Raw genomic sequence first — 131,808 nt, 5'->3', positions numbered from 1 at the left:
CGGCGAGATCACTGAGCCTAGCGCGGTGCCTTTGTTTGGTGTTTAGAAGGCCTTGCTGCGTAGGTCCCCCAGTCCAACCGTAGCTGTGCGGTTTGACAGGAAGGCCCTTACGTAGTCGTGTACTCTTCTTCCGCAGTTGTTGGCGGTTAGCCCTTCCATGATGGCGTCATGACTGACGTTATCGAACGCGCCCTTGATGTCCAGTGCCATGATGATGTTCTCCCCTGTTTTTAAGGCGGCTTCTGCGACTTCCTCCTTGATCTGTAACAGGATGTCCTGCGTCGATAGATTTGTTCTGAAGCCGAACATACTGTGCGAGTACAGATCTTCATCTTCAGGTATTGTATTCTCCTTGTGATGACTCTCTCAAAAAGCTTTCCTAGGCACGACGTGAGCGAGATAGGGCGCAAATTGTTTATCTCCAACTTCTTGCCTGGCTTGGGAATCATCACAACTTCTGCATGCTTTCAATCCTGTGGCAGTGTGCCTTCTGTCCACAGTGTATTGAGGTAGTCTGTGAGTTGCATCACCGCTTCATCGCTGAGGTTGCGAATTAGCGAGTTTCTGATTTTATCGGCTCCTGCTGCTGTGTTTCTGGTAACCGCCCTGATGGCCGCATAGACCTCTTCCTTGGTTATGGGCCTGTCGAGGTGCGGGTTCTCCGCCCCTTGATATTCTCCTTGGTATCCTTGCGGCTTGTCTGTGCCATAGCGCTTCTTCTTGACCGCCTCCAGAATCTCTTCGTCTGACTCTTTGCTGTTGTGGACCAGCCTCTGGATTGCTTTTTCCACTTTCTGCTTTGGTCTTTGTAGGATCCATGAGGCTTTGAGTATCCTCCACGTTCTGGCCGTGCTAAGGGTGCCGTTCAGAGAGCTGCTAAACTGCTCACACCCCTGTCTGGCCAGGTGTGCCGCATACTCCTCTGCCTTCTTGGTGACCTCTGCGATCTTGAGTCGTAGTTTCCTGTTAAGCTTCTGTCTTTTCCATCTCTTTGTGAGCCCTCGCCTTGCTTCCCATAGCCTAAGCAGCCTCGGACCCACTTCCGGTGTGACTTTCGTTCTGTCTATCTCTTGCGTGTTTTGTTCCTGCAACTCTTTCAGCTGCTTCCTCCATTCCTCTATTGAGGTGATTGCGCCTTGCATCTGCCCACAATCGCCCCGGAAAGCGTCCCGGTCTGTTATGTGGGCGGTTCCAATCTTTCTTTTAGTATTATCTGCTTCAAGAGTGACCTTGATTACATAGTGGTCACTTCCCAGGTTCTCCAGCAAGTTCTCCCACTCGACCTGCCACGCTCCTCTGACAAAAGTCAGGTCTGGGCACGTGTCTGGGCTAACGCTGTTCCCTAGTCGCGTTGGTAGGTTCTCATCTGTTAGTAGGGTGCAGTTTGCATTTTCCGCTGCTATACAGATTAGTTGTCCTTTTTTCTCTCCTTCCTGGTAGCCCCAGCTGGGGTCTCTCGCGTTGAAGTCTCCCGCGATAAGCAGAGTGTTGGATTTAGCTAGTTTTCCCACCTCCATGAAAATCTTATTGAAATTGCATCTCTTCTGTCTGGGTGGGCTATATAGGTTTACTATGAAAGTGCGTTTGGCTTTCTGCTTCTTTTTGAGAATAACCTACGTTATAACGTGCTCTATCCCCGTGTCCTCAATTTCGTCATGCGCTAGGGTGACTAGGTGGTTGTTAAATAGAGTTGCCGTGCGTCCATTTTCCTGGCACTGGTATCCTTTTAAAACCGGAGTTATATTAGTGTCTTGTAAGAGAATTAGATCAGGCGGTGAGCCCTGCGTGTATATGAATTGCTGCAGTAGTCCCTGCTTGCGCCGGTAACCCCGACAGTTCCACTGCCATATATTTAGTTTGCTGTTGCCTGCCATGTCGTTGCCTTATTGTTGCTAGTTTGGTTTTCGTTCCCAAATCTTCTGTCGTTGTAAAGCCTATCCCAGGCTTCGCTTGTAATTTTTTGAACAGTTTGGCTTTTGATATAGCTACGGAAATACTGGTTTTCCTGCTGTTGCTGCTGCATTTGCGACTGCATTTGCGATATTTGATTTTGTATGCTGCGTAGAAGGGTTTCCATGCCGTTCTCTGCATTACTTTCCTTTACAACTGGTGGGGGAGTTGGACTCCGTGGTGGCGTTGGCACATGCACCGTGGTGCCTGTTCTAAGAGCCTGCTGCTCACTGATGTATTCCCTCAGTCTTTCTTTGAGCTGCTTGTTTTCCTCTCTAAGGAGCTCTAGCTTTCTTAATCTTTTTGATTTCCTCTTTGTAATCATTATTGTTTTGCCCATTTTGCGGAAAAAGTGATTTGGGAAGGCCTGCTCCCCAGCTCACATTAACGCCGCTCTTGGTCTCCTTCTGCTGTTGTGGTTTGGGTGGTATCCCGTGTTTGTGGCCTAGGGGCGGGAAGGACTCGTCCCTGGGTCCTCCGCTGCTGCCGCTGCGACCCCGACTCCGGCTCTGGCTGCGCTGACGGAAGGCTCCCTAGTCCTGGTTGCGAGGATGACTGCCACTCCTGTCCCACTCCGAGCTGAACCATCTCGGCCGGCGTCTCTTGCTGCGGCTACGACTCCTTCTCTGCTGCTGCGCCCCTTGTGGCGGGCGCCCTCTCAGCTCTGCCGCCGACTTGAGTCTTTGTTTGCATTCCCTTGCGCCGGTCAGGTGCTCGCCTCCACAGATCATGCACTTGACTTGACATTGATGTTCTTCCTTGGGATTGCTTGCTCCGCAGCGCCTTCAGGTTTTTGCGCTCGGTGTCGGGCATACATCCGAGCGATGTCCTTGCATGCCGCATACCAAGCAGCACTGCCTCGTGGGCCTGTAGGAGTAGGTTTGGTATTCTCCCGAACAAAAGAGAACCCATTTAGGAATGTTGGGTTTCTCAAAGGAGAGTAATGCCGAAACCTACCTGATGCAATTCGTGAATAAAATCGCGCACTGGTTTCAAGGCGCACGCACGCACGCACGCACGCACGCACGCACACACACACACACACACACACACACACGCACACACACGCACGCACGCACACGCACACGCACCACACCCTATGTGCTCCCAAAAAGGGTAAAATGTCCCAGTCCAGTCCTCGTACATTTATTGACCGTCTCGGACCGTAGAGGCAGGACATAGAAACACAAGCAACAAAATTTGCTCTGGTTCAACTACTGCTGAACCTGGTTAGAGAGCGAAAGCTGTGGTGTATCGGGCAAGTACACGCGGCTTGGCCTCTGTAACGTTGAATGCGTTCCGCATGCTGGATAGGCGACGCGCCCACCCTGCCAGGTATCGGTTAAATAAATGGTTAATCGCGAGAGGTTGGTCACCCAATGAACGCTGCGGCCTATTGCTATTGTTGCAATGGCGCGTGTTGGCCACAATGGTGTCAGCGCTAATACATGCAGCCAACATCTCTCTCTCCTCACTGCCACGTACCTCAAAGCGGGATTGAGGCGTCCGCTGCCCCAGGGAGCCAGTTATGCATCTTCCTTTCCTCAAACTCATCGCAGTCTAGAACGCTGTCAACGCTAATGCCAATGAACACAAAGAACGCCGACGGTGTAAAAAAAAATGAAAATTGGTTCTAAATACGTTACTCGTTACGTTAAAAAAAGGATCGCGTTACCGCTCTACATTACCTACAAAAAGTAACGCGTTGTCGTTACCGTTACCGAAATAAGGTACCGAACGTTACTTTGCCGTTACTTCATGGCCATTGATTTTAATTAGTCTTCGAATTGAGAACTTACGATAACAATTTTATAAACCACACACTTCACATAAAACTTCGAGCCCAAACAAGGGTTTTACGCGAAATCCTGACTTGACAAGGATACTTTGAACAAATGTGCCGGAGCTTAGGAATGTTAAAACGCCATCTACAAATGGCGCCCAAGAAACACGGAACAGATGTTATAGTGGCCTAAATATGTTGTGGCGTCTAACTGTATGGCACATGGTAAGTAATTGGTTTTTAATAAAATAATAATAAAAACGAAGGAAAAGATTTTTGCTAGCCCCGGAATCTGCCATCGATACTGAAGCACCTGAGCTGGGGCAGCGGAAATAAAGGACAGCAGGCAGAATGGAGAAATGAAATGAAAGAGGTGAGGGGACAGGAAGAGAGGAGAGGGGGAGAAGTAATATGTACAAACTATTTACACAATAAGAAATGTGTCCAGGTTGTGCGCGTGATTAGTTCATTTTAGAGGAATTAAATCACACACGCGCACAGCACTGTGTTGGCTACAACTGGAGTGGGGCGTCCAGTTATTAATCGTTCAAGGTAGAACTCGCGGAGCGTTCGGTCACTGCGTGTAACTACCTGACGGAGAACAGACGGGACGTCAAGCCTGTGTGTTCGAGGAATGCACAGAGGCTCACCAAAGTTCGCTCACAAGTGCGCGCTTTGCCCTCCGGCGACAATAGCGTCTTGAGGGAGTCTGGTAGCATGCCAAGCGCCCTACACGCCGCAATCATATCGCGACGAGCATCGGCTTACGCGGCACAGTGAAGGAGCAGGTGCTCTAGTGTTCCACTGCTCTATAGCACATGGTGAAGCCATTTTCTGAACGTGGCATTAAACACAAAATATTATTTAATTATCAATTCTAACTTCACAAAAAAAACATCGCTGAGCTCTCAACAAGTTTACAGTAATTCTGAAAAATGTGATGTTCCAAACTGCTCCGCATGCTTCCACTCTCTAGAGTTGTGTGCGTGAGTGGTTTGGGAAGGGCAGGTAGGTGAAGGGAAGTGTGTGAATGCGTGTTCGTGCCCGCGTATCGTGGTTTATGGGTATTCTGTTTTTCTTTTTGTTTAGCTGGGTGCGTCGGCAAGGGCAACTGTTTTCGTCGTGGAGAGCACCTGTACATTTTTGTTTATTTCCAACATCATTTTAGGTGCTCTGCGCTTTTATTTTTCTAAAAAAGGAAGCTGGGTTGGTCACAACTGGAACAAAAAATATCTAGTAACGTGAGACCTCACGCTATCGAAAAATGTTAACGTAAGTACGCTACCCGTTACAGTTCCGAAATGATAACGACTACGTTACTAAGTTACGGAAAAAAGTAACGCGTTACCGTTAACACCGTTACTCGTAACGCGATACCGCGAACACTGCAGTATAAAGTCATGCGTGTACTGTGCGATGCCAGTGCAGATTAAAGAGCGTACCCCAGGGGTTCGAAATTGTCCAGAGGGGATACGGCGTCCATCGCAAGCCGAGTCACTTGTCCCAATAGCGACTCAGGTTACGAGGTTAAACCCCAAATTGAACCCCGTAAAACCGATCCAAACGTTTCGCTTTATCATCTCCAACACCACCGTTAGTTCCTTTTACTCTTCGTCCACTCCCTTTCATTCTTTCTTTATTGTCCTTCCGTGCTATTGCCGAGTGGTTTCACCTCCATTTCATTTGGCCAATCTTCTTCCACCTCCTCTTCGAGCTTCACTGCTCATCGCTTGTAATTCTTCGTTAACTTTGGCCGCGTTATAGCTGGCCGCCTGCTTGCTGCGCAGTGCACCTTCCCTGCCCCAGATGGTTTTTGCTCTATGTGCTTGTGGAATTGGCATGCAGTATATCCTCAGAGTGCCCCACTCAGGCGAAATGTTCGCGGTCGGCTGGGTATGGAGTAGTATCCGAGCTTTGTAGGCGTTTTGCATATGCTGATGTCTCCGAGGGACGCACTTACCCGCTTTTATTGTCCAATCGAGCTTAAAGCGCCACTCTTTCCCAACGCCAACGCTCAAACTCGCTGAATGCAACGACGCAGACACGCAGACGGCCGGCTTTTCCCCTCCAGTATTCGACGCCAGCGCCGCGCGCGGCCAACCGCTTTTTTTTTGCTTCAGCGCCTCCCATTGAAAACCCACTTCGCTCTTGCCGCTACAACACATTCTAGAACACTGTAGCCACTCTGAACGCCGACTTTAGCACTTGTGGCACGTAATGCATCACGTGATTTGCTCTCGCTGAAGTGTTGAAAACAATAAAGATGAACCGTGTCTCTGTGATGAAAGGGGAACAGTGTCTCACCTTACCTAACAGAGCTTTCGCTCTGTATATCATGGCACAGCTTTTTGTTTTGCTTGTATTTCTATGGGGCGCTCCCCCCGCCTCCCCCCCCCTCCTTTTCGGGACGCAAAACTCTCCACAGGCGGCGCTGAACGCAGCACCGATGGTAGAGGCGCCTGGCGGGCGCTGCTTATACCCGCGATTTCTCTGCGGTGCTTGTGGAGCGCCAGAATTTCTTGCGTTGCAGCGCCTACGAGAATCACCTGCTCGAAAATCTAGACAACAATGTGGCTATGACGAGTAGTTAGTTATGGGAACCTCTAAATACACCGGGGAACCAAACTTTGTTACTCAGGAGGTTACTATTAGTATCAGGTAACCGGCGTAAGCGACCCCTCCCCCCACAGCAACAATGCCAAAGATCATAATATAGTTAAAGCGACATATTTTTCAATATTATTGCTGCTGCACCCTACATGACATCCCAGCATGGCATCCGTGATCAGGAAGGAGAATAGATGCCGCCATCTGCAAAGAGGAAGACGAAACCGTGGCACGTTGGCGCCGGTGACCCTCGTGCGCTCTCGTGTTCGACGCCATGCTAGGCTTTGTTCCCTCGGCTGATTCCCAAATGCTGTGGCCTCGGAGCACGCCCCCAGGGTTGGTCATCTAGTGTGCTTGCAATAGAATCGGCACGGAAGCATCTGAAGATCCGGAGGTCCTGGCAAAAAGCAAGAACTCGTGTTCCGAATACGACATCGAACGCATTGTGAGCTTGAGTAAACACGCTTCTTCCAAGCGCAGCTTAGACCCCTGTGGAAGGAATATACCAGAATAATTTGGTATTACTGCACCGACGAAATCTTTTGCGGCGAGTTGAAGCAGCGATACTAGCATGAACGGTCCGGGTTACTACTACCCTTGGCGTTGGAGACTCGAACACCTGCTACATGGTCTTGGCAGCGAACGCTCTTGCTCCGCGGGCGAGCTGAAGGAATGCTGGCTTATTGAAGATGTAGCCTCATGGAACAAGGCGTTGCGGGCGACAAGGCTTGTGTTGACAGAGTGTGAACCAGGCAAGCTTTGCCTGCGCTCTTACGACAACCGAGATGGCCGGTGGGCGAGGTACCACGATTCCGGCAATGAAGACGACGGCGCCTTCCTCATCGCCTGGCTTCCAAGACAGCACCGCTGCATCCACGAGGTGCGTGTGTACGACCGAACACACATTTTCCGGCTCTCCTTCATCTCGTCTGTCATCGTTGGACCGGCGAACAACCTACAAAGCATCGTGTTTCATGCCAGACATACGCTTCCGGTTGAGAGCAGATTTCTCCAAGCTTTTGGCCCTCCGAAGTGCCTGCGTGAGCTTGACCTCACCAACGTCCACGTCAGCGACGACCTTGCGCCCGAGGTGGCTGATGTGCTAAGGGGAAACGAACAAACCCTCCACAGCGTCAAGCTGATCGGCAACCATCTGTCTCGGAAATCTGCAAGCACCCTGCTTCTAGCCCTAGTCTCATGTGAACGGCTCGAGGAGTTGGCCTTCGAGGACTGCATACCGTCTTCCGCCGCCGACGCCATGGCAGAGGCCTTCAGGAGCAGTAGGTTTCTGCAGAAGCTCTCCTTGGTGGGTCTGTGCGAAACAGGTATGAGCTGCGTGCACTTAAGTGGAGGGCAAGGCTGTCTTTACTGTTTGACAGGTCTGTTCGGTGCGTTAGAAAGTATTCTATCACTTGAGCTCCTGGCTTTGGAAAACACATTCATTAGTGACACAGTGGGAGAGGCATTGGCAAATTTCTTGGTTGGAGCCAATCACTCAGTTAAAACACTGTCGCTGCTAAACTGCAGATTTAATAGCATAGGGACTGCATGTATAACCGAGGCGCTATCTGCCAACTGCACTTTGAAGCACCTCAATTTGCACAGCTGTTCCCTTAAAGCAGAAGCTGTCGGCAAGTTTTGTGCGGCACTTCCTTCCAACACAAACCTGAGGAGCCTCGTTCGGCTGGAGATAAGCAGCACATCACGAATCCTACAGGAGAGAAATTCCACTTTTGAGTTGCTCAGACGGGAGTGTCCTGGCCGCGTCCAAATTTGCCTGTCTGTAGCCCAGCCCCCAGCCGAGTCCAAAGCCCTGGAACAGGCCCTCGGATGCGCTGCAAAGGTGAAGATCTGCCACCGGGAGAATTTGGGTGACTTCATGCGCTCCGTGTATGGCTCGCTGGCCTTGAATCACTCACTGCGCTCACTACACGTAGACTTCGAGAGGGGATCCGCTGGCAGTGATGGCTCAACACCCACCAGTGCACTCTGTGCGGCGCTCAAAGCATGTGGGTGCCTACGGAGCTTTCACTTAGATGTGCACAGAGCTTACGATGAGAACGAGGAGACGGCCCCACTGTTGGCCCAGATCTTTGGTGCCCTGATGTGCAACCGACGCCTAAGGAAATTTACGTTGGTCACCTTTCGACTGACCATGAAGACTGCTCAGTTGCTGTCGGCCCTGGTTGGTCAGTTCAAGAAAAGCTTGGTTGTGCTGCGTATCGAGAGCACTGGGAACATGTCCGACGCTGTACTTGGCGTGCTTCAAAGGATGATCTCCCAGAATGTCTTCCTATCCAGGGTTAGTGTAAGCTGCTCTGCCTGGAACGACGTGGTGGGGGCTTGTGCAGCGGTGGACGACGCTAAAGAGCAGAACCGGGGCGCTCTAAACAAGGCAGCGAAATTCGTTATGAGCCTTGTCCGAGGGACAGCAGCTTCTTCTAAAAATCGGTGCGCATCGGCCTTCGACGAATTGTGTGGCACCGCATCGCTACGGGAACACCTGGTGTCGCTCTCCGGAAAATCCGAGCTCCAGGTGTCCAGGGACGTGAAGGCGGCAAGGCGCCATGTGGAAGACAACTACATGATCTATGCTGGTGTTGTGCGCGCGACGGTTCTCTGCGAGGCTGGCGACGGCAGCGCACAGTTTGATGAACTTAATGTTGGCTGCTGGCGATCCATTGTGCAGTACCTGAAACTGAGTGATGTGGTTTCATAACCGATTGCAAGGACATTGTGGGCCACTGTGGTCTTGTTTGTTGTGCTTTTTGTGTTTTTTTTCATTCTTGACATTAAACACATTTATGCACTTGTTTCATTCGCTTTTTTTGTGCCGTCGCCCAGGACGGTGACCAGTAGTCAATGTCAACTTGAAACGAATCCTCATTCCTCGGCTAAGCTTCTCTGCGTCCACGAACTTCTTGGGGATATTATCCTGCTTTCGCATCGAAGGCAATCCGTTGTTCGTGGATCCGTGCGAAATTGCTCCATTGATGATGATGTCCTCACGCTTAATGTCACCCACGGTGGGAGATTGGCCAGGGTGCATTGATACAAACGACTCATGTTAAAGTAGTGGCGTAATTGGATGATTTTGCCGCCTGGACTCGAAAAAAAATTGGCTGTGGTTTAGCCCTGGTTAACCCTAGTTGAATTGCGAAAGCTTCGTTTCCTTGGCAGGCCTTGTACGCAGCGTCTCATTCCGACGCTCTCGAGAACTCAAACAGGTCTCTTCCGCAGTAAGCGCAACTCCGGGACGTGGCACGACTTCTTTTAGCCGCATCTTCGTTACGACGCTTCTCGAGTCGTGCGCGCGGCGCGTTCTTCTGGCGTCTCTTGAGCACGTTCTCTCTCCCTCGCTTCGTTCTGTCGTTGTTTCGTCTCTCGCGCTCTACATAACGACTACAATACATTGAGGCGAAGCGCATATATATTATACCCCCCGCGAGGCGACACCTCCTCTACCTCTGTCCCAGCGGAGGACATCTGGTGGAGCGAGCGGCGGCGACGGCAGCGGCGTCGACGGCGGCGCCATCTGTTGGAGCGCGGCTGCGGTGTTGCTTGGCAACGGCGGCTCAAGGTCGTTCGTCGGCCTCAGCATACGGCATACGGGTGAAGTGCGCGACGAGCTGAAATTGCTCACTGGCTGGCGTAGTAAAGTTTTCGCTTTAGAAATTGAAATGAAAACGCAGTGAATTCTCTTTCTAGCAGAGAAGAAGAAGAAAAAACTATTGGCGCCAAAAATTGGTCGATTCAGCGGGACCCGGGTGCCTTAATGTAGATGTTCCGAGTCTTCCAGGGGTTGTGCCCTTATTCCAGGGCCGCACTGAGTCTTCCTACCTCATACGCATGCGGGACCAGTCCTTTTTGTACCGCCAGCGCGCTGCTGGTGAGCAGGCTTTCCCACTGTTCCGCATTGAGCTCTTTTAGTTTATGGAATGAATAATTGTTTTTACATTCCCATGTAATATGGTATAAAGTGGGGGTGGCTCCACACCACTTGCATGTGCCCGCGTACTGGTTCGGAAACATTTTGTGAAGTATGTGTAAGCTATGAAAGCTTCCTGTTTGCAGTCTACGCCAACCGACTGCCTCATATTGCGTATAGCTGGTGTGGTGGAGGATACGCTATCCTCTGTCCTCTGTAGTGATTTAGGATTTCCGGGTACGATGGTTCCACCGTTGTGGTGGGCTCATGGTCACTTGATGTATATTCTCGGTTGGTAAGCTCGCGAGCTATATCGTCGGCCCTCTGATTCCCAGTCACCCCGGTGTGCCCCGGCACCCAGAAAATTTGGTGCTGAATTTCTTTGTTCGGGGGTCCCACCTGGAGGATGATGCGTAGAGCTCCCTTGCTGATCCTACCATAGGTGTAGTGCCTGCATGCTTCTTTGGAGTCAGTGATTATTGTGAGCGATTTATTTCTGCGGTATTCTTCAGCTACTGCTAGCGCAACAGCAGCTTCTTCCCCCTCGGATACTCTGCAGCCGCTCTGTGATATACTGGTGACTAGGTCCCCTTGATGGTTCACCACCACCGATACTACTCTGCGTTCCTTCGTGTTTCTGTTCCATCGATGCAAAGCCGCATCTGTGTATACTGCATTTGTTTTTTCAGCTAAGTGCTTTTCTACATACTCTGCTCTCGCAGCCCTTCTCCCTGCGTGCAGATTAGGGTCCATGTTGCGAGGGATTGGGCACACCCTGAGTGTTTGGCGAATGTTATCAGGTATGCCCGCAACCCTATCTTCCACTTCTTCACTTAAGTAGCCCAGCCTTCGGAGGAGCGCTCGGCCGGTGGTTGACTGCTGGAGCCTGTACATTTGGGCCCCTATTTGAGCTTCCTTTAGCTCGTCCAACGTATTGTGGACTCCCAACTTGAGCAGCTTCTCGTTTGACGTATTTCTTGGTAGATTTAGGGCCATCTTGAAAGCCTTCCTGATTAAAGTGTCTGCTTGTTCTTTTTCGTGCTGTGTCATCTTGGGGTAGGGGAGTGAGTATGTTATGCGGCTGACCACCAGGCTCTTGACTAATTTGATCGTGTCACTCTCCTTCATGCCAAATCTTCTCTGTGATACTCTGGTGATCATTCTGCTGACCTGTTGCATTGATTGTTGGAGAAGGCTTAGGGTGTGACTGCACTCTCCGCTGCTTTGGATCCACATTCCCAACACTCTGATCATGTTGCGTTCCGGGAGGACCTCGCCTTCAATTTTTATGTTGTATATTTCTTTGGATGGTCTCTTGCCCACTCGTAGAATTTCCGACTTCTCGTTGGAGCATGCCAGGCCTCTCTCTCTGATGTAGTTCTCCACGCATGTGGCTGCCTGCTGCAGGAGATCTTGTTTTTGCCCTGGGGAGCCCTGGCTGATCCAGATCGTTATATCATCGGCGTACATAGCGTGCTGTATCCCCTCTATCTGGCTCAGCTGTCTGCCTAGCCTAATCATGGCTATGTTGAAGAGGACCGGCGAGATCACTGAGCCTAGCGCGGTGCCTTTGTTTGGTGTTTCGAAGGCCTTGCTGCGTAGGTCCCCCAGTCCAACCGTAGCTGTGCGGTTTGACAGGAAGGCCCTTACGTAGTCGTGTACTCTTCTTCCGCAGTTGGTGGTGGTTAGCCCTTCCATGATGGCGTCATGACTGACGTTATCGAACGCGCCCTTGATGTCCAGTGCCATGATGATGTTCTCCCCTGTTTTTGGGGCGGCTTCTGCGACTTCCTCCTTGATCTGTAACAGGATGTCCTGCGTCGATAGATTTGTTCTGAAGCCGAACATACTGTGCGAGTACAGATCTTCATCTTCAGGTATTGTTGTATTCTCCTTGTGATGACTCTCTCAAAAAGCTTTCCTAGGCACGACGTGAGCGAGATAGGGCGCAAATTGTTTATCTCCAACTTCTTGCCTGGCTTGGGAATCATCACAACTTCTGCATGCTTTCAATCCTGTGGCAGTGTGCCTTCTGTCCACAGTGTATTGAGGTAGTCTGTGAGTTGCATCACCGCTTCATCGCTGAGGTTGCGAATTAGCGAGTTTCTGATTTTATCGGCTCCTGCTGCTGTGTTTCTGGTAACCGCCCTGATGGCCGCATAGACCTCTTCCTTGGTTATGGGCCTGTCGAGGTGCGGGTTCTCCGCCCCTTGATATTCTCCTTGGTATCCTTGCGGCTTGTCTGTGCCATAGCGCTTCTTCTTGACCGCCTCCAGAATCTCTTCGTCTGACTCTTTGCTGTTGTGGACCAGCCTCTGGATTGCTTTTTCCACTTTCTGCTTTGGTCTTTGTAGGATCCATGAGGCTTTGAGTATCCTCCACGTTCTGGCCGTGCTAAGGGTGCCGTTCAGAGAGCTGCTAAACTGCTCACACCCCTGTCTGGCCAGGTGTGCCGCATACTCCTCTGCCTTCTTGGTGACCTCTGCGATCTTGAGTCGTAGTTTCCTGTTAAGCTTCTGTCTTTTCCATCTCTTTGTGAGCCCTCGCCTTGCTTCCCATAGCCTAAGCAGCCTCGGACCCACTTCCGGTGTGACTTTCGTTCTGTCTACCTCTTGCGTGTTTTGTTCCTGCAACTCTTTCAGCTGCTTCCTCCATTCCTCTATTGAGGTGATTGCGCCTTGCATCTGCCCACAATCGCCCCGGAAAGCGTCCCGGTCTGTTATGTGGGCGGTTCCAATCTTTCTTTTAGTATTATCTGCTTCAAGAGTGACCTTGATTACATAGTGGTCACTTCCCAGGTTCTCCAGCAAGTTCTCCCACTCGACCTGCCACGCTCCTCTGACAAAAGTCAGGTCTGGGCACGTGTCTGGGCTAACGCTGTTCCCTAGTCGCGTTGGTAGGTTCTCATCTGTTAGTAGGGTGCAGTTTGCATTTTCCGCTGCTATACAGATTAGTTGTCCTTTTTTCTCTCCTTCCTGGTAGCCCCAGCTGGGGTCTCTCGCGTTGAAGTCTCCCGCGATAAGCAGAGTGTTGGATTTAGCTAGTTTTCCCACCTCCATGAAAATCTTATTGAAATTGCATCTCATCTGTCTGGGTGGGCTATATAGGTTTACTATGAAAGTGCGTTTGGCTTTCTGCTTCTTTTTGAGAATAACCTCCGTTATAACGTGCTCTATCCCCGTGTCCTCAATTTCGTCATGCGCTAGGGTGACTAGGTGGTTGTTAAATAGAGTTGCCGTGCGTCCATTTTCCTGGCACTGGTATCCTTTTAAAACCGGAGTTATATTAGTGTCTTGTAAGAGAATTAGATCAGGCGGTGAGCCCTGCGTGTATATGAATTGCTGCAGTAGTCCCTGCTTGCGCCGGTAACCCCGACAGTTCCACTGCCATATATTTAGTTTGCTGTTGCCTGCCATGTCGTTGCCTTATTGTTGCTAGTTTGGTTTTCGTTCCCAAATCTTCTGTCGTTGTAAAGCCTATCCCAGGCTTCGCTTGTAATTTTTTGAACAGTTTGGCTTTTGATATAGCTACGGAAATACTGGTTTTCGTGCTGTTGCTGCTGCATTTGCGACTGCATTTGCGATATTTGATTTTGTATGCTGCGTAGAAGGCTTTCCATGCCGTTCTCTGCATTACTTTCCTTTACAACTGGTGGGGGAGTTGGACTCCGTGGTGGCGTTGGCACATGCACCGTGGTGTCTGTTCTAAGAGCCTGCTGCTCACTGATGTATTCCCTCAGTCTTTCTTTGAGCTGCTTGTTTTCCTCTCTAAGGAGCTCTAGCTTTCTTAATCTTTTTGTTTTCCTCTTTGTAATCATTATTGTTTTGCCCATTTTGCGGAAAAAGTGATTTGGGAAGGCCTGCTCCCCAGCTCACATTAACGCCGCTCTTGGTCTCCTTCTGCTGTTGTGGTTTGGGTGGTATCCCGTGTTTGTGGCCTAGGGGCGGGAAGGACTCGTCCCTGGGTCCTCCGCTGCCGCCGCTGCGACCCCGACTCCGGCTCTGGCTGCGCTGACGGAAGGCTCCCTAGTCCTGGTTGCGAGGATGACTGCCACTCCTGTCCCACTCCGAGCTGAACCATCTCGGCCGGCGTCTCTTGCTGCGGCTACGACTCCTTCTCTGCTGCTGCGCCCCTTGTGGCGGGCGCCCTCTCAGCTCTGCCGCCGACTTGAGTCTTTGTTTGCATTCCCTTGCGCCGGTCAGGTGCTCGCCTCCACAGATCATGCACTTGACTTGACATTGATGTTCTTCCTTCGGATTGCTTGCTCCGCAGCGCCTTCAGGTTTTTGCGCTCGGTGTTGGGCATACATCCGAGCGATGTCCTTGCATGCCGCATACCAAGCTGCACTGCCTCGTGGGCCTGTAGGAGTAGGTTTGGTATTCTCCCGAACAAAAGAGAACCCATTTAGGAATGTTGGGTTTCTCAAAGGAGAGTAATGCCGAAACCTACCTGATGCAATTCGTGAATAAAATCGCGCACTGGTTTCAAGGCGCACGCACGCACGCACGCACACACACACACACACACACACGCACACACACGCACGCACGCACACGCACACGCACCACACCCTATGTGCTCCCAAAAAGGGTAAAATGTCCCAGTCCAGTCCTCGTACATTTATTGACCGTCTCGGACCGTAGAGGCAGGACATAGAAACACAAGCAACAAAATTTGCTCTCGTTCAACTACTGCTGAACCTGGTTAGAGAGCGAAAGCTGTGGTGTATCGGGCAAGTACACGCGGCTTGGCCTCTGTAACGTTGAATGCGTTCCGCATGCTGGATAGGCGACGCGCCCACCCTGCCAGGTATCGGTTAAATAAATGGTTAATCGCGAGAGGTTGGTCACCCAATGAACGCTGCGGCCTATTGCTATTGTTGCAATGGCGCGTGTCTGCCACAATGGTGTCAGCGCTAATACATGCAGCCAACATCTCTCTCTCCTCACCGCCACGTAGCTCAAAGCGCGATTGAGGCGTCCGCTGCCCCAGGGAGCCAGTTATGCATCTTCCTTTCCTCAAAATCATCGCAGTCTAGAACGCTGTCAACGCTAATGCCAATGAACACAAAGAACGCCGACGGTGTAAAAAAAAATGAAAATTGGTTCTAAATACGTTACTCGTTACGTTAAAAAAAGGATCGCGTTACCGCTCTACATTACCTACAAAAAGTAACGCGTTGTCGTTACCGTTACCGAAATAAGGTACCGAACGTTACTTTGCCGTTACTTCATGGCCATTGATTTTAATTAGTCTTCGAATTGAGAACTTACGACAACAATTTTATAAACCACACACTTCACATAAAACTTCTAGCCCAAACAAGGGTTTTACGCGAAATCCTGACTTGACAAGGATACTTTGAACAAATGTGCCGGAGCTTAGGAATGTTAAAACGCCATCTACAAATGGCGCCCAAGAAACACGGAACAGATGTTATAGTGGCCTAAATATGTAGTGGCGTCTAACTGTATGGCACATGGTAATTGGTTTTTAATAAAATAATAATAAAAACGAAGGAAAAGATTTTTGCTAGCCCCGGAATCTGCCATCGATACTGAAGCACCTGAGCTGGGGCAGCGGAAATAAAGGACAGCAGGCAGAATGGAGAAATGAAATGAAAGAGGTGAGGGGACAGGAAGAGAGGATAGGGGGAGAAGTAATATGTACAAACTATTTACACAATAAGAAATTTGTCCAGGTTGTGCGCGTGATTAGTTCATTTTAGAGGAATTAAATCACACACGCGCACAGCACTGTGTTGGCTACAACTGGAGTGGGGCGTCCAGTTATTAATCGTTCAAGGTAGAACTCGCGGAGCGTTCGGTCACTGCGTGTAACTACCTGACGGAGAACAGACGGGACGTCAAGCCCGTGTGTTCGAGGAATGCACAGAGGCTCACCAAAGTTCGCTCACAAGTGCGCGCTCTGCCCTCCGGCGACAATAGCGTCTTGAGGGAGTCTGGTAGCATGCCAAGCGCCCTACACGCCGCAATCATATCGCGACGAGCATCGGCTTACGCGGCACAGTGAAGGAGCAGGTGCTCTAGTGTTCCACTGCTCTATAGCACATGGTGAAGCCATTTTCTGAACGTGGCATTAAACACAAAATGTTATTTATTATCAATTCTAACTTCACAAAAAAAAAAACATCGCTGAGCTCTCAACAAGTTTACAGTAATTCTGAAAAATGTGATGTTCCAAACTGCTCCGCATGCTTCCACTCTCTAGAGTTGTGTGCGTGAGTGGTTTGGGAAGGGCAGGTAGGTGAAGGGAAGTGTGTGAATGCGTGTTCGTGCACGCGTATCGTGGTTTATGGGTATTCTGTTTTTCTTTTTTTTTAGCTGGGTGCATCGTCAAGGGCAACTGTTTTCGTCGTCGAGAGCACCTGTACGTTTTTGTTTATTTCCAACATCATTTTAGGTGCTCTGCGCTTTTATTTTTCTAAAAAAGGAAGCTGGGTTGGTCACAACTGGAACAAAAAATATCTAGTAACGTGAGACCTCACGCTATCGAAAAATGTTAACGTAAGTACGCTACCCGTTACAGTTCCGAAATGATAACGACTACGTTACTAAGTTACGGAAAAAAGTAACGCGTTACCGTTAACACCGTTACTCGTAACGCGATACCGCGAACACTGCAGTATAAAGTCATGCGTGTACTGTGCGACGCCAGTGCAGATTAAAGAGCGTACCCCAGGGGTTCGAAATTGTCCAGAGGGGATACGGCGTCCATCGCAAGCCGAGTCACTTGTCCCAATAGCGACTCAGGTTACGAGGTTAAACCCCAAATTGAACCCCGTAAAACCGATCCAAACGTTTCGCTTTATCATCTCCAACACCACCGTTAGTTCCTTTTACTCTTCGTCCACTCCCTTTCATTCTTTCTTTATTGTCCTTCCGTGCTATTGCCGAGTGGTTTCACCTCCATTTCATTTGGCCAATCTTCTTCCACCTCCTCTTCGAGCTTCACTGCTCATCGCTTGTAATTCTTCGTTAACTTTGGCCGCGTTATAGCTGGCCGCCTGCTTGCTGCGCAGTGCACCTTCCCTGCCCCAGATGGTTTTTGCTCTATGTGCTTGTGGAATTGGCATGCAGTATATCCTCAGAGTGCCCCACTCAGGCGAAATGTTCGCGGTCGGCTGGGTATGGAGTAGTATCCGAGCTTTGTAGGCGTTTTGCATATGCTGATGTCTCCGAGGGACGCACTTACCCGCTTTTATTGTCCAATCGAGCTTAAAGCGCCACTCTTTCCCAACGCCAACGCTCAAACTCGCTGAATGCAACGACGCAGACACGCAGACGGCCGGCTTTTCCCCTCCAGTATTCGACGCCAGCGCCGCGCGCGGCCAACCGCTTTTTTTTTGCTTCAGCGCCTCCCATTGAAAACCCACTTCGCTCTTGCCGCTACAACACATTCTAGAACACTGTAGCCACTCTGAACGCCGACTCTAGCACTTGTGGCACGTAATGCATCACGTGATTTGCTCTCGCTGAAGTGTTGAAAACAATAAAGATGAACCGTGTCTCTGTGATGAAAGGGGAACAGTGTCTCACCTTACCTAACAGAGCTTTCGCTCTGTATATCATGGCACAGCTTTTTGTTTTGCTTGTATTTCTATGGGGCGCTCCCCCCGCCTCCCCCCCCCTCCTTTTCGGGACGCAAAACTCTCCACAGGCGGCGCTGAACGCAGCACCGATGGTAGAGGCGCCTGGCGGGCGCTGCTTATACCCGCGATTTCTCTGCGGTGCTTGTGGAGCGCCAGAATTTCTTGCGTTGCAGCGCCTACGAGAATCACCTGCTCGAAAATCTAGACAACAATGTGGCTATGGCGAGTAGTTAGTTATGGGAACCTCTAAATACACCGGGGAACCAAACTTTGTTACTCAGGAGGTTACTATTAGTATCAGGTAACCGGCGTAAGCGACCCCTCCCCCCACAGCAACAATGCCGAAGATCATAATATAGTTAAAGCGACATATTTTTCAATATTATTGCTGCTGCACCCTACATGACATCCCAGCATGGCATCCGTGATCAGGAAGGAGAATAGATGCCGCCATCTGCAAAGAGGAAGACGAAACCGTGGCACGTTGGCGCCGGTGACCCTCGTGCGCTCTCGTGTTCGACGCCATGCTAGGCTTTGTTCCCTCGGCTGATTCCCAAATGCTGTGGCCTCGGAGCACGCCCCCAGGGTTGGTCATCTAGTGTGCTTGCAATAGAATCGGCACGGAAGCATCTGAAGATCCGGAGGTCCTGGCAAAAAGCAAGAACTCGTGTTCCGAATACGACATCGAACGCATTGTGAGCTTGAGTAAACACGCTTCTTCCAAGCGCAGCTTAGACCCCTGTGGAAGGAATATACCAGAATAATTTGGTATTACTGCACCGACGAAATCTTTTGCGGCGAGTTGAAGCAGCGATACTAGCATGAACGGTCCGGGTTACTACTACCCTTGGCGTTGGAGACTCGAACACCTGCTACATGGTCTTGGCAGCGAACGCTCTTGCTCCGCGGGCGAGCTGAAGGAATGCTGGCTTATTGAAGATGTAGCCTCATGGAACAAGGCGTTGCGGGCGACAAGGCTTGTGTTGACAGAGTGTGAACCGGGCAAGCTTTGCCTGCGCTCTTACGACAACCGAGATGGCCGGTGGGCGAGGTACCACGATTCCGGCAATGAAGACGACGGCGCCTTCCTCATCGCCTGGCTTCCAAGACAGCACCGCTGCATCCACGAGGTGCGTGTGTACGACCGAACACACATTTTCCGGCTCTCCTTCATCTCGTCTGTCATCGTTGGACCGGCGAACAACCTACAAAGCATCGTGTTTCATGCCAGACATACGCTTCCGGTTGAGAGCAGATTTCTCCAAGCTTTTGGCCCTCCGAAGTGCCTGCGTGAGCTTGACCTCACCAACGTCCACGTCAGCGACGACCTTGCGCCCGAGGTGGCTGATGTGCTAAGGGGAAACGAACAAACCCTCCACAGCGTCAAGCTGATCGGCAACCATCTGTCTCGGAAATCTGCAAGCACCCTGCTTCTAGCCCTAGTCGCATGTGAACGGCTCGAGGAGTTGGCCTTCGAGGACTGCATACCGTCTTCCGCCGCCGACGCCATGGCAGAGGCCTTCAGGAGCAGTAGGTTTCTGCAGAAGCTCTCCTTGGTGGGTCTGTGCGAAACAGGTATGAGCTGCGAGCACTTAAGTGGAGGGCAAGGCTGTCTTTACTGTTTGACAGGTCTGTTCGGTGCGTTAGAAAGTATTCTATCACTTGAGCTCCTGGCTTTGGAAAACACATTCATTAGTGACACAGTGGGAGAGGCATTGGCAAATTTCTTGGTTGGAGCCAATCACTCAGTTAAAACACTGTCGCTGCTAAACTGCAGATTTAATAGCATAGGGACTGCATGTATAACCGAGGCGCTATCTGCCAACTGCACTTTGAAGCACCTCAATTTGCACAGCTGTTCCCTTAAAGCAGAAGCTGTCGGCAAGTTTTGTGCGGCACTTCCTTCCAACACAAACCTGAGGAGCCTCGTTCGGCTGGAGATAAGCAGCACATCACGAATCCTACAGGAGAGAAATTCCACTTTTGAGTTGCTCAGACGGGAGTGTCCTGGCCGCGTCCAAATTTGCCTGTCTGTAGCCCAGCCCCCAGCCGAGTCCAAAGCCCTGGAACAGGCCCTCGGATGCGCTGCAAAGGTGAAGATCTGCCACCGGGAGAATTTGGGTGACTTCATGCGCTCCGTGTATGGCTCGCTGGCCTTGAATCACTCACTGCGCTCACTACACGTAGACTTCGAGAGGGGATCCGCTGGCAGTGATGGCTCAACACCCACCAGTGCACTCTGTGCGGCGCTCAAAGCATGTGGGTGCCTACGGAGCTTTCACTTAGATGTGCACAGAGCTTACGATGAGAACGAGGAGACGGCCCCACTGTTGGCCCAGATCTTTGGTGCCCTGATGTGCAACCGACGCCTAAGGAAATTTACGTTGGTCACCTTTCGACTGACCATGAAGACTGCTCAGTTGCTGTCGGAACAGGTTGGCGAGTTCAAGAAAAGCTTGGTTGTGCTGCGTATCGAGAGCACTGGGAACATGTCCGACGCTGTACTTGGCGTGCTTCAAAGGATGATCTCCCAGAATGTCTTCCTATCCAGGGTTAGTGTAAGCTGCTCTGCCTGGAAGGACGTGGTGAGAGCTTGTGCAGCGGTGGACGACGCTAAAGAGCAGAACCGGAGTGCGCTAAACAAGGCAGCGAAATTCGTTATGAGCCTTGTCCGAGGGACAGCAGCTTCTTCTAAAAATCGGTGCGCATCTGCCTTCGACGAATTGTGTGGCAGCGCATCGCTACGGGAACACCTGGTGTCGCTCTCCGGAAAATCCGAGCTCCAGGTGTCCAGGGACGTGAAGGCGGCAAGGCGCCATGTGGAAGACAACTACATGATCTATGCTGGTGTTGTGCGCGCGACGGTTCTCTGCGAGGTTGGCGACGGCAGCACACAGTTTGATGAACTTAATGTTGGCTGCTGGCGATCCATTGTGCAGTACCTGAAACTGAGTGATGTGGTTTGATAACCGATTGCAAGGACATTGGGGGTCACTGAGGTCTTGTTTGTTTTGTGGATTTTGTGTGTTTGTACAATCTGGACATTAAACAAATTTAAGCACTTGTTTCTTTGGATTTTTTGTTTTGTGCCGTCAGCCAGGACGGTGACCAGTAGTCAATGTGAACTTAAAACGAATCCTCATTCTTCGGCTAAGCCTCCTTCGCGGCTTAGGGCCTATGATCGTCATAATTGCTTGACTAGACTACATACCAGTGACAGCTGTCTATATTATGTTTGTCGCTGCTCTGTGTTCGCGAACTTCTTGCGAATATTATCCTGCTTTCGCATCGAAGGGAATCGATTGTTCGTGGATCCGTGCGAAATTGCCCCACTGATGATGATGTCCTCAGGCTTAATGTCACTTACCCACGGCGGTAGATTGGCCAGGGTGCATTAATGCTACAAGCGCACTCATGTGCAAGTAGTGGCGCAATTGGATGATTTTGCCGCCTAGACTCGAACAAAAATTTGGCTGTGGTTTAGCCATCGTTAACCCTACACACTAAACAAATTCTCACCCTTAAGGGTGTAAATCAGGTGTCTCCAGACGAACACCCATTTCCAATTGTTGGGTGCTAAAAAAGGGTGCACAGATCAGCATCCTTAAGGAAGGGTGCACTTAATGACACTTTAGAGAATGTAATGGTTGCACCCTCATTAAAGGGTGCTATTTTTCCGTAACGCCTCTACGAATGCTTGTTGGAAGGGTGCTCCACATTGATCCACCCATGATGCAAAAGCCATGGATTGATGCGCGGCCTCTAAACTTTCATGTTGTGCACCCTTCGTGAAGGGTGGTGATCTTTTCACTGTTTTTAGCACCCAAAACGGTGTTCGTCTGGGGACAGCTGATTTCCACCCTTATGGGTGAGAAATTGTTTAGTGTGTAGTTGAATTGCGAAAGCTTCGTTTCCTTGGCAGGCCTTGTACGCAGCGTCTCATTCCGACGCTCTCGAGAACTCAAACATCTCTTGCGCATTTTAAGAGTCACTACGGGACGTGGCACGACTTCTTTTAGCCGCATCTTCGTTACGACGCTTCTCGAGTCGTGCGCGTGGCTCATTCTTCTGGCGTCTCTTGAGCGCGTTCTCTCTCCCTCGCTTTGTTTTGTCGTTGCTTGCTCTCTTTCGCGCTCTCCATAACGGCTACAATTAATACACTGAGGCGAAGCGCATATATATTATACCCCCCGCGAGGCGACACCTCCTCTACCTCTGTCCCAGCGGAGGACATCTGGTGGAGCGAGCAGTGGCAACGGCGGCACCATCTGTTGGAGCGCGGCTGCGGTGTTGCTATGCAACGGCGGCTCAAGGTCGTTCGTCGGCCACACCATACGGCATACGGCTGAAGTGCGCGACGAGCCGAAATGGCTCGCTGGCTGGCGTAGAAAAGCTTTCGCTTTAGAAGCGGAAATGAAAACGCAGTGAATACTCTTTCAGCTGAGGAACCTACCTGATGCAATTCATGAAAAAAATCGCACACTGGTTTCAACACACACACACACACACACACACACACACACACACACACACACACACACACACACACACACACACACACACACACACACACACACACACACACACACACACACACACACACACACACACACACACACACACACACACACACACACACACACACACACACACACACACACACACACACACACACACACACCATCGGCTTTTTCTCGTATGGAACTAGTTACGCATCTGCATTATAAAGCAGTGGTTTTTGAAAGGAGGCAAAACGATAAGGCGCCCGAGTGATATGCGATGTCAGTGCATGTTAAAGATCCCCAGGTGGTCGAAATTATTCCGGAGACCTCCAGTACGGCACCCCTTTCTTCCTTTCTTCTTTCACTCCCTCCTGTATCCCTTCTTTTACGGTGTGGTTCAGGTGACCGATATGTAACATATAATACGCCATTTCCTTTCAACAAAAATCAATTTTTTTTATCGTGGTGAATTGTGCTCGTGCATCGTTCGTTGTCATAGCAACTGTGACTCCAAGCGGCAAGAATTTGGTCCGGAAGAAATGTAAAATTTGTTTCGAGGAAAGGAAATGGTACGGCAATTGTTTCACATCACGATGAAGTTGCCACTCGAGCCGTGCTCGGGCCACCCCCGAAATTCGAGCTGGTCCTATTTGGACCGAAATCGACGTCTAACCATAACTGAGCGTGTCCGGCACGATGGAATCCTCCTAATTTGGGCCAAGTCACATTCAGAAATTTGGCCTGGGCTACCCCTGAAATTCGACGTTGGAATATTTGGACCAAAATCGATGCCCAATGCCCCAATCATAATCGAGCGTGCCTGACACGATGGGGACCTCCAAATGCGGATAATTGCCAGAGTTTGGCATCGGCCACCTGCGAAATTTGATGATAATATTGATAAATGGTTTGTGACGAAAGGAAATCTCATATCTCGATCATTTCATATCTCAGTCAACCCCCGTACCGCGTCGTAAGGGATAAGGAGGGACTGAGAGAAGGAAGGATGAGGTGCCGTAGTGGAGAGCTTCGGAATAATTCCGACCACATGGATCTTTAACGTGCACTGACGTCGCACATCACGTGGGCGTTTTTGCGTTTCGCCTCCATTGCAACACGGCCGCCGCGGTAGGCAGACGGCAGGCAGGCAGACGGACGGGCGGACAGACGTACGGGCGAACAGACAGACAGACAGACAGACAGACAGACAGACAGACAGACAGACAGACAGACAGACAGACAGACAGACAGACAGACAGACAGACAGACAGACAGACAGACAGACAGACAGACAGACAGACAGACAGACAGACAGACAGACAGACAGACAGACAGACAGACAGACAGGTAGGCATACGGTCGGACGGACAGGCAAGCAGACAGGCACGCAGGCAGGCAGGCCTTATTAGCTCAGTGGGAAGCGAGGAACCCCTCATGACGCAGCAGGTCAACTCCGCCGCTTATGCGTCTCGGCGACCCGTCAGCCCGTTTTAACGGGCTTTAACGTCCCGAAGCGACTCAAGCTTTGAGGGACGCCGTAGTGAAGGGCTCCAGAAATTTCGACCACCTGGGGTTCTTGAGCGTGCACTGACGTGTCGCGTTCTTCCACTGCTCCTCGGTAGTGATTAAGGGTGACAGGGCAGGCCCACATCATGTCCAGCCAGGAGCCACTGGCTGAGCCACCGCGGCAGGTCGCATTTTCGGAGCGAGCTGTGCGCGGTGATGATTGCATGCGGTGAAGACGACGATGAGCAGAGGCGAAGAAATCGTTGTCGGCGCGATTTCGTGTTCGCATTTTCATTTGACGCTGGACATTGCAGCATTTTGTTTCAGAGGCATGAGTAAAAATAGGTCTTCTGTGGCATTCCGCGAATCACATCACACTGATGACGAGCCTTTTGCTGCGTAAGACGGCGCCACCGATGTCCGCGGCTATGGTGAGCGCCAACGAAGTGGCCAGCATGTAAACAGAGGCCGCCTTTCCGCTACACCGAGAGCCACTGGACGTCGCCCGACGTAGTTACCCACGAGTACGTAGCACCAGCAGCAGCAGCAGCTTGCTGTCAGCATGAGCGCGATTTTTAAATTTATTCTCCACCTCATTTTAAAGGAGCTGGGTTTAGTTACCCGATCCGCCGTGTCCCTTCGTAACCCCTCCTTCGAATTATTTTACTTATTCAGCCACACCTTCCGGAGTGTTCAGCATGAAATTGTGTAATAATTTGTACATGCGGAAGCCCATGTCCACCGACGTCCGGGTACTTGTTACTAGAAATGTAATTTAGCGCTATGGAGGAAATACCCGCCGCGGTGGCTCAGTGGTTAGGGCGCTCGACTACTGATCCGGAGTTCCCGGGTTCGAACCCGACCGCGGCGGCTGCGTTTTTATGGAGGAAAACGCTAAGGCGCCCGTGTGCTGTGCGATGTCAGTGCACGTTAGAGATCCCCAGGTGGTCGAAATTATTACGGAGCCCTCCATTACGGCCCCTCTTTCTTCATTTCTTCTTTCACTCCCTCCCTTATCCCTTCCCTTAAGGCGCGGTTCAGATGTCCAACGATATATGAGACAGATACTGCGCCATTTCCTTTCCCCCAAAACCAATTATTATTATTATTATGGAGGAAAAACGCTGAGGCGCCCGTGTGCTGTGCGATGTCAGTGCACGTTAAAGATCCCCGGGTGGTCGAAATTATTCCGGAGCCCTCCACTACGGCACCTCTTTCTTCATTTCTTCTTTCACTCCCTCCCTTATCCCTTCCCTTACGGCGCGGTTCAGATGTCCAACGATATATGAGACAGATACTGCGCCATTTCCTTTCCCCCAAAACCAATTATTATTATTATTATGGAGGAAAAACGCTGAGGCGCCCGTGTGCTGTGCGATGTCAGTGCACGTTAAAGATCCCCAGGTGGTCGAAACTATTCCGGAGCCCTCCACTACGGCACCTCTTTCTTCATTTCTTCTTTCACTCCCTCCCTTATCCCTTCCCTTACGGCGCGGTTCAGATGTCCAACGATATATGAGACAGATACTGCGCCATTTCCTTTCCCCAAAACCAATTATTATTATTATTATTATGGAGGAAAAACGCCGAGGCGCCCGTGTGCTCTGCGATGTCAGTGCACGTTAAAGATCCCCGGGTGGTCGAAATTATTCCGGAGCCCTCCACTACGGCGTCTCTTTCTTCCTTTCTTCTTTCACTTCCTCCTTTATCCCCTCCCCTACGGCGCGGTTCAGGTGTCCGCCGACATGTGAGACAGATATTGCGCCATTTCCTTTCCCCAAAAACCAATTATTATTATTATTATTATGGAGGAAAAACGCCGAGGCGCCCGTGTGCTCTGCGATGTCAGTGCACGTTAAAGATCCCCGGGTGGTCGAAATTATTCCGGAGCCCTCCACTACGGCGTCTCTTTCTTCCTTTCTTCTTTCACTTCCTCCTTTATCCCCTCCCCTACGGCGCGGTTCAGGTGTCCGCCGACATGTGAGACAGATATTGCGCCATTTCCTTTCCCCAAAAACCAATTGTTATTATAAATATTATTAGTGTTTCAGACGAGCACACAGACAGACATTACAGGGCAGGCGCTAATTCTAGCTAAGTTTATTGATACGCACACCCGTTGCATCGATTCCGAAAGAAGGCAGTGGGTGGTGGTAGTGGTTTTATTAAAAAAATAATAGTAACAAAGGAAGGAAAAGATTTTTGCTAGCCCCGGCATCTGCCATCGATACTGAAGCACCTGAGCTGGGGCAGCGGAAATAAAGGACAGCAGGCAGAATGGAGAAATGAAATGAAAGAGGTGAGGGGACAGGAAGAGAGGATAGGGGGAGAAGTAATATGTACAAACTATTTACACAATAAGAAATGTATCCAGGTTGTGCGCGTGATTAGTTCATTATAGAGGAATTAAATCACACACGCGCACAGCACTGTGTTGGCTACAAAATTGCAAAACCGCATGAACTCGTTCCAGGATCTAACCGCTCACTGCCGCTCTTCCAAAAATGACAACGGCGAAAACTGTGAGCCAAGACTTGAGGAAATCGAAATTCGAACGAGATCAGTACGGGAACAGTCAGAAGCATTTTTACCAAGGAGAAAGGCGACACCTGCGTCAGCAACACTTCAATTTCCCTTTGGCAAGTGAAATCAGATCACTAGAAAATGGGCGATCAAATGTTGTCTGTTCTATACACTTCAATCACCATTACGCAATTGAAATCAGATTACTAGAAAATGGGTTATGAAATGTCTGTTCTCTTGAATCTGCAATGTGTCACATCTCGGCCGACACCTGAACCGCGCCGTAAGGGAAGGAATAAAAGAGGGAGGGAAAGAAGAAAGGAAGAAAGAGGTGCCATAGTGGAGGGCTCCGGAATAATTTCGACCACCTAGGCATCTTTGACGTGCACTTACATCGCACAGCACACGGACGCCTTTGAGTTTCGCCTCCATCGAAACGCGGCCGCCGCGGTCGGTTTCGAGCCCAGGTACTCTGACTCAGTAGACGAGCGCCTTAACCGCTCAGCCACGGCGGCAGGTCGCTGTAATTACACATTACCGCGTATCGTCGAGGTGCCCACCGAGATGAGAGACAGTTACTGTGTCTCGCCTTTCTTCAAAGCCATTCTAAAGATTTTTTGGCTTGCCTGCCGCTGTGGCTCAGTGTTTAGCGCGCTCGGCTGCTGAGCTGCTGGTGGAGGTAACAAATATTTATCAACCATTAAATAGTTACAGAGAGGTGATTGGGTTAGGGCTCTATTGGCCCCTTCCCCTCAAAATACTAGACGGAGCGCCTATTCCGGGGCCTCATATGCAACCCACGTCACCCGCGTCCGATGAAACAATGCCCTTTGGGTATCGAGGTCTAGACAGCCCAGCAGAGCCGCCTCCCAGTACTCACTGGTGGGGTTGGGGACGGGGACAGGCGGGTTTAACTGGCATGCCCAAACCATGTGGAAGGTGTCGGCCACCTCCCCACAGAACTGGCACGCGCCATCGAAGGATGGGTTGAAATGCTTAAGCACCGCAGGGCACTTGTACAACGTTGGTAAGAATTTTGATGAGGAGGCACTCGTCAACGCGATCCAGTCCCTTACAAGGGGCCCGATAGCGCCTTGTGCTCCTCCTTGTAGTAATCGGTGATGTGTTTGAATGTAAGGGCCAGATTGTCTGACTTGGGAGTAGGCCTCCAAGAACAGGGAGATAGCCCGTGGAGAGAACAAGCGGGCCGGCCTGATCGGCCTGTTCGTTTCCCTGGAGTGCCTGGTGACGGGGGTGCAAATCAGGTTACGTGGAGCTGGATCTGAAGCATAACAATTTTTTAGAGACCGCCAAGCCTACATACGCGTGCAAGATGTGGAATACGGGCCGTATACCATCGGCTCGAGGGGAATACCTCAAGGCGCGGTCCTGTCTGCCCTCCTCTTCAATTTGGCAGTGCTTCATCTTCCTTCCAAATGGCTGAGGCGCAGTACCCGGGTTCAAACCGGGCAGCGGCGGCAGCGTTTCGATGGAGGCGAAACACAAAGGCGCCCCTGTGCTATGCCACGGCCTCTCAAAGGCGTGACTATGCGATGTCAGTGCCCGTTAAAGATCCCCAGGGTGCCTCGAAGTATTTCTAGGGACCCTACCCAGGTGGTCGAAATTTTTCCGGGGACCTCCGCTATGGTACCTCTTTCTCTCTTTCTTCCACTCCCTCCTTCTTCCCTTCCCTTACGGCGCGGTTCAGGTGTGAACCGAGATATGTGAGACAGTTACTGCGCCATTTCTTTTCTTCAAAACCAATTTTCATTTTCACTTTCCACCCGCCGCGGTGGCTGTGTGGTCAGGGCGCTCGGCTACTGATCCGGGTACCGGGTTCGAACCCGACCGCGGCGGCTGCGTTTTTATGGAGGTAGAACGCTAAGGCGCCCGTGTGCTCTGCGATGTCAGTGCACGTTAAAGGTCCCCAGGTGGTCGAAATCATTCCGGAGCCCTACACTGCGGCACCTCTTTCTTCTTTCACTCCCTCCTTTATTCCTTCCCTTACGGCGCGGTTCAGGTGTCCGCCGATATTTGAGACAGATACTGCGCCATTTCCTTTCCCCAAAAACTAATTATTATTATTATTATTATTATTATTATTATTATTTTCACTTTCCAACTAGATACTGTGCCATTTCCTTTTCCCCAAAACTAATTATTATTTTCACTTCCCCATTTGCTCAAAATGACTCCGGAGTCCCAAAATTGATGGGCGCTGCCCTCGCTGTGGGGAAGTGTCCGATAACTTCCGCACGGTTTGGTTTGGGCCTGTCAGAAGAATCCTTCCGGTTCCCCAAACCCTGCCCCTCCCGAGAGGCATGGGAGGCAGCCCTGCTCAATTGCTCGGGGCTGGTGTCTCAAAGGGCTCTAGTCCAACGGGCGTGAGTAGCGGCCTCGTCCAGCCGTGTCCCGTACTAAGGACCCCTCCTATATAATGGGAAATTTTTGGCCCGCAAACTCTCTTCACAAAATGAAAATTTCACCACCGGCACCCTCTGCGACACCTATTTCTTCTTTCACTCCACTTTCCTCCCTTCAAGGCGCGGCTGAGGTATCCACCGACAAGTCACTGTGGCATTTTCTTTCCTAAAAAATTGCTGGTTGTTTAGCTCTGGTTAACCTTGGTCGAAAGCGAAAAGCTGCATCTCCCTGGCTACGTTGTGGTCGAGCGACTGGCGGTTTCTGCGCGCGCGCGCACGCGCGCGCACACACACACACACACACACACACACACACACACACACACACACACACACACACACACACACACACACACACACACACACACACACACACACACACACACACACACACACACACACACGCGCACACACACACACACACACGCACACACACACACACACACACACACACACACACACACACACACACACACACACACACACACACACACACACACACACACACACACACACACACACACACACACACACACACACACGCACGCACAGTAGTCAGCATTTTTTTATTTGTTAAAAATCTTGCTTTCTTCGAAGCGACTTTAAATGCACTCACACAAGGCAGTATATATTTAATATAGCTTCGTTGATATTTACAACTGTAATATTGCTCGTTGTATGCGGAGATATGGAACCAAATCTGGTTCCAAACGGCGCGCAAACCCTGCAGATAATTGTAGAAAGCCAAATTGAAAAAGGTTGCTTTTTTGGGGAAAGGAAATGGCACAATGTGAGACAGGCGTCATTTCCTTTTCTTAAAACCAACTTTCATTTTCCTTCGCTTGCCGTTACCTACTTTCATTTCACTTTCCTTCCCTTACGGCTCGGTTCAAGTGTCCACCGATATATGTGAAACAGGCGTCATTTGCTTTCCGGAAACCAACTCTATTTCACTTCCCTTGTGGCACGATTCTGGTGTCCACTGACATATGTGCGACCGGCGTAAATTTTTCAAGCGAAAAGCTTCACTAGGCTCGTCAACACCGGGTTTCGCGTGAGCCACACTATAGATTTGCCACAGCTGAGCATGCGCGAAACAGAGTCACGTCACGGATAGCGCAGGTGGTCGCTGCTGCCGCAGCCGTCGTAGCCACCGCGCGAGAGACGCAACAATGACAAACGAAGCGAACACGAGGCAACGCGCTCAAGAGACGCCAGAAGAACGCGCTGCACGACTCGAAAAGCGTCGTAACGAAGATGCGGCTAGAAGTCGTGCCACGTCCTGCGGTGACTCTTCAACTACAGAAGAGACCGGTTTGAGTCCTCGACAGCGTCGGAATGAGATGCTGCGTAGACGACGTGCCAAGGAAACGAAGCTTTCGCAATTCAACTAGGGTTAACCAGAGCTAAACCAAAGCCAATTTTTTTTCCTGAAACCAATTTTGATTTCATTTACCTTATGTTGCGTTTTGATGAAGGCGAAACGCTAAGGCGCCTGTGTGCTGTGCGATGTCAGTGCACGTTAGTTTCGAGCGTGTCACCCAGTCACCCGCGAACCGTTAGACACCGCGCAGAGCGCGATGCCTAATGACTTCTTGCTTTCGCGACACCGACCGAACCGCATGTCGGCGTGTCAAAGACTCTTGGGTCAGTTTGGAATCTCCTCTCAAGTTACAGCGCGCTGTCGATACGATCAAAAAGAAAGGATCGATAATGAACGTACGCTAGGACCCAACGTCATGCAGAGAGGTAGTACAAAATTTGGGAACTCCTCAAGTTTCCGCCAACCCAGCCGCAAACCCAACCCAGGGAAAGAAAACAAATCGTTAAAGATCCCCAGGTGTTCGAGATTATTCCGGAGCCCTCCACTACTAGGGTGCATCGATGCCAGTGCCTCGACGCCAGCGCTGGCATCGAGACACTCTACACCACTACGGCACCTCTCTCTCTCTCTTTCTTCTCTCACTTCTACCTTCCTCCCTTCCCTTACGGCGCGGTTCGGGTGTTCACCGAGGTATGTGCGACAGGCGTCATTTCCTTTTTTGGCTTCTAGCTACATTCAGGGTCAAACTTGCGGCCCCGCTGACGGCTCGAAAAGGTGACGTAGTGAAGCTTTTCGCTTCAAAGAACACTTGTAGAGGAGACGCAGAATTTTCGCACCATTAGCTAGAGGCCACGAGCGCAATCTTTTTCGTGCACACTTGACAGCAGCGCCACAGCGGAGGGCATCGCCTCGCTAGAGCAGCGTCTACAGAAATACAGCATATCTGCTCAGGCATCCATAGCTGGAGCGTCCATCTACAAACCCAGCGTATCCGTCCGCAGGGCGTTCTTTCGCGTGGCGCAGTGGCTGACATGGTCGCCAAGCGTAAAAACAGCAGCGATGGCGGGGACCAGGGGCACGGGGAAGAGGACAGGCAGGCGGGGCAGAGCGAGACCAAGCTGCCCAGACTGCTCATCGGTGACGGAGAAGTCGCCGAAACAGACCAGGAACCCCGGAAAGAAGACCAGGAGCACCAGGGTGAGTGCGAAACTTGCTTTATTCACATTTGGACGCACAGTTGTTTCGCAGCGGTTTGCATGGACACCTTGATGCGCCTTGGTATATGGCGTCCCGGTAAAAGCATGACCCCGTTGCATCCATTATTAGTGCAAAAGCTGTACTCTAGGCGTGCCGACCCCGAGAAATAATTTTGTCTTGTTTGAAGCATTCGGATAAGCTCTGTTAGTTCGGAGGTACGTCGCGCCAGCTGCAGACAATGAGAGCAGGGCGTCCCGCCAGCTGCCGCCGTGTGGACAGGGTGTGCCGAAGAAGAGTGAGGAACGCGGTTTCGTGCACATGCAGATACCAGAGAGAAGAGGCGAAGAATGAAACACGTGCTTTCGCACGCCTACTCGGCTTAGCTACGTTCAAACCCCACCACTGTTTTATGCTTTAGAGCCGTAGCCATATATGAGATTGTCCAGCTGAAGTGAAACAATGTCTGCATAGCGTCATGCGTCGTTACCGCAAACTCCCAGAGCCGATTCACCTGCTGCTGGCCTATCAATTTTGCGAGAGCGGGGAAGAACGCACTGTTTCGAAATGGCTAACAAAGGCCCCGCCAACGTGTTAGTCGCACTAGACGCTATCCAGGCGTGCCACGAAGGAACGTGGGACCACCGAGAATGGTCCGTTTTTGCCCGTTGCACAATCCACACCGGGCTCTGTTCCGGGGAGACTATAGTATATGCCACTGTACTGTCGCTTCCCGGCTTCCGTCCCCCAGGACGGCCGTGGTGGGCGAATATTCGAAAATTTAGAATAGCGAATCGAGTATACTTGTATTCATTATTCAGACGAACCAAATAGTGTATTTTCAAAATTATTCGAAACAAATCGGATACGTTCTCAACTCTTCGGATAGTTTTTCGAATAATGGCAGGAGGTTCGAATAAGGCCAACTGTATTTTTATTCAACGACACGGCCTACACCGACGCCGCGGACCGTCCTTCCAAGAAAACTATGACGGAGCACCACGACGCGGTCCATTTGTGCGGTGGCGTTCGTAATGCTTGTACATGGCCTCTGAGACGGCAGGTTTCGGACAAATTCAGGAAAACCCTGTCTGGAAGCTGGGTTTTTATGGAGGAAAAACGCTAATGTGCCCGTTTGCTGTGCGATGTCAGTGCACGTTAAAGATCCCCGGGGGGTCGAAATTATTCCGCAGCCCTCCACTACGGCACCTCTTTCTTCCTTCTTTCACTCCCTTCTTTATCTCTTCCCTTACGGCATATATATGAGACAGATACTGCGCCATTTTCTTTCCCCAAAAACCAATTATTATTATTATTATTATTATTATTATTATTATTTCATAAAAGGTCGTTCTACTACAACTAACCTTGTGACTTTTATGACGTATACATCAGCTGAAGTCCTTCAGCGGAGTCAGGTAGACGCTGTGTACTGTGATTTGAGCAAAGCTTTCGACGTTGTTACTCACTCATTACTTCTTCAAGAGCTTCTGCTGTTTGAGATCGACGTTTCAATTGTAGCCCTTCTACGCAACTATCTTCTTGATCGGTCCTGCTTTGTCAGTGTAAATGGACAGACCTCATTTGTTTACACTCCAACCAGCGAGTTCCTCAGGGCTCGGTATTAGGCCCGCTTCTGTTCTCCGTTTTTATCAATGACGTTTCCTCCGTGGTCAAAAACTCCTCATTTCTCCTTTATGCGGACGATATAAAAATGTTCAAGGCAATACATACTCTTCACGATTGCTTGTCATTGCAATCGGACATATCCGCCTTCTCTGATTGGTGCTTGAAGAATGGGCTCACTCTCAATTCATCTAAAACCAAGGTTGTCTCATTTACGCGTAAAACGCACAGTCTTCTCTACTCTTATTCGGTGAATGGTAGGCCGCTGCCCAGGGTTGATGAAATTAATGACCTCGGCGTACTTTTCGACCGTAGCCTCAGCTTCTCCTCTCATACAAAACGCATTGCTCTACGGGCTATGCGTACACTCGGCTTCATCTGCAGGCTTTCGAGAGAGTTTCGAGCCCCACTTCCTTTCTTAAGGCTCTACCTCTCCATATGCTTGCCGCTTTTGGAATATGCGTCTGTTGTTTGGAACGGCACTTGCCAGTCGAACTGTGAAAAAATCGACAGAGTTCAGCTAAAGTTTTTACGCATATTTCAACATCGGTTTTCTTGCAAAACTTCCAGCTCTCGTCCCAGACGGAGTAACTCACTGCAGCTTCCTTCTCTTAGCTGCCGTCGCGTGAGGGCAGATATAATTTTCTTGTATAAACTTCTTCATGTTCACATTCTATGCCCTCAGCTCCTAGCGCGTATCCTTGTGCGTGTACCGCGAAAGAGCATAAGGGAATTCAGACCATTCCAAGTTTCTGCGCTCCTGCACTCCCTCTCCCCTCTGGACAGAATGCAAAAGTTGTTAAATTCTCTTTGTCCTCACCTTGATATATTCGAAAATTCTCTCCCTTCCTTTATATTGGATGTCCGTGACGTTCCACTTTGAGCACTCTTTTTCTCATACATAACTTTCCCTTTCATGCATTTTGTCTTTACTACACTTGTGCGTTTGCACCGGTATTACATTGTTTTTTTCTCTCCTTAATTGTTCATCACGTGTACTTGTTTTCATTAATATTATTTCTTTAATACTGTATACTCATGCCTGATTGTCTGTAACGCGTTCACTAATTACGTTTCTTATTGTGTATGATTGTATTTCTAGCTTGTATTTCAGAGGTTTCTTATTCGTTCTTATTAGTATTGGCTTTATTCTTGTTTGTATTTTGCTATATGCTGTACTTGGCTGTTATCGGTCGTTCATTCTCTTTGTTTATTGTTTCATTAGTTATTTATATGTCTGTTGCCTGTTCTAGCTGTTTTCATTTACCGCTGTTCTCGCTGTTTTCTTGTTTTCGCTTTCTTGCTTCATGCTTGCTGTCACGCCTAGTTTGTGTCTTTTTTTTCTATCGCCTTGACTGCTGCATTACCTCCCCTGAGTGTCTTCCTTTGTAGTGAAATAAATTTACATTTTGTGCGTGTGAATGGTGTACCAGCACCAAGACCTATGGGTTGTTCCTGGGCACCGAAAAAATAAAGATTGATTATTATTATTATTATTATTATTATTATTATTATTATTATTATTATTATTATTATTATTATTATTATTATTATTACCCTGGATCTTGGAGGCCACGGCTCATAAGTAGCTGCTAGCAATCTCATTTCCCGCGGTTCTAGTGCCGTCGGGTACCCACCCGTTTTCTAATGGTTCCAAGGCTTCCTTCGGCCTGGTGTTCGGCTTGGGAAAAGGGTCTTTGACCAAACCAAGCAAATGGCAGTTTTTCTGTATATAACTTGATGGTCCTAGAGTTGATTGGTCCTTGATGATCCTAGAATTCGTGTTGCGACCGCTTAGTGGAAATGGGGGTTGCGTCTTTTAGCAGCTATAGCTCTAACTTCAGATAGCTTTTAAACTTATGGCACCGTACAAGAGCAGTGCCACAAGTGTCGCTTTATTGTTTCGAACGATTGCTTGTTATGTACGAATACTCGCACAAGCAGCGAATATTAATACTAATATTCCACTCGTATTCGATTTGATTCTTAGCTACAATATTTGTACTCGATTCGGAAGCGAAACTGCGCTATTCGTATTCGATTCGTTTTCGAAAAACTACCATTCGCACAGCCCTAATTCGTGGCCTTGCCCCTTTAGACATTCCTTTCAAGAGCATAAACTTCATAACGGTTTATAACGAAATATTGGATGTAACAAAGGAATGACGATTCCTCATCGAAGCTCGGTCAACACGGGCTATAAAGAAGCTACGGCTATAACGAAGTAATCGCCTGGCCCCTGCAATTTCGTTATAACGAGGTACAACTGTAGTAACCTGTGTCTACTAAATGCATTAACCACCGTGCTCTTCGGTGAAGCTGCTATCGCGCTGGTAAACAATATCAATTCATTATCATCATTATCAGCATAATCATGCTAAGGCTTTCTCTTTCTCGCTTTTTTTGCTGAGAGAAGCGAGAGGCACAAAATATTGCAGCCAGCTTTTCTGAAACATTTCTTGTACATTCCTCGGTTCACAGCGGCCGTGGCGGAAAAGAGAAGCAAGAGTGACAGTGGCAAGGAGCCGGATGAGGCAGACACGAACCATGAAGTGTCCGAGGCCAAGAAACGAAGGGTAGCAGACGACAGCGAAGGCGCTGAGAACAACGGGACTGCTCAAGGTAAGCGGGAACGCCGGTCTACGCAACTCTGCTAGTTCCGTCTCCCGAGATTAGGGGCAGACGCCTGTGAAATGGGACGCAATATACGGGCGTTATCGGTTAAATGGCCGGGCCAAAAAGAGAGTTTTACGTGTTTACGTCTGCGATAATGGCGAAAGAAATGACGAGGATATAGCGTGATCCAGCTTAATTTTACTGTTTTTTTAACGGAAAGTATCCTCAATTGGGTGCACTGCTGCGGTGCACCCGCATTCGCGTGCTGAACCACGTTGAAACCACGCCCTGGTTGAGCCAGACTTACCTGTAGACTTTTCCTTCCCTGGGGTCCGCTCAGGCAGTCAGCCACATGTTCCTCTCTACAGATGCCGCACAGGGCATGCGCTTATTCGCGCGCGTTTAATGCTGTGCGTGACACCAACGCCCCCTTTATTTCAATGGCAGTCACTTCGCCGGCTTCGCAATGGGACCCGCTTGGGCGCTTCGGTTCGTTTGCTCGTCGCGGTGTGGCGCCACTTATGTGGAGCGGTGGCTTACGTCATAGCACCAGCTGCTGCCATGGCTGACGCATTATCCTATATGCAGCGCCACCTCTCGAAGAAAAAGAGAACAAAACTTTGTTCCCCCTTTTCCCGTGGCATGTCGCCAATTCATGTGGTGCTTTATGTGCTGCCTGCCTCTCAGTACACGTGCGGATAGCGCACAAAGTTTGTTGAAATCAGCTGAGGTCACTTCCAGTTTTTGTCACTTCTGGCGCTTCCTGTCTTTTTTATTACTTCCGTAGCTATGCTTCCATTCGCCGAACAGTTCGTGCCATGGAATCACGTGGTATCGCGTGGAGTGTGTCCGTGAACATACTACGTGTTTCATTGAACGTTAAGTGCATTGGTTTTTCAGACTCTCCGATCACTTCCACCCTCGCAGAGGTCACCGGCATCATGACAGGGGCAGACACCTCCGGGCAGGCCCCGAGAGACGAGGGAGGCAGGGCGAAGGAAGAGAATGGAGGAGAGAAGAGTGGCGATAAGGCGGATGAGGAGGATAAGGTAGAAAAAGGCAAAGGCACAGAGGAAATAGGAGTCATAGTTGGAGATCAGCTTCAGGACGCGATTGCGGCGGTATTAATTGTTCTGGGCTTGGTAGAAGGCCAGGAGGGGAGAGAAGGTGAAGTCGGTGAGGGAGGAGGAGGAGGAGGGTACTACGCGGAGGTGCTGGTTCAGACCGATGGAGGAGGATATTCCAGGGAAGAGGTGGTCGAGAACGACGAGAGGGAACAGACGACAAAGGAGACAGGGCAAGAAAGCGAGGGGAATGGGAATGTAGGTACTGTTGACGAAGGCGAAGGGGAGCAGGGGAAGGAACAGGAGAAGCAAGAGAGCGAAAGAGGCGTAAAGGGAAGTGACGAAGTGGAGAGTAGGGAAGAGGAAGAGCGTGACGTCACGGAGCATAAAAAGGAGGAAAGAAAAGGGGCCGAGGAAGGTGAGGAGGAGGGACACGAGGACTCCGGCGTGTCGGGAGATGATGAGGGTGAGGATGAGGAGCGGTCGGGAGAGGAGGATGAGCAGGACAGTGATAAGGTCAAGAGCGATGCGGACGAAGAGGACCCCATCCCCCTGGCGGTGAAGTACAGCAAGGAGACCCACGTGATCTCGATTCCCCTCTCGGCCAAGATGTCCGCCCTAAAGAAGAAAATCACGGAGTGCACCGGTAAGTGTGGGGCTGTGCTCTGGGAACCTAAAGCATTCTCCTTTTACCTTCAGCTGGGACGCGGCTTTTGGTTTTTTTAGAGCGCAGCTCTTATAATATTAATAATAATAATAATTGGTTTTTTGGCGAAAGGAAATGGCGCAGTATCGGTCTCACATATCGGCGGACACCTGAACCGAGCCGTAAGGGAAGGGATAAGGGAGGGAGGGAAAGAAGAAAGGAAGAAAGAGGTGCCGTAGTGGAGGGCTCCGGAATAATTTCGACCACCTGGGCTTCCGTTCCTGGTTTCCGTGTCCTAGTCGTCGGCGTGGTCGCCGTAACTGGGTGTCCAAGGGTAGATCCCGGAGGATGGTTAGCAGCGTAACGCCCCCTCTACCAGCCGTTGAGCGCTGCGCTCAAATTTCGCATTACCGCCTGTCGTAATCATCGGTAAATTTTTTCTTGGTGCATTTACGTGAATTTTTCTAGCATATTAGAAATCATTTTGTGACTGCTCTCACAAAGTTTCACTGAAAAATTCTTCAGAAAATTGTTTTCTAACATATACATTTTCTTTTAAATCTGGTGAAAAGGCCGCAGCGTTGAGAAAATGTGCCGGAAGGCTGGTTCAATATTCGTTGCGTTCCTACTGGTGCGCTACGGGTCGTCAGTCTTAATTTTTTTTTTCACAAAGCACGAATTTTGGTTTTGAGTGTCCGTTGACACATCTACGTTCATAAAATTTCATACAAAAAATTTAAAATTCACTGATTTGTAAAACAATTAACGTCTTTGTAGAGTGCAACCAAATAAGTGAGGTCAAAATCGATAAAACAGTCGTGACTATATCTGCTTAGATACTAAGCAGAAAACTGTAACGGGGAGAAACGCTCATTGTTCCACCGTTTGTCTGCAATGAACAGCCGCCGCGGTTCACTAAAAATTTTTCTTTAGAGTACCCGCCGGGTAGCTCAGTGGTTAGAGCGCTCGGCTACTGATCCGGAGTACCCGGGTTCGAACCCTACCGCGGCGGCAGCGTTTCGATGGAGGCGAAACGCAAAGGCGCCCGTCTGCTGTGCGATATCAGTGCACGTTAAAGATCCCCAGGGGGCCGAGATTATTCCGGGGCCCTCCACTACGGCACCTTTTTCTTCCTTTCTTTTTTCACTCCCTCCTTTATCCCTTCCCTTACGGCGCGGTTCAGGTGTGCAACGATTTATGAGAGAGATACTGCACCATTTCCTTTCCCCAAAACCAATTTTCAATTTTCATTTCTCCTGAGGGAGCCAATGCCGAAAATGTGTTAATTTCGATTCTGCGGTAATAATAATAATAATTGGTTTTTTTTTGGGAAAGGAAATGGCGCAGTATCTGTCTCATATATCTTTGGACACCTGAACCGCGCCGTAAGGGAAGGGATAAAGGAGGGAGTGAAAGAAGAAAGGAAGAATAGGTGCCGTAGTGGAGGGCTCCGGAATAATTTCGACCACCTGGGGATCTTTAACGTGTACTGACATCGCACAGCACACGGGCGCCTTAGCGTTTTTCCTCCATAAAAACGCAGCCGCCGCGGTCGGGTTCGAACCCGGGAACTCCGGTTCAGTAGTGAATAATTCAGAACTTACCTTCGGCCATTTTCTCTAATGTGGCGTTTTTTTTTTTATTTTTCGCGGATCATCTTTGTATAGGTAGCAGAGTTTAAAGTGCGCCCGCCAGGTTTCCAGCGCCCTCTGCAGCTCCGAAAACGCACAACAAAAACAAATAAAGAGATTACATGTCTATTAGGACATGATAGAAAAAGATATAAAGTAGAAAAAGTGGCTCAAAACTCATCTATCAAAAGTAAAAAAAATAGTCTACTTGGAAGGCACATCGCGTATGCGTTTGGCAAAAGCATGAAATAACGATGTCTTGAGCATGGAACAAAAAATATTTTCAATTGGTCTCTCTTGAAAATCTATAGACAATCTATAGATTTAGGGCCACAGACATTTAGTAGACTTATGTCTATATACAGTCTATAGACTACGAATAGACATAAAGAAATATCCATGGGAAGGAAATAGCCTTTGAGAAGTCTATAGACTGTCTATAGACCATTTTCTTAAGGAAGCTAGCCTTGACCCTTGAACATCGTAGAATTCTCATAAAGTCTTTCAGCTACCCTTTAATGCTCATTTATAACGTACATTTGGCTCCAGTATTAAAGACAACATCACAGCTTCATTAGACTGTTGATTACTGCAAACGTATGAGCGAAAATCTCGCCTGTGCCTGGTTCTAAATGTAAAACCCCGTTAATACGTGTCTCACGAGGCCATGCAAAATCTTCTAAACCCCGTTAATACGTGTCTCACGAGGCTATGTAAAATCTTCTAATTAAGCAAAAGTTCTTATGAGGACCCAGAAAAAGTCATAACGGAATGTCCAGTTTTAACATTGGTTTATTTAATGAAAAAAATCCGTAATTGTTAAATACTAATTAACAAATTGTTAATTAACAACAACAACAACAAATCCCATGTACCTGCTTCGCATCAAGTTTCAATCGTGTAGGTTGCTTCAGAAACCTACGCTCGCACTAGTTATGATCGGCGCTGTTTTTAGCGAAAAAGCCGAGAACGTCCGTTGAATTGACTTTACTAAATAAAGATGAGCGCAATTCAATGATTTGCTTTTCGATTACTATCCTAAAGCTCAAACATGTCGCAATAAGATTACCGTTATGACATATCATTCGTGTTGTGCATAACCTCTTCAGACCTGCATGAGCAGAAGTTCTGTTTGTTAGCCGTAACGTTATAATAATAAAAAAATTAGAGGGACACTTTAGCTCCGCATTAGGGATGTGACGCTATAGCGTTCATGGGTTAATGCCTAGAAAATCGAATCTGGTTATAACGATATAATAGATAAAACGAAGGAATAACGATTCCCCTCGGAAGCTCGGTCAACACGGGTTATAACGAAGCTGCGGCTAAAGCGAAAGAAATCACCAGGGCCCCCTAAATTTCGTTCTAACGAGGTTCAACTGTATATGCGGAGTTGATAATTTTCATCTTTACAATCAGATATACATTAGACCCTTCGTAACACTCCTGCCACAGTGGCGCAGCGTTTAAGCTGTGCGCTACTGCCCTGCGATGGCAGGTGCCGCCTCCAGTGGTGCCTATGAGATCCAGGTAGCTCTTCTCAAGCAACCTTTCACGACCAATCATTAACTGAGCTGCCATCTGCCACGGTGGGCAGGTTGTGATGGCCTCACAAAGTCACGTAACCTGAGTGGCCCAGCTCCCCCTAAGTTGCTTCTCTGGGAATTTTTATTGGATTTTTCGCTCACGGCCAACGACGCCAACGACGACGTCGACTTTTCTGTGCGACACGGCTCCCTTGACGCTATGGAGAAACCATCCGGAAAGCGTGGATTATGTGCGTCCCTTCCGTGGTTTAGTCGCGCTACGCTGTTTTAAACGGTGGCATCGTGATTTAATAACATTACTTGCCCGGCGAATTTCATATTTTATTTTAATGGCCGTTGTTTCGTTCGCAGGTGTGCAACCCGAGATGCAGAAGCTGTGTTACAGAGGTACGTTGCCGGCTTTTACTTTCTGTTCTCTCGGCTACGCCATTCTGTGCTGTGTGCTTTGGATAGCCTTTTCTTTTTGTCATGAATATTTTATGAACTCATGAAAAGACTTTTTCATATTTTTTATGGTTGTTATGACACTCACATTGGAGTCCATCCGGAGGCTATATACATTTGTTAATGGTCGGAAATGCTGTTCGAGCTCTGTGGTTGCATAAAAGTTATTTACCTAAGTTTGGCGGCCGCCATGAGGCTTCCGCTCTGCAACATTGCATCCCGCAGATACCATATTCTTGGCAAAGTCGCGACTAAAATCTTCGACTAATAAGGGCGCGTTCACACTTGTCCAGAAATCCGGCGAGCGAAGCGGATTGGGCAGCTTTTGACGCCGAGCGAGGCGGAAAGCGGCGCGGCAAAGGCAATCGGGCTGGACCCAAATTTTTCGCGTTCGCCGCCGCCTCCGCCGCGACAAACATGACGGCGCCCTTCGAAGCACGACTTCTCGGCTCGGAATGAATTCGTCGTCGTCGCGGCTTTTTTCAGCGCGTTCACTGGCCATAAATAGGACACCGGTCCATTGGTTCGTATCACCTCACCTTTAAGTGAACGTATACGTGATAAATATGCTTTATTTTTTATTTAGTGTGACGATTCTGCCTCTACTCGGCTTAAGAGGAGCGTCGGTTTTGTTCACAGTACTAGTTCCCGTCCTCACAAGCAGATGGCGCCACTAGGCTGGGTGTTTCTTTGCGAGACTGCATATGCTGAACTAAAAACGGGAATGTGATCGCGTTTGGGTATGTAAGCATGCATACGGTTATGGTACACAGACAGCATCGATTTATGCTCTTTTCTAACCATATCTGTGTACGCCGCGTGCGATGACGTGGTGGCCGGGAAGTGTGTGGAAAAGCGAGAAACAGCAGCGGCGCGGCGGTTTCGCCTCGCCCGGGTGTCAACAGATGTGAACGGGTCGCTCGCCGGGTTTTTGGACAAGTGTGAACGCGCCGGGTTTTCAGCTGCGACGGCGGCGCGGCTCAAACTCCCCGATACCTTCCCTTTTTTTCACACATGGGTGTTCGGCGCTGGGTGCGAGCGAATTGACCTCCTCCGAATGCAGCGGTATTCACATCTTTGGTGAATAAGAAATGGTCACGCATAGCTGCCGGAGTTGCGATGCGGAATGTTTACTTTTTGTCTACGGTTAAGACGTGATGAAATGTTTGATGGCGGTTGAACACAGAGGTCCGCCGGTTTGCATCGGTCCTGTTTCGCGGGTCGCCGCTATTTCACACGCACGGCTAAACCTTGACGGCTCAACAAGGGATCGTTTCTGCAAAACTTCGTTGGCAACTGGCCCTGTGCATGGGTGAACGAGGTTATGACTTTTCTGATGGCAAAAACGCTACTATAGCGCTAACAGCGGTTCCCGGCCAATGAGCGAGAGTTAACTGCGTGTTCTCTGTCGATGGTTTATTAACGAGATAGGATCAAAAGCCTCATCGGGGAAAAAAAATTGACAGGGCGGGTGCCGCTGTGTAAAGCGAGATTGAGCCACAGCTGTTAAGGTATTTATTTTTTGCGATATGCTGAGGTAGAGAGTATGAGGGCGACTTCATATCTGTGTAGTTCTTGAGCGCTCTTTTTACTATTCCACAAAACTCGGCAAATAGACCGTGCTAAATTCCTTCGCCGTCGCCATACACTCCTTCCGCGGCAACCGTCCTCCTCATTCCAGTGTAACTACCCTCCGAATGGTTCCCGTGACAACCACCAAGCGGTTCCGCATTCTTACGCGATCGCCATACCCACCTCCTTTCACCGTAACCACCCACCAGTTACGCATACATTCGCTCCCGTCATGCCCTCTTCGTTCCATGGTAACCACCCTCCGAATTGTTCGCATGGCTACCAACCAATCGATTACGCCGACGACTACGACATACTACTACTACAACGACGCGAAACCAACAAATGGGAGCTTAACAGCTGGTGCTGTAAAATGTGGTGTCGGTCATAAAATTCTCCCAGTCTCTAGAGGGATGTGGCGTTACTAGACCAAATAATTATTGCCCTGGAAGAAAGTGACATCACCAGACCAGAAGCGATGTAACGTCTTTATCGAAAGTGGTGTCACTTCCGGTAGAGGCGTAAACAGCAATGCAGTCGCACTGCAGACACGTGTGGTAATTAGGTGTCCTGGGGAATTTTTTGTGGGAGTGGCGCGTGAGTCGGCGGAGGCCTATGTGAAGCAGCGCAAAGCATGGACATAAGAACGGCAGGAAGGGGCGCTGACTAATATCTGGTGTTCATTTAACCGAGCGAACATGTGTATACGCATGCTAGGAAAGATAACGACAGCAGGGCCACGTGTAGGCTACGGTCAGGACGCTATTAACATGCGTAAAAATCAACAAGAGGCGATATAAATTGAAGACTCTATAGCGATTGAAGCGCGTAAAAATGATAGAACGAACCAGTGAAGCATGGTCTGAAACAGCAAGCGATAGCGAGAGAAAAGTAATAAGGCCAACTACAAAAGGCTCGGAATATCCGCGGTGGCGCCACTCACCGACACCAGCTAGGCTGCCCAAGACACCCTAGCTCCAGCTACCCGAAGTGCTCCAAGCTTCGGCAGCTGTAGTGCTCCTGCGGGGAGAGGGGGGGATTCTATCGCGGAATCGATAGGGCGATGGTTGAGGTCGGAACTCAGGATGGCGTTCATCGCTGGCGCTTGTGGCTTAGCGCTGCGTTCCGCTACATAACCCCCAGCGTGGCCGGCGCAGGCAGGCTGTGAAACAACCTCGGCCAACCTGGGATGCTGAGGAAAATTGCCGTTGCTAACTCGCAACCTCATGATTGCGCGGTGGTGTGTCTTTACAATCAGCTACCATAACTCGATGACTACAGAGGTAGTGTGCGCCCTTATGTACATGTAAGCTGCACACGTACTATCTCGGGAAAAAGTAATAGACCCCATCTCCAACTTCCAATCGCTGCCACTGTGCGTAAGGGCGCCACCTGACAAATTACTTCGGGTGTCGAAGCCGGAGCAGTGCCCCCCCCTCCCCGCCCCCCCGCCTCGAAACCAGAAGTGCTTTGTAAGGTGAGGCCCCCACGCAGAGTAGCAGCGATTGCAACTTGGAGGGAGGGTCTCTTCCTCTTGCCCAAGATAGTATTAAAGATAGTAAGTAGCCCAGTACAGAGGGAAGCAATGCACCCCTTTCCTTTTGATGGACAATCAAAATTCTATAAATGCATGCGAACGACAGGCCAGCTAAATGACTCCCAGACTCTGCGCTCTTCCGGGACTAGGGAAGGGAAGCGATAACGGTACGTGCCCCCTTCCACCTCCCTTCCCTGTTTTGCCAAAAGAAAAGCTGCACACGACACATGATCAGCCAGGCCTACTGCGATCACGTGACCACACAGGGCGAATTCTGGTCGGCGCCCACTTCAAAGCCAGTCTGTATGGGATTGCCAGTGGACAGCAGATGAAAGTGGAAGTTTGCTGTTTTGACGCACTGCGACGCCGACAGGGTCATTGACAGCGATGTCACTTACTACAGAGAATGTCTACCGTGGAGATGCACCCACAGCTTAAGCGAAACCTTGTTCCGCTTATTTCATTCGTTCCACGTCGACATTCTGCACATGCTCCTACGTTTCGCATCGACATTGTTCCTGTTGCGTTGAGGGCGTGAGGAACTTTTGTCGTCATTTCCTTCGAATACTGGGACCTTCCACGCCTACTACTAGTGTGCCACTACAGGCCTTAGAAGCGAGACCTTTGAGCTGTGTATTTTTGACAAAGACTGCAAGTACCAAGACAGTCGTGGCTCCACTAAGCGCTTTGTTTCTTAGACCGGCAGCCCCACACACCGTATTGTCCCAAGTGCTTCGCGATTACTTATGCGGACTAACAGATGTGGTATTCATCGGTGCTGTATAATATAAGTGCGCTCTTTCTGTCCTCGATGCGGAACTGACTAAGACGTCATTTGTGCTCTAATACTCTTTTATACTCTTACTCGCTCACCCCATCCCCCCGCCCTTACAGTAACGCCATCATCTCTTCGCGTATCTAAAAGAATAGTTTATTAATCAATACATCTGATGCCTGCAACTCCGGGATCTGTTAACCCCATTTTTCTTGCTCCCCGTTCTACACTGTGGACTAGCCGACATATCAACAGGGCCTGGTGGATCAAGCTCTTCAAACTCGATTCGGTTTGTTTTATGGGGTTTAACGTCCCAGAGCTATGAGGGACGTCGTAGAGCAGGGCACCCGACGTTTTCGACCACCTGAGGTACTTTAACGTGCACTGACAACGCACAGTACAGGGGGCTCTAGAATTAAGCCTCCATGTATCGAAATGCGACCGCTGCGGCCGGGGCTGTACCCGCTTCTTTCGGGTCAGTAGCTGAGCAAAATAACCACTTAGCCATCACAGCGGCTGTCAAAGTCTAGAATCTTAATGCGGTCTCTAGCAATAAATTTTACTTCCCCTTCTCCCCCATTTTCGAGGCAAGTATCGCGGCGCGTTGCATTTTGCAGGGGTGCCAAAGCCTCTGGTGGACACCGCAACCTTGCGGGACTCGGGGCTCTCGGCAAACGCCAAGATCCTGCTGGTGGGCTGCACTGTGAACGACCTGTACACCATCATGACGCCCGCGCCCGGAGCCCTTGAGAAGCCTCCAGCAGGTGCGTATTTACGCTGCGCCCATCGGTGCCGCATCGGCCAGCGCCTGCTCTCGCTTTTTCGATGCCTGTCACATCGCTCGCTTTCAATGAGACCCATTCGGACGACACCTTTCACTTGCTCGCCGCGACGTGGCGCCACTTAAGGAGGGAGTCGGCTTGCGTCATGGCTTACGTCATGTCGCAAGCTGCAGGGGAGTAAAGCGCCGCTCCATCATGGTGCTGCCAACAATTCCTGCTCAAAACGACACAGAACTGAGAGCTCGCTGCTTCAGCAAGCATGGAAATCTCTTTATGGAAATATTTTCGTACTTTATTATTTATTATTCGTGTGTATTTGCTGTCCGTGCTGGCGATATTGCAGTAGTGGGCAAGAAAAACAAGAAAAGGCGGAATACGCACCAATGCAATGTGATACAATGCATGGAATTCAATTTTACGTGATTTGAAACATAGTACATACGATACAGAATGCAATACACGAAAATAATAAAAATTAAACAACACAGTAAGCTAGACAAAAAAAAATACATAATGCAACATGAGGATTCTGATGCGTGCTCAGTAGTAGAAAGCGGATTGTTCTGGCAATTAGGTTCCACTGATAAAACATTGCCTGAAGAAAAAAAGCCGTATTTTAAAGCGTTAATTAGAACGAACGAAATACGGCTTAAAGTGGAGGTTAAGGTTCTTCTGAACACATTGAACCTAAAAACGTTGCGGATGCGTTGTCTGTAGCGGCCGTCATGGTGCCAGTTAAAATCACACGACCTGAAACGATCGTTGTTGCCAGATTAGTACGCCCCTAATTTTGCCCATGGAGCAATGGCTAGCTATCAAGAGGCGTTACCATAGTGGCTGCCGTCGCGTTTAGCAAGAATGTCGATAGGATGTGAATGGGAGCGCGGTCTGGGCTTTCAATGGCGCTGTGCTTTGTAGCTGGCACTAATACTCCGTTATAAAGCGCGGCCTCGCGAAGAGAAAGAGAACAAAAATTTTTCGACCATTTTCCGTGGCACGTCGCTGATCATGGGATGCTCCTCCCAAGGTTCGCGAAAAACAGAGAGGGTGGTAGGATAGCATTGGCATCGAAATCGAAAAGGCACTGAGTGAATGATAGCGTTTTATATCTGTCGTCATTCTGAAGCGTGCTTCACTCGATCTTAACCTCTTATTTCTTTATTTGCCTTACACTGCAAACAATGGTTAGGCTCAAGCAATATGATCACTTGACAAACGCACAAAAGCAGAAAATGTGGCTCTGCATCGCAGTGTTCGTGAATTATTCCACTCATTCACAGTGTGGAGGACAAAAAAACAGCTCCGAGGTGGCCACATCAACCACTTTTTTGGTAAACTATTGTACCGGAGGAAACTTTGGCCCGGACCCACCCAATTGATGAAGCGAACCGGAGCTGGGACTCATATTAACATTTGTTTCCTGGTTGTGCTGCACTTCCTGCTGGAGTTGGTGTTGAATATGACGAGCGGTCTGAGCTTGTGGTTAAAATTCAAAAAGTAGCTAACGAAAACTATTTCACCACAGTTGAACGGGATCTGTATTGTGGCCTTGGAGATCGAATGCTCATAATAGCCTGAGCGTTATTCTTTCGATCTTTGTAATGGTAGGTTTGGTATGCGTGAGTCGCAAATTACACAAGCGTATTGAGGCCTGGGCTTACCCTGGACATGTATTTACACGTACTACTACGTGTTTGTTCCGTCCACGGGTCGCGCAGTCACCGCAGTTGCCTCCGGTGTTGAGTATAGTGTTTCCATCTTAGAAACACTACTCAATCGCACTCAACGGCGACCAGAGAAGTTCTTCTCATGGCACATCTGCTTACTTAACCACGAGCCCCACCCGTCCACCTTTGAGAGCGCCCTGAACTGATGGCCCAAAGAGATAAACTCTTTGTCCTTTTCCTGCTCTTCCAAGCAAGCTCGCTTGCGTATTATATCCCAAGAACGTCCTTGCAAGTTATGTCTCTAGTTCCGCAGGCGTTCCTTTCCTCTACTAAAATTCAAGTATTCTCTCGGCCGCTGAACGCCAACGTGACAATATCTCCTCATATGCTCACCGCGTTCTTACATTTCTTGTGCATGCATAAGCCACTGTGCGAACCGACATTAAAATGAATGAATGAATGAATGAATGAATGAATGAATGAATGAATGAATGAATGAATGAATGAACGAACGAACGAACGAACAAACGAACGAATGAATGAATGAATGAATGAATGAATGAATGAATCAGTCAGCCAGTCGATTGGTCGATCGACCAATCAATCAATCGATCAATCAACCAACCAATCAACCAATCAGTCGATCGATCAATCGGTTAGTCGGACGGCCTGTGCAACTGTACATAATGTATTTACACTAACTTTAAAGTACATGACTTCTCTTGTTTTTTTTTTGTTTTTTCAGTGAAGAAAGAGCCACTCTGCAAGCAGAAAGTGAGTGCACAAACTTTCAAAATGAGCGTCGAAATGCGTACTTTAGGTCCGTGGTTTTCACAGCTGATGCAAACGTGCTATCCTTTTTTCAACTCACTTCGCGAACCGCAGTTAATGACGTGTTAACTATTCTTGTGTAGCCAAGTGCCTTTCTAAGTGAAAAAAGTGCTTAAACGCATACTTAATAGCGGAGTTGCTATGGCAAATTTCTGTAGATGCGTAGATCTGCGCTTCACTCCTTACATACCTTGGTTTGTTCAACTGAACGCTATCTTTGCGGTGGCGTCAAAAACATTGACCCATGTAAGTCACCGCCTCCAAAACTTCCTTTTTGAAATTTTTGAATTACTCTGCTTAGCATATGCGGCTTCACTCGGCCATCTCACCAAGACTGCTTAAAATCTGTCGATACAAACTAGGGCCCACCTGGTATCCTGTAGTAACAGAACGTTAAACGTGGCACTCCACTGCAACCATCAGGAATATATCGTCGTACAGCATTTTCGAGCTCACCATATATTGCATACTACATATTCAAGGAGATCGTCGGTACCCCTGAAACCATGCACATTTGCGCATGTCTACTCAACTTAGTAATCAAAGTAGCTTTAAAGCGTAGTCAGCAGAACATGCGTGTCTTTAAATGACGTGCGCTGTCACCTCCTGAAAAATGTTGGAACGACCTTCCCAATGTCATCGCTACTATCTCTGATTATGAATTGTTTCATGTTAATTTACATGTTTAGTTGCATGCCTTACCATTTATTACTGCACCTTGTCACAATGTGGCTTCATGTAGTTTGCATTTGTATGTATTTATTGTTTGCGGACCATGTTTAAGTTCGACAAATCAACCTGTATTCCTTTATAAAAGTGCGTAACGATGTCCTTACTTAAGCGTAGCTCTCCTGCCATATCTTTCTGATTGTAAACCGCAGTGCCCTATTCAGGGTCTGTAAAGTGCCTTCGATAAGCGAATATGCGTGTGTTGTGAATTTCCAATTGGTATTTTGCAGAAGCACAAGAACATAGTCGCCGACGGGGTCCCCGAAGATGCCATCCCGGGAATTCTCAACGTTAATGTAAGCCTGTCATTATCATGCACTGTTTGCCGCACGTATAGAAAGAGAGGGAAAAAAACGGGTAAAATTTACGAGCACTTGTCTCTACCCTTGGGCGAAGAAGCGATATGGGTAGCAGCGTCCCACCCTCTCCTCTACCCTCCTCCGCAAGACCTTCCTCTGCCAGCAACAGCACCAAGACTCGTGGGGGAAGTAAAACAGACAGGATAGGCATTGACTTTATACACTGCGTGAAGCCACAACAGCAAGGGTCCTGGCGAGTTCTATTTTGCAAGTCATACTTTGTTTCCCTCTCTCCACCCTTATAAAAATGGTCTATAGACTTCTTATAGACTCTATTGTCCTCCTATAGATATTTCTTTTTGTCTATTCGTAGTCTATTGACTGTCTATAGACAAAGGTCAAGTAAAGGTGCATAGACATAAATCTATAGATTGTCTGTAGACTGTCTATAGGATTTTTATTGTCAATTGACTGTTCTCTAGGGTTTGCCTATAGAGGCTATAGATTTTATAGACAGAAGTGTATAGACGGTCTATAGACTGTATAAAGAAGTTTTTGTAAGGGCGGATCGGCCGCCGGGAGACAATAGCGCCCCTCACTCAATACAACCCGGTTTCTCGCCATTTTATTTCGGCAGCCGGACAAGATGGCTGCCAGAACCGCGTCACTTACGCCTCGCTTTTCTCCCAGATAGCCACGCAGGAAGGGCATAACTTAGGAGAGGCGGTTACGTCACATTTTTTGAAGCCGGACGTCAATACTCCTCTTCCCCTTCTCCGCCACTTGGCCATCGTCTCTGCGCACTTGCGCATGCGCTGCAGAAAATACAACAGACGACGCCGCTGTGCCCAGCGTTACTATTTGCTGCGCCGTTGGCGAAAGACTCCCAGTAGTCCTTGCGAAAGTGCGCGAATACCGGCACACTTTTTGGCGTGCACTTAGGTTATACCGGTATTTGAGGGGCCTCCCCTGTCTTGATCTTCCTGCGTGGCTCACAGCAGTCTAGGTGGTGTTGGTGCAGGGGAATGCTATCGTGGTGGGCTGAAAGCGGATGCTCTCGAATGCTATGCCTTTTGCGGTCACGTGACCAAGCTAGCCTTCTAAGGGTCCGGTCTTATGGAGCGGATGAGGCGAATACATAACTACCGGTGCCAGCACTTCACTTCGAGGAAAGGCCGGGGGCTCAGGAGTCCCTGCAGTGTTTAGCACCTAGACTTGTACCCGTAGATTGAGTTGTCATCCGCCGCGGTGGCTCAGGGGTTAGGGCACTCGGCTACTGATCCGGAGTCCCCGGGTTCGAACCCAACCGCGGCAGCTGCGTTTTTATGGAGGAAAAACGCTAAGGCGCCCGTGTGCTGTGCGATGTCAGAGCACGTTAAAGATCCCCAGGGGGTCGAAATTATTCCGGAGCCCTCCACTACGGCACCTATTTCTTCCTTTCTTCTTTCACTCCCTCCTTTATCTCTTCCCTTACGGCGCGGTTCAGGTGTCCAACACAACACGCGGTTCAGGTAGCGCAGTATCTGTCTCATACATCAAGATATATATCTCGATATATGAGACAGATACTGCGCCATTTCCTTTCCCCAAAAACCAATTATTATTATTAGATTGAGTTGTCCGCGAATCACTGGGGGCCAAGGGCTCGTCAGTCTGTGTTGAATGACCTTTCCTTTGGATCCTTTTCACACGTAATAGTGAGAAAAACGAATGAACGAAGAAATGAATGAAGGGATGAAAACATGGCACGCGCTCCTGCAGGACCCGCTTCCAACCCAGCCTTTAAAAGGCATGCTGAACGGGCTCAAGCAGAAGGTTCGGCTCACGTTCAAGCTAGAGAAAGACGAAGTGTGGATAAGCACAAAAGGTGAGCCTGATAGCGCTTATATGGTAACCGTGAGATTTTTTATTTTGGGAATCCATGCGTTTTGACTTTTCTCTTTTTTTTCGGCGTCTCTTTTTGATGCTAAAGCCGATGAGCCGGGTTCTTTGCTAGCCATCAGCCAGGCAGTAGGGGCAGGCGGTAACTTGCGAATAGAGGAAATAACCGACTACGAAATGTGGTGCCTGCCATGAAACGCTGTTGATGCTGTGCCTAATATCATTGCACAGTAAAAATAAAACTAAGCTTTGTATTTTGAAATCATTACGGCACTGTGTCACCAGGGAGGGCTTTGCTAGACGACGAGCCTGAAATCATAAGTCTTGGTCTACCAGCCTGGACTGCTTATAGGCTTTTGAGTTCTGCTATAGTCCACGAGGTCGTGGGTTCGACACCCAGCTGGCTTCTCATGCGGCTGCACCCTGGTGGGAATGAAATGAGAAAATGTTGTCGCTAGCCTAAGTGTCTTGTACGCGCTCAAATACCTATAGTCATCGAAATTAATACGGCATCAAATAGATTTCTAGTTTGATCTCGATTTCCGTGACGGCTCGTAGCGTAGCTGCGGTACACAGTAAATGAATAGTTCTTTGTCACTTTGTCGTTCTTTCAATGAAGAGGGCTGTAATGGGATGCTAATGCTTTGTTTGAAAGTACCATCATTCTTTGTGATCTACGCTTGCAACGTGTATAATGCGTCTATTACTAGCTACTTATACTTCAGAAAATTCTTTTTTTAAATATCCGTACGTTTTTTTTTGTTTGCTGCACTTGGAAATGAAGCTCAGTGGGTCAACCATTACAACACCTTTCAGAGGACACAGAGAAGATCAGCATCGACGTAATTCAAGCAGTGGTCTCTGAGCCCATCGAGAAACATGAAGAGTACCACATAATGGTGAGCCCGTTTAAAGCCCTCTGTCAGTTGTACTTGCCTCGCCTGGCCACTGAAGGTGCTTGAAAACTTTGCGATGCCCAGCATCGAGGGAACTCACTGTACTACATGCCATATGTATCTGTCATGGACAATGCCTTCTATACGTTTCGCAGAATATCTGGATGTATGATGCCTATCAAGGGGTCTTCCACATTTAGGGTGAACACGTGAGAGCGCGCCAGGCGCTCGCCTGTTCCCCCTAAATGTGGCCGACTCTGTACAGTGGCCAGAGGTGCACGCGACACTAGGTACACAAATATGTTCGTATATACGCCTGTATAATGTAACTAAAAATCTTCTCGTGACCGCTGGTTAACACCCGTGGGCCGACCCAGAACGCTTCCTGTATACGAGAAACGGAACGTGACCCAACGTAGGCACCATATTTTACTGAGACAACCCAGTTAGCTACAGCTGGAACCGTATTTTCTACTTATTTAGTTTGTCTCTATTCAATTTGGCCGTGACGTCATTAGTGACGAAAACAGCAGGAGGTGGGGGAGCAAATGGCCAATTAGAGACATGGCCGGTATAGTCGCGACGCCGCCGCTATAGCCATCACTTAACTGTCGCCGCATCTAGCCCGGACGTGTTTCCGAGACCGTGCTCCGCTAGTCGAATGCAGAAGCCCCGCTCAGTTTCCTTTCCTAGACGAAACTAAGTGCCGACGACAAAGCTCGTCAGGCGTGTCAAACGCGCCGTCGCGTGCTCTGTCATTCGTCAGCCGGTCCGCGATGCGACACGGTCGTGAGGAGTGTTTATGCGAGTGGCACCATGGGCGTATTCTTTCCACGACTAGCATGACGTCATCCCCCGTGGTCTACAAACGAGAACGAAAGTTAATCGTTACAATACACAGACCCTAATCGTCATTTCACTAGACGAGCTGCGTATACAATCGTCTTAATGCGCTACGGAACGAATTATGCTTAATCCGCTACAGATACGTCTAATTATAGGGTAGCCCTAATGCCTTTTCATTTTATGCGATAGCGTATACGGCTCCTTCGGTCGAAAATCCGTCGTTGTAGTAGTAGTCAGCACCGCTTGTCGGAAATAATCGGCGGCTGCGTAAAAAAAAAAAACGTGTCATGGTAACTTGAGATTCTGCTGATTGATGATTGATTGGTGTGTGATAGGCTGTGAAGAGTTCATGAAATTATTGTAAATAACTGATTAATTAAAGAAATGAAAAAATAGAAAAAGGGGGTTCAAAGGTGTCAAAACGCTCAGAATGAAAAACCAATGCTTGATGTTGGTAAATACAAAATTTAGAATGCGTAATTGATTGGTTATTAATTGAAAGAATCGAAAAAAGAAGAAAAAATGTGTTCAAAGATGTCAAACTGATCAGAATGAAAAGCCTAACCCACTACGCTATCGCGCGTCATACCCTTAAAGCGAAGCTCAAGTTTCCTCTCCAATTTTTCGCATGCGTCTTTATGACTGCACTGCGGCATAGCCTGCTGACTGAGCACCACTGCCGCTTTCTCGTAATGTACGTGGACGCCATTTGTCGAGATTAGATTAAGGGCAATATTTCGGAGTCCCTCAGTTACTGCACAAAGTATAAGAGACAATGCATCTAAAAAAAGAGTCGTATCGTATCTGCAAGGCATTAAATGAAATGTGCACTAACAGTGGCGCTTGCATTGTGTTCCCTCAGGGTCTTCGGGTTGGTCCCTCGGAGAAATTGTCTGTCTGGACCTACATCTACTGGGTGCCTGCGCAATACGTGAAGGCAATCAAGGACCACATTCTAGGCTGAAACGACGGAAGATTTTGACTAGGGTGAAAGTGATAAAGCGGAACCGCGGAATGAAATAAAAAAAGAAAGAAAGCGAGGCAGGGTCACAGAAGAAGGAACAAGCATGTACCGCGTTTTCTCGCATGCTATCTTCGTAACCTCGCCAGCACGACGGACAGCCATGGACCCTTGACGATAAGCGCGTTTTTTTTTTTCAAATGTCGGAATCCTGTCCTCGACGCAGAAGTGGGTGGGGACCTGTCCTCTCCGGCTCTTGACGACACTACAACGCAGAATTCTGAGCGATCAACAAGAACGATGTTTTGCGAAACGACGGAACACTAAGCCTTGCGCAAGCATACACATTAGAGAGGTTTAGTTTCACGTACGTAGAGGCTTCACGTATGTAGAGCTCTTACAGGTGACCAGTGCGCATGCGCAGAACGCAAAGGGTATGCGCGAGTCTCACGTACGTACGTGAGATTCGGATTTTTACGTTGCGGTCTTTGCGTTGCTTGCGTACGTAGCGTTGACAAACATGGCAGCGCCCTGCCCGCTGCTCCACAGCGATAACATCTTCGTCGCTAATCCCTTGACGCGATACCGTGTTCTAAACTGTTGTATTCGCAATCAATTTGCCCATTCTTACCCTAGCATAAAGTTTCAAGCGTCAAATAGCTTTTGTTTTTAAGATATAAGGGCGATTTCCCAGCTGTTAAGCCAGCGAAGCAGCGCTCTTACCCAGTTCGATTGGCTTGGCTTTGACTTGTCTTGTCTTAGAGTGGCTACAGGAATGTCTTCATCTGTCAGTAGATGGCTCTAGAAAGAACGCGCGGCGTCTGTCGCGTACGTGCAACTAAAAGGGGTTTGAAACGACATGCCCGTATGCTACGTAGACTTCTCACGTTTGCGTACGCGAACTCTATACGTACGTATTTATTTTTGTCTATATATAGATATAAATAGATAAACATAAATATAATAGACAAATATAAATAGATTTATAACCTTAAATAGATTTATAAATATAGATATTTATGTCTATTCATAGTCTATAGACTGTCTATAGACAAAAAACTATTTATACACACAGAGTTTTCCCGTACTCTGGCAATTCTCGTGCGATAGTATGAACACCAGGGACCGAGAGCCAGGGACAGCTGGCGATGAAGTTGACATACCATGAAAGAAGTCGGTTTTTGCATATGCTCTTCTCGTTTAGTGGATGGCGCCGGTATGTCTGGATACCAGGGACAGAGAGCCAGGGACAGCTGGCGATGAAGTTGACATACCATGAAAGAAGTCGGTTTTTGTATATGCTCTTCTCGTTTAGTGGATGGTGCCGGAATGGATAACCTCGCTGCGACAAAAGTCCGTTGATCACCTCTAGTTCGCTCACTCGGAGGCGTATGTACTCTGAAACGCACGCATCCAAGAGCTCGTGGCAGCTATAAATTAAATGAAGCTGCTGCGACAGCTTGACTTAGCGAGCTTCAATCCAGGTCTTTCGTAACGTTACAGGCATGACGCCTTTGTGTCGTCGGGGTCAAGCAGAGTTTTCCAACCGGAGCCTAAGACTGTGGTAAACTCATGCCGTTTCTTCAGCAGACACAGTGTGGTCCAAGTGTCGTTCCCAAAAAGCTTATTATCAAAAATTTACGTAATATAAAGGGATTGAGCGAAATTCATTATGTATGAATTACAATGATTGACGCACTTGACAGGCGACAGTGTTGAGACTGATTAGTTCGTGCGAGATCGCGTTGACAAGACAGGGCGATAAGAGAAAGAGGCTGACAAAACACTGATCTTGTGTCAGTCTTCGAGTGCCCCGTTTTCGTGCTATTGCCTCAGCATGATTTCATTCGTTATAGTTAGGCGGGGAACATCACTAAGTGTCAGCGGACAGGTGTCCTGACTGGTGCCTATACGTTGTGCGTTCTAAGCTCAGCTCTTTCGGAAAAACAAAACCCTATTTGTGGTTTGCTTTTCTAACGGCCCTCCTATTCTGTTATTGCCAGTTTCCGGTATGGCGTGCCCGGTATCCTTACCATGTTCACGTGTACATGCGTACGCGTGAACGCCGAATGCTTTCGTCGGCAAAATCGCAGGGGCTATGACAATTAATGCATTGAAACTTTTCTGCGGGCTAGTTGGTCTCGATATATAGAAAGCTCACAACTATGACAATGAGCGCTCGCGGTAGGCGTTGAAAGTTTTTGACGGGCTAATTGGTCTTTATATATAGTAAACATTTATGTTCTTGCTCTGTTCGTGCTCACCACTATAACAATGAATGCTCGTGGTAAGCTTATGACTTTAGTAATTACGGCTGCACAGAGCCAAAATCTCCTTTAGAATGTAGCTGGCGGAAGAGAGAATGGCGGTAATGGTTATGCTGGCAGAGCTTCTAGTATTGTTCTTCCCTTATAAAAATTGTCTATAGACAGTCTTTAGGCTTTCTATAGACTCTATTGTCTTCCTATAGATATTTCTTTTGTCTATTCATAGTCTATAGACTCTCTATACACAAAAGTCTACAAAAAGTGCATGGCCATAAATCTATAGATTGTCTAAAGACTGTGTATAGGATTTGTATTGCATATAGACTGTTCTCTAGGATTTGTCTGTAGGTTGTCTATAGACGGTATATAGTCTATGGACTGTTTATAGAGTGCCTAAAGAAGTTTTTGTGAGGGTTAATTGGGGATAAATTATTGCGAGTTTTTTTTGTTGCTCTTCAAATAATTATTATGTTCACACGACAGTGACCGAGTGTGCCTAGAAGTGTTCACTGTCACTCGTCTTGTGGAACTCAGGCAACCGACCGTTCATGCGAGCATTAAAAGGACAACTTCGTTGAGGACAAGCAACAGTGTTTATTCATCCTCAGAAACACGGAGGAATGTTATCGAGTCATTGGCCAGCGGGAGTGATCGAACGAGGCCAGTGTTCAGTACACGTAGGCCCTGGTCCGCTCCTGGACGTATCCTGGACGGCTGTGGTACACGGAGCTGCGGGATCCGGTCAGCACTGGGGCGTGGTGGTAGTCGGTCTGCTGGTATGGAAGTCTGCAGCGGAGAACATGGGCAAGAGAGTCAGTCATGTGCCACTAGGAAAATTACTGTCGAAATTACCGACAGCTTTTTCAGACATTAGACATCTACGAGTTGCTCTGAGTTCGCAGGAACAACATCGTCGTCGCCACTGTCATAATAATCGTCATAGAAGATATTATTGAGCTGTAGCCGCAACTAAATTATGAATGCCTTCCTTTATTACTGCCTTGTACTCTATATATAGTCTTGACAGCAGTCAAAAACAGGCACACTTTGTTTTGGTGTTTAACTGTCATTGGAGTATAGTAGAACACTTCTGCAGTTACGCTTCTCGCCGATCTCAAATTCCCGTCAATCCCAGATTTGAGTCCTCTGAGATCTAAATTTAACAATACTCTGCTTTCTGCAATAACCCCTCTTAGGACAGCATCTGTCAGCTTGTCCTAAGAATCTACAGTAAGGTATAAGTTACAAGCAAAGACAAAATCAAAAATACGCGTGCCTTTTTTACGTATCATCCCGTTTGTCGCACGTCAGATGATCGGCAGCTTGTGATTAATGTATTTACCTAAGTGTGAAGCAAGCTCAGCGTTGCTTTTACAATACCCTTCACCTCCAGCCGCAACAACCGTACCTTTGTATCCGGTGAGTGTAAGAGCAGTTCGTGTGGCATAGCTATTTTGTCCGCATAGCCTACCACATACACATACTCATAAGTCTAGTTCTTGAAACAAAATTTACCATTCAACCGACGTTTCCTTGATGAACCCCCCTACATTATCTAAATATTCTTGATAGAGATATTATACACCTTGTTGGCAACCTCTATATACTTTTCAGCAACCCGTGAGAAACTTGCTGAGGCAGTGACCACTTATAGAGACTGCCCGTGCATGCTCGATTAAGCGACAAACTTTCGATTAGAGCTGCGGAGTCTGCTCACCCGGTGAGTGGGTCGTGGTGGACGACGGACGACTTTGGGTGCACCACCTTGCTGTTCTCGATGGTGTAGCCGTACTCGTGGTGGGGCACGTGCACCAGCTCCTTGTGCGCTGCCACCACGGGTGCCCTGACCACGGTCTGGTGCAACACCGGGGCGTGCACCAGGGCGGCGGGGACGCCGTAGGTGAAGACTGCGCCACAGTGGGCTCCGGCCACCAGAAGGCAGGCGACGACAAGGGTCTGGTGGGAAAAAAAGGCGAGACAATTGTCTAACAGTTCATCGCTCACACGAGGTCACCCGTAGCTTTTCATTAATAGAGGTACAGTCAGAACGCGAGCTCGAGTTCGCGGAATGTTTGCTAACGACAGACAAACGACATTTCACAAAACAGCAAGAAACCGTAGAAAAAAAAACACTTATCTGGCGCATCGGTGTTCTTATCTGCGCAATATATGTTTGTGATTGTGCACTTCTACCTCCACGCTCAAGGTACTAAGCACTAATTCGATGTGATGTGACCCCAAGCTTCCCCATCTTGAACGCCGTCGATCTCGCTTCTCAGTAGTTAGACTGAACTTCAGTCTTTACAGATCGAGCTATTGGCCGTATTATAATATTACCTCAGGTACCATGAATCAATACACTTCCACAATCTGCAGTATTTTGCCTAAAAATGCCAATTCCTCCGACTGGTCATAAAATCCCTTTTCTGGCAATCGGCTTACTGCCATTTAACGCTATCGAACAGTCAGAAGAGATGCCACCGAATTTCACCACAGTGAGGCCTAAGAAAAGTAACTTATGGAAAGTATCACTTGAGAGATGTCGCAGTTTGATGTCGAGAAGCAGTATGATCGCTCTTCGCTTTTCTATATTATAGAACACCTGCCAGAACGATGCACAGAATCACCTAAGACTAACGAGAACAAAAGCCGTGGCGGCTTACGAGTGTCTTCATGGTGCTCGAAAGGATGGAGGTAGCCCGAAGGGAGCTGGCTTGTTCTGAAGGCTTAAGAGCCGAGTGTGTCTTCTGCGTGCAGTAGCGGCCACTTATATACCCGCAGTCGGCGCCCGCCCCCATCGTTACAGCAGACCCCCCATTGGCTGTGAACAGGCAAATAAGCTGCGGTATAGGCCTGCTTTCGTAAACAACCGAGTATTTCACTTATACATTGATTTGCTGCTAACACGGTCCGAGAGCGTGACAAAATTCTACCTGCGCGCCCTTTCCATACCGACAGTATACAGATATCGGCGCCTTCACTTTCGGCAAATCCCTTTCGCCTTTTTTTTCCTGCTTTCAAATGTTTCATTGCCTCATTTCACTATTTGCTTCTTTCTTGCTTGTTCTCTTCAGCGCCGACAGATAACGGCGGTGTTACCTTTCAAGGGAAAGCTGCTGGAGTTAAAAATAGAAGAAAAAGCTTTAACGCACAGCGGCCTGTGTGGCAGTACGCGGTGAGGCGTGGCGCCTCTGGTCATTGGCCATTCCGGTTTAGGGGCGCGCGTGTCGCCAGTACGCGGGGAATGTATGTACACGCCGCCCGGCGACTCGCAAGGAGTACAGCTGCTTGTACTTGCGGACTGGGCGTGTAAGCAGCTGTCGCGGTTTATCGACTGCACGTGCGTACGCAACGCCGTGCCTTGCGGTGCCTTGCCCAGCCTCTTTAACTGCCCTGTGGTGGACCTTCCGAAAACTGCATATGGACTGGAACAGAGTGCGCAAATATTTAGAAACGCAGAAACGGTTCAGCGTCATCTATGTTTTATGTGCCATCTTCTGACAATCGTAGTAATTACGCAACTGATTTTTCATGAAAGAAGCGAACAGTCGACGTCTGTTGTTTCGTAAATGCGAGTTGGTAGCTGTGGGGGGGTTGCGGTTTGGTTACCAGAAGATATGAACTAGAGGGAGCTGAGAATTCTTTACCCATCCGCTAGGCCTAGGTTCGAGGATTTTCCAGATCCATGTTGTCACAACGCGATGTGATCACCTGCGCGCTCGACCGCCATGTCGTGGCGCGCCATGGTTGTCTGCGTAGGCGTGTCGCGCAATTGACGTCACATGAATGAGGTCTGTTAGCTGTATAGCCGCCGTAGGACATAATCTGAATGAATGAATGAGCGAGTGAGTGAGTCAGTGAGTCAATGAAAATTGTATTTACGATGAACCACCTCCGGGTCGCCAAGGCTGGCTGACCCAGGAATTCGCAACGGCAGCTGCAGAGTCTAGAACGTGGACGACGTGTCGCTCTAAGCGAGGCCAGGTCTTATTCTCCAATAAGTTGTTTCGAAAAAACAAACAAACATACATATCCAAGAATTCTAGAAAAAGGAATTTTTGCACGGGAAAGAGTTTATGAACGCATTTTTTTCATAAATTGTAAAATTTCGCTACAACAATCAATATATCTGCAGATCTCCCGTCCGCAGGCTTGCATTGCTATGACCGTTTTTGCGATCGTCAAAAGCGTTCGCCATAGGGTTTTCTATGCCCTTCTTAACTGCTCGATGCGAGCGATGGAAACACTATTAAAGAGAGATATTGCTACAGACGGGAAGAATGGACCACTACTTTAAAAATTTACGTAACAGTACGTTGCAATTTTCCAATATTCAAAAGTTTTGCCCAAAAATGTTGGACATGAACAACAGAAGCACTGCTTGTGTTGCCCTATTCTGGTGCTGTTCTTTCACTGTTTGGGATTTCCGTGATGACAATGAAAAGGAGGAATACCAAGTGTCCTCACCTCGTTCGTATTTATGACTATCGCTAAAGTGTCGATTGGTTTTGCGGACAACGTGAGAGCGATTATAGCTATGGATTCCAATGTCGCAGCACCTGCAGCAATGAATTTTCATAATCAGTTTATAACTCCAGCATCGATGGTGCAAAATAGTTCGGAATGCGTGCATATTTGGTATTAAGATTGGGTGGGAGAATAGACTGTTTAACTTTTGAACTGATGCACCGATCTTTATGAAGATTTGAGGAATGAAGCAGACTGATGGCGTTAGAACAAAACCAAAATCTGCGTATTATACCTTGAGCGTGCAAAACGTTATGACATCACAATGAGATAGTGTGTGTATCAGTTTAGAAAACTATCGTTTTCGAAACAATTGTAATTTGTTCGGTTTTTCTTCGTGGTGAGTCCAGAAAAACATCTCGTGCGGAAAAAGGGGAGAAGTCGCTATTTTATGACAATATTTAGTAAAAATCACAGCACTGAAAACTAAGTTTTTTTGTTGCTATCACTGCTTTTAAAAATATGACTTTTTATGCCGCAACAACCTAACAGATGAGAATGATAAGTACCTTATCTTGCCTCCTACAAAATTTCGGTTCAGAAATGCGTTCAAAGCAAATTCTCGCTGCGGTAGTTTTCTTAAATGTACAGTTTGGGCCAAACATTCCAATTAAGAAAGACAACTTAAATGACATAAGTAGCTGTAATATTGTTTGGCGTGCTGTCTGAGTTAAGAGTTGTTGCTGCATAGTCACGAGTTTATTCTTCGATGCAGTGCTGCTGAATAGAAACTGCTTGCAGTTTTCGTGTCATATTTTTCAGTTTTTGAACTTTGTACAAAGTATGTTCGTGCTTGGAACTAGCTGAAATTATCTGAACAGTAAAGATAAGCGGTGAAGGTAGCAATAAAACGAAGGCCAGGTATTTGCCTTCGGAGGTCACGGGACGCGTTTACCCTAGTCAGTCAGTTTGTTTAGTACATGCTTGCCAACTACTACAGTCGAGGCCAGGTATTTTGTAGCGAAAGCTACATTGGCCACGAACTCGCAGTTTCGCCGTGCTCGCATTCGCACCGTGGTCGCACCGCACCACGTGACAAACCACGTGACTGGTCACGTGGTCAACCGGGTGACGAACCACATGACAACAACTAGCCAGACAACCAGACTAACCTGGACTTGCGATCAAGATTAACCAAGGCTAACCAAGCTATGACTTAGGCTTCGCTACGTGTACCCTGGCATAGCTGAGCTAAGCCACTGCCAATTTTGTTTTTGCTCGCGCGTTTAATGTGTTTATGCTGAAGTCATCACAAAACGCCTGGACAGGCTAGAAAGTGCAAAACACAATCTGCGATACACCTGTCGGCCACTGGTCCTTGGGTCGGAAATGGTGTTTTTGGGCACTGCCGTCAACACCTCGCACGCTACGTTCGCGGAAAAGCACTTTTTTTTTCATTTCTACAGCGCAGATCATGACCAAACTTGGAAGGCTTGGGAGTTTATGAACCTCGTGTAACCAAAATCTACAAATACTTCTTTATCAAACTCATATTCTTTTTTTTTGCCCCGGGTCCTTCCTCAAAAGCTGCTGGCAGTAATTTTTTTGTATGTGGCGTTTCTATTTTGTTCTCAAACCCTGTAAGTTATGTCTTGCTTGCGTTTGCTATTACTCTGGTATTGTTTTAGTTTACACGTTCCTAACCAAATGGCCATCGAAGTGCTCGTTGCTTCCTCTCACTTCATGAGTCTCGCAGAGCAATCGTCCGATGTTTCACGCGGGCATCTAAAGGACCGCTTTGTCGAGGACAAACATCATCGTTTATTAATCTTCAGACAGCGGCTTTGAGAAGAACATAGGAACGTCATCGTGTCATCAGCCAGGAGGAGTGATAGAAACGAGGCCAGTGTTCAGTAGATGTAGGCCCTGGTCCGCTCCTGGACGTATCCTGGACGGCTGTGGTACACGGAGCTGCGGGATCCGGTCACAACTGGGGCGTGGTGGTAGTCGGTCTGCTGGTATGGAAGTCTGCAGAGGAAAACTTTATAATTAAGGCTGCCCCAAAAATGCATAAGGGCCGATATTACCGATGATCATTTTCAGACATTCATTATCAGGGTATTACAGTGGGCTTAATGCACATAAATCCTTCTCGCATTCACCGTACTCACTGTTACCATTTAGGCAATATTATGCTACTATCGTCAGTCCACTAAGAAAGCAATGCCTTCCCATGTTTCCATTGGGTACCACTGCGTTCCTTTACTGGCATCAGGAACAGCAGCAATGTGGTTGGTGTATACGTAAATTAAAGATGTGGAATCACTAGTTTACCTACCTCTGTTATCATTTTATAAGCTTCGTGCAGTTCACCTAACCTCATGGTAAGCCTTGTGCAATGCATCCCTTCAGGACAGCGTGTTGTAGTTTCTATAAAATAAGCTAAGGTTATATGTCGACTACTGGCTAAAATTGTTACTAAAGTTACGATACTTGCAAAATGCCCATTTCTGTCTCACTAAGGAATCGCTGTCCGATTGCGTCCAATAATCGCCAGCGTGTCATAAGAGCAACATGATGCATGAACCAAAGCCAGAGTGGCTTTCAGTGTCCTCCTATGTTCGAGGCAGCAAAACCCGTATCTTCTATCTTATCAGGAGAAAATTACTTCGAGCGTTTACTGCTCCTTAAATTTTACCAATTTAAGTAAGGAGCGCTTACGCTGGTTTTTAAAAATGAAAAAAAAAACTCTCCAGCAGACTTTTCAATGACCAACGACCTAGCCGTCGGCCCCCGAAGGCTTTGTTGACAGTCCGTTGGGCCTTCAGTCTATTCTTTCTGACAGTCGGCGTATACTCAACGAACGGTTAATTGAAACCTGCTGCACGTTGTTCAACACGCGTTTAGACTTCGCCTTCACTTCAGGAAAGAAGAGGGCTTTCGACGCTAGCCCCGTGTTCTGCTCACCCGGTGAGTGCGTCGTGGTGGACGACGGTGGACTTTGGGTGGACGACCTTGCTGTTCTCGATGGTGTAGCCGTACTCGTGGTGTGGCACGTGCACCAGCTCCTTGTGCTCGGCCACCACGGGTGCTCTGACCACGGTCTGGTGCACCACCGGTGCGTGGACTACCGGGGAGTGGACCACGGCGGCGGGGACGCCGTAGCTGAAGACTGCGCCGCAGTGGGCGCCAGCAACCAACAAACAGGCAACGGCGATGGTCTGTAAGGGGGGGGTGAGAGTTTACTGAGAACGGCGATCGAGCGAGATTAAGAGCTGTATACAGGAAAAACGGCACACACCTCCTTTCTTTCTATCGCTATGCAGTCGGTGCTGTGACGTGTCGCTCATCCTTTCTTGGGTGTTTTTGCGATTATTTCTTACTCGTGCTCAAGACGGAATGCACTAAAAGCTCAGAAGCATGATCAATTTTGAATGCGGACGCCGACAATCAGGTTATATTTGCACTAGACCTGACGTCAGTTGTTAAAGGTTAATTTATGAATCCTGTGCTTAGTTACACTATTTTTTAATCTCACTACAAGAGTTACATTTGAAAGAAATCCCAAGCATTACGCAGCACTACAGCACAAAGCACTGAATATCATAACTGCATTTATTTAATACTGATTAAAGTGGTGGTTATTTCTGCGCACGTACACAGTAACAGTTACAGGCATGCTGGCGGGAACCAGATTTGTCCTTTTAAAGTTATAGCTCTATGGGTTGCCGCTAAAGCTATTTTATTATCATCGGTGTTGTGCAGTGTAATGATGCTTTGCACTATGCAACCGCGCGGTGGCTCAGTGGTTATGATGCTCGGCTGCTGACCCGAAAGACTCGTGTTCGATTACGGCCACAGCGGTCGCATTTCTACGAAAACGAAATGCTAGAGGTCCGTGTACTGTACGATGTCAATGCACATTAAAAAATTCCAGCTGGTCGAAATTATCCGGAGCCCTTCTCTACGGCGTCGCTCATAGCCTGGGTCGGTTAGGACATTTAACCCCATAAACCAAACCAAGCCAATCCGAACCTTTCTAATCTTTAGAGCCGGTTGTCCACACCGATTAAGCAATTTGACCGAAATTAACTATGCATAGCCCAAATAATAGACAGCGTTATTGAAGTTATCGCGCTGCAGACATCAGAAGTTCATTGTTAAAGTAAAGCTGCTTTGCGATCGCTGTTCTTTTCAGACATTGTAGTACGCCTGCCTGAACGATCCACCAGGTGTTTGCAGAAGAACGAGTGTGTGGTCATTCTGACTTACGAGGGTCTTCATGGTTCTTGGAATGTGGAAGTAGCCCGAAGGGAGCTGGCCGCTAGTGCTTCTGGTGATGACTGAAGACTCTAGAATGTGCTTTGTTCTAGCAAAGCTTGCCGCTTTTATACCCGCAGACGGTGCCCGCCCCTCTCCTTATGCTAGCAACCCCATTGGCTGTTACCGGGCAAACAAGCTTCGGCAGGCCTCGCACCTACTCCGTAAACAACCTGGCATTTCGTTTCCCCCATAGTGCAGTTAATGCGTTTCGAGAACGTGACAGAATGTTACTCGCGTGCCCTTTCCCCATAGACACGGCAGGTCTCGACGCGACCTTTGGGCAGATTCCTTTTTTTTACCTGCTTTTGCGGTGTTCCACTGCTTGTTCTAAATGTTTCCTTGTTTTCTCCGGCGCATACAGATAACGGGGTTGTCCTCTCTGCAGTGAAAGCGCGTAAAGGACATGCTAAGGGAAAGAAAAGTTTGGCGAAGAACGGCTGGCCTGGTGGATATACAAGGTGAGGCGTGGTCGTCTCGGGTCGTTGGCCAGTTCGGCTCAGAGGCGCAGGACGCACGCACACGCCATCTCAGCACGTGTCATCTTTCCGCTTGTGGCGCGCTCCGCAGGAGATTTTCGGCAACGCGGCTAGAGCTTATTTGGACGCCTGGACGGGACGACACCGCCTAATTCGCAACTGTCGCAATTCGCCGTCTATGCCACGAGTCTCTTGGCGCCATGCGAGGAGTGCTTCTAGGCGGTGACTGAATGCACAAAGGTTATTTGCACGTCTTCAGTGTTCCTGACGCCACAGACTGGCAGTCAGAGGTGTCCGGTAATACGAAGCCGGATTCCACCTGAGACTGCCGGTCCGTGGTGGATTCTGGCTTCGGGTTCCTGGCTTCGGTAGATCGCGCAGTTCGCATTTCGGTAGATAAGCCGGTAGAGAGACGGGACGACATCGCGCGAAAGCGGTTCCGCAACCGGTGAGCAATGCGACTCAGCCATCATCGAGGCGATAATACCAGCAGTGTGCCTAGAGCTGACAGCGCGTACTCCCGTGATACGCAAATAGGGCACACTCTAATTGCACGTGGCGTGGTACGTGTAAACACACGCTTCACAGTGCTTGCGGGAGGCGAGATATTAGAGAGCTTTAGCATAGCGTATACCACCAACCACCACCGCTTACCGCGGCCGCCCTTCACTCATCCTCATTTCCAGTTGGCTCTGCGGGCCATGTGCAAGTCAGCTGCGAGTACACGTGTCGCCTCGGATCAGACTGCGCATGCGCATGAGTGGATGGTTTGGTTTATGTGGTTTAACGCCCCAAAGGGACTCAGGCTATGAGGTACGCCGTAGTGGAGGGCTCCGGAAATTTCAACCACCTGGGGTTCTTTAACGTGCACCGACATCGCATAGTGCACGGGCCTCTAGCATTTCGCCTTCATCGAAATGGGACCGCCACGGCCGGAGTCTAAACCGCGTCTTCGGGCCAGCAGCCGAGCGCCATAACCACTGAGCTACCGTGGCGGCTCATGAGTTGATGGTGCCCGTGGTAAGCGGCGTTTACTGGTGGGCTAAAACTCTCCATTAATTATAGTTACGATCGGCTGTCTTTGCGAGTCTTTGTCTTGGTCTTTCTTACTATCTGGAACAAGGAGCCTTGTTAGTGCCGGTCGGGTTGCGGTCTTGCAACTGGAGCCCAGGGTCTCTCCGAACAGCACTCATTGTTTCAACAATGTGAGAATCTAGCCGGAGTATTACGTTTGCACTTAACGCTGTCAGAAATGAAGCCGAGTGCAGGTGGAGGGGAAGTCCCTGCCATGCAGCTTACCATCATAAAGCACGTTGTAGGGAAGGTCGTGCGTAGCTTGCACACGAAGCATAAAAATAGAATTGTCGCCATCTCGTCAATATGCGTTGTGTTTTTTGGGGGGATTCGTCTACACTAAGCTTACGTCGTACTTCTGGGGCAGTTTTCCTAGTTGGCTCGAAAGCTTTCTGGTTATATTTTAATGGCAACAGAATGGTACCATTACGATTATAAGTTCTCCCCCCCCACACACACACACAAAATACTTAACAGCTGCTACAGAAACTGCTGTCGGCTGTGGTGTGTTACACGGCCAGGTGAATAGAATGCACACCGCCCGTTGATTTAAAACGTTTATCGCAATAAAGGATTGCATCCCTCCGCTCAGGTTGACAACCCTCTGCAGAGGGAAATGATTTGAACGAGGAAACGAGAGAAGGAAGCTTGCAAAAAATTATCAATAAACGTCTATATTTTACCCGCCGCGGTGGCTCAGTGGTTAGGGCGCTCGGCTACTGAACCGGAGTACCCGGGTTCGAACCCGACCGCAGCGCCCGCGTTTTTATGGAGGAAAAACGCTAAGGCGCTCGTGTGCTGTGTGATGTCAGTGCACGTTAAAGATGCCCAGGTGGTTAAATTATTCCGGAGCCCTCCACTACGGCACTCTTTCTTCCTTTCTTCTTTCACTCCCTCCTTTATCCATCCCTTACGGCGCGGTTCAGGTGTCCAACGATATATGGGACAGATACTGGGACATTTCCTTTCCCCAAAAACCAATTATTATTATTATTATCGTCTATGTTGCGGACATTAGGGGATTTCGCTATAGGTATCTCAGAGTTGGAAATGGCTTTACCGGCCTAGCGTATTTTTCAAAGTTGTCCTAATAGGGACGCTTTTCAAAATGTTCGCCGTTACTGTGATGCCACAATGGTAGTGACTGTAACTGTATCAGTCGGCGCTCGTATTGTTTTTCATGCCTTCTATGCCGGATGATGCGAGTAGCAGCTTTGCCATGGGCCAGAGGCCATATTCGTGTCAGGAGAAAGCGGAAACGCCGTAGAAAAGAATATAATGACGCATAACTTGTCTTAAGCCCTTCCTCCTCTCTTGTTCATGTGTTGTTATGAATTCATCAGATAATAAAACATAGGAAGGAGGCTTCCCGTCTTGTTCTAAAACTCCTCCGAGACACTGATCTGGACTCAAAATGGTGACAGCAGCAGTTGATGACTACTGTAAGTGCTTGTGTGCGTGGCTGTGTAGCTCGTCTAGGCCACAGATCTGTGTCAAAAGCCTTGCAATCAATATTTCAGCGTGGCTGCTGTGGAGCAGTTGCCAGTTCAATAATTGCAAGGCTAACCCCACCAATAGATCAACTCATAAAGCAGCTTGCCTAGCATGCGGGCTTGTAGAATTTCCTATGTAGCAATTTGCCATTATAAATAAAATTATTTTTCTGCACCGATGCCTGATAAGCTACTGTAGCTTACAATGAGAAACGAGAGACAGCAACTGACACAGCGTAGGTGTCGTGCAAGCAAACAAGCCACATCAAGGTAACAAACAAACAAACAAACAAACAAACAAACAAATGAAAGAACGAACGACCAAATAAACCAACAAACGGGAACGTCTCCAAGTGGCAATGAGCGGGGAAGCTTGAGTACGGTTGTGGATGTTTTGCTGCAAACAATAAAAAATGAACACATTGCCTGTGGTTTCTCTTCTTTTGGGACATTGGTCTTGTGCTGTTTCGCAACAACGCGTTATGACGAGCCAGTTTGCACGTCGATGTACCCACCCAGGCGTACACAAACGCGGTCTTTCACAGGAATAGCCGAAGAACAGCTTTGTTGGGAAAAAGATCGTCGTTTATTCCTCGTCAGAAAGTAGGTGGTGATGAGGGGAGTTGAGGGCTATCATCGAGCCATCGGGTTACGCGTAGGGTAAAGGGTAGGGTGAAGGGTAGGGTCAAGGGCAGGGTTAAGGGTAGGGTTAAGGGTAGGGTGAAAGGTAGGGTGAAGGGTTAAAGGTAGGGGTGATCACTGATGAGGTAGCTGTTCAGTAGATGTAGGCCCTGGTTCGCTCCTGGACGTATCCTGGACGGCTGTGGTACACGGAGCTGCGGGATCCAGTCACCACTGGGGCGTGGTGGTAATCGGTCTGCTGGTATGGAAGACTGCACAGGAAACATGTAAGAAAGTAAATTGAGACGATTTATTAATGAAAATAAAAGCCGACATTAGTGGTAGCTTTCTGAGACATTCGTTATCCTCCAGTTACGATGTTCTGGACACGTCAACAAATTCCCAGTAATGATTAACATCATCGTGGCGATTTTAGCTATATCAGAAAAGAAAGGATATGTCTCGGCGTGATGACACTCCGTATCGCGCAGTGTTTGCCGCCATTAGGAACAGCCACAACGGGCGCGTTGTTTAATTATCGCCTAACTATGTCCCATTAGTTCTGCATTTATCTCTACCATTGTTCTGTATGCTGCCTTTACTGCTGCATGACGTATACTGCACTTCCACCTGTGAAACGTCTTTGAACGACACATGCTGCTTCGTCTAACAGTGAGCTGTTGGTGATCTGCGGAAACTGGGCGTGCAGAGGCTCACAGATCGCGAGCCATCTTTATCGGGAGCACGGATAAACGTTGTACGATGGATAGGAAAAGACTGGGTAGTTTTTATTCCTCCCTCCCAGCTCCTCATCAGTGAGGGCACAAAGGCTGCAGCTGCTTATCTCACCAGTCACTGCGACCTACTTCTTAATTCGCCATAATTAACAGCCCTACCATGTATATAAAGCACCTCGCGAGACTAGCTCTGTCGCAAGGCATTTATCCTTTTAGTATACTTTTGTAAATGATGAACCCTTTGTTCTGAAAAGCATTAATCACTCATTCTCAACATATGCTGAACAGACGCTAATCAGAAACTTGCTGTGAGCATTGAGTACGCGTTGATACATGTAATAGCTTTCGATGAAACCGAGTGATGTCCATGCCAGTTCCACAGTTTGCTCACCCGGTGAGAGCGTCGTGGTGGACGACGGTGGACTTGGGGTGGACGACCTTGCTGTTCTCAATGGTGTAGCCGTACTCGTGGTGTGGCACGTGCACCAGCTCTTTGTGCTCGGCTACCACGGGTGCCCTGACCACGGTCTGGTGCACCACCGGTGCATGGACCACCGGTGCGTGGACCACGGCGGTGGGGACGCCGTAGCTGAAGACTGCGCCGCAGTGGGCTCCGGCCACGAGAAGGCAGGCGACAGTGAGGGTCTGTTCAGGAAGACGTGGAGAACACTGCTGGTCAGCCTCAGGAATCTACCGACGAGAGGTCACATGAGCCTCTCGTTAAAGCTATGGCGGACTGTTATTTCCAAGTTCAGTCACGTAAGGGCTCAAAGTGAAAAGAATGCGCTCTCTTTAATATCGAGCCTTGAAGGATCAGAGAAAAAGCAACAGGGACAGAAACATAAAAAATGATGAACCTATATAAACTCAGCTCTGGGAACGAAGTTGCATATATCGCGGCCTAATGAAGCAAAATTATAATAATAATAATAATAATAATAATAATAATAATAATAATAATAATAATAATAATAATAATAATAATAATTGGTTTTGGAGGAAAGGAAATGGCGCAGTATCTGTCTCATATATCTTTGGACACCTGAACCGCGCCGTAAGGGAAGGGATAAAGGAGGGAGTGAAAGAACAAAGGAAGAAGGGTGCCGTAGTGGAGGGCTCCGGAATAATTTCGACCACCTGGGGATCTTTAACGTGCACTGACATCGCACAGCACACGGGCGCCTTAGCGTTTTTCCTCCATAAAAACGCAGCCGCCGCGGTCGGGTTCGAACCCGGGAACTCCGGCAAAATGATACGCAAAACTCACATATGGGGTATTTATGAGTTAGCGGTTTGATGTCAGTACACTCTGCGAGCGCTTTGCCATTTCTGGCATTGCACAACGTCAGCCCGAACAGGGCACGAAGTCGCTGGAGATAAAACACGACGGTGCAACTTACGAGAGTCTTCATGTTTCTTGGAAGGGGAAGTTAGGCCAACGGTAGCTGTGTGCTGTTGATGATGGCAGAAAGGCCGAGTGTGTATTTTCCCAGCATGGCCAGCCGCTTTTATACCTGTAAGAGGTGACCACAGCCCTCCTTACGCCAGCTCCCCCTGGTGGTGACGAAGCAAATAAGCAGCGGGAGGTCTGACACCTGTTTCGGAAACAATCGGGTGTTTCATCTGTGCCTTGCGTTGCATTTAAGGTTGTGAGAAAACGTGAGAGAATGCCACAAGCCTGCCGTCTCCATGTAGACAGTACAGGCCCCGTTCCAACCCTTTTGACAGATTCCTTTTGCTTTTCCTGTTTGTCCGATGTTTAAATGCCTCTTCTCAACCTTGTCTTTCTTTTTTCCTGTTTATCTCCAGCGAAGACAGATTACGGCGGAGCATCCAATACTGTCAAGGCTGGGCGAACTCAAACTTAAAAAAAAAGAAAAGCTCTACCATGAACGACCGGTGTGGTAACACACGGCGTCGCGTGGTCGTGTCCGGTCGTTGGCCATTCCGGTCCGCAGCCATAGAGCGCACGAGATTGCTGCTCGTATGTGCGTCTTTCCGCGTGGAGAGTGCGCCGCCTCAGTTCACAGGCGGCGTTCGGTGACGAGGAAAGAACGGCTCGGTTGCACTCCTGGGATGGGACGCGCACACTTAACCGACAACTGTATCAGGTGGTCGACTAAGCCATGCGGATGTAGCAAATTGAGGCAGCGCGAACAGACGAGGACAGACACTGAGAAATGTAAGGGTACACTTAATCTCTGCCTTCAGGGTATGATGCAATTGTGTAATGGATTAATTCTCGTGTATGCACAAGGTCATTCTCTACTTTTCATTCATAGATCCCTGGGAGTCCTCATACTACTCCCGGCGCAGTGGTGCAGCGGTTAAGCGATGCGCCGTTGCCCTGCGATGGCAGGTGCTCCCAGCGGTGGGCCTCGTGCGGCCCAGGTTGCTCTTTCTGAGCGGCCAATCATTAACTTAACAACCACCTGCCACGTTGGGAAGTTTGCTCACAATCCAGTGGCCAGGTTGCCATGACGCCGCAAGGTCACGTGACCTAGGTGGCCCACCAGCCTCCTACAAGTTGTTCTCTGGGCACCACCTGCCAGAGCCATGCTGCTTTCACAACGCCAAAGCCGACAACGCCGACACCAGATTTTCTGGACGACGGGTCCTTTAACGCTGTCGCGTTAGCGCACTGCAAGGGTGCCGACAGCTCTAACACGGGCATTCTTTATTCTTTATTTCCATCGAGAAGAACGTCATGCTTCGTCTGTTTAACGAACTTTTTCGCCGACATGCCTCAGTCGCTAAAGAATGCTTCTGGACGGGGCCTTCATGCACAAAGCTCTTCGGCAAATATGAAGGATTTGCAATACCGGAACTGCGGCAAGTTGTGCTATTCAGTAGGTACACGGGAATGGGCACATTAGCCGAAAGACAGTGACGCAAGTGGAGGGGACAGCCCTCGCGTCGTACGTGATAGCACTTGTGTCGCCCTCTGCGCTATTTCTAACATTAAATGGGATTCGAGGATGTACCGCCGCTACGAAATTAAAATAATTGCTCTTAACTCTAGAAAACAGAGTAATCTGGTATTCCGCGTTCAGCACGGTCAGTTATCTGCATGTTTTACACGTCGTCGTCTTTCTGATTAAGCCTGTCATTACCATGCTCCCATGAAAGGAATCAATAGGATTTTTATTGAGCTTAATTTAAGAGCGACCACCTATTTAAATACAGATATTCTCAGTAAGTTGCAGGAGATTTTTATCAAGTAATGAGAGTTCGAACTTTACTTGGGCAAGATCAGTATTCAAGCATGTGATTTGTTTTGTGGGTAAAGGTGGCTCGTTGCTGTCATGGCTCTTAATTAATGGGTTCTTCTTCTGAAGGCCCGTTTTGTAATTCCCACATCTACATACCACATAGTCGGTGTTGGTGTTGACATTTACTATAAATAAAATGTGCAGCATTCCGACACTGTGAACGTAATATATATATATATATATATATATATATATATATATATATATATATATATATATATATATATATATATATATATATATATATATATATATATATATATATATATATATATATATATATATATACGTTCGCTCTGACACAATCTGCCAGCTGCTTAATTTTCATCAACGTCGTCAGCAAAGTGGAGCGCACTGCAAAATAAAAGCTTCTTCCCATGATCTCCGAATTTTCCTCTCTTCCAGCCAAGTTATTGCAACTAGTGCCCTAAACTCGTCACTCCATCTGAGTCTGTGCCGTTCGCGAATGTGCCTTCCTTCTGTTCGTTTTCGCTTAGTCACGATAATAGACCATCGGGTATGTGCCCTCTGCGCATATCTTATCCGGCCCATATTCTATGCTTGTTTATATTTTCCAAACTGAAACATCTTAAATTCGCATTTTCTTCATAATCAGTGCCACTTTCTATTTCTTCGTGTTGCAGTTTTAGTCGCTTTCCTATTAAAAAGGCAGGGATATGCTATACATCTGCGCTGTGTTTTTCTTATGCCTTAGAAGTCATTGGGATAGATCTCACGCAACACTAAAAGAGCCAGCGTAAATTCCAAACGCCGTGAAACTCCCGCGGTGAAGTTCCTTTTTCGGTTATTGCCAACGTAGAGACGCCTGCCTGTACGCAGAATGACTGCAATGCAATGCTTGACGTTGCGTGCCCGCCGTTCGAAGGAGGAAGGAGGAGAAGGACTTTAATGGAGCAGGAGGCCGTTCGAATGTTCGAACCTTCCAGCAGTGGGCATGCAATATCAAACATTCCTTGGTTTGTTGATTATCAACCAAAACTTTGGTTAAGAAATTAAACGATTATACAGAGAAGACGAGAAAACACTTCCGAGGGGACAGCAACAATCGCAGCTAAGACTGCGACGACAAACAACATTCGACCGTTACTCCCCTGCAGTTGTGCTCCTTGTGGTTATGTTTATGCTGAACGCAGAGAGGCGCTTCTGTTGTTGCAGTGATGACGATTACTATAGGTTTATTTGAAAAAAGCATGACCCTCTGCTTGCTCGAGGAAATCACAGGATGCAGCACGAGGTTATATATAATCCGATGATGTCGGTCAACTGGTGTGGCAAGAGGTAGGAGGGCCATGAATTCAATTCTGCCTTTGTTCTTGCGAGTTGGCCACTCCAAGCTGGTACATGGTCAAAAGAAAACGATGCAAAAGACAAAGACAAATGACGAACGCGCGTGAGAAAGACTTACGTGCGCCTAGAAACACTGGAGGAGGAGGAGGATGAGGAGGAGGAGGAGGAGGAGGAGGAGGAGGAGGAGGAGGAGGAAAAGCTTTATTAAAGTGAAGGGGGTTTGGCGAGCTTATGGGTGGGGCCCTGATTTCAGGGCCCCACTGGCTTGAGCTGACCTGCGGACCTGTTGCATGAGGGCCCGTTGGTCCTCCAGGTTATCGCTGGTCAGCAGCGCCTCCCACCGCTCAGAAGATGTGTTTTACGCCTGTAGAGTGTTTGGTTTGGCCCCACGGGCCCCACATTCCCACGAAATGTGGAAGGGTGTAGGGCGGGTCTGCACCAAACCCTGGCCAATCCCCCATCGTACGTATGTGCCATCGCTTCAGAGGCACCAAAACTAACTTTATTTTCTGAAGCAAGCCAGCTTAAATATGAAATGGCACCCACAATACCCCGTCTAGCAAGGAAACAAACACCACATAATTGCTACACGTATATTTTGGAGAAATAAATCTGCGCTAAGAAAGCACAACCGAAGCATGTTCAAGGTGTAGTAATGCAACCTTCCCGAGAAAAATGACTGTGAATCAGGCCGAGGGGCATCAGAATGATAACAAAATTCCTAAGAAAATCAGAGTCAACAAGTTCGTCGCAAGGCGTTGTCAGTTTAAGGCTAAAAGTCGACACTGCATGAATGAAAAAATTCTCTAAATCGAGGTCTTTGCAATATACGTGTCAAAAGCATATAAAAGAGAAACATTGCAGGAGCTGCAAAAAGCAGTAGCATGGAACTAGAAACAGCCAAACTAAGAGCGCAGGAAAAGCTGTGTCATAAGCAGGGCTGAATGAGAAATATGCCGGGGGCTGCTAAAAGCTGACGAAAAAGATCTGAAAGCAGTAACAAGGTTCGTTTCGAAGTCAGAGTCAACGAAGCAGAAGCCAACTGCGATCTAGGCAAGTGGTTTACTTGTTCGAAAGTAAGAAGGGGTTGTTGAAGGATGCTGAACTGGGCAAGTTGAACCCGACCGCGGCGGCCGCGTTTCGATGGAGGCGAAACGCAAATGCGCCCGTGTGCTGTGCGATGGCAGTGCACCCAAAGATTCCTACGTGGTCGAAATTGTTCTGGAGCCTTCCCCAAATACAGCACCTCTTTCTTCCTTTCTTCTTTCACTCCTTGCTTTATCCCTTCCCTTACGACACGGTTCAGGTGTCCGCCGATATGTGAGACAGATACTGCGCCATTTCCTTTCCCAAACAACCAATTTTCATTTTCAATTCCAAGTTAGAGAGGATACATGTTTTGGTAAATTTTGGGTGCTCTGAGAGAGGTGAGACTGTTACTGTGCCTTTTCCTTTCCTTAAAACCAATTTTCATTTTTTTTTTCAGCTGCCGCTTGCTTGAATAATGGCCTCAAGGGTTTCTTTTTTAATGCTTGTTTTCCAACCTTATAAACTTGGTTTTGCTGGTAAAGGTTGGTGAATGCAACGTTTAAATTGATCAGTGAGGTGACTGCTCGAGCAATTTCGTTATTTTAAGTTGTACTCTCGAACGTTATCATTTCGTCACTTACCTGTTCGGAACTGCACTCTTCGCCTACATACGTATCCTGGGACTACACACGTTTTGCAATCAGTATATCTCGTTGAATGCTTTTTTGATGCATCCATTGTGCTTGTCTTTTGCCACAGAATAGCATATACCTGGGAGCCTGCATGACGCGTAGAAAACAAACAAAACAAAACAAACAAACAATATTATCTGAGCTTAAACAGAACGCAACTCCGTGTTCTTTCCCTCTATTTTTTTTTGCTCTCTTCCTTAGTGCCACTTGCAGTGGAGATTTGGAAGCGAAGCAATTTCTCGGACACCTTGGAAAGCAGAGTTCACTGGTAACCTGCGATCAGTGGACCGCGTCCACTTGCAGAGGAAAGCCTTTTTATCCCAGGTCATGTAGATAGGCACGTAAACGAAACTACAAACGGAATAGCATCCAGCGCAATGTCAAAAGAAACACAGCTCGCTCAAAACACTCCATGCGCATTCCTCTTCCCATATATATGGCTCGGGTGCGAAAACGTACCCCTACTTCGACGAGCTAAGACCAGAACCTTACAAACACAGCACTCGGACACCGTGGATATTTTGTGAGGAGTTCCTTCTCACATGCTTAGGAGAATACCCAGAATAAAAGCAGTCAAATATGAAAATCACGAAGAGGAAATTCCTCCACGCGTTCGGACCTGTGTAGGTGGCTGGACAACTTTACCAGAGCAGCTAAGTTTAGCTAAACATGTTAAAAAGCAAGCATTGCAACTACACCAAGAGTAAAAAATGCGGGACTGAAACCCTGAGCGCTAAGGGTAGTGGTGGTAATAACTCTTTAACGACACATTTAGGAGGACTTTATTTATTTATTTATTTATTTGTTTGTTTGTTTGTTTGTTTGTTTGTTTGTTTACTAATACTGCAAGCCATTACGGCACAAGCAGGAGTGGGACGATACACAAGAGCAAGCTGCTAGTTTGATACATCAGACATTTTTCCGAAAACCAAAAGCGCACAAAAATACAGAAAAACATGATTAAAACCATGGCGGATGCTTCCAATACGTACACAAATAAAAGTTACATGAGATAATCTTCAAGCTGTTTTGGAAAATTATTCGAATCAGTTACTGTAGCCGATAAGCAGTTCCAGTCTGCAATAGTTATTAGAAAAGAAACTGTGTTTAAATGCTTCCGTTCGCGCAAAAATTGGAACTAGGGAGTTATTGTGATCATGTCTGGTTCTTCTATCTTCTTCTTCGAGCTTCTTCAAGATTTCTTTATACAATTACATGAGTCTATGTTTAGCTTACCTGCAAGTATTTTGTGCAAAAAATTTAACCTGTTAAGTTTTCTACGAACCGCTAATGGACGGATACCGTGTTGCTGCATCAAAAGTTATGGGGGATCTACCCGTTCATAATTGCTGAATATAAATCGAACAGCATTCCTTTGTACGCGCTCCAACTGACTGGTGTCTTTTTTTAGTATGGGGGTCGTAAATTACCGCCGCGTATTCTAGTTTGGACGTAATAAATGTATTATAGGCTAGCAACCTTGTTTCAGTCGGAGCCGTTTGAAGTTTCCGTTTTATGAACCAAAATTCCCTTAATGAAGAACCGCAGACATCTGATATATGACTAGACCACGAAAGTGTGTTCGTTAGTGTAACACCCAGACACTTATAAGACTCAGCCTCATTAACTTAACTATCCTGTAGCCAATATGGGAAAATGCTGGGTGTGTTTTTTCTAGTTATCCGTAATAGCACAGTTTTCTCCGCGTTAAGTTCCATGCCCCATATCTTCCACCAATTGTCAAGCGCAAGAAGAGTATTTTGTAACAGGGCATGATCGCCAGTGGATAAAATTTCTTTAAAAACAACAGAATTATCCGCGAATAATCTGACAGACACGTCACAATGCACTACATCAACCAAATCTATAACATAGATTTAAAACAAAAGCGGGCCTAAGACGCTGCCCTCTGAGACACCAGAAGTAACACAATGCATCAGATGATCAGCCCCTAATGTCATCAAACTGTCTCCTACCGCTAAGATTTGCCTGTATCCATTGATATATTACGTATGATAGTCCGATTTGTTCTAATTTAAACAGAAATTTTCTATGTGGCTCCTTATCGAAGGCCTTTCGAAAGTCCAAAAACAACACAACAGTTTGACGTTGAAGGGCGGGGCCCTTATTCTGGAACTCCGTTGGCGAAGGCTGCTGCCTTGGCTCTTGTGACGAGGGCCTTCTGGCCCGTGCCGCCGGAGCTGGACAGAGCTGCCCTCCTGCTTTGGCTTTTCTATGACATCTATGCACCTGTGCTCCTGACAGGCCTATACCACGTGATATATGTCTGCCTTCTTCCCGGGAAGAAGACGGCGCGAGGAATGTGGCGCGGGAATGAACTGGAACGCCATATTGGCAGCCAGGATTAAGGGCAGTTTGACGCGGCTTGTGCGCCTTCCTTTACACCCCCAACTCACACAATATTTCATAGAAGTAACCAAACGACAGCTTTGCTGGGGACAAGCATCGTTTATTCATTCTCAGCAAATAGGTGGCGATGAGTAGAATGGAGAGCCATCAATGAGCATTCCATCAATCATGAGTGATTGTTGATGTAGGCAGTGTTCAGTAGATGTAGGCTCTGGTCCGCTCCTGGACGTATCCTGGTCGGCTGTGGTACACGGAGCTGCGGGATCCGGTCACCACTGGGGCGTGGTGGTAATCGGTCTGCTGGTATGGAAGGCTGCACAGGAAACAAGGACAAGATAAATAACATCATTTAATGACGAAAACAAGAGCCTACAATACCGGCAGCTTTCTGGAACATTTGTCATCCACGAATTACAGTGCGGTGGCCGCACCAAGTTCCCCACTATTATCGACATCGTCGTCAGTTTAGTTATTATTACATTTTGATGAGCGACGAAATGAAAAAAAAAGAAATGTCTCGGTGTGATGGCATTCCGTATTCTGTGGTGTTTGTTACCTGAGAACCACGCGCAACAACCACGTTTTTACCAACTTACCCAATTTTTCCACCATTTTGCATGTTTTTTATTTGTTTTCTGATTACGTCACTTTACTCCTGAAGCTACCCTTCCCTACTCCTGAAGCTACCCTTCCCACAGTTCTCGGAGCAACCTGTACTGCGGAGTAAAGTCCACTGGGCACTTCGTCTTTTACAATATCCGGAGGCTCACCGAAGCCGGTCATCACGAATGAGGGTAAATGTTATATCAAGGATAGAACAAAGCCAGAGTAGTTTCTATGCACGCCCCTCTCCCCTGTGGCATATACTTCTTACTCCATCGTCATCATTACAGAGCCATACCTTGAATAGAGCACCTCTTCGGACTGACTTTTTTCGCAAAAAAATGGCCTTAAGTAGCTCTGTCTACATGAACCAGGTTTGATCACCAAAACTTTGTGACGTTCCTTGTGTGTGCTACGAGGTTCCGCGTTCGACGGCGCGGCGTAGACGGAGACCCAGATGACAGCGGCATCATCAATTACCCAGCCATGCTCGTTGAGAGTGACGACCAGAACGAAGGGGTTTAAGCCCAACCGGACCCCCTTTCCATAGTGTCGGCACGAGTCGAACGCCGCCGCCGCCGCGGGGAAACGGGCTTTATCCTCCCCAATTACCGTGACGGTTCCATGGGGCCTCGTTTCGGCGGGCCTGGCCCCGTGGCAAGACGGTGGGCATCATCAATCAACCCTCCCGAGCACATCCCAGGACAAGGGACCACTTTCCCGGCCTTTTGGTGACCTCGCGTTCCGTCCTTGAGGGGCGAGTGTCATTTGATGGAGAACGGAGGCCGGTGACCCGCGGGAACTGTCAGCGGGCCAGAGCGCGCCTTACCTTGAGGAGCGAGTGTCATTTGATGGAGAACGGAGGCCGGTGACCCGCGGGAACTGTCAGCGGGCCAGAGCGCGCCTTACCACAGCCGACGCTATGCGCTACCTCGAAGACAACCTTCTTTCCCTCGGACTCAACACGTGAGGGGGGCGAGACCATAAGTGCGGTGGTATGTTTGTGCGCCCAAGTGAAATCCCTAGCCCCCCTCCTTCCCCTCCGGCGTGGGCGTCCTCACCCTAGGGAGTGTGGGGAGAAGAGGATATAAAAATCGACAAGCAGTACGGAAGAAGGACGCTCAGGACGACATCGTTCGCCAAGAGGGCCTTCAGCGCCGAAGCCCGACGGCGTGCAGCTTCTGCCAGCAACCGCTCGAGCTCAACTCCGGAGCCCCTCCATCGTCCCCATGAAGTCGTCGGCACGTAAGCTCGGACGCCCCAGCCTCTGAATCTTAATCATGTATAATTATTGAATATATCTGTTTGTTTAAACTGAGCCATACGGTGCCTCTTTGCCTCTCCGTCCCGTGTGGACCTGCGCATTATGGGGGTCATCACACTGGTGTCAGAAGTGGGGTCTGAAAAGCAAATGTCCTCTGAATGTTGCGACATTCATGACTTCAAAATTGTAATCAAAAGGGAATCACGGGACTGATTGTGGGACTTTTACCCTCATTTGAGAGGCTTGAGGCACCGGAGGGCTTGAAAAAAAAATGTCTTTATCTGAGGGAGCTCCCACTCCACAGCCGTCGCTCGGAGCAAGCATGCTGGCATTAGGAAGCGTCATTCCGACGTTTACGGGAGATAAGACAGGGGTTCCAATCTGCGATTTCTTTTCCATGCTAGAAGAGATTGGGAAAATGGGGGGATGGTCCGATGCTCAAATGCTGGGAATGGCAAGGTGTGAGATGGCAGGAGCTGCTCATGATTTTGCATGGCGAGACGAAAAAGTAAAATCCACAAAATCATTTGCGGAATTTAAGAAGCTCGCGTTTGAGCATTTCGACACTGAACCACGTCACGTGCGGGTACAGAGGTTCCGTGACGCCGGACAGATGGTAGGGGAGGACGTGCGAACGTTTGCGTCGCGGCTTCAGCGCTTAGCGCGCGATACGTTAAGCAGGGAGGAGGAAGGAGACCAGCTAAAGAAGAAGTACGCGGAGGATATACTTAAAGAGGAAATGACCGCTTTGTTCGTGGCTGGTCTGCAAGACCCCGTGCGCCGGTTCGTGCTCTCGCGCAAGCCGAGCAATTTCGACCAAGCCGTGGAGGCCGCATTGGATGAGGAACGAAATGAGGCGTTAACGACAGCCGCAGCGAGAGTACGCGTCATAGAGAGAGCGGTGCTCAACCCTGAGGTTGCTCTCTTGACAGAGCGGTTAGATCGCTTAGAACAGCTGCTATCTCAGCAGGTAGAACGCCAGGTTGAAGCGCGCGCTCAACAGCGCCCATTAGCTGGAAACCGGAGACCGCCACAAAGCTACAGGCGCGGTATGCGAGATTTTGAAGAAATCGTATGCTTCGCTTGCCAGGGTCGCGGACACATCGCCAGGTTCTGCCAAAACGTGCGCCGTGGGGAGCCACAAAGAGAAGCAGGCGAGACACGCCCTAAGCAAGCCTACAGCGGGGCTCCAGATACCGAGACAAAAAACTAGATAGTCCTCTCCAGCCTGAGGAGCGTGGGGAGGGAGCAGTGGATGATGAGGTGGTGGTAGTTTGTGTGGCCGACGAGGCATGCCCTGTTGTGCGTTGCAAGTTAAATGGTTGTTGCATGAAATTGTTGATAGATACGGGGTCAAAGGTGACATTGCTTAAGGAGAGCAGTTTTAACACGCTTCGAAGGAAGGGGGACCGCGAGTTGTTGGAAGCGTCTGGTGGTATGGCAACCAAATTTGTAGGCATAACGGGGGATCCTCTTGGCATAAGTGGACTCTACCGGTTACACTTCTCTCTCGGCGGAATTGCATTGGAGCACCCCTGCTACGTATGCCCGGACACGGTGTCTCTGCCAAACGGAGTGTCAGGTATATTAGGGCAGGATTTTTTGAGAAAAGGGAAGGTAGTAGTTTCATTCTCTGAGGAAGAGGTTAATGCGGGCGGATCAAAAGTTCCGTTTTTGAACAGGAGAGGGGCTGAGATTCGCATTACGGATATTGACACCCGTCAAAATGTGGGATCATTGGAGAAGGTATATTCGCGGGTTGCCGTCAGGCTGGTCGATGAGGCGGTCGTCCTTCCTTGGTCGGAGCACATTTTGTACGCGTTTGTGCCTTCAAATGTAGAGAGCGGCGCCGTGGGAGTGCTTGAGCCGGTCGACACTCTCAGCAATGGCCTGAAGGCAGCCGCGTGCCTGGTGGCAGTTAATGACGCCCACAGAGTGCCCCTACGGGTGGTTAACTGTAGCCAGCAGCCACTGAGCCTTCCCAAGAACAAAACATTGGCTTTATTCACCTCTGCGATAGAGAAACGTGAGCCCACCGATACGGTACTCGCAACTGTAGAGCATGCTAGTCCTTCGGCTGCTCCAAAGGTGTCGTTCGATCTTTCTCACGTAAAATCCAGGGAGAGGGAGGCTCTGGCTGGTTTGCTGAACGACTACTCGGAGGTATTCGCCGCGTCCAACCTGGATTTGGGCTGCTGTGGCGTTATAAAGCACAGGATAGAAACCGGCACTTCATCGCCCGTTTACCAGCGTGCGTACAGGATTCCTTACTCCCAACATGAGGAGATGGAGCGGCAGGTGCAGGACCTGATTAATCGCGGCATTGTCGAACACTCAAAGTCACCCTGGGGAGCACCAGCACTATTGGTGGAAAAGCCAGATGGCTCGTATCGGTTGGTAGTGGACTACCGCAAACTAAATGACGTAACTCGCATCGATCCATACCCCATCTCCAATATACAGGAGACGCTTTCTCAGCTGGGCTCTGCCAGGTACTTCACGGTAGTGGACATGGCGGCGGGATTCTGGCAGATAGCAATGGATCCGGCAGATGCCGAGAAAACGGCATTCAACACGCCCTCAGGGCACTATGAATGGAAAAGAATGCCGATGGGTCTGGCCAACAGCCCTGCTGTCTGGCAGAGAACCGCTGATGTTATCCTGGCAGGTCTTCTGGGGAGGCTGTGCTTCGTGTATATGGATGACATAATCATATACAGTGACAGTTTTGAGAACCATTTGCGCGATATTAAGCAGGTTTTGGTGCGACTAAGAGGAGCGGGTCTCAAGCTGAAGCCCTCTAAGTGCCAATTCCTCAAAAACGAGGTGAAATACCTCGGGCACGTTGTTTCAGCTGACGGCGTGCGACCGGACCCTGAGAAACTAAGGTGTGTCTCGGATTTTCCATCCCCGACTAGCGTCCGCCAGGTCCGGCAGTTTCTCGGCCTGATCGGTTACTACCGAAGGCACATAGAGGAGTTCGCCAAGCTCGCTAAGCCGCTCACCGCCTTAACAGCCAAAAATGTCGCCTTTCACTGGGACGAAAACGCGGAGAATGCTTTTGGGGCCCTGAAAAGGAAGCTAATGAGTGCACCGCTGTTGCGCCACCCGGATTTTAATTTGCCCTTCGTTATGGCCACAGATGCGTCAAAGTTCGCAGTTGGTGCCGTGCTATCTCAGGTTATCGAGGGCAAAGAACATCCCGTTGCTTTTGCTAGCCGACAGCTGAGCCCCACAGAGCAAAAGTACGGAGCTACGGAAAGGGAGTGCCTCGCCGTTGTCTGGGCAGTAAAGCTCTTCAGATGCTACCTTTACGGCCGCAAATTCAAGCTAGTCACAGACTGCCATCCTCTGAAACGGGTGATGAGTGTCAGGGACCCTAGCTCGCGACTCGCTAGATGGAATCTACACCTGCAGGAATACTGCTTTGAAGTTGAGCACAAGTCAGGAAAGACACATCTGAATGCTGATGCACTCAGCCGCACAGCTGCCGTGGCAGCTATAGAGGAGTTTGTCCCCGTAGTCGACCCCGCCGAATTACGCACAGAGCAGTGCAAAGATCCTGACCTGAAGCGAATAATCGAAAGCTTAGAGAGCGCACCGTCTCACCCCGAACAGCTAGGTTATTTCATTGGCAAAGACGGCACCCTGTGTCGGCGCACGAGGCCAACCAGGAAAGGGAGACCAGAGAAAACCGCTTGGGAGAGAGTCGTCATACCTCGGTCGTGGACAGAAAGGGTTCTTCGCGCGTTTCACGATGCGCCATGCGCCGGTCATTTTGGCGTAGCGAAGACACGCAGGCGTGTGGAGCGTTTGTACTTTTGGAGTGGCATGCGACAGGGTGTTAGAGACTACTGTGCGAAGTGTCATTCCTGTCTCGAAAGAAAAACACCCAAGGGACGAAGACCAGCTCCAATTCAGCCGTTCCCTGAGGTTTCGGCTCCCTTCGAGCGGACAGGTATGGACATAATGGGCCCATTGCCCACGACCACTTCCGGAAACAAGTACATTTTAGTATTTGTCGATCACCTTTCAAAATACGCGGAAGCGGTAGCACTCCCAGATCAGAAGGCAGACACGGTTGCAAGAGCATTTGTCGAACAGATCGTGCTCCGACATGGACCCCCGAGGCAACTCTTGACAGATCGGGGAACGAACTTCGTGTCGCAGCTAATGAGGAGAGTTTGCGAGCTGCTTAAGATCGCTAAGAAGCAGACAACACCGTACCATCCGGCTTGCAACGGCGCGGTGGAGCGACTGAACCAAACCGTGGCCGGGTTCCTGTCGCATTTTGTTTCGCGCGACCAGCGGGACTGGGACTTGTGGCTCCCGTATGCAATGTTTGCCTACAATTCCGCAGCCCACGAGAGCACGGGCGAATCGCCATTCTTTCTTCTCTACGGCCGAGACCCGGACCAGCCTAGTGAAGTGCCCGAGTGCCCCCGTCGTGTCCCATACGCTTCACTGGACGACTATAAGGTTGAGCTAGAATCGCGCTTGCAAGTGGCGAGGGACATCGCAAAGGAGGCCTTAAAGAAAGCGGCGAACCACAGGAAGGAGGTGCACGATCGCAGTGCTAGAGACGCGCCGTTTGATGTGGGGGACAGCGTGTACATTGAAAACTGCCAAAGGCAGATTGGGCTAGCTCGTAAGTTCCAGACGAAGTGGAGAGGACCGTGCGAAGTTGTCGAGAAGCTTTCTCCGGTAAACTTCAGAGTCCGAGACGTGAACCGGCGCTTGATAAGGATACACGCAAATCGCCTCAAGTCGGCACCGGTTCAGTATTCACGAAATGAGGAAAGGGAAAGCGCGGATTTTGATGGGGACAGAAGTGAAGCGGAGCGCGCAGATAGTTCGCAAGAAACGCCCTCTCCTGCATTTGTTCGGCAGGCGCCAGAGGTGATGGCCGGAATGCCACCGGATTTTCTTCATGCATTGCTAGAAGAAGAAGCGCGCGAGGTTGCCGCGCAGATAACGCCAGGAGAGGCTCCTGCCACGAGCCCTCGCGAGTCCCAAAGCAGACAAAGGGTCACAGACTTACTTAGTATGACTCATGAAGGCCGATATCCGCTGCGAAATCGGAAAGCTAAGTCGGACTAATGGCGTAAACAGAGCGGAGTTGTGAACTGGTTAGAATTGTGTAATGCCGCAGCTCATAACATTGCTATGTGCTTATGTGTTAAGTTATCGGAGTTGGTAGTTAAACTCTGTCATTAAGTAACACCTTCACAGGAGAGCATGCGGAGCGCATGCAGAACCTGTCCTACTTCCTTTCGTTATCTATATTTTTGTCTGTGCCGTGATCGTGCTAGAAGTGGGAGCTCCTCTGTAACTGTGGTAAATTTATTTCGTCCAGTTTGGACTAGAAAGGAGAGGCTTGGGTGCTGAGTTTCATGTTTATCTGTAAAAGAAGATCAGTGCTGCCCCTGGAGACGCCAGTTATGACAGCGGAGGCATATGGTGTTGTGCAGTGGTGTTGAGTGCAGCGAAAAGTGTTTTGTCGGACGCACTGTGCGAGGCGATTCAGAAAGACAAGGGGAGCTGCATGGACTCAAATGTTCGGAGAACATTCTTCTGGAGGGTGAGCGAGTGTGACGTTCCTTGTGTGTGCTACGAGGTTCCGCGTTCGACGGCGCGGCGTAGACGGAGACCCAGATGACAGCGGCATCATCAATTACCCAGCCATGCTCGTTGAGAGTGACGACCAGAACGAAGGGGTTTAAGCCCAACCGGACCCCCTTTCCATAGTGTCGGCACGAGTCGAACGCCGCCGCCGCCGCGGGGAAACGGGCTTTATCCTCCCCAATTACCGTGGCGGTTCCAGGGGGCCTCGTTTCGGCGGGCCTGGCCCCGTGGCAAGACGGTGGGCATCATCAATCAACCCTCCCGAGCACATCCCCGGACAAGGGACCACTTTCCCGGCCTTTTGGTGACCTCTCGTTCCGGCCTTGAGGGGCGAGTGTCATTTGATGGTGAACGGAGGCCGGTGACCCGCGGGAACTGTCAGCGGGCCAGAGCGCGCCTTACCTTGAGGAGCGAGTGTCATTTGATGGAGAACGGAGGCCGGTGACCCGCGGGAACTGTCAGCGGGCCAGAGCGCGCCTTACCTTGAGGAGCGAGTGTCATTTGATGGAGAACGGAGGCCGGTGACCCACGGGAACTGTCAGCGGGCCAGAGCGCGCCTTACCACAGCCGACGCTATGCGCTACCTCGAAGACAACCTTCTTTCCCTCGGACTCAACACGTGAGGGGGGCGAGACCATAAGTGCGGTGGTATGTTTGTGCGCCCAAGTGAAAGCCCTAGCCCCCCTCCTTCCCCTCCGGCGTGGGCGTCCTCACCCTAGGGAGTGTGGAGAGAAGAGGATATAAAAATCGACAAGCAGTACGGAAGAAGGACGCTCACGACGACATCGTTCGCCAAGAGGGCCTTCAGCGCCGAAGCCCGACGGCGTGCAGCTTCTGCCAGCAACCGCTCGAGCTCAACTCCGGAGCCCCTCCATCGTCCCCATGAAGTCGTCGGCACGTAAGCTCGGACGCCCCAGCCTCTGAATCTTAATCATGTATAATTATTGAATATATCTGTTTGTTTAAACTGAGCCATACGGTGTCTCTTTGCCTCTCCGTCCCGTGTGGACCTGCGCATTATGGGGGTCATCACAACTTCTTGCCTTGTTGGTAATCAGCAAACACTGAACACAAACTCAATAGGAGCTTCTTGCAGGTAGAAGGCATGCATCAAGACTGCGTACTGCATTGTAAGGAAAGCGACCATTTTCGACGCGAGTTCCGTAGCCTGCTCGCCCGGTGAGTGGGTAATGGGGGACGACGGTGGACTTTGGGTGCACCAGCTTGTTATGCTCGACGGTGTAGCCGTACTCGTGGTGTGGCGCGTGCACCAGCTCCTTGTGCTCGGCCACCACGGGTGCTCTGACCACGGCCTGGTTCATCACTGGTGTGTGGACAACCGGTGCATGAACCACGGCGGCGGGAACGCCGTAGGTGAAGACGGCACCGCAGTGGACACCGGCAACCAAGAAACAGGCAACGGCGAGGGCCTGTAAGGAAAGAAGCGATGAACGGCATGGAGGTTTCTCAGTATTCTTAGATAACAGTTCACATCAGCCGTTTATGAAAACTGGGGCATTTTGTCCTAGTTTCATCTTTAATCACAGAAGAGAAAAAGATGAAAATAATCTATACTATAGTCGGATACAACTCAAGAACGCAGCGGCTTTTCCCTGTCGGAGGAGCCCCTTCCAGCCAATGGCGTCGGCCGATTCTCAGTACCCTGCTAGCGCGACAATAGTGGCAGGGAGCGGCACCACAATGGAGAGAGGCGTCTTTCTCTGATCATGGAGGGAAGAGTTAACCCCATTTCATCTATCACTCCCTGCTTTGTCACACTAGCAGGGTCATTAGAATTGGCCGACACCATTGGCTGGAAGGGGCTCGTTTGACCGAGAAAAACCGCTGCGTTCTTGAGTTGTATCCGACTATAATTATTATGGCGTCTGGAAGAATCTCAAGAACAGTAATACGGACTGATTAAAGCTATTAACTAAGAACCATGTCACCCGGAAACCAAAAGTGAAAGGACATTTGTACATAGGACCAATAAAAAAATGAGTATTTTCATGTCATGTTGCGATTTTCTTGTCCGAAGAATTAAATCCCAAAGCTTAGCCTCTAGTTGTGGAAGTGGCGACGTTGATGATGTCAGGATTTTCATTTCTTTTCGCGGTTGTTGTTTTCATTCTTAATCATTCTAAACCGTTTTTTTTCACACACAGCCTTTTGTTTTCTTGAAACCTTGAAAGCCTGCCATACACGGCTTCGCCTCTGAGTGCGGTAAACTTGAGAGACGGGATTTGACAGTGCCGCGCACTTGTGCCCGTCTGTTATGCCTTACCTCTTTTAATTTGTGATTATACGAATATTATTGTGATTATTGTCGTTGTACGCTGCCTTCGCACGAGACACCGTGCATTGATTTGCTCACATGTGGCCTCTATTTGCAATTTTACACTCCAGCATTCACGCTGCTTGTCACTGTATTTGTGTGTTATGTCAGTCTTACAACATTGTTTTATCCCCTCAGAGCCACGCAAGTATTGAAATTCACCGCTATTAGCGTGTTTAAATAACACTGAAATTATTTTTTCGCTCTTCCTCGTACGATATGGGAGCTCTAGCTATACCTATCTACTGTCGTGAAATGCGGCGCCCTTCTTGTTGGCGTCCCAGATTCACTGCTATAGATACAGGCATCATCAAAGCAGCGCGATTTGTAGTTTATGTGCTAATTTTTGTGGCTGCTTACTAAAGCTGCTCCTTAATATTGACGTTCTGTTGGTTATTACCGTTATGGAGTTTACAAGGTGGTCCAATGCGCTGACTGAGATCTGCATGCAAGCGAAATTGAAGGCACTCAATAGAAGCGGCATAAGTTTGCTGTTTGGTGCGAGTCAAATCTGCGAGAGATTTTCATTTTGCTGTTTTACAGAATGTATGCCTGAACGGTACATTAAGGTGTCCCAGAAGACGAACTAGAATACGACCATGTTGTCTTACGAGGGTCTTCATGACGCTTGGAAGGTGGATGCAGCCCGAGAAGAGCTGGGTGCTTGTGTCGGTGGCAGAAAAAGTCGGTTGTGCCTTTTGCCAGCTTGACCAGCCTCTTCTATGCCCGTAAGAAATAACCGCCACCTCTCCTTACTTGAACCTTGATTGGATATGAACTCGTAATCAATCTCGTAAACAATCGGGTATTTCATCTGTAAATGGGTATTTCATGTGTAAACCTTGAGAGCGCAAAATAATGTCGAAGATTACAAACCAACTAGGCCCATTTGAAGCTCTGTGCAGTTAAAGTTATCAGAAAACGTGAGAGAATGCCACAGGCCTGCCCTTTCTACGCAGATACTACAGGACTCGTTCCAACCATTTTGACAGATTCCTTTTGCTTTTCCTTCTTTCCCACGTTTCACTGCCTTCTCACGACCTCCTCTTCTCTTTTCCTGTTTCTCTCAGACTAAGACAGCTAGCGGCGGACTATCCAACACTGTCGAAGCTCGGCGAACTTAAATAAAAGAAAGGCTTTACGAGGAACGACTGGTGTGGCAATACACGGCTACGCGTGGCCATGTCTGGTCATTGGCCATTCCGGTCCACAGCCCTAGAACGAACGAGACCGCCCTAGAATAGGTGCAGTCTTTCCGCATAGAGTGTGCGCCGAATCAGTTCGCAGATGGCGTTCAGCGATATGGATTAGCTTAATTGTACTTCTGGATTGAATGTGCTGGTAGTGTAACATTGTACACTCGATTTGTTTGACGCGCTATTTTTTTTTGTCGAAATGCTGGAACCGCTAGAGTGCTTCTGGATGGAATCTTGATGAATAAAGCTTTTCAACACAAGTTATCAGTTCGCAAAAACAGCTGACTTGTGGCAAATTGGGATAGTTGGTACGTACACGCAAATGGGACGTATTGCGTTATCCGTGATAGCGCTTGTGTGAACGTCCGCTGCGTTGGTTGCGACGTGAACCAGGGTGAGTCTATGCGTTGGCTACGCAACTACTTCTTGGCTATCCTATAATTGACATGATTGGCGTGTACTAAGGCTGATAGTAAACAGTTCGTACGCAGCAAAGTATGAAGTTGATCTACTGTAAGTGTGATAGGAAGTGAACGACAATGCCAATCACGGGACAACAGAGAATACGGAAAGAGTTGTTTCCTGTATCTTTTTCATCTGCTGTCCACTGTTTTCCGCTATTCGCTTCATAAATTGCCTTCGCGTTCATATGAAAGGGGCCAGGAATTTTTATTGGCTGGAATAAAACTCTCATTCATGTCTCTTAGTGCGGGTATGTGGAACGTTTGCTCTTTACGAACCATGCAAATCTGCGTAATAATAGTACCTTGCGCTATGCACGCATCACAGACGCGATGTGTAGAAAACCTACACTGTGAATACAGCTTAGGGTTTTTACAGTGTCGATATGCAAGCGCTGATGCTCACAATCAATAGTTGAATTTTTCTGCATCGACACCTTATCCGAGTTCACGGAGGGACAAAGGCCCCTCCCAGGGATCTCCAACTATTCAATTCAATTCTATTGCTTTATTTCTATGCAGTGTATGGAGGAGGCCGAGGAAAGAAAGCCCCGTGGGAGCAGCTTGTGGAGCCCTCGACCCCCTTTACATGCAAGAGCATAGGAGCGGTGCCTGCACCATCGCTGCGATGATAACGGCAGTGTTTGTTTTTTCTCTCCCTTTTCCCATTTTTTCATTACAAGACAACCGTACAAAACATACACGCAGGTCAGTAAAATAATTACACAATGGTCAATCTGCTGTGTTTTCACTGAAAAGCAAATTATCAAGTAGAAATGGTTTTCACACCAATACTTCCGGAGAGGCATGCCGACATTACAGTGAAATTAATGCAAAGAGTTGAAACATAAGATGCCTTGTTTTACAAAATTAAAGGCTAACAATTTGAGTGTAGGAAGGATTTGAATTTGATGGGAGTCAAGGTCGGAATATTTATGCCTAGATTTCATAAAGAGTGTAGATAAGGGACGGCGAAGCATTGGAAGCCCATGATTTGCTCTTGTTTGATTTATCTGCCTGCCTTGCGCCTGCCGCGGCAATATTGTTCCACAAAATATCCGAAAGCTCCATGCGACTCTCAGCCACCCTTTGTTACGCCTTCGTTGCCTTGGTATCGACTGGAATGGGCAACTCGTCGTGTGTTCTGCGTGTTAATTACATGCTCACCTAGCATACATTTCTTGTTATTTAGAGCCCCAGCTCACGTTTCCTCTCTAATAGACGCTGCTTTTTTTTTTATTTGCCTCGGTGTACAGTATGGCGGTTTCTTTCTGTGCGCATTAGTCGGCGCGCCATTTGGGGCAGAGAAAGCGTACATCTACGCGGTTTTTTTCTTACGCTTTAAAATTCATTGGCATACATCGCACGCAGTACCTTAAAGAGCAGGTGTACATTAAACGCGTGGCGCCATTTTTGCAGCGAAGTTCCTTGGATTATTGCCAACATGAACACGCCAAGCCGTACTCAGAACGATACCAGCGGTTCAACTATTTTAGCGGAAAGCATGCGTGAAAAACAGTATTCTCAAAGGTAAAAACAGTCGATACGGGAAAGACGAGGAAACCGATAGCACATATAGACGTTAAGGAGTTCGACGGCAACGACAACATTAATGACAGAAACGGCAACATTTGGCTGCATCCTCCTCCTTGTTGTGAACCTGGTTGGCCTGTCCGCTGTGAGCGAACACGTAGTCTTCTGAAATTATAAAAAGGAGGATTATACGATGGCTAATTTTTTTCTAAAATTATGACACTCTGTGTACTTGTGGGAATAAAGGGATATTGTGGAAGGTCAATGTTTCGATGATGTCTGTTACACTAGCGAGGGGTAGAAGGATCCTGAAGTAGGTCATAGTGTTGTTCTTGTCCAGTCCTGGTGCATTGAAAAAAGCAAACAACCCCAAATTCGAAAACAAGTGACAGGCACGCCTGAGAAAGAGCGGCGCCGACCAACTTGTTTTATTTTTGAAAGCATGCCAGCCTGAATGCGAATAGGCGTGCACAATATAAACTGTTCAGCAAGAAACCCAGAACGACATAACTGCTGCGCGTATTTTGTTTTCTTGGGGGGGGGGGGGGGGGGGTATCCGCCTTAAGAAAGCACAACCTTAGCGTTTTAAGTGCAGTAATGAAACTTAGCTGTACACGTGAGAAATAGTGGCGACTCAGACCCGTGGGCAGCAGAGCAGAAACAAATTTGCAGGAAAATCAGAGTCAGCGAGTTCGCCTCAAAGCGGTGTCAGTTTAAAGCTAAGGATCGGCCCTGCACTGACTGAGTGCAGTAAAAAAAAAGAACTGAAAGGAATTAAAGCACCGTACCGAAAGTCGTATCAAAAGCCGTGTCAGAAGCAAAGGTAAAAGGGAAATATTGCGGCAAACGCGAAGAAAAAATCAAAAGCAAACAAACAAACGGAACTAGAAGAGGCAAAACAAATGTGGTAGCAAAAGCAGTGTCACAAGGCTCATCGAGAAACACGGCGGGTGCTGCTAAAAGGCTGCCAGAAAGATTTAAAGCAGTAACAAGGTTCAACGCTAACGCAGAGTCAACCAACCAGAAATTAACTGCAATGCAGGCAAGTTAAAGGACATCCACGTAGCTGCGGTCTGTTTTCTTGATATCTGCAGTGCCTCCAATATTTTTCTTTAATATTTTAATTTGCCTGATTTATAAACACTAATTTTTGTTCGGAACGGGTTGACAACTACAAAGTTTGCAGTGCTTAGACACACGACGAAAGCATTTGCGGGCGCTGAACTGTGATAACTAGACACAAGTTATGAAGGTAAAGAGGTGTCTAGTCGATGTGTCTATAGTCTAAGATGTGTAGAGATGTGTATTTATGTAGTCGTGAAAAAGCCGTAAATGCCTCCATTGGTCTGCCAACTATTCCGAACCTATATCAGCTATATGGGTGGGTGATTTCTAGTTGATTACGCGCCCATTGTCGTTCCGCTCAAACTTTCAGCTTCTTTACAATTAGCCTTCGACATGAAGGTGACAAGGCAGAAACGCAAAGCAGACCATTAGTGAAGAATTGGAACCTTAGCGTTTCGTATCCAGCAGAGAAATATCGCTCATGTGAGAACCTCTTTCATGAGGGAACCCCGCTCATGCATGAGCCTTTTCCACACGATTGCGAATAAGGTTCCCGAACAGATGGATTGCCGTCTAACTCTCGACCTATTAGCACTCAGCATAGCGGAAAACTGGCCTTGACCCTCCCCCCCCCCCCTTTTTTTTTTACAATATTAACTGTGCAGGCGACTTTTTTCTTTGGGGGGGGGGTAAAAAGAGCCTGCATCTTATGTCGTAACCGAAAATTTCGGCAGTCACAGCTTGTCAGTAACGATTAACCAGGTTAAGGGTCGTGCTGGTTTCGCAACTAGATAGAGAGAGAGAGAGATTTTAATGGAACAGGAGAGGTCTGTCTAGTTGTTGACCTGGCATGCTACTCCCGGTGAGGTTGAAAGAAGAGAACCTTAGAGCAGAGGATGGTGAATAAGAGAGGCAAATGAAAAAAGAAAGGGTGAATGGTGAAATCAAGCACACTCACGCACTCACAAACACACACACACACATGATTGTCAAAGAATGTCCACCAAACCCGTGTCTCAAAACACTAAAGATGCTTTTGTCCCGCGCGCACCCGAAGCCGCGTCCCTCCGGGGTCCAAAGACATGCCACAGATGGTCACGCCACATGGGCCTGAGTCATGAGAACCGTGATGGCTGGGGGGTGCAGGCGCTCCGGGATTTATGCCGTTGGAGGCTATGCAGTCAAAGTGGACATTTGAGTGTGCGCTCTTGTGGGAAGGAGTGACACAACGCCAATTGTTGGTCATTTGCTCTTGGAGTTCTTTTGCTGATAGTTAAGAACTTCTTTTTTTCGTCTGTGTATCTCAATGTGCTTGTAGGTGCTCGAAGTTTCTGTGGAACTGCGTGCGCACTTACTCGCAGAACATATCCGCGGATTACCACTAACGAAAGTACAATAATTAGTCCCGTTAAAAACAAATCTCAAAATTTATTCATTCGTAACGAGAATATGATGGGAATCTGAATGGAGAGGGACCGTCGAAGTGGTCGATTGATGAAGTGGTTATCGTTGATGAGGTAGCTGTTCAGTAGACGTAAGCCCTGGTCCGCTCCTGGACGTATCCTGGTCGGCTGTGGTACACGGAGCTTCGGGATCCGGTCACCACTGGCGCGTGGTGGTAGTCGGTCTGCTGGTACGGAAGTCTGCAGCGGAGAACAAGAGAACAGGGACAATTAAGGCAGTTCAAGTTATGGGGGCTTCAAAATGCGCAAAAAAAAAGATTCAATGCCGACGACCATGAAGACACGTTCGCTACGAAATTAAAGACTCGGTAACTCTCCAACATCTGGGTGGACACCTCACTGCGCCTTGAGGGGTTCTCTGCAGTAGTTTACTCAGGCTGATGGTGATGATGATCAACCTGAGAACAAAAGTCCTCATGATGTCAATAAGCTACGTAGTAGTTGTAACCCTTGTGACTGCTGACAGGGAGCCAGGTGCACTTCAGTACAGCGGTGGTGATGCTGAGTGCGACGATGGTTTAAATTGAACAGTGGCGATTACCATAATTCCGTCTCAAAAGCATGATAACCACAGATATACTAATATTGAAACCTAAAGAGAAAGACCTAGACCTTTCTCAAGTAATCTTTATAGGTAGCCATGCAGTTAGCGCCAAGGCCTGAGCTGTTCATAGGTAGTCTTTCCTTGCACGTTTCCTTATATAATGACTCTTAAAACAAAATCACGCTTGCAGTGCAGTCGAAGCGAGGTTCACAGAGTGCATACCCGGTGAGAGGATCGTGGTGGACGACGGTGGACTTTGGGTGGACGACCTTGCTGTTCTCGATGGTGTAGCCGTACTCGTGGTGTGGCACGTGCACCAGCTCCTTGTGTTCGGCCACCACGGGTGCCCTGACCACGGTCTGGTGCACCACCGGTGCGTGGACCACGGCGGCGGGGACGCCGTAGGTGAAGACCGCGCCGCAGTGGGCTCCGGCCACCAACAAGCAGGCGACGACGAGGGCCTGTAAGCAATAATGGTGGGCTGCTCAAAATAGCTTGCGGAAATAAACATATCCGGTCTCTGTCGCAAGTCATTCACTTGCGGGGCGAATGTAAGGAGCGATGCTATTCTTCCCCGTTTACTGTTCACCGTTTATAGCACTTTCGGTGCCATTCTCTGTCGCCTACACCGGCAGGCCCGGACAAAGGACCCGTGGCGACTTGCGCGTAGCGCTGATCTACTTGACTCAGCTCATTCCCGTCAGGTACTTTTGAACCAAGATGCGAATCCTAGTTAGAAGTGTCCTACACCTGTGCTCGACGCTATGCGCGTTGGCAGTGATCTTGGTTTCTGCGTTCTTGAGCTTTCGCTTTGCAAGCGAGCGCTTACCTTGTGTTCTGCTTCCATGTCTGACGTAACGACCCGTCGCACACATCGCTCCGCTCAGCTTGGGAGCCATCATTCATGCGGCGCCATATCTAATCGAGAAGCGAATACTATCATTTTCGGTATTATGGATATATTAAGTATTTAATTAATTGATTGCAGCGGGAACTAGCACCAAGGAACGCTAAGCATAAGGAAGATGACAGGACGAAGTGGAACTCGCTACGATTACTGTGAGTCTATACAGTTAAAGCTCATAGCTCATACTTTCACTATGAACCGCCAAGGTTGGGCAGTGAAGTTACATATTGGCAGCGTTCAATCTTTTTGCGACTACTCTACATTGTCATGGGTTTGATACAACTCTATGCTGCAAGCACAGCACGCTCCACTGATCCGGCAGGCAACAGAAACTAAATGCTGTGAACTTCGCATGGAAATGTTTGAATGCCCCAAATATCAAGCGGTGCGACTGCGTGAACCCTTTATTTATCGAAACTAAGGCAAGCTTTGTCGCAGGAGTGCTTGAGGTCCTCCAATACGAATTAATGGTTTATGGGGGTTTAACGTCCCAAAGCGACTCAGGCTATGAGGGACGCCGTAGTGAAGGGCTCCGGAAATTTCGACCACCTAGGTTTGTTTAACGTGCACTGACATCGCGCAGTACACACGGGTCTCTAGAATTTCGCCTCCATCGAAATTCGACCGCCGCGGCCGGGACCGAACCCGCTTGTTTCGGGCCAGCAGCCGAGCGCCGTAACCACTCAGCCACCGCGCCGGCTCCAATACGAATTAATGTTGGTTCGCTACTTACAAGGGTCTTCATGGTGATTCGAAGGTGGAACTGGTCGCTTGTGCTTGTGGTGGTAGTTGTAGCGAAGTGCGTCTTCTGCCGGCGATACGCAACACTTTTATACCCCAAATAGACCCTCCCCCCCCTCCCCCCCCAACCACCGGTTATCATTTCTCCTTGCAGCGGGCCCACCGATGGTGGTGAACAGGCAATAAGCCATCGGATACCGACACCAGTAGCGAAAACAACAGGCGTTTCACCTTTCTTGTGCAGCCGTTAAAAGCGAGCCCAGAACGTGAGAGAACGCTACTGGCTTTCCCTTTCCAGGAACACTGTAGGTATTGAGACTCGACCTTCTTTGCAGATGCTTGTTGTTTTTCCTGCTTTCCCATGTTTCATTGCCTCCGCCCATTTTTTTTTCCTCATTCCGAAACGAAATGCGATACGGCGTTATGAACTCGGCAACGAAAACTCGTAAAGTCCGAAACAAACGCAGCAAATCCGGGTTCAACTTAAAACAGCACGCTCGCGGTTTAGCACGCAGCGAAGCTTGGTTGTATCTGGTCGCTGGACATTCTGGTTCCGAGCTACCGAGCGCACGCCTGCGCCGATGGTAACTTATCTTTCCGCGTGCGGGGGGCTTCGTAGACGCCTTTCTGTTATGAGGACGTGCGCTGTCTCTTGCATTACTGGACAGGACGTACTCGCTTAGTATCTTTTAGCCTGAACTTAACTTTAGGCACAAAATAAACTGAAATTGGGCCTTAATATATACCGTTATGCCGTTAGAAAAACAGGAAAAGGTGATTTATCAAAGATTGTTTCTATAAAAACGGATTTATAGCTATTTCTTAAAGAGGTGACATTTCATAACCCACAAAAAAATAGCTATTTGCAAAAAATTTTACTGCCTTTATTTTCTGGCAGTTCGACAGAGTAGTGGACAGAGTTGAAGCAGTTGAATTTCTTGTTTTGCTAAGTTCTGTTTAACGCGCTGTTTCGTCCGGAAACTCTGCATCCTTCTGCGTTGCACGACGCGGACAATATTGCCCCTATTGTTTTCTTTCTCCTGGTGCAGTGATTACGCCTGCCACCTCTCAGAGGATTATGTCAACACGTGACGACGGCGCCTACCAGAGTTTACTCTTTGGACAGGCAATCTCTGTGTCGCCAGTTATAGACAGTTGGCTAGAATAGATTGATTGATTGATTGATTGATTGATTGATTGATTGATTGATTGATTGATTGATTGATATAGCCACGCGCTGCGTTTCCTGGAAGATATTCGAATACAGGGGAAGGGAATACAGTTTACTAATATTTAAATAGCCGCCAGCATCATCATTATGTTAAAGTCAAGAGGTACAACAAATTAAAAAAAAAACTGCGAACTACTGCCCATCAGAACTTTTGGTGCAGTGAACATCACCGAGATTTAAAACTAATGGTGCTGAATCGTGGTGCAGGTTTTTTTTACTGTGTCTTCATAGTTACTGTGGACTTTACGCATGGCATATGATTACGAATATTTAACGTATGTACGTCCACCCACAGAGAAAACTGAGAAATACGCTGTGGTTCTCTAGTCGATTTCGACTCTCGGCTCCGCAGTGCTGAGGTGTCATCATGTAAATAGAACATGACATTGTGAATTACAGCCTGTTCGGCGATGCACGGTCACCATTAGGCGAGTACTGCCACTCCGTGCGTTGAATGGCTGCCGTGCACTGTTCGAGAACGGATGTTCGAAGGGCGTCGACGCCTTTCATCTGCTTCTTGCTCGCTGCAGGATACCGATAAGTCGATTCACGAAGCAACAGAAGCAAGCTGGTTCTTCGCACCCGTACCGCTTCGTGCCCGGCCTTGGCAATGTTGGATCCCGAGCGTCCGTCCGCTACTCGCGAAGACCTGGCGGTTGCGTGCCCCGGTCTCATCACGGGGCGACGGTTTTTGCACGGTGCTGCGCGTCAGCAGCCGCGGCTAGTTCACCGGATAATCCCCAAGTGTATTGCGGGCGTTCAAAACAAGAACGCCTGCGTCCCCACGTGGAGGACGAAAAGCACATCTCAGGGCAGTTGACATAAGAATCAAGGAAAAGGTGCTGCGCAAAAGCATGCAACCACACAAGAAGAAAGGACAAGACACAATCACCTTTTCCTTCGTTCAAAATGCACCAACTAGCTCAAAAAGAAATTTTACCGACATAAGGATGTGTGGAGAGTTGAGCTGCCATTGACGCGATACACCGCGACATTCTGGGCACCTCTACCGCCGGCTTTGTGGCGATAAGTGTGTGGAGAATTTTCTCCTGCGAAGATCATCGCTCCGTTTCCTAGTTGCTCGAAAGGGACACCGTGTTGCATCCAGGATTGTACAGTAAACATGGAGCTCTCTGTCACAGCTACCACAATGTTCCTCCTTACCCGGTACTCCTCCGTATCTGTTTTTGATGAGGATGATGATGATTTTGAAGAACCACGTTGCGCATTCAAAAAAGGCAAACACAGGAAAAGGCCAAGGAGACGGAAAGAGTGCTCTTTCCGTCTCCTTGGCCTTTTCCTGTGTTTGTCTCTTTTGAATGCTTAACGTGGTTCTTCAAAACAATGCACCAACTAGCCCAACAAATTCTTCTAAACTACCAGATGATGATGATGTCCTCAGGATTAATGGCACATACCCAGAGCGGGGGATTGGCCAGGGGGCATTGCGCGAACAAATGCACTAATGAACGAGTTGAGTTTCGGATAATTTTGGGCCTTAGGCTGGAATTTGTACAAAACATGAAAAATAAATAGAGAAAAGAAAAAACAGCGAATTCTCACTTTAGCAGAGCAATCTATCTGATGTAATTATATAGTGGTGAATGTAATCGCACACTGGTTTCAGGACATATTCCTTGGCGATTTCCCCTAAAGGAAGGAGAATCGGAAGAGACAGAGGTAGCCCCAGTCGAGCGAGGGTGATCACCAAGTATGTTCTACGGAGAGAAGCGAACCGCCGGAAAAAGTGGAAAAAGTGATCTATGGACTCAATTTCGCCACAAGATTCACAAAATTTGGTCATAGAAAACCCCGATCTACATAACGATTTAGTCGCAGTATTCTGCAGCGCAAGAGGGTCATGGACACCTCACATTGCCTTGAACTGCACATCCTCCCACTCCAAGGAAATGCCAGGTGTTGAAAATCCGCTGCAGCAACTAGAGGCTCATGGCTCAAGTACTGCATGGAGGCGTTGGAATTGTCGAAAGCATGCCATAGTCAAGTAGACGGCATTTAGGACGAACGGGACAAGGGTATGTGTTCTTTACGAGATCTGTCCTTTACATTATCACCTTCGCAATCTCTCACCTTGCCTCTGTCCTGTATTCCGCTGTTTCCCCCACGGGAAAGCTTAGGTGAACACCTTACAAGCGAGGCGGCTACTGTTTAGGCGGCCATATCTGTTCCTTTATACTCACGAAAAGCTACCACTTTCTCCCCATCACCGGGTTTTCCGCTACGGAGTGAAAACCTTATTGAAACTCCGCCAGTGATGACCAGTTTGCCCAGACGAAGACAAGTTCTCTTGTCGAACCGTTGGCAAGCACCCTGAGGCTTTCCCCTTCCTTGTTCACTTTGACACTGTGAAGAACCATCCGCCTACCCTCTCTCTGCCATACCACTTTATCCGAGGTTTATGATTTAGTCCCCAGGCGTAGTACACCGTCCACTAAATGGACTTCCAGATTTTTTGGAAACCTGGCCCGGGGCTAACGAATCACACAGATAACTGCATCTCAAGACTTGCGCCTAGGACTTTTCAAAGCACCTGAGGAACGTGCGCACAGTAACTAATTCAAGCTTTCCTTCAACATAGACGACAGCTGAGCTTTTCCAGTGGATGGCTGCCCGCGACACGAGCCCCTGTCTCGCGACACAATTCACGACAGGAAAGATTGTCTTGCGACATAAAGTTGTGTCGCACAACGGGAAATTGTCGTGCTTTTTGATCGGGTGAGAAGCCGAACATCAGGTTCACGTACACTAGCACGCGCTAAAAGAATTGGTGGGAAAAAACCGACAGTTTCAAGAGTCAAACTAGAGGCGTCCATTAACGTGCAGCGAAACATTTAGGATCACGGCTAGTTGCGCACCTCGGGCTTTTCGAAATGCTGCCACCTTGACGTGACGAAAATGCAACGTCGTGGCTCTCCGCACAGTAATGTGTGGTTTGCATTTATGCGCGAGTCAGTTTGACTTAATTACTTGCCGTTATTGCAGCTTTGCGTTCGTTTCTAGTCCGTGTCCAGTTCCCATTAAAAGCCATGCAGGCCTTCCATTCCCGCGACACTTTCGCAGCTGCTCTGTCATCTACTAGTGCTCAGCTAATAATAATAATAATTGGTTTTTGGGGAAAGGAAATGGCGCAGTATCTGTCTCATATACAACAATAACTGATGGGCACGTTGGTCTGACATGATTTCCAGTGAAACAGCGCAACGGCACAAGGCCAGAGTGCCTTGTGCCGTTGCGGGTTCGAACCCGGCCGCGGCGGCTGCGTTTTTATGGAGGCAAAACGCTAAGGCGCCCGTGTGCTGTGCGATGTCAGTGCACGTTAAATATCCCCAGGTGGTCGAAATTATTCCGGAGCCCTCCACTACGGCACCTCCTTCTTCCTTTCTTCTTTCACTCCCTTCCTTATCCCTTCCCTTACGGCGCGGTTCACGAAACCAAGATAGGAGCGTATTGCGCCATTCCTGAGTAATCGTCACACGACTCTTCTCGAACAATCGAGCTGCGGACATCAGTTATGAGGAGCATTATGCATGTCCAATAAAGTTTGGTCCTGTGAGCTGCATAGCTTATCTGCGAAGTGACGGAACTGCAATACGCCATGTTCAGGTAAAACTTTGGAATGTCCGCCTTACGATGAGCGTATTATTTTACGATTATAGTTACTGTGACAGGCGTTGACGACACACGGAGACAGTACAGCGGTGGCGGATGGGCACTACCGCTGGTGGTGACTGTATAAGAGGGGGATGTGATTTTTTGAGAGAGGACATTCAAAACCTTATTCAGAATGTGACATATTTGAATTCCACCGCTTGATGAGAATTTAAGAAGAAAAGCATTGAATGCCTCTCATTTATTAGTGTAATGTGTTTGAGGGGAATCCACCAAGGTAGACTAGATCTGAAATAAATAGCAACTACTAATTACCATCTGCCCAAGCACATCCGTACGGTTCCATGGAAAGCCATAGATGATTAGCATCGCTCCCGCTTTAATTTGCTGATCAGTTGGGCCACACACTTCCACCACCTGGACTCCTTGGTCAGCTTTTAATTTTACTGCATAGTCCGTGGGAAACACGTATGCCGGAGTGCGGTGCTTAACCGGCCGTTTCCTTAAAAACATATTTCAGTCAAATGATGTACTAGCTGAAATAAATATACAACATAAGCGGCTTTGTTGATCTAGTTGCCATTTTTGATGGTTTGTTTCTCTTGGCCCCCTTTCAGTTTTGTTAGTTCCATTTAGTTGTGTATTCTACTGTGATAGTGCAGCGCAGTTACTATTTGGCTACATTGTGCAGCCTGCGCCTGTGCAGCCCAAGGGGTCTGCTTCTGAGCCCTGCAGCGCAGCTCCTCTTCCATCCTCAGGGACAATATTCCCACGAAGGCGGGAGTAACTCAAGCCCTCAACCCTCCCAAGCTTAGGATTTTGCAAACGGGCTGGAGAGCTCCGCTGCACAGCTTGGAAGCAAACCCATTGGGCTGCATAGTTTTGACAAAGACCGTAAGTATGCTTTAATGCGTGTAATAAATATCGCGTGCAAAATAAATAGTTTTGTTTTGCTTACTTAGTAGAGTGAGGGCCTCGAACGGCGGGTGGTCCCTGCCGGGCTCTATCCCCGCACCGTGGCGAATATTTCTTCAACTACGAAGTTCCTGTCAAAATTGTAAAGCTTTCCTTTGTACCGGCATCACTATGTTTAGGTGGACGCTAACGAGTAATTAACTACTATTTCATTTCTCTCGTCGATCGAGGGTTAAAGAGCGATCACCTAAAGAGTTATGCAGGAAGCTGCGAGGCTAATTAAGGGTAACGGTGTGAATTCCAAGAGAAGGCATGCATAGCAGGGGGCGGAAGAAGGTTAGGTGGGCGGATGAGATTAAGAAGTTTGCGGGCATAGCGTGGACGTCACTGGCAAAAGACAGGGTTATTTGGAGAGACATGGGAGAGGCCCCGCCATGCAGTTGGCGTAGCCAGGTTGATTATGATGATGAGTCGTTGGGGACAACAGGGCGATTGTGGGCCGTGCTCAGTCTCGTTCGAGCTGCGACCGTTAGGTCTGGGCGGGTCAGGCTCGCAGCGGCGACACTTCGTCGTCCTTGGCATGTTACTGACGGCGCTGGGATCAGCGACATCCGCCTCCATTTTATCGTCTTGGAATTGCAGGGTGTGTAGCATTTGTGCGGTCATAAACGTCGCGGTGTGCCGCAAGATTATAATTAATGGACGCCCAGGTGGACCGTTGGCACCACTTTTTATCCGACGTATCTGCATGCGCCGTCGAGAAACCAATATTTGCAGCTCGCGTGCGCCAGACGCTCCGTGGCGGCTGGCTTATCGTATTAGGAGAAAATCGACATTTTTTTCTTGCAGTGTGCGTGTCATTTTTTATGTCAAGGTCGGGTTTTTTTATTCAACGGCGTCGACGAAGCACTCGCCCGTGAGGAGAAGTGTTTTAGGCGCAATTTGAAGGACAACTATTCCTGCTTGAAATCCCAACAAACGCCTAATCTCTCACGACATTTTTTTAATTACAGCATGTCCTGTGGAGTTACTCTTCATGCACCGCTATGCCGAAACCTCCAATGGGCAATAACTACGACGAGTGCTCAGTAGGTTTTGTTTCCAAGTTTGTAACTTTTAAAATTAATGGCTCGAATTGACACGTGTTGCATTGCAATAGAAATTTTGAAAGTCCTTTTCCCGAAGAGCCCATTCGTTCCCGATGTTTCAGCCGTGACACAGTTCTCTGTATAGTATAGCCTCCTCTTGACGTCACAGAATTATAAATCCGGCTGCTTAGCTTCACTCGTCAACTAACCACCTGGACTTCGCTCCATCGGACTTGTGGCGGTTCTTCCAAGATGAAGAAACATTTCAAGTGCATATGCACGTCGCGTTCCACAAAGAGGTCACTTGTACAGTGTTTTATGGGTGTTGCCAATAGGCGAATTCCTTATTCCACAATGGCATCCGGAGACCAGCTGCCGCGATGGCGCAGTGGTTAGGGCGCTTGGCTACTGATCCGGAGCTCCCGGGTTCGAACCCGACCGCGGCGGCTGTGTTTTTATGGAGGAAAAACGCCAAGGCACCCGTGTGCTGTGCGATGCCTGTGCACGTTAAAGATCCCCAGGTAGTCGAAACTGTTCCGGAGCCCTCCACTACGGCACCTTTTTTTTCCTTTCTTCTTTCACTCCCTCCTTTATCTCTTCCCTTACTGCGCGGTTCACGTGCCCAACGATATATGAGACCGATACTGCGTCATTTCCGTTCCCCAAAAACCAATTATTATTATTATTATCCAGAGACCACTGCATCGCGGTGGCAGAGGGGCATCTTTACTAATGGGCCACCAGTGAATTTGGCAGGAAAAGTAATGTTCTTCCTAGAAGTAGGACTTCTCATGTTTTAATTTGAATCTAATAACTTTGAATTATATCTTCATAAGTGGTTACGGTTCTGGAAATGAAATGTTTGAGAGTCGATAGCGGCTAGCACTTCCCTGCGGCATCAGCTTCTCTTCTGAGAATACCGAAAGCAGCGCTTTCATGTCCAAAATTCTTGGACAAAAATTTTAAATATAGAAAAAACTTTAAAGTCCTGGTATGAAAATATATAAAATGGTGGTCGATTCTTCGGATATATAGCACAATCTTTCTTTTATAGGGCTTCCTTCGCTCGCATCGAGCAGTTAATACTGCCATATAATAAATCAGTGGGAAGAGGTTCTGACGCTAGTAAAAACGTTGATATGAAAAAAAAAATGCAAGCCTGCCGCTGATCTATATAAAAATTGCGTTCAAAAACTGTTCCCTGTTTAAAATGTTTTTGTCCAGAATTGTTGGGTTTTCATTTTGAGCAGAGGTGATTGCGAATTTAGAACTTTGGTGGCGCCTTCAGTATTCAACCGTGCAGTTGCGAGATGAGCGGTGGATATCAAACTCCACTAATTTCGCTTGGATAGAGGGGGGTGGGAGGGTCTGTTGGTCTGTCGGGAGATGAGTGACGTCACAACTATACATAAAAATATTATGAAATGTGAAAAAAAGTTATGCGTGGTGAACAGCAGACGAGGAAAGCTGGCATTTTGAGGCTCAAGAAGTTTCAAAAAAAGTGCGGTGAGTTGTTTCGGTACTCTCAGCTGTCTTGATAACAACAGGAGGTATGTCCCGTCGGCTTTTAAATCCTTCTGAGCCCCTGTAGATTTCAAATAGAATGATCAGCCTCCAGAGTTAAAAAAAACTCGGATATCAGGAAGCCTATAGCGCGTTCTCAAATCCTCCTTTGTCGTACGCAATTAGTAATTAGCCGATCACGTTGCTTTCAATATAGGGGGACAAATAAATACAAAACGGTGTCAGCTGAAATTTTCTGCCCGTTGTGCCCATTTACCGCGAATGATTAAGTGGACCTTCCTTCTGAATACTATATACAACGCCGTCGTTTAATAAATGCTATACCTTTTCTGTTTCAACATTACCAGTAGTGCAGGTAAGCCTACCGTCCTGTAGCGCACCTATCAGAGGTCACGCGGTCATTCTCGTTCTCTCTTACGTCACGGATGATGCCAGCGCCATATTTTTGAACATTAAAGCCATGCGCTATGCGGTGGCATTCAAAGGAACTAGAAGCGCTTGTCCCAAATCACTGTTAATCGGCGTGATGCTGTGATAGTAGTAGCGGTGTCATAGGTGTATCCAGGTGCCTACTGTACAGGTAAAAACAATAGCAGCGGCAAAGGTACTGATAGGTGGTGGTGTTGATGCTGCAGTTTTGACAAGGTGTTTTCAGGAGCAACCACACTTTCTCGCCTTTGTATCATGCAACATGTGCTCTGCCTCCAGGGTCACCTTTGGTCGGTCACTGGATTCGGCCCAGGTTTGAAGTTGAAAGACTGTAGGTGCTGAACACATTTCCAACAACTGCGAATAACAGCAGTCCTACGGAACCTGAAATTGAAAGACACAGCTTTCAAGTGTTGCAGGAAGTATGCCGTCACCATCCCTGGCTTGCGCCTCTTGGTGACCTTCCATCAGGTTTTTATTTATGGGGTGCTTGGGGTTCCACAAACAAATAGCTGAAATCTTGTCCGTCCGTTTTGAGCAGTGCATCGATGATCGTTTATTGAACACAAAATCAGAGAATCGAGGTAAACCAGTGCTTGAAAGTGCATGGAGTGATGGTGAACGACGTCCTGCTGAGGTGACCGGCCACGGTCAGATGAGGAAGGCCCTGGTGCGGTGCACGATGGTTGCCGGCCGGCTTTGGTGCACCGAACTGCGGGAACGACTCACCACCGGCTCGTGGTGGTAGTCGGTCTGACGGTGGACATGCCTGCGGAGGGCACACCACATCCGTCTTGTTCAAGTCGAAGAACAACAAAACATAGAAGGCAGGAAGATTGGATTCGTGACAACACAAAACCATATGAACAAAGTCAGGGTGGGGGGAGGCTCAGTCTGTTAGCCGATGTTTTGACCGGAGTATGTGTTTCCGTCTGGGCCTGAACGAATATAAACCCCGTTGTCGAAACAATAGACAGTTTTAGCTGTGCGTACGCAAAGAGTTAGCGTACGCGAGGAGTTTGCGGGGACGGTAGTGCGCATGCGCAGAACGCAAGCGCAAGCTTTGCGTCTTGCGTACGGTAGCCTTGCGTACGCTAGCCAGCGGAGTTTGCGTTGCGGCGCTTGCGTGGCTTGCGTACGCTAACTTTGACAAGATGGCGGCGCCCTGCTCGCCCGCTTCGGAATAAATACATGTCGCCGCTGGATTCTCCGACGCAATGGCTAGCTAAAATGGTAGCGGTTCGCTTTTATTTCGCCTAATCTTGCCCACACGTAGCGGTATAAGCGATAACTAGCCCCTGTTTTTCAGATAATTTGGCGATCTTCAAGCTCCTAGGCCTAATTATATTCAGTATGTTTTCCTCGTAGCAACGACACCTGGCGAAGCAGTTTTCTAACTTTTAGCCAGATCTTGCATTTTCTTCGGTTTGCATAGTTTTTCTTCTTGGAACAAAAAAGGCTCCCAATGCACTCACATTAGTTATCAGTAATCAAGGATGAAATTTTCTTCAACCGAGCGTTGATGTGGTTTGACTTCTTGTCACTAGATGGCGCCACGTGCGCCTGAGGGACGCTACGGCACGGTCAGCTAAAACTATACTTCGGAGCGGACAGCGTAACGCACGCAGCGCCGTAGCTCTTTGCGTACGCAAGCACTTGCGTACGCACAGCTAAAACTGTCTAATGGCTAGCGGAAGGAGATTCCCCCCAGGCCCTTCTTCATTTTGGTTAGCGAATAAGTATGTTTCGGAGTTTTGAACTGCCTTGAAAACTCTTTTTCGTTTAGTCGAACTTCATGTTTTCGTACAGGCCTGTGAGCAGATAAAGAGCTAACACACTTCATTAATTAAGGAATCCTAACACGCTCACTAACGGAAAGGGAATGCACTCAAAAGTGGCGAAAGTCAGATGGTGAAGTAAAATCAAGGAACTTGCTGTGATAGGCTATGACACGAAAAGAGTCATTTGTCCAGCTGTAGTCGCAGTCTGGCTGATGATGAAGACGGGGATGAAATGTTCAGCCTTCATTACAAGACCTATAAGGGACAGTCATACAGAGTGAGGAATCGTGGCGACTGGTGCTGAGTGCCCGCCTCAACCCCTTGGCTTTTTCTGGAGCAAACATGAGGGGTGACGGACCTGATCGTACCGATGGAGTCAGGCCAAGCATAGCCTTAGTCGCTTAGGGCTGCTGGTTGGATTTTATAGTCGACATGAGTATTGAGCAAGGAGCTTTGTTATGGAAGAGAATAAAGCGAAGAGTGCGCTATTTGAAATCTAAGCTTCAGTTCGTGCGCGCACAGACGCACAAAAAAAATTGGATGGGGTAACTTAAGCTCTGCCTTAAGGGTATGACGCGACAGCGTGAATGGTTGATTCCCATATGTGCACACGGTTGTTTTTTACTTTTCATTCATAGATCCCTGGGAGTCATCATACTAATCCTGGAGCAGTGGTGCGGTGGTTAAGCGATGTGCCACTGCGCTGCGATGAGAGGTGCTCCCAGCGGTTGACCTTGTGTAGCACAGGTTGCTCTTCCCGAGCGACCAACCATTCAGTTAACTGCCACCTACCACAGAGGGCAGTTTGATAACTCTCCGGTGGGCAGGCTGTGAAGACACAGCATGGTCACGTGACTTAGGTGGCTCTCTGGAGACCACCTGCGTGAGCTATGCTTGTGATTTTTCGCTCACAGCGCTGATGACGGATTTTCTGCGTAACGAGGCCTTTAACGCTATCAATGTGGGTAAGGAACGGCAAGAGGCGAGGCCACACGTAAAGATCGTTGATTACCATCGACACGTCGCAATAATGATAAGCTGTGCCTAAGGAGGTTCGAGCCCTCTACACATAGTACACACCAAGGCTAAAGCAACTGTATCTCACTGCTGCACACGTTAACCGTTCAAGAAACCGGTAATATTAATTTTTGTCGCCACTGTAGAGGTTAAGCAATTTCATTTCTTTGAATCGGCACGCCAGAAGTCCCTATGACTGGTAATAACTGTACATGTCTGTATAATTCTGTGCCACATCGAGTACTAATTACTAACCGGCTGTCTGTCCGCCTGTCTGTCCTGAGGCAGACAGTTCCTTTAGAGTATGAAGCTCGAACATGCCCCGAATGAGTGTGGATGTGCAAAGAAAGGTGGCGCGTGGGGTATGGTGGCACTTTGTGGCACATTTTCTAAAGCGCCTGACTTCCAAACGATATGTTAGCTGTGGTCTCCTTTTACACAATAAATGTTTATTCTCTCTCGCCTTGGAGCTCGGAATCAGCTTTGCACTATTGTCTTTGGGATTCAAGTGAAGGCAATAGTTTTTCGGTTATCAAAATTCTTTCATGTAAGTGTTGCTGCGAATTAAAAAGCACGGAAGTGCTTGCAGCGCTTTTGTTACGATTTTCGAACACCGTCCTTGCTTCGTGTCGCTGCCGTTGTTCACGGCGCGCAGCTTACCCGGTCAGCGGGTGGTGCTCCACGACACTAGACTTTGGCTGGACCACCTTGGTCTGGTCCAGGCTGTAGCTGTGCTCGTGGTGCGGCGTGTACACCAGCTCATTGTGCTCGGCCACCACGGCGGGTCGCAGCACTTCGTGGACCACGGGCTCGTGGTGGTGGACGATGGCGTTCTCCACGGCGGGCACGTCATGATGGACAACAGCGTGCACCCTGGGCTCCTGGTGGTGGACGACAGCGCTCTCCACGACGCCCGGGTGGTGGTGGACCACGGTGGGTCCCGAGTTGTGCTCGACGGTGGTGCTGTGATGCTCCCGGGTGTGCACCGCGGGCTGAATGACGGTGTGGTGTAGCGCTGGTGCCACCACCGGAACACTGAAGGAGTAGATGGGGATGTTCTGCGCGTTGGCTGCGAGCAGGCAGCAAGCGACGAGAACCTGAGAAGTTTGCACGGGACACACATCTTAGAGGAGGACGAGAAAGAACACCCACCAAGAAGCAGTCCCGGCATTTTTAGCCTTTAAATATCTATCATCATCATCATCGTCATCTCAATTAGTCAGGTTATGTCCCCGTTGGACAAATGTTTCTTTCAATTAGACCTACAATTATTTCTGTCCTAACTAGCTTAACTTGGCGCTAACTGAAATGGGCACTTAACAATGGTACAAATACTCGAAGTTTCAGGAGACATCAGTCTTACAGGACAGTTGCACAGAAACCTTTTATTCTATCAAGTGACACAGGCAGCGAAACTGCTGAAGACTAATGTCGGATGCACATAACACCACCTCCGCCATACGGTGTGATCCGCGGAATAAGCCATCGAAGAGTGTCATTTACGGTAAGGCACTGGTCATCAAACAATAAAGCAAGGAAAGCCGTACCTATCACTGGTCGTTGGTCGGACCAAAAATGACAACATAAAGGCTCATGGATTCCAAGATGGGCGTTTATTCGACTGAGCCGATAACCACGAGCCTACGCTCACGGGAGTTGATGTGGATTTCTTGATGTGCAGCTCAGTTTCAAGTCTGGAATGGCCTTCCCAGTTGTCTGGCACTCGTCCGTGATCCTATTTGCTCCGAGGCTGCCGTTCAAGAAGCCGTCTCATCATCGCCATGTTTACCACAAGACAGTCACCAATAATTGCCGTACGCACGCTCACCCCTCATGTAATCTCTCATTTCGGGACACTTGAGGCATCAGTAATTGAAAAGAAAACTTGACAGGAAGAAGGTGCTCAAATTTCGTAATGAGTCAAACGGCAATTATGATGATAAGCCAGCTATAGACCACGGTTAAAGTGACTATCTATTCGTACTGTTATATTTATTTCAATCTTAGTTGCGCTATCTACCTTTGGACAGGCTTATCTTTTGCTGCTGTTGTCGTCAATTTTCTTTTTATTTAGTATATGAGGGAACGGGGCGGCATAGTGGCAGCTCATTTCAATCCTTAACGGGTTGTAAAGGATTCTTATACCGTTGATCTTTCGAAAGCAAGAATGTCAACAGCCACTGTGTATGCAGTGCAATAACTTGACGAAAATTAGGTCGATATTAGTTTACCCATAACCTCTGAACCCGCAGTTTGCCAAAGATTAGGTTAATTTCTCCGTCCAAGTGTGACGTGATAATACGCACACCTGAACACTGCGTATCGACACGCACGCTTTTCGCAAAGGGGCTACTGCGCGTAGCTTCGAAAACTTGTACGCTTGCAGAACTGCTGTCGGGACTTGGGCAGAGTAGCCCGAGACGCGTTCGACCTACTTACGATGGTCTTCATGGCTCCCTGCTAGATCCAGGCCAGAGGAAGATGCGACAAGGAGTTCTTGACGAGACAGATGTGGACACGCGTGATCTCGTGCCAAGAGGGGACCCGCTCGCTTTTATACCCGGGTCCCCTGTGCCATGCGGCAAGCGTTCGCCTCGTTGCGAACGACGACAAATTCCTCTTCCCTCGCTCTCGCAAGTGTCTTCATTTTTCCTTTATTTTTTACTGTTCAGCACGGCGTCCTTCTTGGATGCGATCGGGTGGAAGTAGTTGGCGCGATCCGCTCGCTGTCTTACATGGCTTCTCTTACGGAGCGAAATTATCGCTGCTGTATACAAAGTGAAAGGAGGTTGGAGGGAGTTTTGCTACGACACGAGTTTCAGCGTTAATTTTTAAGGGTGTCATGTTGAGTATGAAAGGCAGGGGGGTCATGGTCATGTGTAAGGGGCCACTTAATAGGTCACTCATTTGAATGTGTCCCATCCCTAATCAGTCGTAAACCACCAGCCTGAAATACGCAGATGAAGAGAAAACACAGGTGTATCTTCTCTTCGCCTGCGTCTTTAACATGACCCAGACATAGGTTACGAGATCGCTGATAGTAGATCTCATGATTTTGCTGTGTGATGACGTCATCTCATGCAGACGGTGGCCAGGAAATTTCCGGAATGACTGAAAAATTATTGCATTACAGTTGACGCTTTACAAAAAGAGGAGGGCGGGGAGGGTGGGGGGTGGGACAGCGCTTTCCGCTCTAACTCCAACTCCTCACGACATGGGTTTGATATTCGGGCATGGCTTCTCCACAAGGATAAATGATTGATATTCGGGCATGGCTTCTCCACAAGGATAAAGGAGTTCGCCATAACCGCTACACATGTCTGTAGAGATGATGGCTTATTATTGGTGGGAAGAATGAGACCATTGACTAAAAAATTCTGCCCTGTGCGCAATGCGCCATTAATACACGAAGGCTAGAGCAGTTATCTATTCGGACAGAGTAAGTGCGCTCTACTGCATTTGCCACGCAAACGCTGTACATTTCAATTCAGTTAGTTTGGCAAGGGTATTTCAATCAGGACTGTTTTAAATATTAACTATAACGTTCACAGACAAACTCAAAACAGGAAAATATGACTGCTTGGTAATTATGTTATCCCCTTAGGAAAAGATGTAGCCTACTACGACGGTAGTTGTTATCCTAATACCGTTGCCGCTTGTACTACTCCGAATATCAGCACTTGCGAAACTCCCTAAATACGTTAGATTAACGTCGCCCCTATTTCTAGCTGTTGATAAACTCCAGAGAACGCGCTGTTAACATTCACTAGACGTGCTGGTGAGCTTAGTTGGCAGAACGACTTCCCCGGACAAGCGCTGGTTCCAGCTCGATCGAGCTCCGGAACAGGACGAATGTGTCTTCAGTTACGAAGATCTCTGAGATAGCTGCGTAGGCTTCCTGAGTCTGAACCTTATGGGCAATTACTTCCTTAAGTGAAATTTATTAAGCATGCAGGATTGCACGAAAAATGTTCGACTACTCATAATACACTTACTGTAATGCTACCAGTTTCGTCAACACCGTTGCTGCCATGAGTGCTGCGTTCCCCGTAATCCGCCGGGGTGGTTCAGTTGCTATGGTGTTTAGCTGCGGATATCAAGGTCGCGAGATCGAATTCTGGAAGCGGCGTGCATACGCGTATGTCGGTAGAGTCGAAATACAAGAACGCCTGTATACTGTGCGAAGTTGGCGCGGATTAAAGCACCCCTGATGGTCCAAATCAATCAGGAATCCTCCACTACTGAGCCCCTCATAACCCACATAATCCACAGAAGTCAATCACTACGGAGTCCCTCATAACGCACGCCTGACTTCAGGACAGTAAACCTAACATGCCGCGTACCACTCGTCATAGTGAAGATTGCCGCATTCAGCGCAGACATTTTCAGTCGGGGAAAATGTACGCAATCTGATTCATAGGCGCTCCATAAAGTCGATATCTATCTAGGTTACGCAAGACGCTTCTGAGACGACGCGACCTTGCGGCGTGCATCTAGCAAGGGCACCGCGTTCGTTTCCTCAGAGGAGGCCGCATACCACGTGACGTCGCTTGCGTCACGATTGCCAAGGCTGGCCATTCAAGCCTCGCGCACAGAGACACCAGTATTTCTTTTGAGTGATTCAGTACGCTGTAAATCTGCGCGCAACACCCCCCCCCCCCCCCCCCCGCTTGCTCCGGGCGAAAATGACCAAATTTGTTTCATGGACTGGAATAAAAATGCAACATTTCTCGCCGCGAACGCCTAGTCGCGGGAATTCCGCGCCGTTAGGAAGCAGTTGTGAAACTGCGCACCCACAGAGAACCTTGTGCACGCAATAAATAACGCGAATTTCTAATCGGAGCCACTTATACGTCTATGACAACAACACCACGCGCAAAAGCCGGGAAAGCAACTTTCGCCCGTGGAAATTACCAAACTCGTCCTCAGCTCGAATAGCAGTACTATAAATATGGTCAGATATTTGCATTACCAGTCGCAAAACTGCGCGCAGCACACGGACTATATTAGCCGGATTTGCAATTGCACTGTGTTCGTGGAAATAAATATTCTCCCCACCCATTTCTAGAAGGATTTCACTCGTCTCCCGGTGTGCGATATTAATGCCCTCTTTCATCCTGTTAGAGAAATAAAAATATATGAAAGAGGTTGCCAGCGCTATTACCGAGAGTTTTCGTCCATGTAGACACTATTTTGCATTTGGCAAAAAGAAAAAAAATTGTTTTTCCTCGTTCAGCGCTGAATGAATCAAATTTGTTTCGGCTGCATGTAAAAACACCCAGTACCTTTTTGCTGACGCTGCTGCCGGGAATACCGTGAAGATAACAGTCGTAAAACTTCGCGATTTGCTCGCAACGGCATTGCTGGTGGGCGTCTTCAGAATCTGCAGTCGCTCCGTGAGCGGTAAAAAATATAACCGTAGTACTCAAGTAAAAAATAACTTAGAACGTCGGCGGTCTGTTTCATCGCTGAGGGTAGGTATTCAGCGCGAAGAAGACCCTTTACAAGTACCTTCAAACGCGCTGTACGTAGGCAGTCTTCAAGTGACCACAGCTGTTCGTGTAGTGCCTCAACTGCTACAACACGTGGCATACTCAATTGGGTGCATGTATCATGAGTTAATCGTTGTTCGTGGACTAGGCGCAGTTGCAGATTGCAGCTGACGACCGGTGGTTAGTGAGATGACCTGCCATTCTTGGTGCGACCAGCGAAGGGCTTGCTCAGCGTTTAATTTGCTTGAGGCCAAAACAACCACTCTCGCTAAGAGCGCCTAACACGCTGTATCTCTCTAACAGCGCGCACAAGTATTTCTTTCTCCCTTCCTCTGATTTTAATCACGAGTTTTGAACGAAGTACCTTGTATAACACTGCAAATAACTCGTGCTATTTGGAACTCACTTTTTACCGTGAAAGCGGTAACTGTGCAAGTTGGCGAAAATTCTGCTTTTATCTGTGTAAAGACTGGGTGAATTAAGCTTCAACCTCCAGGAGCACCACCCAAAAGCCACCGCACCATAGCCACACCTCCCTAGCTAAGGGGCTGTCCACTCACCCACCGCCATCTTCGACCCAAACCCAGCCTCCTGCATGAAGCCCCACCCTTCACTTACATACCAAATTCAACCTTCCAGAAACGTCTCCCAACACAACCCCACCTACCTTCCATGGACCCTTCACGAGACCTACATCCACGGTAGTCGGACACAACTCAATAAAAAAGCGGCTATTCCCCGTCGTAGGACCCCCTTCCAGCCAATGGCATCGGCCGATCATTATCCTGCTAGCGTGATAATGCAGGGAGTGGCATATGAAAGGGAATAGTCTAGTCTACTCCTTCCATGGTCGGGGGTAGTCCCCTTCCCGCGTTGTGGGGCCGCTCCCTGCATTGTCACACTAGAAGGTTCATGAGTATCGACCGACGCCATTGAATGGAAGGGGGTCCTACGACGGGGAAAAGCCGCTTAGTTACGGAGTTGTATCCAGCTACAGAAGTTCGTGCAGCAGCAGCGCGAAAAAGCGACGCGGAAATCGAATTCTCCTCTCTTCTTTCACTCTCTCTCTTATCCCTTCCCTTACGGCGCGGTTCAGGTGTCCAACGATATATGAGACAGATACTGCGCCATTTCCTTTCCACCAAAAAAAAAACCAACCAAACCAATCGAATTCAAAGAAACAGCCAGAAAGCTATAGCTGCGCTTCAGAAGCACTACTTGTTACAACCTCTCCACCCCAGCCGCCACCCTCGATACACGTCCTCACCTCACCTCCATCCACCTAGCAAATGCATTCCATTCATTAGAGTTGGAGCATCAAGATGATCATGGAAGGTAAACCAAACTGCTGTCGCAGCTTTCTCGCATCAGGTTTCACGATCGTACTGTCAATTTTTACTTTTCACAAAGCAACCTTCACTAGCTTTGTTCACACAGGCTACGTCATGAAGCTTGCGTGCAGTCGAGGACACTGGGAACATGAATCGGAAACATCCTTCACAGAGAATTCCTTCTGGTCCGTATGGGGGAGCGGAGCTGCACTGCATAAGGGCAAGAACAACATGGCGGGGCACAGGGCGAAAGAACAAAATGCTGCGGCATAATTTTCGGCGCAAGGTTGATTCTGAAGACGGCGCAAGAGGGACAAGAACAAGACAACAACGTGACAGGCGCCTGTCCCGCTGTTTACTTGTGCCTTCCTTGGCGTTGTCCCTTTTGCGCAGCCTTCAGAATCAACCTTAGGTATAATTCAACTAGCCTAAATCAAAGTACTTCTGTTCGAGAGGTTTGCCCCGGCATACGTCAGTCGCATATGCTGAGGTGTTACCTGGCTACTTCTTTTCCGTAGTGATAACCCAGCGCAAAGACTCAATAAGGACACATATTAATGATTCAGCATTAGAACGCCCATGTAGGAATACCTGTCCGATGCTATGTTCTTCTGGGACATATTACAGCGAACTCTTAAAAGAAGGACATTTAGATCACACCCTACAGTCTTCGTTTTTTGCCTATTGAGAAAAAAAATGTTGTGCCATGTGATCTGTTTGATGTTATGATATCATAAACGTTAGCGAAAATAAAAAATGCAAGACTACGGTCGGGTGACCTGCGGATATATTGACTGTTACAGCGAAGTTTTATATTATTAGAAAAAATTGCCTTCAGAAAGGCTTCCCGCTTAGATATGCTTTTTTTTTGCAGCATAGTTGGGTATGAGTGTTTGTATGCGAGGTTTCCTTGACGGTTTAACAGTACTGTGCGGCGCTTGTGAGTATATCATTGGAAGTGTTACTTTCAACGAGCGGCGTACAAGGTGTCGACGATGTGCGGCGAGCCCGACTTGCCTCGAACAACACAGTGGGCGGAATGGGGGGGGGGGGGGGGGGGGGGGGCACACCTGCAGTCACTAAACACGTTTAGGGTGAGGATGATTTCCCCTGCAATACCGATTGTGCACTCATAAGACGCGCGATGTGCTGTCTGGAACAAAAGTTTGCGGGGCGCGAGTTGCTGGAAAAACGTTTATTGTAGCTTAACTTCGCTACAGAGTCGCCTGGTATTGTTGCGAGAGGAAGGATCATTTAGGCCTTTAATAGCATCATACAATATAAGTCGAGTGGGTAGCGAGGTGAAGGTATACAATAAGCGTTTTTCCAAGAACTCGCATCCCTTAAACTTTTCTCCCCGCCAGTTCAACCCGGTATGCGCCGGGTATGCACTGTACGCCGGTATGGTTGCACAACATTCACCGCGCCACCTCACCTATGTGCGTACAGTGTGATGCTGAGGGTGATGTGAATCATTTTGTTTTAGCGTGCCCGCATTTTTGTGCCGAGCGTGAGACACTCCTGGAGAACCTGAGGAGAATGAATATTCCCTTGGAAGAGGTCTCTCGCATCGTGTACATTGAAGGCTCCCGAATTACTCGGCGATCAGTGTCACAATCACTATGATTTTGGAGGAACTGGCCTTGTGGAACCGTGGTAGAGCCACAATAATTTAAATCAATGACTCAGGTGGAGCAATTGCCGACAGGCCAGTGTAAGGCTAATCGCGCTTGTACATTTGCGTCACCACCACCGCCACCGTACAACAAGGGCCAGTATGGCATCAAAGTGCCTGTGGTTAACGCTGCAGTTGAGACACGTGAAATGGTGAATGCTTTGCCCAGGAATGTGAAGGAATACCGAGCAATTTTACTGCACATGAAGGCCGAATGGTAGCCAAGCACGGTGGGTGTAAAGAACTGTGCGTGGTTTGTCGACTCTTGTAAAGGGGGATGCATCTAACACTGCGCATAACCGTTGGATCGACCCATGAACCGAATGCCTGTCAGTTTTCTGTGTGGACTTGGTCTGCTGTCCTCGTAATCTCTGGCAGTGCGAGCTCAAAAGAAGGCTTACAGAAATCAAAATGTGCGTGGCCTGGAATTCGTTTTTTCATTAAAACAAATGGCTTCAGTTTCCGTCGCACATGAAGCAAAAAGAAGAAAAACGACTGCCAGGTGGTCAGCGTCATTACTCTTCGGCTGAAGTGGGCACCTCGTCGTCCTTGATAGCAGTGAGATTTGACTCCTCAACCCGTACCCCCCCCACCCCCCCCCCTGACATCGGCTTGTCAGTAACACCACCCGTGTCCTCCCTCTCCGACTCAAGCTGCGTGTGATCTCTGGGGCGAGGCGCCCAAAATAAGCGCGTCTCGCGGAATGTTTGTCCAAGCACAGCCACATCCACCAGACGCCCCGCGTACACTATCGCCGAGATCGGCGTGCTTATGTATGGGAGGTCGCTGTCGTCGGTGCCATTTGTGGCGAGGTTTATGGCCAAGTGTGGGCTGCATCACCGATGCGGGGTTAATTAAAACCAGTCCGCCATCCCTCCCGGCTGCACGTAGACGCATAAACTACGCTCGCTGTAGTATGCAGAAACACTTGTTGCTATTTGCACCCGATTGCGCTAATTTGCCTTTTTCTATCTGTACGTTGTCTCCTGCGTACAGCCAACGTTCCGGCGATTGTGTACGTGCGATTTTGTCTGTACCTGTGCATGTTTTCACACGGTCTTTCTTTCTTCCTTTCCTTCTATCTCTTTCTCTCTCTTTCTTTCTTTCCTTCTTTCTTTTTCTCTCTCTCTCTCTTTCTTTTCTATATGCCACCGTGGCTGTACTCCCACCGTCCGATTTCCCAGAGTCGGTCGTGCTTATTTTTTCTCTCTTTGTGTCCACCGGTGGTGCCTATTCCTGGATCGGCTAATGGATCAGCAGTCTAGATCAGGTTTCTTGACTGAGATCAGTGCGCGATGCATCCTGGATTACTTCTATATATGATGAGCGATGAAGCCTCCCTGGCGAAGATATGACGACGATGTACTGGAACATGACCCATTGCAAAGGGCTTTGCTGAGAGCCCGCTGTTTTCGCTCTTAGTCGTACGTGGCTACTTAGTCTCGAAGTGGGAACATGTAAGGCGATAAGTACACGACCTGAAAGCGTGGGCTCAAAGTCTGAAGCAGCTATATGACGACCTCCTGTTTTTATGATTGGTGCGGATGACGTGAGCCTATGACGGACGTTGGATATTATTAAATATGTCGGGCTGGTATACTGCAACGGGTAATTTGAACATCAAACGACAGTGCCTAGCCGGGCAACGGCTCGGAGTTTCTTCGCCAAAAGACTGTCACAAATAAACTGCTCCTCTTGACCAATGTGCGGCTTCTTAAATCCCAGAAGCGCTGAGGTTGTAGCTTTCTCATAGTTCAGTGGCGGTCATCCACAGTATTAGTGCGCCTAATTACGTAGTTACTTTATCACCCTAAAAAGATAAGAACAGAACATTTCTAGACTTTTTTTAATCCATTCGGGGTGTTTCAGCAACTCCAGTGACAACAGTCCAATTTCTCCTTTCCAATTCCCAGTCATCATTAAAGAGCGTCTTCTTCTCTCTTACTGTCGCACGTGGAACATGCAGTACGTTTTTACATGGAGAAAGCGAAATAACACCAAAAGCAGTGGGGCAAGTGGACGAGGGGGTGGCTGTACTGCCCACTCAGCTTCACTCTTACACCTTTTATGATAAAGGCCACGTAAAACGACTTCTGCTTGTGCTGCCTTACACGACCTCTTGATGTCTCTTTCCTTGTCGCCCTGTTGTTGTACATGACACGTGGGTCCGCAAGAGGCTCACACAGTAATCACAAAGCTGATGAACTGGGCATTTTCTTTTTGTTAGCAGAAACAAAATGTTAACGAAAGATGCACAGACGTGAGTAGACTTGACAGGAGAGCTCAAGCAGTGTGCTGCGCGGATCAACTAAAATGAAATCCCAGTGCGACTGCTGCGTTAAGGTCCTTCTGCTCGGGCATTTCGGGCTTGTATGTCTATGCAGCTTCTGCCGAGCGCTAGCATTGTTTGTGAAACCGAGTATCTGGGTTTAAGTTTCACTTCACTTGCTCTGCAGAAGGCCGCTCGATCTACTCTAGACAAGCCACTCACGTCTGTATGTGCTTATAGTATGTTGCAGACGAAACACACGCCAAATGTTTTGTGCCAATGCATTAGAAATCCTTGTCGAGTGACGAGATTCAGGGTAATCGTACTAGAGGGATATTTTAGCACGTCATCGCAGCGGTGGCCTAGTTGTTTGAGCAACCGCCTTGTATGCGGGAGGTGCGGGGTTCGATCCCCAGTGCCGCCGTGTATCCACCGGGGATATAATGGGTAAAACGTGTTTCCATGGTGTGATGCTCAACTTCTCAGGGGGTAAAATGCTTGCACACTGAGTCTTTGATCCAATCTTCTGTAAAAAAAATACATTGTGTCATGGTCTTTCGCTTAAGCTTCCCTCATCATCATCACCATCAGCCTGACTACGCCCATTGCCAGCCTAAACAACCATTACGCCCACTAAACAACCTGCCAAACAACAGAAAATGAAGTCGGCCCATACTTGTCAGAAAAATGACTCTAAGATCCGCTTTAGTCATAAATTACCTATTATACAGCTGGGAGAAAGTTATCGGTTTTGGTCGGGAGCATGCAAAGATTGTACAGAATTTCTGACCGCCATGGCTGACTAATTTTGCACTTTGTGCTGGGTTTACAAAAGTCGTGCACTGCTTTCTGGGGTCTCAGTTAAAGTTCATTCAAATTATTCCTCTAATAAAATCTGTTATATGAGCAGGCTGGCACATTTTATGCCTTTTGAAGGTTGATGCTTGTAAATCAAGCAAACAGAAACAGTTTCACGAAAGCTATTTCAGTGCTCCCGCAAACCGTGGTGGTGTCCGTCAAAAAATATTTTTTGGCACTCGTTTTATACATCTGGCTTGTGAACGTTCTACATGTCTTGTCACAGAGAGTTTCAAATATAAGCTCCACCTATTTGTGGTACATTACATAATCATCATAATCATCATCAGCCTGACTACACCCACTCCAGGGCAAAGGCATCTCCCATGTCTCTCCAATTAACCCTATCCTTTGTCAGCGGCGTCCACCCTATGCCTGCGAACTTCCTAATCTCGTCTGCCCACCTAACCTTCTGCCGCCCACTGCCACGCTTGCCTTCTCTTAGAATCCACTGCGTTACCCTTAACGACCAACGGTTATCTTGCCTTCGGAGTACATGCCCTGCCCAGGCCCATTTCTTCATCTTGGTTTCGGCTAGAATGTCATTAACCCGCGTTTGTTCCCTCACCTGCTCTGCCCGCTTCCAGTCTCTTAATGTTACTCCTGTCATTTTTCTTTCCATAGCTCGCTTTGCTGTCCTTAAGTTGAACCATTTTCTATAGCACCCACATTTCTTCCTCTTGGGTAAGCACCGGTAAGATACAGCTGCTTTAAACTTTTTCTTTTGAGGGATATTGGTAAACTGCCATTCATGATCTGCGAGAACCTGCCATATCTGCTCCAGTCCATTCTTCTTCTTCTAATTATTTCCCTCTCATGGTCCGGATCAGCGGTCACTACCTGCCCTAAGTAGACGTATTGCCTTACAGCTTCCAGCACCTCGCTACCATATGTGAACTGCTGTTACTTTACGAAACTGTTGAACAGTACTTTGGTTTTCTGCAGGTTAACTTTTAGACCCACTGTTTGATCTGCCTGATGGCGGGAAACCTTATGGCAACCGTACAGTGCATGCACTACTGACACATCTCATAGCCTGGCATTAACATAAGTTTTTTCCTTCTTTGACAGCGTGTGCTATTTAAGCTTTGCGGCGTGGCGTAGTGATAACAGTAGCTGCAAGGTGTATGTTGGTTTGCCCAGATATCGTAAAAGAAAACTCAACGACGTCTCCGCGGCGGTATCATTATCCATGGTTGCCCTCTGATCAGTGAGCATGAAAAGGTGTCACCTTCTTTGGCTGGTGTAGATGAGTCAGGCTGTTTGTGGACAATTAATCCCAAACTTTAACCCTCTGGGTTTGGGAATAAGCCCTTTTGCGAGGCCTAATTTGGTTGTATGTTATCTTCCTCTGTAGCACGGCAAAAGGCTTAAGTTCTTCAGCTGGACACGTTACGTAGGACTCGTTTGCAGCTTAAACCAGCCACAGAGGACAAAGTTCGAAAAGAAAAGAAAGGAGACTGGTAAAGTGGTCGGCTGTAGTTTTCTGCACTTAATCCTCACTGGGAGAGAAAGGATGAAGGGCAGAAAAACTGGAACTAATGACGGTTGGAGTTCACGACGCCTGAGTACAATCTACCGTACGCACTCTGTATACGGTGTTCAAGGCATAAAGAAGCTGTAGTGGACACTTAAGCTCCGCCTTAAGGGTATGACGCGATAGCGTTATGGTTAATGTCCATATATGCGGAAGGTTATGCTCTTCTTTACATTCACAGATCCCTGGCAGTCCTCATACACTCCAGACAAAGGGAGTAAAAAGAGAGTAAAACTGTCCTCTAGCGCACAACGTGTGGCCTAGAGGACAGTTTACTCTATTTTTACTCCCATGTAGGTGTATTTGTGTTTAGAGTGTACCACTCCTGGCGCAGGCGCAGTGGTGCAGCGGTTAAACGGTGCGCCACTGCTCCGCGATGGCAGGTGCCTCCACCGGTGGTGCTAGTGGGACTCAGATTGCTAGTCCCCAGCTCCCGCAAGGGACAATTTCGCCCCGGCAGTCCTTCGGGAGGCCGTCCCTCTCTCGACAAATGAGCTAATGCCACTGTGGGTAGGTTGCAATTACACTGAATTCATTTGAATTAATTTCATTTTCACTTACCACGCCGGACAGGTTGCCCAGAACCCAATGGGCGGGTTGGCACCTGCCCACCGTGGCACATGGGCCACCTGCTATTTAACGCGACAGGGTTAAAGGTCCCCGTTGTCCAGAAAATCCAGCGTTGGCGCTGTCATCGTTGCGAGCAATAGATAGTGTAGCTTGGGGCCACCCGTCGGAGAAGCAACTTATTTGGGCCATCCAAGGTCATGTGACCTTGTGGCGCCATCGCAACCTGCCCACCGGATTGTAAGCAAACATACCACCATGGCAAGCTGGCTGTTAAATTAATGGCTCGATCGTGAGAGGTTGCTCGGCCAGAGGAACCTCGGCCGCACAAGACCCACCGGTGGTGGCAGCACCTGCCATCGCAGGGCAGTGGCGTATCCCTTAACCGCTGCACCACTGCGCCAGGAGTGGTATGAGGACTCCCAGGGACTTACGAATGTGAAGTTCAGAATGGCCAGTTCTGCATACAAGGGCATGGGCTTATTAATGTTATCGCGTCATATCCTTAAGGCAGAGCTTAACTGTCCCCTCCAATTTTTTCGTGACACGGACGGAAGGACAGCGGCTTTTCTCGAGATAGGGACCCCTAATGCTAGCTCACATTAAAACGATAATGGCGAAGAACTTTGCGCATTCTTTGTTTACACTAAATCAAGCAAATCGGTCGTAAATTGAGCAAAGTACGCCACTAATTTAATAAATCAGTCGTGAATAGCAAGGCCAGTGACGTCATCGTTGGTCGCCTCTGGCTGAATGCATTCTCAAGCCCCTGATGTGGACTGTTTCAGCTCTTCCTCAAAGCCAAGATTGCGAGTCAATGTGGCCTGGGGTGCGTAGGAACCGCGCCCTCAGCGCCCCCTGGAAGTCGTGTCACGTTTCAGCGTCCCCATCAAAGGTATGTACGACACGGATTCAAAAACACGTGGATGGGAAACAACACGGATTCATGTTTAGTCCTGGAGATGCCATTGCGTTGAGAAAAAAAGAGAGAATGTCCATTTACGAGTACCGAGGGACGTCGTAAAATTGCATTTGTGTGTTTTAGATGTAGATCTCGAGAGCTTGAGATGCTTCAAACGACGCTATTTTCCCGTGTTTCTCAGTGCGTCCTTGTTCTCCTTCTGTTAGTGGATTTTTTTTTTCATTTTTCTTTTCGTTATTTTTCTTCGATATATTCCTCTAAAAATCTCCGAGATTGAGGCAAAATCGCGAAGTCGTTGCCAGAGTGGCGAAGCACAGCTGTATCGAGCACAAAAAAGAGCCGGATGCTCTAAAAGCAAGACACGAACCAGCTATTGCGTCGCGGTTGTTATTTCTTTCTATTTTCATCGCTCTGGCAGTATAGGGTTTCATCGGTACTGTTTTTAAAATTCTATTTACTTTCAGCGTTCTTGGGGGAAGCCGTTAACACCGTGCCAGATGTCGAGTACAATCTGGCCCAACATAAGACATCCTCGTCGACTTGCAGGCTGTCAAGGTTACGCGCGCTTATAAACACACGCGCACGCACGCACAGACACGTGTTTCGCGTTCTCTATCGGCTGAGACACGCAATTTTAATTTCAATGGCTCGCAGCAGCAGATGCCACTTCTTCGTCGAGGAGTTTTGGAGCGTATCGAATGTTTTCCGTCCTTCTGGCCCAGGTCCCTTTTCGGTTTCGCTGCGTGCGGAGCAAGCCGAGGCATTAACCAGCGTTTCGCCTTGCCTGCCTTTATATAGGTACGTGGATGTATCGGTCGCTCGGTGACAGCAAGACGCCGTGCCAGAAAGTGAGAATGACTGATGGCCGCTTGGAGTACGACGAATAGCCACATGAAGCATCGGCCGCATCTTTTTAGGTCGTGCGCTTTGGTTACACTTGCGTCTAGTTGTGACGTAGTACGTGCTGCGTCTCATCCGCTTATACATTTGCGTCTATTATAAGGAGTTTCCAGTACGCCTTGCACTTAAGCATAGTATCCTTAAGCGTCACCTTTAACGGTTCCTTGAGGCATTCCTTGCCGGCATAGCTGTTCACATAGCTGGCTGCACTGAGAAAATGCATACGGATGCCTTCATTGCCGCAAGGCACAAACGTGGCCATCACGAGCCTACGCAGTCTACTGAGCATACTGAGGCTACGAATAATCTACTGGCAAGACTACCTTGCCCTATTTCTATGTTATTCTGTCTGAGAGCGCATCCTCTGTTACAACACTTTGCTCTTTAAGGGGTAGGTCCCCATAATTTTGGTTGTTTTTTTTTCCAGAATTACTTCATATTAGTAAACATGTATGGCGACGCAGAACTCGCAACCGCCTGGTAAAAAAAAAAGTACATGATTTCATTTCTTCGGTACAGTTTTGATCTCGATTTCAGCGGCCGAACGGTCGCTGTGTCATCTCAAGTGTGTTTTAGATCACATGAGACACAAAAAATTTGAGCGTAATGGCAGTTTAATCTTTTTCTCTTTTCCACTCCTGGGACAGGATTGCGTAACAGGCGAAGCGAATCGTAATCACGAAGTGGCCATTATGTTACAGGTGTTGTATACTTCACTTAATTGCACGACTACTTGTGACGTCACAGCCACCATCGGCCGCTGAAAACGAAACCGGCGCTGCATTGGAAAATAAAATCAGCTATGAATTAATTACCGGGCACAGACGCATTCCACATGATGCTTCATGTTTACTATTGTCTTTGACAACATTTTAAAGCAGGAACACCGGGACAAACTTAGGAGTGAGCAGAAAAAGAAGAAAAATAATGGTGCCCTGCGCGTGCCCCATTGTGGCACTACAGCCTTAAACAAATTAAAGATAAAATAATATTATTAAAAAAGCATAACAGCAACGAAAGAAATTGGGGAATGGTGATACTAAAACCGTAAGCGAAACCGCTGCCACATGATTCGTTACCTTCGAAGAAAACGACACGTTGAGGCAAAGCATCGCATAATCATTCTAGGGAAAACGAGGCGTAAAAATGTGAGCCCAAAAACTACATCAAAACTTTCGCCATTCTTCTTAGCGCAAATTAACGCGGCGTTAAGACAACGTGCAGTTACAACAGGAAATTAGCGCAATAACCGTATCTTTCATATTTACTTCGCCTCTACAGCTACATCCTAAACTAGAACTTAGAGATCCTCCCTATTTTGTGCCTCCGCGCCCTCTTATTTTTCGGTCCCACCGTAAAGGCACGCCTTCTGAATGCTAAGGTAGCTCTTTGGGAAGTTGGTATACAATGACTAAAAATAATGGCAAGAAATACTGGAGTGCTGATTTAGCTGTCGACTTCGCGCAACATTTCCTAAGGCTCTTTAAGGCCAATTCGCAGCACAGACCTTTCTTCCGCGGAACACAAGTCACCTGACAATCCACTTCCGCTCCATAAGCCTCAAGCCTGGCCTCTGTATGGAGAAAAGACTAGAGCATGTCTAATCCGCTTATCGTCTCTCTTCTCACCATCACCTTCGCAAGTGCTGATAAGCGGATTGGGCGTGCCCACAGTCAGTCACCATGCTAGTTGCTGGCCAGGTGTGGACCAGACGGAGCGTTAGTGGGACGTCAAGTGACGCGTGGTGCGCGGTCCAATAGCCCGTGGTGTGAATTGTCCCTCAGATGAGAGAGTTATAGTTCTGGTAGCACACCTCCAAGATCATACCCATACAAAAATATTCTATGGTCGGCTATAGAATTTTGACCCAAATAGCTATAGACCTTTGCTATTTCTGTCTACAGCTGTCTATACAGGCTGACATATTTTTCTATAGAAAGCTTAATACAGTTGTATGGTTCAGAAAGCTATAGCTTTAGTGGCATATATTTGTCAATAGCTGGCAATAAGCACCTCTATGGGTGCTTATAGACGTTCATAAAAGGCCATAGACGGACATAGCTTTTTCCACAGACGCCCATAGGACTTTTTTGTATGGGTGGTTAATCCTAAATTAGGTCCTGACCGAAATGAGCCGGACGTCTGATTCAGTGGACGAGTACGTATAAGCCCGATCCCCTGCTACCCTCTTTGTAAAAGTAATTCTTTGAAAAGCGTGTGACGGGAAACGTGCACTTGCATGTAATTAACCTCAGGAAAATACATGCATATATTCCCAGGATTTCTAATTCCATTAAGACTCCGACGCAGCCAGGTCTATGCGGCGTCTTGCGCGTAATCTTCACGCGTTTTAAAAAGCACGGTGACACACGCCTCAAGACGATGGCTACGCACTTTTAAAAACCCTAAACTTAATTTTGCAAGCATTGCAAGAAATTCTTTCCTGTAATATGCGAGCAACGGAAGGTTCGCACCACAGCTAAAAGCTACGAAGGGACAAAAGCGCTACGGCTCGAACCAACGATTTTTCTTGCCAGCTGTTCGCGTCCAGGCGTATGTTTATTCAGCGCCGGTTAAGATCTGAATCGCTGCTTTAAAAGAATAAATAAACACAAAATAAAGTTGCAGCGCCCGTAATTCACCCGTCGCGGAGCGCTTCATTTTACGATTTCGGCCGTAAATTGTCAAGAAACATGTTTCTAAGGTGGCAGAGAATGGCGTTGGGGGATGAGGGGGGGGGGGGGGGGGGTAGAGTCGCACTCGGCACAGCGCCCGCCTGCAGCTGACTATATCGCGACCGACCTTGTCGTATACCACACTTGGAGCGCCGATTCCATCTGCGACTCGCGCGCAGGCTTCTTATCGTGTACTGGCATGCTATGGTCAGCGTTGGAAGGAAGCCCTAAAACGCGCATGTTCGCTCGTATATCACCGCACCTCCGGACACACAGGACGGCGGTATCTCATAAGGTGATTCGTTGGAAGGGTGGAACGCGCCCCGCTCCAGATGTCAAGCCTGAGGTCCGGGTGGCGCGGCTATGCGTTACTCCGTCCCGCATAAATCCGTGCCGTTCTGTCGAAGGTGCTCCTATGATGTCCACAGTATCAAGGGAGCGATGAGAATACTAAATCCCCACAATTTTTAAGGCATTTAACAACATGAGAATGCTCCTTTAATTATTTAAACGGAAAGCTCTTGAAATCTTCAATGACTTTTTACGCTGGATATACTGTTTTACTAACATTTAAGGCGCTCTAATACTCTCTAAATTTTCACACGTTCTAGAGTGCATTGGTGCACGATACTCTTCAGCGGTTCATTTGAATACAAACCTGCAACTGCGTAGCCTTCTACACTGAGTAGAGGCAGGCGGCTATGAAAACTTGAAGCGTAAAGCGTAAAATCAACGCTTTCTCAAGTGTGCGAGTAAGTCTGGCAAGGTGCTATACTTCGCGCTGCACGCAAGTCAGGTTTTCAGAGTGCCTGAAGTTTTAACGATGCTGCACTTTTTATTTGTTCAGGCGCAGCGATGGCCACAGGCGGCATTGGATAGACAGCGGTAAATAAAAGTTCAAACTTCCAACCACCTTCTGGGAAGCCGATATTGGAATTATCGACACACTCATATACTTTGTATCGAGTGCATTGCTCGAGTCCAAAAATAACTGAATCAGAGCAGCAAATGTTGTACAACAACAACAACAACAACTTTTTTTTCCACTAGTATATGACGGCTGCCACGGCTGCCCCGTACCAGGATTGACACCGCAACGATCTTCACAATAATTATCCCTGGCCCTTATATTTTTATCAATACAAGCCTTACAACTAGAACTACCTGTTTTCATCTCCCTGGTACCACCATTTCGATTGTCACCGAATACAGAGAGAAACAAACTCGGTGTTTTTAATTTTGCTTCGTGAGAAACCTTGCGAAACGGTGCGCCGTGAACATTTAATTCTTTCTCTCAAGAACTAAATGATGCGAGAAATCTGTGCTGTGAAACTAGTGCACATTGCTGCTAACCTTTGTGCTGCACCCCATCCTTGTTTTTAATAGTGTCTCTGTCATTAGTAAACTGTGAACTATTGATGCAGGGTGACCTAATTTGACCTAATTGACCATTTAGATTGGAGATGCTTGACAACGGACATGGCGCAGAAAATATAACGTTCGCCGCGTTTCTTAGGACAGCTTTTCTGCTTCTGTGCGACGCTTTATGCTCTTGAGAAATTAGCTGCGTGGACATGCAACATTTGCTTCTGCTGTTGAAATTATCGGCTCACTTTACTAAAGGTGCAAGATTCTTTGCGTCACACAATACATTACAAGTTCGAACGCGGGGTATGATTGCTAATGATTCTTAAATGCAGCTTGGAGTTGATCATTGCATCATTTGTTTGGCGAATGGAAATCTGGAGGTACGAGCATCGATTCCCAGGGGCGTAGGTACCCACAGGTTTTTAATTGGTAGAAACTTTCCCCTCGCCTAATGCTCGGTTTCTCTGGGGGTGAAATGCTCTTCTTCCCTGCTTTGCTGGCTCACCGACACCTTTTCGTTTTGTTGCCCCAATTTTTATTTCTATTTGTTTTTTTGGGGACTTTTTTCGGGCCTTCTGCACCTATTCGTTTGTCGTCATTTGATTTAATGCCTGCTTTAATCCTGTGTTAGGCTTGGGCTTTTTCCCACCTTTATCTCTGTTGTTAATTTCTACCGTAGGAGTTTGACACAACTCGTGAAATGCTTGGCGAAAACTAAGTCACTGCGCCAAACTCGCGCAGCTCAGGAAACCCCTCAGCATGAAACGCTTTGGACAAGCCGCCCTTGTGCCAATAAAATAAAATCATCACGGTCATAGTCGTCATTATCATCATCGTAATTGATTCATTCATTTAGTCTCCTGTAAGAAAGTATGCATCAGCTTGACCCCTTTTTATTGGCTTTGATTGAGAGTTGTTGGAAGGCACAAAACTTTTCACACTCCTCCACTGCAGTTTACTGCAGTAAACATGCTCAGTTGACGAGAAAATTTGTTGAATTTTTTAACACTGAACGTTGCTGCCATTTGGCACTTCATAATTTTTTGAACATCTTTATTTGATTCATGTATACACGTGCATGTGCTCGGATACATGCAAGGAGTGTCTAGCTAGTAGTAGGAATGCCTACAAAGGAGGGCCCCATCACCTCTGAAGACAAATCACTGAAGTCATGGCAGAGGAGGTTGCGCTTAGGAGGATCCGGGTCGGGGTTGCCCTTACACCTGCCGTCACTCGGAAGTGGCCTCAGTGCCGATATTTGTTTCCTCGGCCAGGGTGTCCGGTATGTAAACACGAGGACATTGAGGCCGACATTCATAACTTAATGTGGGACTGTCCAGCTCTCAAGCCTACAAGGATCCGGCACCTGATGGTAGCAGGTTTTCCACCAAGCAACCCTGCTTCATACATTGCCTGGACGCAGGGACCGTACCATCGTTCTCTACTGGACTTCATCAAATCAGCTAGCCTTTTCCACTCATTTAATCTCTACTACATCATTCATCCCACCTTCACCCATCATTGATGCCCGGTGGCAATAAATTTCGCTTAAAAAATCAGACGACCATAGACACTAGAAAATAAGAAATGGATGCGGTAACGAGCAACATTAAAGTTATAATTAATTAGGCCCGTTCTGAACAAGTGGGTGAAGGAGCAGAGACATGGGTGCAGCAGGTAATAGCAGACGAAAAATAAAAGAAAAATTACACGCGACCATAAAACGAGTAATGAATTCCCGCGCTAGCTGAGCCCTTAACCTTAAAGCATACTAGGATGTTATACTGATGATCTTGGCGGTTAACTATGCACCTACCACTGAAAGCCGCAATGCCTTCGGGAGTATGTGTGGCAGAACGAACACACAAAAGTCAGACAGACAGGATCACCCGCCTATATATACACATAGCGTTTGGCTTAACTGAGGTGAGCGGCGGGGCTCGGCAAACTGCATATGCCCAAGGACAAACGCGCGGTTTCTGGTTTCACCAACTCAGCGCAGCCTGTCTGAGTCACGAGCCTCCTTCCCCTTGACTGGTTCGTGTAAAGGGCGAGTGAAAGCGCGTGGACATCGTCAGCCTTGCCTTGCGCCTGCAGGGACGCAGAGAGGTCCGTTCGAGCCAGCTTTCGGTAAACACCGGGACGGTCTGCGGGGCTTTAAAACGTGTGCGCGTGGACACTTTATACGAGCCGCCTGCCCTTGGCTCAATGACCTTCTCTCCGCTGCTCTTTACTCTTCTAGAACCTTTTGGAGCGTCGGCTGCTGCGACCACCCTCATAAAAATTGTCTATAGACTTTCTATAGACCTTTTATAGACTGTATTGCCTTCCTATTGATATTTCCTTTTGTCTACTTAGTAGCACGGGCAGGGACAGTTTATTTTTCGTTCTTTTTTCATGGTCCCATAATAACTTTTGTCTATTCAGAGGCTATAAACTTTATATTGAAGACAAAAGGCTACTAATAGTATATGGCCATAAATCTATAGATTGATTGAAGACTGTCTATCTGGATTGTAATCTCTATAGAGTAGTGTATAGGATTTGTTTATAGAAAGTCTATAGACTTTACGGACAAACCTTCGTGGACAGTCCGTAGGCTGTTTAAAAACCTCTCGTAAGGAGAGACATTCCCCGAGATCCCGTGGTCCTCGTCCGCATGAAATGACGTCAGAACATAGCAAGGTCACGTGATGCAGTGTCGTCGGTCGCATGACCCCGAAATAAAGGGACACGTGGGACAACTGGCTATAATTATTATTAGAAAGATATTCTACTGCTTGGCTTTTGGTGGCTATGTTGACGTCTATTCGGCGGCAAAAGACTCATTACTGTTCAGAAACTCAGATTTGGAAACGAAACTTTTTTTTCTCGCCATTCGATTCGAAGGAATGATGTAAATACCGGTAATGACTCTCTGAGTCATCGTTTGGAATTGATGGAACCTAGGTTCACAGATACGTAACCACCCCATTGTCACTGCTGTTTCCTCGTGAAAACCAAGTGACGGCGAATCTTGGATTTCATTTCCTTGGTCTTTTATAGGATATAAAAGTTCCGTTTTCAGTGAAACTAGTCTCTCTCTTATAGGAAAGATGCAATATATCGGTACAGACTAACTTCGGTTGGTCGTTAGCGTACGTTTAATTGTCGTGTCTTGTTTTAATAATGACCCATTCCATGTTTTTAATGGCTCAATAAGCCCTTTACTCATGGCCATACCATCTGTGGAAGCCTTAACCTTCGTAGTGGGAAGGAACAGAGCTTCACTTGCCTCAAGAGATTTGGAACGACGGGGATGCATGATGAGCCCCATTATGCGGCTTAGAAGCACACCCTCCATGGGCTATAAGCTTTTAAGGAAACGTATACCTGCTTATTCGCTGGGTTCGTCTGAATCTGCGTTGCCCTATACACGTCAGCTGCGCTCTTCCACAAGAGGTATACCCCGGGGCTTCAGTTGACCGATTCCTATGCCTTATTGCAATTCTCTCTAAATTAGACAATGAATAAAAAATAAAAAGAAAAGTATCGTCTCCTCTCCGGAATGCCGATCACGGGAACATTCCGGTACGTGTCGCGTTGCCAGTTCGATGTGTAACACCCCTTCTCTGGAGCGCGATTGGAGATGTTCTCTACGAGGCCGCTATCGCTTCCTCGGCGGTATTTATGGCCTCCCTCTCGAAACGACGACTTGGCGGCGACGACCGTGTATGGCACACGGTCTTGGATCTTCTAGGTGCTTTTTTCCACATGCGCATTAGCTCTTGTGGCTAAGCCTTCCATGCGGTCCGTGGTGTTTGTATTGATAATGGGGGATCGAAAATGGGGGAATCTTCTCAAACTCAAAGAAAGTGCTAACGCTAGTCAATTCATGCAGGCTGTGGACTCCAGGAGAATGTGTGAAATTAACGTCGAAGGCTGGTGGCTGTTCTTCGGTTTCAGTCACGATCTACCAACTCACCTGCATATCAATCACCTTTTGTTGTTCACTATAAATGTCAGTATAAATGTCAAACGGTGTCCTTCGTAGAGCAGCACTCTCTGTTACTAGCGGTGACATATACCATGATGCAATAGTCCATATTTCCATTGAGTCACTTATTTAACACGTACAGAGGCAAAACACTTGTTTAGAACACGTTGTTAGCGTGTTTCGGGCTGAACACGTGATATCTAGCGATAACATTTGTATAAGAATGGCCTGGAAGCATGCATGTGCAGTTACTCATAAGATTTCATCGTCATTTTTTGCCTTACTCGCCGCAGCGACTTTGGAAGCGGCGGAACACATAGTTCGGTTGTTTTAGACCCGTGTACAAGTTAACACCACTTAATGCTGGTGCGGAAGGCATACCTGGTGAAATCAGGCTCTGATCCGATCCCTCACTACTTTACGTGCCCTAATCAGTTGGGTGTCATACGAGAAACGTGACCTCCCTTAATCAAGCATACCCCATGTCATTCTCGGCGTAGAGGACTGCTCGGGTGTCCTTTTTACAGCCGTATCGATTGGTCAAGTGGTTACGTAAAACTATTCGATCCAGTTTAGTGAGTAAATAAATAAAACTTTTAATTAGATGCTGTAACTTCCCCTAAATTAAGCATATAATTGGAAACCAGTTGGTACCATATCCGACATTTCTAGCACTTTTGTGCGAGGCTGTGCCAAGGTGACATCATGTGAGCAGTTGACTGAACGCCGAAAACGTGCGATTCTTTGGGGCCGTGAAAATCTAGGTGCTATTTTTTTTTTCTCCAAAATGCGCAAACATATACGCTGAACTTATCAACATTGGCTCTCGTAGGGGATCACTGTGTGCGAATTCGCGTGTAGACTGATGATATTACTTCGACTGACGGAAAATAGTACTGGCAGAATGTGTGATCACGTTACTGGGAACAGCCAAGGGCAACAGGCTTTCAGAGTTCGGCATGAAGAGGGACAATTTGAACTGCTGAAGGTAGTTTCGGAAGTGATGCGTCGAATAAATTACGTTGAGCCACGCGCGCCCTTAAGTTGGCTTTTGT

The 131,808-nt window shown here is 48.2% G+C and overlaps 7 protein-coding genes across 7 annotated transcripts; 1 reads left to right on the top strand and 6 right to left on the bottom strand.

Moving 5' to 3' along the window:
• The first annotated feature begins 32,340 nt into the window (after positions 1-32,340).
• On the top strand, positions 32,341-53,872 carry LOC144102484 (uncharacterized). Its single transcript, XM_077635746.1, has 10 exons — positions 32,341-32,383; positions 35,460-35,600; positions 36,522-37,304; positions 40,834-40,869; positions 45,428-45,574; positions 48,005-48,033; positions 49,050-49,115; positions 50,880-50,985; positions 51,816-51,898; positions 53,604-53,872. The coding sequence occupies exons 1-10, from the start codon at positions 32,341-32,343 to the stop codon at positions 53,703-53,705; spliced, it is 1,536 nt and encodes a 511-aa protein (XP_077491872.1). The 3' UTR covers positions 53,706-53,872.
• A 2,688-nt stretch (positions 53,873-56,560) lies between these two features.
• LOC144102483 (uncharacterized) lies at positions 56,561-58,767 on the bottom strand. The gene is made up of 3 exons (XM_077635745.1): positions 58,633-58,767; positions 57,687-57,925; positions 56,561-56,755 (listed from the first exon to the last, which is right to left on the bottom strand). Exons 1-3 carry the CDS (start codon positions 58,765-58,767, stop codon positions 56,638-56,640), a joined length of 492 nt encoding a protein of 163 aa, XP_077491871.1. The 3' UTR covers positions 56,561-56,637.
• A 3,579-nt stretch (positions 58,768-62,346) lies between these two features.
• On the bottom strand, positions 62,347-64,720 carry LOC144102480 (uncharacterized). Its single transcript, XM_077635744.1, has 3 exons — positions 64,709-64,720; positions 63,404-63,657; positions 62,347-62,464 (listed from the first exon to the last, which is right to left on the bottom strand). Exons 1-3 carry the CDS (start codon positions 64,718-64,720, stop codon positions 62,347-62,349), a joined length of 384 nt encoding a protein of 127 aa, XP_077491870.1.
• Positions 64,721-68,577: 3,857 nt separating this feature from the next.
• On the bottom strand, positions 68,578-70,572 carry LOC144102479 (uncharacterized). Its single transcript, XM_077635743.1, has 3 exons — positions 70,561-70,572; positions 69,552-69,850; positions 68,578-68,695 (listed from the first exon to the last, which is right to left on the bottom strand). The coding sequence occupies exons 1-3, from the start codon at positions 70,570-70,572 to the stop codon at positions 68,578-68,580; spliced, it is 429 nt and encodes a 142-aa protein (XP_077491869.1).
• Positions 70,573-78,026: 7,454 nt separating this feature from the next.
• Positions 78,027-93,159, bottom strand: LOC144102478 (uncharacterized). Its single transcript, XM_077635742.1, has 3 exons — positions 92,965-93,159; positions 86,500-86,753; positions 78,027-78,144 (listed from the first exon to the last, which is right to left on the bottom strand). The coding sequence occupies exons 1-3, from the start codon at positions 93,157-93,159 to the stop codon at positions 78,027-78,029; spliced, it is 567 nt and encodes a 188-aa protein (XP_077491868.1).
• Positions 93,160-93,365: 206 nt separating this feature from the next.
• Positions 93,366-95,663, bottom strand: LOC144100427 (uncharacterized). Its single transcript, XM_077633390.1, has 3 exons — positions 95,561-95,663; positions 94,143-94,381; positions 93,366-93,556 (listed from the first exon to the last, which is right to left on the bottom strand). The coding sequence occupies exons 1-3, from the start codon at positions 95,570-95,572 to the stop codon at positions 93,439-93,441; spliced, it is 369 nt and encodes a 122-aa protein (XP_077489516.1). The 5' UTR covers positions 95,573-95,663; the 3' UTR covers positions 93,366-93,438.
• A 9,373-nt stretch (positions 95,664-105,036) lies between these two features.
• LOC144102477 (uncharacterized) lies at positions 105,037-109,634 on the bottom strand. The gene is made up of 3 exons (XM_077635741.1): positions 109,623-109,634; positions 107,844-108,280; positions 105,037-105,154 (listed from the first exon to the last, which is right to left on the bottom strand). The coding sequence occupies exons 1-3, from the start codon at positions 109,632-109,634 to the stop codon at positions 105,037-105,039; spliced, it is 567 nt and encodes a 188-aa protein (XP_077491867.1).
• Positions 109,635-131,808: the final 22,174 nt, after the last annotated feature.

Source organism: Amblyomma americanum, chromosome 8 (genome assembly GCF_052857255.1).
Source record: "Amblyomma americanum isolate KBUSLIRL-KWMA chromosome 8, ASM5285725v1, whole genome shotgun sequence".
NCBI lineage: Eukaryota > Metazoa > Arthropoda > Arachnida > Ixodida > Ixodidae > Amblyomma > Amblyomma americanum.
This window is presented reverse-complemented; position numbering and strand designations above follow the sequence as displayed.

Coding starts and splice junctions, on each gene's coding strand:
- LOC144100427 (XM_077633390.1), bottom strand. Junction 93,557..94,142: donor CACCACGATCCTCTCACCGG/GTATGCACTCTG, acceptor TCTCCGCTGCAG/ACTTCCGTACCAGCAGACCG.
- LOC144102480 (XM_077635744.1), bottom strand. Junction 62,465..63,403: donor CACCACGACGCACTCACCGG/GTGAGCAGAACA, acceptor TTTCCTCTGCAG/ACTTCCATACCAGCAGACCG.
- LOC144102478 (XM_077635742.1), bottom strand. CDS start 93,159: ATGACCAACAATTGGCGTTGTGTCACTCCTTCCCACAAGAGCGCACAC. Junction 86,754..92,964: donor CCGGAGGGACGCGGCTTCGG/GTGCGCGCGGGA, acceptor CTTTCCTTACAG/GCCCTCGCCGTTGCCTGTTT. Junction 78,145..86,499: donor CCCCATTACCCACTCACCGG/GCGAGCAGGCTA, acceptor TTTCCTGTGCAG/CCTTCCATACCAGCAGACCG.
- LOC144102479 (XM_077635743.1), bottom strand. Junction 68,696..69,551: donor CACCACGACGCTCTCACCGG/GTGAGCAAACTG, acceptor TTTCCTGTGCAG/TCTTCCATACCAGCAGACCG.
- LOC144102484 (XM_077635746.1), top strand. CDS start 32,341: ATGACGGAGCACCACGACGCGGTCCATTTGTGCGGTGGCGTTC. Junction 45,575..48,004: donor CCTTGAGAAGCCTCCAGCAG/GTGCGTATTTAC, acceptor TTGTTTTTTCAG/TGAAGAAAGAGCCACTCTGC. Junction 48,034..49,049: donor AGCCACTCTGCAAGCAGAAA/GTGAGTGCACAA, acceptor GGTATTTTGCAG/AAGCACAAGAACATAGTCGC.
- LOC144102483 (XM_077635745.1), bottom strand. CDS start 58,767: ATGGGGGCGGGCGCCGACTGCGGGTATATAAGTGGCCGCTACTGCACG. Junction 57,926..58,632: donor CGAGCACCATGAAGACACTC/GTAAGCCGCCAC, acceptor TTTTCCCACCAG/ACCCTTGTCGTCGCCTGCCT. Junction 56,756..57,686: donor CACCACGACCCACTCACCGG/GTGAGCAGACTC, acceptor TCTCCGCTGCAG/ACTTCCATACCAGCAGACCG.
- LOC144102477 (XM_077635741.1), bottom strand. Junction 105,155..107,843: donor GAGCACCACCCGCTGACCGG/GTAAGCTGCGCG, acceptor TGCCCTCCGCAG/GCATGTCCACCGTCAGACCG.